Source organism: Saccostrea echinata, unplaced genomic scaffold, assembly GCF_033153115.1.
Source record: "Saccostrea echinata isolate AGI-Se365-2 ecotype Australia unplaced genomic scaffold, CSIRO_AGI_Sech_v1 ptg000054l, whole genome shotgun sequence".
Classification (NCBI taxonomy): domain Eukaryota; kingdom Metazoa; phylum Mollusca; class Bivalvia; order Ostreida; family Ostreidae; genus Saccostrea; species Saccostrea echinata.
The window spans coordinates 51,339,777-51,463,833 of record NW_026889803.1 but is presented as its reverse complement, the minus strand read 5'-3'; the positions used below and the strand labels follow the sequence as shown (position 1 = coordinate 51,463,833).

General features: G+C 33.4%; 7 protein-coding genes across 11 annotated transcripts; 2 read left to right on the top strand and 5 right to left on the bottom strand.

Annotated features, from left to right (window-relative positions):
• Window positions 1-5,735: 5,735 nt before the first annotated feature.
• Window positions 5,736-6,964, bottom strand: LOC133204996 (uncharacterized). The gene has a single exon (XM_061340735.1). It carries the CDS (start codon window positions 6,962-6,964, stop codon window positions 5,798-5,800), a length of 1,167 nt encoding a protein of 388 aa, XP_061196719.1. The 3' UTR covers window positions 5,736-5,797.
• A 12,684-nt stretch (window positions 6,965-19,648) lies between these two features.
• On the bottom strand, window positions 19,649-33,420 carry LOC133206240 (serine/threonine-protein kinase Nek11-like). The gene is made up of 14 exons (XM_061342190.1): window positions 32,833-33,420; window positions 32,236-32,401; window positions 31,920-32,068; window positions 29,705-29,866; window positions 29,259-29,405; window positions 28,343-28,421; window positions 27,734-27,807; window positions 27,494-27,622; window positions 25,455-25,530; window positions 25,094-25,217; window positions 24,203-24,376; window positions 23,261-23,515; window positions 22,171-22,255; window positions 19,649-20,683 (listed from the first exon to the last, which is right to left on the bottom strand). Exons 1-14 carry the CDS (start codon window positions 33,006-33,008, stop codon window positions 20,482-20,484), a joined length of 1,998 nt encoding a protein of 665 aa, XP_061198174.1. The 5' UTR covers window positions 33,009-33,420; the 3' UTR covers window positions 19,649-20,481.
• A 4,010-nt stretch (window positions 33,421-37,430) lies between these two features.
• Window positions 37,431-41,329, bottom strand: LOC133205515 (dual specificity protein phosphatase 3-like). The gene is made up of 4 exons (XM_061341343.1): window positions 41,298-41,329; window positions 39,520-39,696; window positions 39,061-39,284; window positions 37,431-37,835 (listed from the first exon to the last, which is right to left on the bottom strand). Exons 2-4 carry the CDS (start codon window positions 39,693-39,695, stop codon window positions 37,633-37,635), a joined length of 603 nt encoding a protein of 200 aa, XP_061197327.1. The 5' UTR covers window position 39,696; window positions 41,298-41,329; the 3' UTR covers window positions 37,431-37,632.
• Window positions 41,330-41,632: 303 nt separating this feature from the next.
• LOC133206242 (phosphatidylinositol glycan anchor biosynthesis class U protein-like) lies at window positions 41,633-54,424 on the top strand. The gene is made up of 12 exons (XM_061342192.1): window positions 41,633-41,815; window positions 45,655-45,719; window positions 47,105-47,176; window positions 47,516-47,578; window positions 47,934-48,037; window positions 48,567-48,667; window positions 48,835-48,932; window positions 50,672-50,829; window positions 51,338-51,481; window positions 51,944-52,068; window positions 52,227-52,369; window positions 54,291-54,424. The coding sequence occupies exons 1-12, from the start codon at window positions 41,686-41,688 to the stop codon at window positions 54,405-54,407; spliced, it is 1,320 nt and encodes a 439-aa protein (XP_061198176.1). The 5' UTR covers window positions 41,633-41,685; the 3' UTR covers window positions 54,408-54,424.
• Window positions 54,425-54,439: 15 nt separating this feature from the next.
• Window positions 54,440-70,973, bottom strand: LOC133206241 (tRNA-dihydrouridine(20) synthase [NAD(P)+]-like). The gene is made up of 14 exons (XM_061342191.1): window positions 70,884-70,973; window positions 70,598-70,721; window positions 67,817-67,862; window positions 62,237-62,328; window positions 61,986-62,029; window positions 61,681-61,741; window positions 61,327-61,374; window positions 61,029-61,094; window positions 60,308-60,465; window positions 59,914-60,079; window positions 58,670-58,794; window positions 56,208-56,360; window positions 55,823-55,910; window positions 54,440-55,127 (listed from the first exon to the last, which is right to left on the bottom strand). Exons 2-14 carry the CDS (start codon window positions 70,715-70,717, stop codon window positions 54,768-54,770), a joined length of 1,527 nt encoding a protein of 508 aa, XP_061198175.1. The 5' UTR covers window positions 70,718-70,721; window positions 70,884-70,973; the 3' UTR covers window positions 54,440-54,767.
• A 111-nt stretch (window positions 70,974-71,084) lies between these two features.
• On the top strand, window positions 71,085-93,961 carry LOC133206239 (nuclear pore complex protein Nup93-like). The gene is made up of 23 exons (XM_061342189.1): window positions 71,085-71,107; window positions 74,486-74,670; window positions 74,833-74,950; window positions 75,061-75,123; window positions 75,231-75,359; window positions 76,136-76,210; window positions 76,406-76,498; window positions 76,813-76,952; window positions 80,491-80,718; window positions 82,618-82,677; window positions 82,872-82,949; window positions 83,375-83,550; window positions 84,849-85,040; window positions 85,574-85,700; window positions 86,018-86,090; window positions 86,298-86,342; window positions 86,659-86,775; window positions 87,064-87,182; window positions 87,302-87,419; window positions 87,523-87,606; window positions 88,332-88,402; window positions 89,192-89,255; window positions 93,772-93,961. Exons 2-23 carry the CDS (start codon window positions 74,489-74,491, stop codon window positions 93,889-93,891), a joined length of 2,472 nt encoding a protein of 823 aa, XP_061198173.1. The 5' UTR covers window positions 71,085-71,107; window positions 74,486-74,488; the 3' UTR covers window positions 93,892-93,961.
• Window positions 93,962-98,135: 4,174 nt separating this feature from the next.
• Window positions 98,136-117,003, bottom strand: LOC133171782 (ankyrin repeat domain-containing protein 11-like). 5 transcript variants are annotated; one of them, XM_061306584.1, is made up of 13 exons: window positions 116,942-117,003; window positions 111,227-111,392; window positions 108,208-108,487; window positions 106,692-106,883; window positions 104,834-104,976; window positions 104,404-104,614; window positions 102,604-104,145; window positions 101,546-101,763; window positions 100,950-101,078; window positions 100,754-100,852; window positions 100,411-100,554; window positions 99,929-100,021; window positions 98,136-99,803 (listed from the first exon to the last, which is right to left on the bottom strand). In XM_061306584.1, exons 2-13 carry the CDS (start codon window positions 111,293-111,295, stop codon window positions 99,633-99,635), a joined length of 3,291 nt encoding a protein of 1,096 aa, XP_061162568.1. In that variant the 5' UTR covers window positions 111,296-111,392; window positions 116,942-117,003; the 3' UTR covers window positions 98,136-99,632. The 5 variants fall into 5 exon arrangements, with proteins under 5 accessions (XP_061162568.1, XP_061162567.1, XP_061162569.1 ...); XM_061306583.1 differs by lacking the exon at window positions 116,942-117,003 and adding an exon at window positions 116,653-116,759; XM_061306585.1 differs by lacking the exon at window positions 116,942-117,003 and adding an exon at window positions 116,653-116,759 and having other exon boundaries at window positions 108,208-108,484.
• Between the last annotated feature and the right edge of the window lie 7,054 nt (window positions 117,004-124,057).

The following is a 124,057-nucleotide window of genomic DNA, read 5'->3' as shown; positions in this document are numbered from 1 at the left end:
TAGCATTGTTTGAAATAAAAGAGAGGGTTTTTTTTATTGAAAATGTATTTTACTGTGAACGAAAATATTTGTGCATGAAACGTTCAAAATTGCCGTCGTTGTCATGGAAACATAGGATGGTGAGATCGTGGTGGAAAACAGTATTGCAATTATGAAGCTTAGTTTTCATATTTTTTTATTAGAATTAAAAGAAATAATGATATTTGAGCATAAAAGACCTTTCTTTTTTTTAGAAAAAAAATCGGAAATGTCATTTTGCAACAAAATGTATTCATCAACATCGTCAGATAGCCAAGGGTGATATCGTCTTTTACTCATCACCCGTGGGCAAATTCGCTAAAAAAAAAAAATCACTGTAAAATATGCTAATTTGTTGAAATAGACAACCAATCAGAAAGTTGGATCCGAACTCTTCAATTTCGAAAATATTTTATTTGAGTGCGATTTATGCTAAATATCTTGACGCCCGTTTGTTTTAAAACGATTAAGGAAATTAAAAGTCGTACATGTCACTTACATCAAATACCAGTGAGAAATTATTTGGGAGTACCTTTCTCAAACTGCGAAATGCACTAGTGAGTGTATTATTTGCAATCGGTGTGTTAACTACGGAAAAGTTTTTGTAATTGCCGAACATACATAATACGCAACGTAAACTTTGATTCGTTGATTCGACATTACGACTCTGTGCAGCAGCCAATCAAATGACCCGCGCATATTGATTAAAAACGACGATTTTTCGGCGAGTTTGCTTACGGATGATGAGTAAAAAACGAAATCCGACTATGATTCATTTAATCTGTTTAAACCAATGTTTCAAGATTTTCTTTCTTTATGATATTTTTAAATGCTTCAAAAAGCACCAGAACCGACCAAAATGATACTCATTTATCAAAAAAAATATATAATTTAGGGAAGGGGTATTAATTCTGTACCATCCCTTGTACAGCTTTTTCAGAAACCCGGGAACGGACCCGATTACTCCATCAACTGTCATGAATCAATGGGTGGAGTGTGAACTAGTAAAACATATCATGCATATATCAATCTTTAGACTATGTATTGAGATTTTTATTTATTTATTTATTTTTTTATTTTTTTGTTAAATTCTATAACAAGTTTAAAAAAAAAACATTTCAAAGTTTTCATTGCTATATTGTCCGGTGTAAATGCATTCTGCAATCTACAAATACAACCTTTTAAAAATAAGGATTGCTTAAGAGAAACAAATTACATTTTGTAAAGTAGTTAAATGATGTATATTCTTTTTTTTCAAGCGTATCAAAAAAAATTATTCCAGATTACCGAAAACCGACTTAAACGATAAATCGGTATATCTTACACCCCTAAGTTAAAAAAACGCTTAAGGAATTAAATGAAGTGATTGAATAATACTTTTAATTTTGTCATTCTTGAAATTGAAATGCAGAAATATGAAAATATTAATGAATATATAAAATGTACGATAAGGACCAAGGACGTCTGTAACGATTTATAAGAAAAGAAAAAAGTGTCTCAATGCAAACTATGTCTTGTTAAAATAGGTTAAAGCTTTATACATGTATGGGTATCTGAGCTAAAAAATAAAAATAAGAGATTAAGTGTAGATCAACATGATATTTGTTATAAACGTTCAAATTAAAATTTTCACCGATTTTGAACTTGAATATCTCCACGTTTCTATAGTTAAATTGACTTTAAACTGTGTCTGTTATTTAAGGACATACGCAACGTAGTTTGAACTTTATTGTCTTTTTCCCTGGAGTTGAAGAGTTCCAAAACTTAAAGGAAATGTGTGCTACATTTTAATGTCTATATATGCTATTGTACACTTCTTCTAAAAGAAGTTTTAATAAACAAAACATCTAGGATATATGTTAAGTAATTTTTGTATATTTTTCTTTGAATTATACGGAAATTTTCATCAATTGATATCTTTTCAAAACCCCTGGTAATGTCTGCTGATTTTTTGTCTACGAACATCTGATGGCACTATAATCTTAAATTAAGAATATCTTGAAAAATTATCAGTAGGTATGGTACACTGCGTATGTCCTTAAATGCGGAATCTGTAAATAAATCGGTTATTGTTTTAAATCTCTGATATCTATGAAACGCGATTGATTTAAATTGTGTAATTTACAGGAAAGTCCTATCTTTATATAAAGTAATAAAACAAATAGAAAGATCTTTTTGATTTTAGTTAGTCTGAACTTATCAAAAATACGCCATATTGAGAAAATAATAAAATACGAGTTTGAATGGGGATGGCTGAAATTGAATTAGGTATCTTGTGGTAAAATAAATAGGAGTGTCCTGTATACGAAACAAGAGCCTGTGATACTGTCATAAAAATTGTGCATTTATTAATTTTGAAAGTTATTAAGAAACTGATTTATCATATTTAACTATCGTAAACGATAGTTTATTATAGAAAATTATAGTACGCAAAAGTAAATTCGCGTCAAAGTACACAAAGTACTTTGATTTACAATTTAGTGGATAATATGCAACTTTGATTTATTGTAATAAAAACTTTGATTTAATATAGTAAAAACTATACTTTACTAAGGTATGTGAGGTGATGTTCATTCCTGTGTCATTGCATGCTCTTTCCTCAAATTTTCAGTGCAATGCTTATTCGTCTACTATTTGATAGGTACAATGCTAATTGTTCCAATTGGCAATGCAATGCTTATTTTCCCATTCTTTGATTGACAGTATCTTCTTTATTTCTCTCAATGAAAATACAATTACGTTATATTTCCATTAGTGAACTCTTCAAAATTAGAGGCGCATTTGGTCGTCTGACAGGGACAGCATGGCGTTGCGGATAATACAAAACATACCAATCTCAATCCGATTTTTAATGTTAAATGTATTTGTCATTCCAATTAAAGAATGGAAGAACTAAAAGACATATGTAAGAGAGCGAGAACCCTAAATTTATCATCCATTAATAAAAAATACGACTTTTCCGAGGCATGTATATTGTATTTAGATGTAGCATACGATAAATAGATACATACGATCAACAATATAGATATAAATTGATATCGTTGTCATTCCTACTCTTGATGTATATAAAGTCCACAACAATAAAATATTTCATTTGCATTTCCTTAGGATTTGTTCATCGACATTCAACATACTGTTTACATGTTTACGTTACGTTTGTCCCTGAAATCCCGCGAGATTTGTACATTTACCGACTTTTTCACAAAAGAGCTCACTAAGAAGTATAACTCTTCCATAGTGGAAATAGAACGTATTTTATGTGATTGGCTTCGGTCGATTACAATTGATTCCATGTGAGGCATTCGGCTAATGTAACCAGAGGTGACGTGCTGCTTGTTGTCCCCTGCTTTCGCGAAAGCGAGGGGACATTAAATCTCATTCGTCTGTCAGTCTGTCCGTCTGTCAGTCTGTCTGTCACAAAAAACTTTAACCTTGGTCATAACTTTTGAATGAGAAGAGATAGGACTTTCATATTATATTTGTGTATTACCTGTGACAAGACCTATCTAAATACACTATGATTTTTTACCCCGTGACCTTGACCTTGAAGTTTGACCTACTTTTCAAAGACTTTAACCTTGGTCATAACTTTTGAATGAGAAGAGATAGGGCTTTCACATTTCACATGTGTATTACCTGTGACAAGACCTTTCTAAATACACTATGATTTTTGAGCCCTTGACCTTGAACCTTGACGTTTGACCTACTTTTCAAAAATGTTATTTTTTCCTTATAACTTTTGATTGAGAAAAGATAGGGCTTTCATATTTGACATGTGCATTACCTGTGAAAATATATTTCCGAGCATCTATGATTTCTGACCCCTAGACATTGACCTTCATGTTTACCTAATTTTCAAAAAAATCAACGTTGGTGATAACTTTTGAATGACATAATAGGGCGTTCATATTTGATACAATATGCCATAAATAATGACATCTCACCCACAAAGACACCGAAAGCGGGGGACCACAATTCTTTGAATTTGCTTGTTTTACTATGCTGTCAGATTCATGTAAATCTACCATAACGTGTTAAGTATTAAGGAGCTTTTTATTTACTTTGAGATGCAAATACGTATATGGTGCACAAACTAATATTTTCTTTATATGCACGAGAATTTCAAGAATTTCATCAATTTCCAAACCGAAGTACATCCTTTCCCTTAAGAGAAAAGTTTATTCATTCATTGGTGTTTTGAGTAAGTGTAACTCGTACATTAATTTCTTCTTTATTAGGTAATTGACTGTACTGTACATTCTGTGCTATTACTTAGGCACATAGATCTGAATATTACATTCCTCCATCACTTCCTTTAAAATGAATATTTGTGTCATCCGTCATGTTATTCCTTCTTCTGTGCAATGCTCAGTCCTCAAAATTACATACGTAACTGTGCATGCTACACTTTTATATAACTTAGAAGAAATCGTATTGTTCAAATATTTGTTAAAACTTAAAACTCATTTCAATGGTGATTTTTTACTAATTTAAAACATCGAAATAACAAAGAAAGAGAAATACATAAAACAAAAACTACAATAACAACAAAGAACGATTACTAATACGATATATTAATGGACACGTTTTAAATTACTTCAATTCCGAATTAATAAAATTGCATTAAATACATTTGGTCTCCGAAATTCGAAAAAAAAAATGCATTTTCAAGTGATTTAAAAAATATAGGGATATGTCACATGCAACAATTCGATACAAAAGTTTGTTCGTTAAAACAAGACAATATTCATGTTTCTACAAGACATAGTATTAACCTCAATTTTAACGTCGATATTAAAAAGAAAAACAAACAAAATCCAGATTGAACAGTTATTTTAATGAGTGATGAATGTCATTCAAAAAAGTAACAAACCATTCGTTGAATTTCATGATTTTTCCTTATTGTTCTCGTCGCATATAAATTATTTCTAACATTTTATCACGAACATAAAAATTCAATTCGAACCAATTTCGCTACGAGAAACAAGGAGGTCTTCCGTCTGATGAGCAGTGACAACAATCGACTCAAAACCGGAAGTGAATATTTCAATTTTCTGAAAAATAAAATAAATTCATGTCGACACGATTATCCTGTAAATTATCTGTCAATCAGCATTATACTTGTTGAGATTGACTGTCCTTGAGGACAGATGACACAAACTTTTTTTTCTTCAAAAATCATGAAAATAACACCCAAAACCATGTTTATTTAAGTACATAACGAACAAGTTAACCGCATATATTTTTTATTTTTCATTCAAAGTTTCCCAATAATGGCATATAAAGTGATTTTTTAAAAAAAGTGTATAGATTTACATGTATAAGGGTAACGGCAAAAAGGTAGAATACCATTACTAACTAAAAATATTCTCATAACTTATCCTAAATCGTTCTCAAGATTTCCCTTAAAAATCATTTTAAAATCAGAAAATGATCCTTTATATGGATTGGAGGTAAAATTATTTTGATATTCTGCTACCGTCGAAAAATGATTCATATCATGGCACCTTTGTTCCGTACATTTTCTCAAAAAAACGTAATATTCTTCACAAAATAACGCAGAATTTCGATGAAAATGAATAAATAAATTTAAAAAAAAAACGTAAAATCTCTGAAAAGGTTTCCCGAAGACGGAAGGCATTCATGGGATAAAAAGCATACAATCAAAAGTCAACAAATAAATTGATTAGATATATTATGACATATTTTACCACCATACATATGTAAGTATTGCAGATTTTATTTTCATGTAATAAAATCTGTCATCAGAGTTCCATTTTCACTTAAATCCAAATACATTAAACAGTTGGAGAAGTTTGGATCTACTGTCATTTACAGTTACTGTATCATTGCGAGTGTGCACTAGTTTTGATTTCTTTGATCTAGTAGATAATGTACACTTGATGTTTGTCAGAAAAGTTAATATGGGGAACACTTCTTTCATTTTGTTGAGATATTTCACAAGTTCAAACGTATTGTAAGTACATTTTATAGGATTATTTCTTAAATCAATGATGACAGGAACTGGTCCATCGATGTAAGAAGCTATATTTCTAGGTACATCAGCTATTTTGTTATGTTGAAGATTCACGAAAAAGATTTTTCGACGCCCAAATACCTTTGGCTTCTCGAAAGCAAAACTCCGAAGAAGGTTGTTTGACAAGTCGAGAATTTCTAAAGCTGGAAAATGTTTGTGCCATTGCCTAAGATGTTTTGGCAAATGAGTCAAAAGATTTGATGAAAAATTGAAAGTCCTCAGGTTTGGATAATTTGAAATATCTGTCATAACTTCAAAATGAATGGAAGAAATACTGTCACTCTTCGATTCTTCCAGATGGAGTAAGTTGTGATAGTTACAGGCATTTTCACGATTTTTCGATTGTCGACGCATAGCTGAAAACGCTCTGTCTAGAACGTTAAGAGGGGGAGGGGACGAGGTAGGTAGAAAGGAAAACGAAATATTCCTCATCACGTGACTCCTGACCGTCTGCTGTCCACAGTTGTAGGATTTTGATACCCGGGTAAGCAAAGTCCTTTGAATGTTTGAATTAACGTCAGTTTCTATGGTGCAGTCAATCATTGAAATATCAGAAAGGGTATCCGGATATATTGGGTCTTTATTATATTCGGAAAAGTAACCTTTTATGTTACAATTCTTCATATGAAACTTTTTAAGTCCACGAGCTCTCATGGGCCACGGGAGGAAAACGGTGCCGCTCCCAAGGCATTGGAGGTTCAGCTCAACATGCTTTACCGGACTTTTCACGGAATCCAGCCAAGATCTAAAGTACAAAAAGTTCCACTGATCATGTATGGTAAATGAACAAAAAATGTAACCATTTACAGGGCTATAGCAGCTCCGGATTCGTTGCATTGACTTCGCTGTCCGTATCAAACTGGGTAGTGTGAGAATTAACAAAAACACGTTTCTGCAATGTGAAGCCATTGTTGTATTGACTTGGACTGGCTTTAGAACAAATTGTTTGGAATATACATTCCATGTTTTAGAATCATGTTTTTATAAGAGACATATAGGGTGTGTATTACGGACGTTTCCTTGCAGGAGAGCTTGTGGTTAATTTTAGAGTTACCAATCATGACATCTTTAACTCGGTCCTTGTTTATAATTGAGAAGTATGTCATGCACTAAATTGTTCTTATTATTGGAACAAGGATGTCTATTCGTTGGTTTGGGATCGTGAATGCTAATTGAGTAGCAATATTCTGATGTTTGTGGTTTGATAATGGAGCTCAAAATATGCTTTTTGCATAAAATAAAATGATAAAAGTTAGCATTCCAAGAAAAAATACTATCAAAATATTTCTTGCAATTATGAATATTGCTATTCAAAGATTATAATTCCTTCCTTTTCAAAATTTAATAAACTAAAAATAAAATATTTCTCGCATGAATAATTCATTATCACCTTTTATTCTTTCTTTTTTTTTTTTTTTCTTTTTTTTTTTCTTTTTTTACATCATATTTACTTCAGTTTGTGTAATCTGCAATTTATTTGATTATGTAGATTTAAAAAAATAAAATAAAGAAAAATGATTTTGATTGTTTATGAAACACTTGCTAATTGCGATTGATGATTTCCTTTGAAACTCCAAAACTTATCATTCAAACTATTTTTTTTTTCTTCCGACTTGCTGACTAATTAATGCAAATAAAGAAGATATTTCTAAAGTGACACTTGAACGAAAAATCCCTGAGACTGATTAATCGAAACAAATGCAGCAACCCATAATATGTCTTCATGCATTTATAAGGAAAGCGGAAATGCAAAAGAAATTAATTTCATATATATGGATAGCTGAATCATCACGTGATATATAGAATGCATTCTGATTAGTTGTGAATTTTTAAATATTCGATAAAAAGGCCACGTCGAACGTCATAGATCAGGATGAAGTTACAAATCTGATTTCTATTTCTTTCTTTTTTCAACTTGACAGATATTGTAAATGATTTATCATAAAATGACTATCCAATATTTGCAATTTTTCAGAGAGGTTGACCTAGTAAAAATTTAAATACTTGTACATGTAGTTTAATATTTTAGAATCATCAATTGTGTGTTATTTTAATTTCACTAATTTCAGAGAGAATATTCCTTATTTTAATATAAATACATAGTTCAATGTTTGGAAGAAAATTTAATGAATTTTTAATAATTTTACCTTTTTCTTTCTTTTTTAAGATTAAGAAGTTGAGCGTTAAAGTTATGTTATACAAAATATTTGATAAATTCTTTTTTTTTGAAATGTGTTTGTATTTATGTGACCAAATATTCATACAGAATAATTTTTGTATTATCATTTTAAAACCCAGAAAAATGGATTAATTAAGAGTCACTAGATCATTTTTTTAAATTCACAAATTATATGTTGTTATGTTTTTGGTTCCCCGCTTTCGCTGAAAATCGGGGAATATTGATTTAATTAGGCCGTCTTTCTTTCTGTCTGTAACACGTCATTTTCCAGATGAACTTTCTTAAAGCCCTTCAGCTATTGCAATGAAATCTTATACAGTAACTCCCTGTGACGAAAGGATGATTTTGATATCAAAAGATAAAAGGCCAAGGTGTAAAAATTATGTATTACATAAAATGCAGGCACGTAACATCGGGAGGGGGTTGTCCCTTTTTTTGAAACATGAATTTTAACTGTTAATTTACTATATGAAAATGTTCATTGAAAGACGGTTGCCCCCTCCCCCACCCCCACCCCTTTCACTTTTTGTAGTGTAGTGAAATCCGGTTTCGTTGTTTTGTTGTCATTGATAATATCACCAAACAAAATGCATATTGTACATGAGACTTCTTGGTATTGATTTTTTTATGGTTAAATAATAGAAATGAAAGTTATTTCCAGTCTAATAAATACTAGTACATGACTTGATAATCAAATTTGAATCAATATGTTGAAAGGGGGGGGGGGGGGTGAAAACTGTGAATTTAGTCTCTTGTCGGAAATTGAACTTTTGAACACAAAACATTGTAAGTTTACTCCGACAATTGAAATTCATTTTAATTTTAACTTTCAATGCAACGCTTATCAATTAAGCATTACGAAAGTGCTTTTTCGGCAATGACTTTCTACATACAGCATTGAATTGAAAAGTAATTGCGTTATAATTTTTTATCAACCTTTAAGACGTTTTGATTCTGAGATTCAATTAAATGGCATACACCAACCTTGCATTGCAGAAGTTATTAAAGTTTCAATTATGCCCTGAAAAAAAGCAAAAGTGGATTGAAAATTACTTCGAATTAAGACTCAACCCAACCTTTTACGGAGGTCCGAGCTGAATCATATCACCCATTTCACTGTCTGCCGTCAAATGACTAGGTTTCCAATCTTGCTATTTATAAAATGTCCTAAAATCTACATCATCCCTATAACTTAAAGAAAACTCCTATTAATTTTGACGTCAAAGATCATGGTCAGAAATTCATATATATATATATATATATATATATATATATATATATATATATATATATATATATATATATATATATATATATATATATATATATATATAAAGCACTAAAAACCAACAACACTGTATATCCTAAGTGTCGGATCTACTAAGTAGATACAAGGTCACGGATGGAAATTTATACAAAGCACTAAAAATGACCAACGACACGAACAATAATAATTGTCAAATTTTCGGGACAACCTGTCCCTTCCTCAGGACAAAGAAAAAAGTTAAGAAGTCATAAAAACAAAGGAAATAGAGAAGCAAAAACAACTAGCACTACTACTAAACTACCAAACACTAAATATTTACAAGGTTACATGTTTAATTTGGAGTTTATAAACAGTTGTGAACAAAGAAATCCGGAGCGCTAAGAATTGCGTCCGGTCTATCGGGTGTACTCGGTGAAGTGTGATTTACATAATTGAACGAATTAATTATCGCTAATTAATTACGGCCAACAGTAAATCGTACATTGTCTTATTCTCTCAAAATAGCCAAGGTATGCCAGGTCGCCCTATAGTTAGCGCTATTGGACACCCCACGGAGAAAATTTCTGAATACATCGATTTACATATCCGTCCACACGTAGAGAATTTGCCATCCTATCTCAAGGACACCACGGACTACATCAACAAGACGCCCTCTACTGGCCTTCCAGATCATACCCTTCTCGTGACTATGGACGTCACATCTTTGTACACCAATATTCCGCACGATGAGGGTATCGAAGCCTGTAGAGAAGTCTGGGATAGTAGATACAAATTCCTTCTACCGGGTCCCTTGCCAAGCTCCTTGAACATGTTCTCAAGTATAACAACTTCATGTTTAATGGAGAACATTACCTGCAGGTTAATGGCACTGCTATGGGTACGAAAATGGCACCATCTTATGCCAATATTTTCATGGGCAGACTGGAACGCAACTTGCTACTTCAAGCACCATTTAGGCCCCTTAGCTGGTTGCGTTTCATTGACGATATAGAGATGAAGTGGGTGGAATGTCGCGAGAGCCTCGAGGCATTCATTTCGTTCGCCAACACCTTTCATCAGTCTATCAAATTTACAGTAGACGTATCTAATTCGAAAAACATATTCCTAGATACTACATCTACCCTGACTGATGGTGAAATCGAGTTCAGTCTCCACACGAAACCCACAGATTCCCATCTGTATCTTATGCCAACTAGCTGTCATCCCCCGCACACATTTAAGGGTGTGCCTAAGGGTCTAGCCACCAGAATTCGGCGCATCTGTTCATCCCCTGCCTTATATCAAGAACAAAGCGGTCTCCTTAAGTCCCACTTATGCAAGAGAGGCTACAATGCCCGCACCGTACAAACTGCTATTGATGAGATGGCGGGACATGACAGGCAAAACCTATTACGCTACAAGGAAAAAGACAATAGCGGCAGGGTCCCTCTAGTTACTACATACCATCCCGTCCTTAAGAACCTCAGCGGTATCCTTCAAAAGAATCTGCCAATTCTCCACTCAAATAAACGAATTGCAGAGGTCTTTAAGGAGCCCCCATTGGCTGCATACAGGCGCCCGAGGAACCTGAAGGACATGGTAGTAAGAACCAGATTGGACAATCCATTACCTAACGGGGGCTTTAAAACTTGCTCTGACAGAAGATGTCTTCTCTGTAAGTACAGCTCTGACACAGACAGTTTTAACAGCCCCGTTACAGGCCGCAGCTACAAAATACTAGGGAATTTGTCCTGTCAAACAGACAACTGCATTTATCTCATCAGCTGCAAAGTTTGCTCCAAACAGTATGTTGGTGAAACAGGAGATCTCCGCAGGAGAGTCAATAATCACCGTTCTACCATTAGGACCAAAAAACTCAATGAACCCGTTGGGGAACATTTCAACCTTGAAGGTCACAAATGGGAGGACATGACAGTAGTGGTTATTGACCATAATCCAAGATGGACAGACGCGCAGAGAAAAGGCAAGGAAAAGTTCTGGATGCACAGGCTAAAGTCATTCCGCCCTAATGGTATTAACAAACTTAATGACTTCACCAGGATGAACGTGAACTAGACCCAATCCCGAATTGTAACAAACAAGTTCATTCTCTCTATATAGCGTAAACTTTACCGTTAATTCGTATTAATAATCCTGGAACAACCTACCCAAATATTTACAGCTCACATTTTTGTTTATTTCTTTTTTCCGATTTCCAAATTTATAATATATCCAAATTCATATTTCAAAATTGTCCTTCCATATTATCTTTCTTTAATTTCTTTTTATCATGTAGAGTTACGCTATTTTGAGAGAATAAGACAATATGTACGATTTACTGTTGGCCGTAATTAATTAGCGATAATTAATTCGTTCAATTATGTAAATCACACTTCACCGAGTACACCCGATAGACCGGACGCAATTCATAGCGCTCCGGATTTCTTTGTTCACAACTGTTTATAAACTCCAAATTAAACATGTAACCTTGTAAATATTTAGTGTTTGGTAGTTTAGTAGTAGTGCTAGTTGTTTTTGCTTCTCTATTTCCTTTGTTTTTATGACTTCTTAACTTTTTTCTTTGTCCTGAGAAAGGGACAGGTTGTCCCGAAAATTTGACAATTATTATTGTTCGTGTCGTTGGTCATTTTTAGTGCTTTGTATATATATATATATATATATATATATATATATATATATATATATATATATATATATATATATATATACATACATGTATATATATATTGCATAAATGGTCCCCCCCCCCCCAATAATTTTGCTGATATATAGATTACTATAGAAAATATAGCTACTATATGCTTGTGCCCCCTCAATAAAAACGTCTGATAACTTTTTTTTTTTTTTTTGGCTTGTCAAGGAATTTTTGTTAGTTGATAGTGCCCCCTCAACTGAAAATGTATGGCTGTCCCCCCCCCCCCCCCCCAAGCTGAAATTGCTTCCTACGGGCCTGCTTTGTGATCACATTACTTCCTTCTCTTTGAGCTTTTTTGGTGCAGCGATGACTCTCTCTCTCTCTCTCTCTCTCTCTCTCTCTCAAAAGACCCCTGATTCTAAAAAAAATGAAAGATCAAGATCACAAATTTTTACAATAGCTTTCCGATAATATCTCCAAAAGTCTTAGCTTTTACACAGCGCAGTGGTTAGAGTGGCCAGTTCGAATCCCTCTGCGGGATGTTGAGACCAGCCCTTAGGATGAGACCTTATAAATCGAGGTATTTTGTCACAGTAGGTGCGGGCACACAAAAAATATCTCTCACTGCTTAATGACCATAAGTGTCGTGTACAGGTTTAAATTTGCCCTCCACTGGCAGTTGCATGGTGGAATCTCAATATGAGATTCTCAAAGAGAAATAAAGCAAATAAACAACTATTAGATTTTAAAGTGAAGTATTATAAACTCCTGTGGTTTTTTCAAACAATTCAAGGTAAGAAATTCATATATTACATAAAATGGTTTCTAGATGATAGTTTATCTTTGAACTTAAACGTTTTGCAATGAAACTAAAGTTAACCAATCTCTCTAACGCATAGCAAGGTCATGATCAGAAATTCATATATTGAATGGTTTCCAGATTTAATTTAGAACTGCTTATAGATAAAATATGACACAACACGCTGTCGCGCTGTCACACAACTCGCTAACACAACTTTGTGATAGCGCAACGGCGAGTTGTGTGTTAGCGCGACGGCGTGTTGTCCGAACTTGTGTTGTTTAATGATGTGTTAGCGCGATCAGGCGTGTTCTGTGTTAGCGTGACAGCGTGTTGTGTGTTAGCGCGGTGGCGTGTTTTTTCTGAACGCGCTGTTGAGCTTTTGCAAATGGCCCTATCCGGACACCATAGAAAGGTCATGATCAGAATTCATATATGATATTGAATGGTTTCCAGATTTAATTTAGAACTGCTTATAGATAAAATATGACCCCTCTTGATTTTAAAATCAAAAAGTTAAAGTTCAAGGTCACAATCTTTTTTAGGTCTTCCACCTATTTATATTCTGACCTCATCCGAAAGGCACAAATTCCCTGAATAGATAGTTTTCAGTAGGCCCAAATTAGCAAGAGTTATTTCCCGTTGGCTGCCATATTGGAGGTCAACATGCTCATATTCCTTCATTGTTCAACATGTTCAACCAACTTTAACTTTTTATACTGGCCATTGTGAGGTAGGAAGCATTGTTTTTCAGAAAAATATACATATGTTAAAGCCTCCTTAATTTCATAATTTTTATTCTATAAAGATTTTTCCCCAAATTAATATTTCTGCTACACCCTCTAAGATTTGGTAAGACAAAGAGGAAAAATTACCAGGTTGACCACCAAGATGGCGGCCAAGGGAAATAACACGGAGAGAAAATATGTCATATGAAAACTATCTATTAGCTTGTTTTATTTCTTAAATGTATAAAATGCACATATACATATATATGATATCTTCATTGTGAAACCATATCAAAAAAAAAAAGTTATTATCTTCTCTATTAGGGAACAACAAAAATAAACATTAATCTTACAAATATAAATAGTTACATAGTGTTCTAGCAGAATTAGTTTCTGTACAGATTCTTTTTTTTAATACGACCAGTCTAATGCATACATTTTTTTTTTAACGAAGCTTCGAAACACAACTTTGTCTATCGTAGGGACCACCAGAGAATACCTGTGTCTAGTTTTATAAATGGAAATAAAATTTGACATTGTGAACGACAAGCCAAACTGACAATATATAACACCAGTCTCTGACTGAACGTGAGAACAGTTTACAGTGCTGGTTGTCAGAACATTCCAGGTTAATCATATTTACAATGTCTTTCTACTTAATTCAGAAGTATGCGTGTTAAGGTCAGACGATACGTTCCTCAAATATCTGTTTTGCATATCTTCGTATTATGTGGAAAATATTCAAAATTTTCGTTACATTCTGATTTCTAAACTGGTTTCTAATTGTCTTTAAAAAATTGAAACACTAAAAATTGTGTTATTGGCTAATTAAGTTTTTTCCAAAAGGATTTTATAGGAAACAACATCCTCTGGTATCTTGCACAAATGCCTGGTAATGTACCTCAATTTTTTGCGAGTGAACATGTTAAAGTAGCAATACTTCAGTGACAAAATATTAGAAAAAATTATATATTATTGAGGAACGTATCGTCTGTCCTTAATGAACGCCTGTAACGCTGTACACTTGATTGTTTCTGACAATTTATTGTGTTTTTTTTTCCTTTGCACGAGGTATCACTATAATGACAGGTTATTTTGGTCCACCATTTATATAAGCAAACAAGAGGCCTAAGGACCTTAAGGGTCACCTGAGTATAATATACAACTCTGTAGAGGATCCATAGAAGTATAAAACAAAATTAACTGAAATATGAAGCTATGTTGCCCAAGAATTTCAAAAATTGGTAAAAACATCCTTGCACATTGTAACGTGCAAGACCCAAAAAATCTCTTTGGAATCGTACTTGGTTTTCCAAAGTCTTACAGGGATGATAATATGAATGCAAAATATACAAATACATGTACAATTAATGAACACTGGCCTAGTGTGTAAGGTATTCAATATATACAGATGTGCTTTTGTCACTTGCCTGGTGCTACAGATAAGTAAACAAACAGAAATTTACTCGAGGTGATGCCTCTAGGCTACATAAACAACTTAGCTGCTTGCCACTTGGTAATCCGAAATATCTGACGTTTTCCTGGCTTTTTTAACGATTTGATATTTTACGTGCCAGGAAAACGTCAGAACCGGCGCCATTACGAAAACTGGGAATTCGCCGCCTCCAACCGGAGGCGTTATTCTCGGGTTGATTTTTTGATACTTGCGAACCGAATTAAATGTCAAACTCACAGCATATCAACAGTACAGTACTTTAATACTCACCAACATCGTTTTTATGGTTCGTTTATATAGTGTATAATCCGATGAAAACATTTTATCTGACTGTCGAGATTTGTTTTCATTTCGTGCATTTTAAAATCTTGCAAGTCCTGTATCAAATGTGCAGTGATGTTTTCTTTTCATCGATATCGTCGAGTACTAGAAACATTGTGCTATTGATAACGCAGGTAGGTTAAGGCTTCCCGTAGAAAATCACAGTGCACTCTGTGCCTTCACTCCTCTGAACTACCAAAATATGACGTCATAATGGAAAATGACGTCAAGTAAATGCCAACTTGAGGTGTTATGACGTGGAGAGTGTCATGAATTTTACACTTTATTTTAAATTGCATGTAAAATGCTAGATAGCTTTTGCAAAATACAAGGGTCGTTAAAGGTTTTTTAAGTCTTATATGTCTGAATATTTTAAAAATACATCGCTTACGTACCCTTGATTGAAATTCATCATGTTCAAAATGCTTTCGAAAAATTTCCTTTTGAAATGTACCCCGTGGTTTGAGGTAGAATTTATTTTGTGTGTATAAAAGAGTCTGGCGCAGGTGATTAATGAGGATTAATCCGAGATTTTTTGTGAAAATCTGTAAGAAGAGGTTGTTCTCTAACTGAATCTTGCTTGGGAAAAATGTGTGATGGCTTTGTTTTAATACAGATTACGATATTTTGTGGAAAATACCCTCAAATTTGTAGGTAAGTTGAATTCCTCACGAAATATTTTGTACCCAAGTAATACTATGACTTTTCCCAAGCACATTTCGGATACACAAGGAAACGATGAGTTTATTTATATAACAAAATGTTAATAATTATTGTGTTAATCAGTTGCGCCGAAGCGATTTATGTGAAGCACTTCGAAAAATTATAAATGACCGTCACGTGATCAACAAAGTCATGTGATATCATAACAAACATGTTAATATAAAGCCGAGGGAACCCTCTATACAAATTGGACGTACTAAAGTACAAAACTTAGAAATTAAAACCAAAACCGACCTCGCAGTGAAATATTATGTTTTGAGCGCATTTTAAAGCTTCGGGAAGCCTTAACATAGCTGCGAAATTGTGAGTTTGGCATATAATTCGGTTCGCAAGTATCGAAAATCAACTCTGGTTGGACATGTTGGAGATGGCGAAATTTCCAGTTTTCGTAATGGCGCCGGTTGTGACGTTTTCCTGGCACGTAAAATATCAAATCGTTAAAAAAGCTATGAAAACGTCAGATATTTCGGATTATTATACCTCCACTGTAATTACTCTATATAAAATTAATACCATAAAACTGTCTATTTCCACGAGAAGAGACTATTTCCCTCATCTGAGGACTACTCCCTGGAAAATCAGAGCTACTCCCTGGGACTACTCCCTCATGATTTTTTAGTAAATAAATCAATATTTATTAGTAATTTTAACCAATCAAAGTGTTCAGTGGGCGGAGCGTTTAAGAAATCTCGAGTCTGTGACGTCATGTTATTAGCAATGTAACTATGACGTCAAAACATTTCGACATGCGATGTCAAAATCATACTTGGATTCTAGCGAAATGAAGGCAACGATAATTCTTCGAAATGTCAGTGAAAATACTTTTTAAAAATAATTTAATTGTTTTAGGACACGATGCATTCTTACTTATAACAATGTGTTAAACCGCATGTATTTGTGATTTTGCCTCTACATTTTTTTTTTTAAATGTCGGAATGTCTGGTGAAAAATTTAAATCGTCTATGATTGTTTCGGTATAATAAAACAGTTATGGAATGGGAACTCGGGAAATAGCAAATTTATGGTTCCCCTCGGCAGGAAACTATTTCCCTCGGCGGCTTCGACGCCACGGGAAATAGTTTCCTCCCTCGGGGAACCATAAATTTGCTATTTCCCTCGTACCCATTCCATAACTGTATACTAGCCACTTGGTAACAGGTACCAATATTCTTGGATATAACAAAAAGTTGGCAATACTTGTTACCAGCACTCTCCACTTGGTTTAGTATACAACATGGCTATTTGCCACTTGTCAGTAACTACAACATTTACCCTAGTCACCCTGCCTTTCTGTTCATTTTGATACTTTTTGCAGTCTCTTGCCACCTAAACTCTGATCTCCATGAATTTACCTGACAATAAGTCATCAACTGTCAAACAGAACACTACAGTATACACATAATGAGCACAAATGGCCCTTTTGCTACATAAATAATCTTTATATCAATTTTTATACTGCTTTCCAGGCAATAATCTGACTTTGAGCATGCTTTGCTCATTTAAACCAAAAATTCACTTTTATTTTGTATCTATTTATATAGCATTCTTTCTTGTATTTTCATTTCATCAAATAACCTGTTAATTAAATTATATACAAGGATTTCCTGATTTAACACAATTTAGCAAAGGTGAGTAACTCTCATTTGCTTCACTTATTGCAATTTTGTTCTCTGTTTGCTTCCTCGATACCCAGGAACAGAGAAAAGGCACATATGCTTATAATTATATTTATATTATTGCTTTTAGTCTGTTTGCTTAATACCCAGGGGCAGAGGAGGAGATTTTCAAGATATAAATGCATTTTTGCTATATAATCAATAGCGCCCCGTCCAAACACCAGATCCCCTGACCCAGAGGCCATGAAATTCACAATTTTGGAAGAGGCACTTTTGCCCATCATAACTTTGCATTTAGTTTGTTTGCTTAATACCCAGGGGCAGAGGAGAAGATTTTTAAAGCATTAATTCATTTTCAGTATATGATAAATACTACCCCCACCCCCACCCACAGAACCCCTGACCCATGGGGCAACATCTTTCACAATTTTTAAAGAGGCACCCTTCCTCATCATAACTATGTACTTAGTTCATCGGCTTAATACCCAGAAACAGAGGAGAAGATTTTCAAAGAATTGAAGCATTTTCACTATATAATCATTAGAGCCCCACCCTAACCCCTGATCCAGGGACCATGAAATTCACAATGTTCTTGGATTTATAATTAATAAACTTGATAATTTTACAAAACTGAAAAGAAACTTGAATTGGAAAACTTCAGTTTCATACAGCCAGGGAAATGTTTCAGAATGCTAATGGGTATGGGACCTGGAGTAGTGATACATTCTGAATATGTTAAACTGTAATTTGAGACATATTTAATATTATTCATCTTCTGTTTTTATGTTAATTTTATTTTTGAATTTTGTATAATGATTGAATGAATAAAAGAAGTAAAAATCTTTCACTTAATATTTCCCAATATTTCCCAGTTTAGAGAAAATTTGTAGTGTTTCCTGGGACAGGAAATACCGGTTTTTACCACTGGTATTTCCCAGTCAACCCTGACCGACGGACAACTGGTGATCAGAAAAGCTCACTTGAGCTTTCAGCTCAGGTGAGCTAAAAAGGGGGGGGGGGCTGAAAACATAACTCAAGATCACTGGGCCATAACGCTCATCTTGGATCTGCTGTTCTCCAGATCTCTTAAAAATTTTCCTCTCTTTATTCTGATGAGAAATTTTGACCCAATTTTGTGACCCCACCCCACACCAGAGGATGCTGACTTAATTTAAATCCACTGCATCAATATCAGTAAGAGTGGCCTAACTGTTCTGGAGGAAAAAGGTTTTCTCTGTATATAAGCATTTTGTAAAAATTATTGATTAATCATGGCACTTGTTTTTAAGAGGAAAATTTTCAGTCTTCCCCATAACCCCCCCCCCCCCCCTGGAAGATTTTCTACCCATATTGTGACCTGATCTTACACCCTTTTTGTCTGATATGACAAATTCTGGCCTGCTTCTCGAAATTTTTTCCTTTATATTCTGATCCCCTATTGGGACCCCTTCTTAGTCCTGGGGGCCATATAAATTTAAACAATGTAGAATCTATAGTTCTATACTATGTCAGGAAGGGAGCATAGCCCTTCACATACATAATTTTGAATCCCCTTTACTCAAGGATGCATTGTGCCAGTTAGGTTGAAAATGGACCAGTGGTTCTAGAGAAGTTGAAAATATGTCATATAGAAGGAGGGACAGATGCCAGACAATGGTAATCACAAACACTCATATGAGCTTAAAGCATAGGTAAGGCTAAATATTAGACAACTTTGTTTCAGTGCATGGTGTTATGAACAATATTTATTTTGCAGACATTTTTACCATGATGCCAGGCATCCTGGAATATGTCTGCAGCATAATGTGGTTCAAAACACTATGTTCAATGAAAAACAATTACAAGTATTTCTTAAATGAATCCTTCTTCACAAAAAAATATATTGTGCTGGATTCATTCATGTCATGATTTTATTAAATCTTAATCCTGCAACTTTCTGCCTTTTTGTATAATCATACAGCAAAATTTTGATTATATTTCTGATAATAATCATGAGTCTAAAAAAAGAAACATTATTGCATGGTGATATGAATGAACACAAATGTAAACGAGACAGAAATGAGCTTACACTGTAAATATAATAAAAGTATTATACCTTGGCAAAACATATTAACACTGGGAAAATAGGTGTATAAATTAGATAAAAATAGGTAATATTGTTATTTGAATGGAGAATACAGCTGAAAAAAATAAAATGTTTATGGAGGATATTATGATAATCAGTGAATTCACAACCTGCTGTACAACCTGTCACTAAGACACTTAATCTTGTAGGACTCAGAAACCAGCAGCAGTTCGACATTATGCAAGAGAAAAACACACATCAGCAGTGCACACTTTTATACACTCGATCTGTAATACATGTATCATAGATAATACTTGTGGTTTGTTTACAATGGTTTGTCAGTTTGTTTCACACTTCGGAATGTATAGCTTTCTTGTATATGATATCACAGATGAGGGCTGCTAAAACAGTTTTAATACATATAAAACTGAAGCACTTAAAAACAGTAACAAAGTGAGCTGACTGGACATAATTCCAAAAGTCATTCTGGACGGTTATTTTATATTTCTCTCTGTCTGATGAGAAATTCATTTCTCCTGATACCATGCTGGGCACTTTCACAAAAATACACAGTGGACAGTTAAAATGGAATCAGTTAAATCACAAATTAGGGGTGGGAATTTGAGATCCTTGGAATTCAGAATGGGATTTTAGCCTGCTCCTCCAGAAAAAGAAGCTGATCCACCAGGAAGCAGTCACTGGGGTTCTTGACAAATTCTCGGAGACCCTGCATGATGGTTTCCTCCGAGTCCACTGAGGAAGTCTTCAGGTATCGCGCCTGTTTCAGGTAATCATAAGCCTTCTGGAATGCCTCCTCTCCCAAGATCCTCTTACACTCCCTTACAGCAAAAAAAAAATAATGTGTCCAATCAATCATTAACTCTTTTAATGATATATAATTAAAACTTTTTTACCTCCTCTTCAATAGTTCCAATTTATAAATTTTCACATATTTTTGACAAATTTAGGACTTTATAGAAAATTCCCATACAGTAGAATATCCAGTAATACCTATTTAACAACATGAACATGCACAAAACATTTTTTTTAATTGATGTGTCAAAAACAGTTTGATGAATTACCAATTATCTTTTCATGGGAAAACCCTGAAAAATCTCCAGCAAACACTAACAATTTGCTCAACTTGACATAATTCAGTTTATTTTGTTCTTATTTTAATGCCTTGCTTATTTCTTCACATATTTCACAACAAAAAAAAAAATGTAAACAAACAAGTTCAATATGTAATATGTTATTTATCCCTAAATAAGTATTATTTTTTTGTTCATTTTTAATAAATACCAGTAAATGAAATCATTTTCTTTTTTTTTTTTTTTTGGTTAAGACTGCATAAGATGAAATATGTAGATTTTTTTCTGGAAACATTGGTTATCACGTTAGTATATTCATCATCTTTAAAGTTCAAAAGTCAAGGTTATTGAGGATACAGGGCTCTTGATTGTCTATATGTGGGACAGTTGAAAGGCCCCACTTGAAATTCAAAAGAGGCACATTTTGATGAATAAATCTATCATTTTTCTTAATAGTCAGTATCCCCCATAAAATTAAAATCATATATTTGGAGAAACAATAAATAAACTTGCTACTCATGCTTTTGCATATTGCAAAATGGAAATTTAGGTGATCAAACACTAGAACCCCCAAATATGATGAATTTTATTCCGAAAATTCCCATCAAGTTGGTAGTATTGTAACAGCCCTGTGCTCACTACCAAACAGTGGTGTGAGAGACCTGGGATATTACTGTGTTATCTTGAAAAGCATTTTAAGTGTTTTTATTACTACATGTGTTCTTTATTTGTGCAGTCGACAGACTGGTGAATATACATGTATTTTGAATTTACTTTTCTGATTGATTATCAACATCATTATAAATAAAATGTCAGAGCCTACATCTTATCCAGAATAAGTCATTTTGACAACCAACAGAATATTGATCACCTTAAGTGAAAATGATTGTCATTACTTAAATATCACCTGCACCTTCAAGGTGTAACATTTTCATTTTTACAACTACCTTGATATTTCAGCATTGCTATTGGATGCATTTGCACTTTAATGCATAGGATTTGACTGAATTTGAAAATGAACTTTTTTTACAACTACCTTGATATTTCAGCATTGCTATTACATGCATTTGATTTCCTTTAATGCATAGGCTTTTACTGAACTTTAAAACAACTTTGTTGAGGAAAGTTTATATCCAAATACCAAAATCTGCATAAATTGTAAGATCAGTTTTAAAAAGTCTGTATGCCTACTTCACAGAGAACATGAAATAGTAATAGTAAAATAACTTGATTACTTTGTGAGGTTTTTAATTTTTTGTTCCCTAACAACAGGCCCAAATGCACCAGCTTCCTTGTCATCTGCCAGAGACATGGTGGATTCTGGAAATATACAGAAAACATGATTTAATAAACTTGAATTTCCTGAAAAACAGAAAGAGCATGATAATTATTATAAAGACACACAAAAATATAAAAACACTTATTATTATCTGGATCTAATAAGGTGTACAAAGACTAGAATGGGCATTACAGTAAAACTATAATGAACTCACTGGGACCTGTGAAATTACTTCGCTATATCCATCATTTGTTATATACGTACAAGAAATTTGTTAAATTTATATAGCTGGGGATCCAAGAAAAATTTGCTATATCCATGAATTCGCTATATCCGTGTTCGTACTAAACGAGTTTTACTGTATCTTTAAATATCATGAGGCCAAAGGTTGAAGGCTGTACATGAATACACCTGAAGGTAAAACCTCTTAACACCTCCACTTTAACTTAGATAACCAATTTTATTTCCTATATTTTCTCTTATAATTTTCTTCTTATAATAAGTCTCTACTTGATATTTTAAGCAAAACTGCATATCTTGTCCAAGCATAAGATTGATACAAAAACAATTCATGCACTATACATAAGATTGATTTCAACAAAGCCTTAGAAAGACGTCATAGTTAACATTATCAATGAATTTATCCAATGATAAATTATAACTTATGTGGTACTGCAATTTACCATCAGCTTTAATAGTAGCCATTAATCAGAATGTACAATTCTAGCTGAACAGGAAATTAAAAAAAAAAAACACTCTTCCATTTTCTTCCATTATCACAGAATTTCCTTTTAAACAGAGACATAATTGAAGACCAAGAAATTGAATCACCTGACTATAATATAAAGTACATGTACTACGCTGTCTATATTTCTCACAATTTATTTTTACAGTTTGAATTCATGAGTAAGACCACACTTCTGCTAAATTTAAAGGTCAGCTTGGCAAAGTACTGCATGACAGAAGTTAGGAAAAGAAGTTGATATCTTTTCACACATTTGCCATTTATTTGTTTATATAACTGGCAAATAAACTAGTTCTCTGACCTGCATCATCGCCTTTGGCTAACACATCCTGCATAATATTGTATAACTGGTCCTCATCATCAACAAGAGTCCCCAAGTTTGAAGATGCCCTAGATTTTTCAGTACCCTGATATGGGGACGCCTCAGATTTATTAGCTTTTACTGTTCTCTCTATGACGGTTTCTTCAGCTTCATCTGATTCAGAATCATCACCAGAGAAATCATTATCAAACTGTGAGTAGTAAGTGTCCGCTAGTTCTGGGTTCTCAGGTATTCCTAAACAGTAAACAAGGAAACCTGGTTATTTAGTGAAATCTTGCAAAGTATGCTTTATAATAGTATTATGATTCAAACAGTATTGTGAAATTCAATAAACCAGCAGATCCAAGGGTTGAAGTAAGGTGCAATATCTCTTGATCTTCTGAGTATTCAATATACATGTATATGATAAAAAATTATGAACAGTCTGCCACGACAGTGGAAAATAATCTTTCATATGGATATCTACCCTTGGGAAAAAAAATCCTGGATCTGCCTAGGGAATAATTTTACATATATGTAAATTCTGTACATCAACCATTTATACTTAACATAAAATCAATATGAATACAGTATAAATATGTACTCTTTACATTTTTCTTTTAACTGGCAAAATGTATTACAACTTTGATTTACCTAAACCTGTGCAATCGATAAAATTAAAAAGATAAATATTCAAAATAATAAATCATTTCAATGGATTACATTTGTATATGATTTATCAAAACATCTAAAAGAGCATATATTCAAATTTACACATAAACAATAACAAAAAGAAAGAAATTTAATTTGCAAAAGAAGAGATATACTTGTATTTTTCAAAAAAGAGTTTTGTTAGATTGGTGCAAAGAAAAGTGTGAACAATGGGGAGATAATCCTACATAATTATAGAGGATTAAGAGAATGATTCTTGGTAGGGCTTACCATCTTTAAAATCTAGTGAAGAATTTCTGATGTCATAAATCATTTTATCTTTGAGGGGGGTTATAGGTCGTTCATCAGGATTACTAACTGATCGAGGGACTGTCAATGTTTTGGAAAGGGGCATGACTATGTCAGCATCATCATCACTTTCCTCGTCATCTTCATTTATCAAAACTGAAAGAAGACATCATGTGTTCTCTTTACTTTCACTTTTAATCTTTTAAAATAAAACATATGCTTTTTTTCTTGAAAAGGGCAGTGGTTCCAAGTTTAAATTTGAATGTAAAGTTTCAATATATTATTCAAATAATGTTGAATACATTTCAATTTGATTTCAGTTTGATGGCTTAGATACTGTATGGGTATAAATTGGTGCAATTCAGTGTTCATTTTTAGCAATCAATCAGTCAATTCAACACAAAAAAGGACTGCTATTAAAAAACACATCAGAGATATCTAATATCATGTTAGTATTTCTTACTGAACACTTATGATGCTAAAAATGACATCTTAAAACTTTTTTTTTTTACAAAAACAAGTATCATATTAAAAGAGGTTCTGAAATTGCATTCTAGGCAAAATTTCTGAATATAATTTTTAAAAAAAAAAAACACTGTGTTAGGTAAGGTACAATAAACATCACTATTTTTACCAAGTTTCTCTGGTCCAGAAAATCCTTTAAAGAACATTTCATTTCAGTTACACCAAAACTTTAAATTCAATGTTTATATACATCTATATACACTATTAATATACATAAATAAGTTTGAATTCAAGATTTTTATCAATTAGAATATAACATTACTTATTTTGGGTGGGGGTGGGGGGTGAATTCTGCCTGAAATTTTTTTAGAAGGTAATGTGGAAAAGTGCCACACACAAACCACTCACTAGGTGCAGTGCGGGACCCAAACCGACTCTTCTGACCTTCAGCTGCTATAGTAGGGCCTCCCTTCACAGTGAGAGCTGCTTTAAACATCTCCCCCTCCCCTGATCCTCCAGCCCATGCAGGCACCTGTCAAAGAGTAATATTAAAAAATGTTAAGAAAAATGCATAAAATTACTAGAAATTGATCTCATATACTGAATAAAAAGATTTATTATTTCTGCACAAAGAGACATCTTAATATGAAAATATCCATAACATAAAAACTGGATATAAAATACAATGGTATTATTCCAAACATCAGTAGCATTTCAAATGGTATATTGATTCATATTCTAAATCACTATACCATCCTAGTTTACTCACACTGGATTTATGGAGAGTACTCTGAATTCTGGAGTTTCTTTCCTGATTTTCTTTTAATTGCACTTTTGCTACCTCTCTGAAAAAAAAAAAAACAAGAGGCCCATGGGCCACATCGCTCAACTGAGCACATTGGCTAGGAAAAAAAGCAAAAAAAATCAGTTCAGTATTGAAAAGTTTATGGGGGGGGGGGGGGGGTTGGGGGGGGGGTTGAATTTTAAACTACCTAATGATGCGTCATATCAATATAACAAATGGCTTTGCTGTTCTTGAGCAGCAGACTTTTTTCCCATATATTCATTTGTAAAACTTTGATCCCCCATTGTGGCCCCACCCTACCTCCGGGGGCCCTCATTTGAACAAATTTCATTCTACACTCCCAAGGATACCTCCATACTAATTTGACTAATCATAGCTTTTCTGTTCTTGAGAAAAAGATTTTTTCCTATATAATCCTCTGTAAACTTTGACCCCCATTGTGACCCCATCCTATCCTGGGGGGGGGGGGGGGGGGGTCATGATTTGAACAAACTTCAATCTACACTACCTGAGGATGCTTCCATATAAATATGACCAATCATGGCTTTACTGTTCTTAAGAGGAAGATTTTTAAAGATATTTTCCTATATATTTCTATGTAAGACTTTGATCCCCCATTGTGGCCCCACCCTACCCCCGGGGGTCATGATTTGAACAAACTTGAATCTACACTACATGTACATGAGGATGCTTTCACTTCAAACTTCAATCTACACTACCTGAGGATGCTTCCATATAAATATGACCAATCATGGCTTTACTGTTCTTAAGAGGAAGATTTTTAAAGATATTTTCCTATATATTTCTATGTAAGACTTTGATCCCCCATTGTGGCCCCACCCTACCCCCGGGGGTCATGATTTGAACAAACTTGAATCTACACTACATGTACATGAGGATGCTTCCACTTCAAACTTCAATCTACACTACCTGAGGATGCTTCCATATAAATATGACCAATCATGGCTTTACTGTTCTTAAGAGGAAGATTTTTAAAGATATTTTCCTATATATTTCTATGTAAAACTTTGATCCCCCATTGTGGCCCCACCCTACCCCCGGGGGTCATGATTTGAACAAACTTGAATCTACACTACATGAGGATGCTTCCACGTAAGTTTCATCTTTCCTGGCCCAGTGGTTCTTGAGAAGATTTTTAAATGATGCCATTATTTTTTCACTAATTCCTAGTTATCTCCCCTTGAAAGAGGACGTGGCCCTCCATTTGAACAAACATGAATTCCCTTTACCCAAGGATGCTTCATGGCAAGTTTGGTTGAAATTGGCTTAGTGGTTCTGGAGAAGAAGTCTAAAATGTGAAAAGTTTACAGACGGACGGACAGACAGCTAGACAGACGGACAGCTGGACAGACGGACGATGGACAAAGTGTGCTCAGAAAAACTCACTTGAGTTTTCAGCTCAGGTGAGCTAAAAACCCAACATACATTTAAACTAGAATTTCAAAATCATCATAAAAAAGGCAAAGAAAATTAAATCTATAGCAGATACAACATACATGTAGCTATTTCATAAAGACTCTCAGTGAAAGTACCCTCAAAGAAACCTGCTCTCATCTATGTATCAAAGATTTTTGTCAAAGAGCCCCAGCAGAGAAAAAGATGTAATCAAACTGTCATAGTACTCGGAAAAGTGATCTTAATTTTGGATAAAGAGTCCCTTCACAGAATTTTATTTTAAAAAAACCCAATCATTTGTTATGAAATGGATCCCAGTACAGGTCAAAGGACACCATTACTTTAATAATCATTATTATAAAGTTTTCTTTTAATACATTATGCTTTGGAAACATTAAAAAACATTGGTCATTGAGCCTTAAAATACAATTATGGTGATGGGAAGGGGAGTGGCCACACTTTAAGACCTGATGACATTTTGAAAATCCATTGATAGAGATGGACAGGAGGCTAATAAAATAATTAATTATTTTCACTGCATTTTTTTTTTCAAAGTAAATATTCCTTCCATAAGAAAATGAACTAACCTGAGCCTTTTAGCCTCCATATCAGCTTGTTGGAGTTTCCTTAATCTCATTCTTTCCCTTGGGGGTAAGTTTTTCAATTTCACCTCCTCCTCTCTGGACTTCAAGTCACTCAAGTAAGACTTTTCAGTGCTGGCAAAGATGCAAAGAATAAAATTAATATCACTATAATTCCAATATATTTCAATATTTACATAATGCATATTTTATATAATAAATAAATATAAAAGTATATGTCCTTACAGTAACTTAGCAATATCCTCAGCATCTCTGCTACTGTTTTCTTGACTTTTGGCATGAAATTCTTTTGACAGTTTCTGAAAGTAGTGATTTTCTATAAATTCCATGTTGGTAAGATTACCTGATAAGTTTTATTGATATTCTATTCATACAGCATACATGTAACAGGTAACGTGTGCACATTTAAATATCTGCCTTTTGATGTTCAAAAGAGAGCCTTCAAACATTTCACATTCTGAATAATTAGCTTCATAAAATGTAAGGGTTTTGATAATACTTTTTTTCTTTTTATTTCAATAAAAACATAAGTATTCTCTGCATACCAAGCACAACATTGGCATTTAGCCATTTTATATGTCACTGTGATGTAACTCGGTCCTCCATCAAAGATTATTTTGAAAATCTCAGTTCTTTTAATTGAATCCTCCCTTTTTGAAAGGGAACTGTAAAATCATTTATTTTGTGGGATAAAATTTTCTAGGTTTGAAAAAAATATTGGTTTGAGAGAATTTGATTTCTGTTTAAGATGAAATTACAACATTTTGTGGAGGATATGTACTTGCGAGTCTCTTCATCACACAAATTAAAATAAAATACATGTACTATCCTTACTGCGATATGGTTCTTGATCATGGGAACTTTTAACAAGTCTGTTGCTGATGGTCTCTTTTCTGGATCTTTGGACAACATTCTACAAGAATATAACAACAATTTTCGTAAATCATGAATCAAATTTATACCATGAAACCTTTTAAAAACAAACACACATACACACAAAATCTTAAAGCTTCAAGTCTTCTAAAAATAATTTGTGTTTTATCGGCATCAAAACATTCTAAATAAACACTGAAATTAAAGACTCTTTCAGGATAACTGTCATACTGCTACTTTGCAGGGGAAATTTATATATTGATATACCAAGTACTTTGGTGAATATGACATACCGGTAACAGCTATTGCTTTATAAATGCTAGCTAAAGAACTGTAGCCCTCTGAATAAAAATGTTGACAGCCTGGAGAGCTAAAATGTAACCCAAAGGAAAAAACAACCAATATATTTTGTGCACAAAAAGTTGCACTTGGTTCTGCATTGCTTTCTCCAAATTCTTACTTCAACTACACAAAAGCTCGATTTTCAAAAAATTTCTTAGACTTCTTTTAACTACTCTTGTAGTTGATATCTGCACGAAGCATGTTGGGTTGAATTGTCTTGCCACCCAAAATGGCAGTGTAAATAGGTGAAATTTTGGATGGTCTCAATTCAGGTCAAGAAGGGCCATTACCAAAAAAACAAAACTAAAAAAAAAAATAAAGAAATCGAGAAACAGCACACCTTTTTGTGTGCAGTAAATCTACATTTTTTACAGTGGGTGGCACTGTAGCTCTCTGGTTGTCCATCCAAATTTTTTCAGACCAGCGAGCTACAGATCTGGAGCTAAATAAGTGCCATTCAATTAATCTCGCTATACTATATCAATTTCTTCTGCAAAAGACAAGAGTTACTTATCATGAAAAGGTTTATACTTACAGTTTTAAAACATTGTTTAGTTCTGAAAATTTATCTGGTAGTTTTGGGACCTCTCCCTCTACAATCTTATACATCACTGCCATCAGGCTCTTCCCATCAAAGGCATGCTCAAGTGTACACATCTCATATAATATACAACCTATAGACCTGTAAAAACAATCTTATACATCACTGCCATCGGACACTACCCAATAAAGACATACTCCAGGGAACACATCTCATATAATATATTCATATAATGATTGACACTATCAGTTTACTATGACTACATCAGATTAAGATAACTGAATATTTCAACAAAATAAATACAAATTATTTTCATTTTCCATTAAATATTTCAATGTGAAAGATGACATCTAAACAAGTAATTTGAACTTTATCTTGTTTAGTGCATATTATTAAGGACAGATTAGCATAAAAATTGAATGTACATTACTTTTACATACCAAATGTCTGATTTAGAATTATATCCTTCATGCTTTAACACTTCTGGGCTCATATAATAAGGTGTTCCTGTGAAAGTTGATGCTAAATCTGTGGTACCCATCAATATTCGTGAAATTCCAAAATCTCCTATCTTAATCATATTTTGCCGGAGAAAAATATTTCTGAAAAACAAATTTAATTGTCTTATTCAATGTTAAACAAAGAAGTGTATTTATAAGACCATTCTCTCAAACAATACATTTCGGTACACACAGGATCACCCTAACAATGAAGAATTCTTTAAGCTTTATTTTTTAATGTCATCATGAAAAGTTTTTAAGATAAATGTGTACAAATCATTTTTACAAATTATGATATCACATTTTTGGGGGCAAATTTCATTGTCTTCAAGCATATTTTTTTCCTGCTGTACACACGTACAGCACAAACCCCTATGTTACATCAAAATGGTTATCTTTAATGTAATCATCCATTTCTAAATAAAGCCCACTTTCAACACTGCATCATTATTTTGATGTCAGCATGTGATATTATATAAATACTGCATGTAGTTGAGTGTAACATTGAAAATTTTCATCCCAAGAAAACCATTGTCAACCGAGGCTCAGCCGAGGTTGACAATGGTTTTCTTGGGGTGAAAATTTTCAATGTTACACTCAACTACATGCAGTATTTATTATATTATGCTGAATGTTTTATACAAATACATATTACAGTGAACCTTGCGCGCATGAATTCTGCGCAGTCAATATTTTTTGGAATAACACCAGTCGTCAAGCAATGTTAACTGTTGCTACGCTGGTGGGCGTGGCTTCATTATTCAGCGGGTAATAGTGTTTTTTAACAAATGTTTCTTGACGAATCAGATTCAACTAATTTACATGAAAGTATAATATTATATAAATATTGCATGAAGTTGAGTGTAACATTGAAAATTTTCACCCCAAGAAAACCATTGTCAACCGAGGCTCAGCCGAGGTTGACAATGGTTTTTTGCGAGGGGTGAAAATTTTCAATGTTACACTCAACTACATGCAATATTTATCATATTATACTGAATGTTTTAAACAAATACATATAACAGTGAACCTTGCGTGCATAAATTCTAAGTCACTATTTTTTCGGGATTTCACCCGTCGTCAAGCAATGTTGACTGTTGCTACGCTGGAGGGCCTGGCTTAATCATTCAGCGGGTAATAGTGATTTTTAACAAATGTTTCTAGACGAATCAGATTCAACTAATTTACATGAAAGTATAATATTAATGTTTAACATGTAAATAAAAGATCTGAACACAGGGTATTTGAATGTCACTGCTGCTTGTTAGTCCTCAAAAGGTGCGGTATTCTAGCTACCGTATATACTCGCCTATAAGTCGGTTTTTTGGGAGTTAAACTTTGGTCCAAAACTCTATATCCGACTTATACGCGAGTTATAAAAAGACTGGTATTTTAGCAGGTCAATCCCTCTAATTTAAACTTAAGAAATACAACCGACTTATAGGCGGACCGACTTATAGGCGAGTATATACGGTATAAAATCAAAAATGGACAGATAGTGCACATCTTAGAAGTATCCTGTACAATGACTCCTACAAACAAAGTATACCATCAGTGGCTACAATCTTAATTTTCTTTTGTCCTGATAGAATATATTGAATGCACAAAACATTCATATTGACCTCTCCAGAAAATAGATTCTTTACTACCAAAATATAACAAATAAGTTGCAGCACACAGCAGATAGGCATGTGTAATCTGAAAATTGCCATGTATACTGAGCATGTAATTAATAAATTGTGTCAGAATTTTTAGTAAAAGTTTTAATAAAATTAATTCAATAGTTTTGGTGCAAAATGCAGGAGTCTATGACCTCTTATACATTCATTCATTGCAATTTGAAAACATGGAGTGAAAATGGAGTTAAGATACAGCATCTAAGTTTTGCATCAAACGGTGTATCTCTAAAATCTAAATGCAACATATGTACAAGCTGGGTGTATATACTATAAAGCATAAGCTTAAACGAAACTAGATGCTGCCCTTAATCACATTCTTCTAAATATGAATGCGAGTGCAGATAAAGGACTTGAATAAAACATCAGTAGATACACCAAGCATATGTCATAATTTTCTTAGAATCCCACTTAATTAGCTAAAACATAACTAAAATTTTGCGGATGGACAAAAATTATTACACAGGAGATCTTATTACCTGGTTTTTAGATCCCTATGAAGAACACGCCTCTGATGCATGTAATGGACTGCTAACAGTAGTTGAACAAACCAGTCCATTATCAACTTAGAATCCAGCTGCTGTTTATTCTTTACACATTCATTTATCTTACAATCCAAATCACCTCCCTTCAAAAGCAAAGACTTACAGGTGAAATAAATATTGTTATAGTATACAATTAATTTCTTTTTAAAAGTTCACAAAACCAAAGACATTTTATTTTATATAAAGTTGTGACAATATTGGACAATAATATATTACATTTTTCACTTTATATGGAACATTTAAAAGTTACCTCACAATATTCTGTAACAATACAGAATGATTCTCCATCTATGAAACTGTCATGAAACTTAACAATGCTTGGGTGATCAAGTTTGGACAAGACCCTGGCTTCTCTTACTGCATCAACAGTCTCATCTGGTTGAAGGTCTCCAACAGATATCTCCTTAAGTACTTTTCTGATTGTATTGAAAAAAGTATGTTGCTTAAATTTCACATTCTAATGACTATGTTTATAGCAAGCATAGCTAGCTCTTAAAGCATCACCTGGGCAAAGAGAAAATGAATTCGGACTGCAATGCAAATGCATCTCACTGCTAACTATGTTCTCATGGTAACAAGAAAAGTTCAACAAACTGTCCCCAAGTTTTACACTACTGATGAATTAAGCACAAATATAATAGGTATATAAGAAATGTTTTAACCTTCTATCAATACTTTAAGCTCCCAAATAGCCGTTGTATCCCATTACACCTTAAGACATGCTATTTGCAATACAGAAAAGCCATAAAATTGAAAAATATAAGCATAGGATTAAACTTATAATTTCTCGTTAATTTTTTTCTTTCTAAACTGTCAAAACATGAGACATGGCAAGCAATTTACGTACAAATCATATTCCTCTGTGTCTGGGTTTTTTGATCTCAGATCCTTGCATAGATAAGCTGTGCCAAAGTTGCCCTTTCCAAGTTTTTTGACGATTTCATATCGATTGGCTAGCACCCTGGACGTCTTCTTTGATGATTCTTTTTTCCTGTGAGACATCTTTGACAAAGTCTTTGTCATGCAGCCTTGGAATTCTGCCAGCTACCTTCCACAATTAATTATCCGTCTGCTTTTGTCCTTCGACTTGCAACGTTCATAACATCGATATATATATTCAAAAGCAGAAAATTACCTCATAATTATAACACCATGATAATATATAGTCAAACTTTGTAGTTACTCCTTCTTAAAACAGTATCACATGTTTTCGTTGCAGTGTGTCAATCGGCCATGTTTTTAGCGTCGCTCGTTACAGACGACATAGGTACATTGTGCATCGTTTTCTGGCTGTATATATCTTTGTTGCAAATTATCTGTGCTACTAGGGGATCAGTTAAGTAAATATTTATTGATGTACCTCTATGTTTTCCCCCCTACAGGTAATCTACAGGTGCTACTGTTTACGTGCAGGTACCCGTTCTTGCCAAAATGCACCCTGGGATCAATCTGGGTCATCAATATGTTTTATAAAACAAGAACCAGCGCCACTTTAAATTTCCGGAATATTTTAGAACACAGACACTGATGCAAAACTTCATTTATTTTTAAATTATTTATTTCCAAATGCTTATAGTTAAACAAGAAAATAACAACATAATTATCTCTAATTTACACTGTATAAACATCTGTTTGTAAAATCATAGGAGCTCGACTAGAGGCCACAATGCTAACCTGATTCCATTAGAATTCTAAGAAGTCAGTAAATTTTTTAAAAGAAGGGGGCATGATTTGTTCACACTTGTATCTACACTAACTGAAGATGCTTTAATATTTTCTTTGACTAATCATGGCATCTTTTAGATAATTTTTTTTCCTAGGGGACGACCATTTGATTCAGGGGGAGGGGCTGGGGGGGGGGGGAGGCTGGAGATACTGGAGGTAAATAATCTCTCCTCGAAAATGTTGAAAATAATCTGTCCTTGACTGGCAAGAAGAAAATCTGTCCTTGACTGGTGTGTCTATCCCCCCCCCCCCCCCCCACCACCACCACCACCAAATAGAGAGTTCTGGCGTTTATGGGGGGGGGGGGTTGTTTTACAATTTTTTTTAGTGAAGAAAATAAATTATCTATCCTTAATCATCTTTAAAATAAATAATCTGACTTGAAAAATTTTGCCTGCCCCCCCCCCCCCCCATCTAATGGTTGCCCTCCTTTGTGTTTGATCTTCTACTGTGGCCACTCCCTACCCCTGAGGAATACACTACTTGAGGATGCTTCTGAATTAATATGACAAATCATGGATTGTTCTGAATTAATATGACAAATCATAGATTTGCTGTTCTTGGGAAGTTGATTTTTAGATATTTCCTTTATATTCCAATGTAAATTTTTTATCACCCATCGTGGCTTCACCCTATCCCAGGGGGTCATGATTTGAAATCAACACTACCTGAGGCACTCATACAGCCTTCATTTTCACTACCTGTGTCAACTCGTTGCTGTTGGACCCTGACAAATTTCATTTGATATCTTTGGGCTTGCTTCTCTCATTGAGAAGCACCAATCAAATTGAATTAGACAGACAATGTAAACAGAAAGGAATCAGTTGACACCTAAAATTCACGTGTTACGTACTGTTTCTCACCAAAAAGCTTAATGTGATTGGTTGAGAGACACAAAAAAACAATCAAGATTTGTAATTTTCCTGAAAGATGTTGCTGCAGTCAGCCCACATTTTAGATATCGAAATTTGTCAGGGGTCCAGCAACGAGTTGACACAGGACCCCTAATGTTGTGAGGATGTACCTGAGGATGCTTCCACATAAATATAACTATAATCATGGCTTTGCTGTTCTTGAGAGGATGATTTTTCTTATAAATTCATATGTAAAAATTTTACTGCCCATTATTGCCCCTCCCTAAACCCAGAGGTCATGATTTGAACAAACTAGAATCTACAATATGTTAAAAAGTTTTTGTACAAGTTCTATCTTTTCTGGAACAGTGGTTCTTAAGAGGAAGATTTTTAATTGACCCCACACAATTTTCAGTATTTCTTAATTATCTCCCCTTGGAAGAGAGTGTAGCCCTTCATTTGAGCGAACTTGAATCCTCTGTACCCAAGGATACTTTGTGCCAAGTTTAGCTGAAATTGGCCCAGTGGTTCTGGAGAAGAAAATAAAAATGTGAAAAGTACAACAACGATAACAACAACGGCAGACATCAGAAAAGCTCACTTGAGCCTTCGGCTCAGGTGAGCTAAAACTGATTCTTCTTACATTTGCTCTATCTACAACAGACAAACTTCAATCAGATAAACTCAAGCCTTTAGTTCAGTGCAGGTAATAATATAGTCTTGTGTTTTTCTATACTGTAATTGATTTAAAACATTTTAATAATACATGTATGTCCTAAAATGATTAAAATATAGCTATCACAATTCATATAATATATATCATATAATACTATATATTATAGATATGAAACAATAACATAAAAGATCTCAATGATTGTGTTTCTTATCAAAATGGTATATTCATGTATAATTATATAAACATATCACAGATTTTTTCCATTAAAGCAAATATTTGGATTTCAAAAAAAATGTTTTAATGGACAATAAAACTACAGACAAGGAACTTTTAAAAATTGTTCCTAGAACACCGAAAAGGTCACTTTTTTAAGTTCTGTATCTAACTGTGATTATAATGTTCTAATGCACATGAACACAAAATAACAAATGTATGCATAATACTTTGTTTGAAATATCAAGCCACTCACATTATCTATCAGTATAGCAAGGCTAAAAAAAAAAGAAAGAAAAAATAAAGTCGTATTGAATGCATTGCCAGTATTCTTATAGTCAGTAGCAGAATACAGGAACCTGAGAAAGTATACATCATAGTTATAAATAAGCATCTACTGATACATGTACATGTATTATATTGTTTCAACCAATATGGCACAACAAAATAATCACTGATGATATATGAGTAAATATTATGTACAGCAATTCATCTCTATAGATGTTGATTTTTTTCCCTGAAAACATTGTAAACAGTCTTTCAATTATAAACCTTGTCATGATATGCTATTGATATCTCTGTAACTTGGCCATTTCTTTCATAATATCATAAGCTGCATAAAGTTATCATGCTTGCTAAATATATCCCACAATCCTCATGTTTATTATGATGACTTTGGGGCTCTTTCACTCAAAATTTAAAAATGTGCCAATTAATTGCTTGCAATTTCATTGTGAGGCCATTCCAAGTTTTTTCTCTGTTTAGCGTCCACCCATCTTTCAAAAATCTACCTACCTATTCGCAAAAAACACACAAACCAAAAAAAATAAAACAAGGACTTTAAAGTCGTAAAAATTAAGTCATTCAAAAGATTTGATTTGATAAATCTATTTTCTTCGTTGAAAGATCTATTCTTCAGCAAAATCGAGGTATTTAATGCTTAAAATATTCCTAATATGGCATATTGTAGACAAATATTTATAGAAATTGACAGAATTAAAAGATTTTGACCAGAATAACCGATTTCAGGACTCCTAATGCTGTTTGTTTTTTCTGATATTGGGTGTCAAAAACCAAGGCGCACAGGGACGCTAAACATAGAAAAAACTTGGAATGGCCTGAATTGGTATCTTATGAAGGAGATATAATTTAAAATGTAAGTGATTCTAGTTAAGTTCAGAATTGAGATAAATAAAAGAAAGAATTAAAAAAGATATAATGAAATTTTACCTCAAGAAAATAATGGGTAATTAAACTAAATACATTGCAAAGGTTGTATATCCCAGTTGCATAATAATTCAATTTTTTTAAAAGATCAAATGTATTAATTTAACACAAATGTTTTCCTTTCTCTAATAGCAATATAAAAAGTATGCATTTGATGTGCCCCTACTACATCATCAGCAGCCATGATAAAGTTTACCCCATGTTTCACCAATTTAGTATTGATATAAAATTTAATTTTGTTATCAGCAGTACTTTCATTAGATGCTGCTTTTCTTTATATATGAGGTTTTATATACACCCTTTACCCAAGGCACTCTGTGCTTGAAGTTTGAGCCAGATTGGACCAAGAGAAGAAAAAATATGCTTCAGACAAGGATTTTACATACCGGTAGGCATCTGTTCTGATCTTTACCTAAAAACTTAAAAATTTAAGCCACTTGTCACCCTTCTGCAAAAAGCACTCTGTAAATGAAGTATAAGATAGGAGCAAGGGGAGAGAAAATATACTTCAGATAACTAATATAGGATAGACAGATTGATAGACAGATTAATGGATAGTCACTAAAGGGCACCAATGAGCTTATGGCCATAATATCATAACTTTCATTCTTATCGTTTTTTACATGCTATTATGAAAAAATATTTGAGAATAAATGTCTACCATCTTTGTTACTTAAGTAAACAAATATGAAGAATGACGATTAAAAAAAAAAAGAAGATAGGTTGTGCATATGGCACAACACACTTGGCACAAAAAAATTGTCACAAAACATTACAATAAAATATATACAATAATATTTCAACTACAGACTAAAAAATTAATGTGTACAAAGTACTTGTATGTATAAAAGATAGTGTGTGACTGGTTATAAAAATCTTCATGACAAAATTATTGTATAAAATTCTCAAATATTAAAACTATGAAAAAAAAATTCAAACATAAATGGAGGATCTAATACGCATTGTGAGCTTCATACAGTGTATAATTAAGTATGGCTAACTGTTTCAGGAATCCATCATTTGGCAGGACTTCTCTTTTAGACCGCACAGTTCTAACTGCTGTCATAAAATTCATCCCTCGCTTTATCATTAGAAAGGCCAAGACAATCGAGGCAGACCGACTTATACCTTTATTACAGTGCACAAACACTTTGCCTGCAAAGATATGTATTTTTTCTTAAAACATTATAGTATCAATGAACGTGGATTCTAATTTTTTATACTTGCTACATGTCATTCTTTAACCAGTAGATTTCTTCTTTAAGTAACCTGAGTCATCCAAGTGATCTTAATGCATTTGTTCTCAGATGTCTTCATGTTTGTAAACTTTTGAACATTTTTAATTCCGTGACATGACTAAATAAATAGGTGAAAAAAACAGTCAGTGATCAATCTCAAAAAACCTACAAACGGTACAAATCTGTGAACAGGGCATAAAACACGGACCCCTGGAAATTCCAGAGGTGGAATCAGGTGCCTAGGAGGAGTCAGCCACCCCCTGTCGACCGGTTACACCAGCTGTGAGCCCTGTGTAATGATCAGGTACACGGAATAATCGGTAGTCAAACTTCATATAAAAACAGCTTAGTGCCAAATGAGATGAGTGCTCTGGACTAACATGACACGAGTTTTACAACTTGGTAAGGACTCCTCTGTATTTTCATTCACTCTAGATGCTAATTAGTTATTAGCTGCAATAATGTAGCCCTCTCCAATTTTTTTTAATCTGATATTTTCAGGAGAGGTAGCCCTCTCCCCCCCCCCCCCCCCAAAAAAAAAATCGGAGAGGGCTACATTATTACAGCTAATTAGTTATAAGAAGACTTTACAGACACTGTGTATTTGATCATCTAGGTCCCTCACTGGGTTCTGAGCCCAGAGGATACAATTTGGGAAAGGTCATATACATAAAATAGCAACATGCATTTTGTTTACTAAATATACAAGAATAAATTAGATTTCCAAATAATTTATAATGATTTTCAATATTATAGTCAACTTATCCCTATCCTGGATCCTGAACACAGGGGGCATGAATTTCATAATTTTGGTAAAGGGCTAAGTACACATTAGCATTATGAAAATAGTTTGCCTGTGTGTTTTGAAGATTGCATCGCATGAATATTGATGGTTTTGGTACCACCCCTTTAGCCCCTATAGGGACTGGGACCATGTCAATGCAATTTGAAATTTTTGTCCTGCACTATCCACTGATGCTATATGTCAAAACTGGTTTTAAACCATATTAAACCATTTCTGGAAAAAGCTGATTGTCCAAAAATTATAACAAATGTGACTGAAATGTTGTATCTTCCTCATGTTCTAATGAAAATATTTAAAAATTTTAGTACTGCACATACATAAAATACAATCTTCTTACCTCCTTTGGCTAGTGCCTCATCTATGAAATTAGCAGCTTTCTCAAAATGTTTGGACATATCAAATGTGATAACATCATTAGCCTGTATTCCAAGAAACCGTATGCCAGCATCTTTGAAGTAAGAAGGACTTGTGTCAAACTGGCCATACTTTAAACCTTTGGCACAATTTACGACATGCGTTATTCCAATTCTTTTGAGTTCTTCTTTATTTCTAGCATAGTCTCTAAAAGATCATGGAATTTAATTCAAGTGGTGTAAGAAATCATTTCTTTCTCATAAAAGGTTTATATGTAGAATTATATAAGAACATTATTAACAAATTTTTCAAAAAAAAAAAAAAAAAATTGAGCAAAATTACCAGGTATGCAATATTAATTTTTAAAAATTTGAAAATTAGGATGATCCACTCAGTTTTGTATGCCAGTGTACTGGTTTAAGAATCCCCAATGATGACCTACCCATTGGCTATGATAATTCCAGGGTACACTTCATTGTAGGAATCTTTGGGAGTAATGGGAACAGTGAAGAATCGAGAGTAACCCTCTGGTAAATCATCATTTCTGTCCAATGCTTGAATGTCTGCATTCTTCAAGTAGTGTCTAACTCTGTTTAGAGTATGGTCATTATATTCCATCCTAAAATACACAGCAAGTGATCAATTCACAGTTCAATATATTAAGAGAAAGAATGTCAGAGGAATTTTGAAAACTTACACAGATTGGATCAACAGTGATTTCCCTTTATTTCAAAGTGGAGGGTTATATATCAGTTGTAACAAGCTAGGGGTGAGGTTTATGAAAAAAATCCTTGAAGACATTATAGCAATTATTTTTAAAATGTTTGATTTCTAAGCGGCATTTTAATATCACATGGGCAAAGAGAAAATTTGGAGTTTGCACATTGATACAAATGAATTTTTTCTGCAGTTTATTTTTTCTTTGTAGACTGCATCTTACCACAAACTATGTTCTCACAGTAACAACAAAAATTCAACAATAAACACACCTTGATATAAGGGATGTTGCAGATAAATAGTAGATTGAACGTTCTTTATTAAACAGATCCGGCACAATCTCTTGATTAAGCTATATAGCTTGATTTAGCTATATAGCTTTATTAAGCTATTCAGATTAGCTTGATTTAGCTACTTTATCACACTTTTTTCTCAAATGTTTTATTTTCCAAGTATACACAAAAAGTCGCACCTTGGTGCAGTAATAATATTCAACCTTGAACTCCTATGAAAATAATGCATGTAAAAATCACTCATCAAATTTCGTCTCCTTAAGAGACTTTGTACTCAAAGTTCTAAAAGTTTTGGGGCTATATAAAGCAATTGATACAGTTACTTCTTCAATGAAATTATAAAGGAGGCCAATTATGGTCAACAAGATAATTGATTGGTAATAATTCAGTACAATGAGAAGCAATCATACTTATCCATGCCTCAGCGCACACAAGGTAGTGTACAGTTACCCAAACAATGGAAATTCATCTTTTGCTTAAAAGTATTCAAATGCTGCAATGTTAGAACTATCTTTGATTTGGGTTGTTGATTTGATAACCCATATTACATATATGAATAGTGAAATACTTGCGACTTTTTGCCTATTTGGTACAAATAACATTTTTGTGAAAACCTGCATATAAATAGCTTTATCAAGCTATTTTGAATAGCTTAATTAAGCTATATAGCTATTTCAAGCTATATAGCTTAATCAAGAGATTGTGCTGGACCTGTTAAATTTTGCACTGTGCAAACTTCGTTTTAGTGATGCAAAGTACATATATGACGTCATGTAACGTCAGAGTCTAGACGTACCAATGTCTTGTGCGGTTTGGACAGACGGATTTAAATTAAAAGTGAATAGGTATCTGCACTCGCCCTAATGGTCGCACCACCAACATATTAAATGATGTATGGACTAGGGTGCAACATTAAAACTATCTTCTCATCGGTTCCAACATGGGTCTTGCTTGGAATGAATAAAATATAGGACTATATATATATTGCTCTATATTAAAGTGTGACATTAACCACTGACACCTGAATTTTTACACATGAGTGGTATGATTTTTCAATCTGGGCTTTACTCATTGTTATTTGCAACTCTTATGTCTGTTACTGATAAAAATTCAGGGCCTGTGCATTGTCCACCAAAAACACTTTTGATTGTCACATTCTGTTGTTTAGTTTAAGTTTGTATTCAATGTGTAAAAATACTGTTTACAATACCTTTTCTGGCCATAAAATTTATTTTTAGCAGTTATCAAAACAATCAAGGTAGAAAAAGTGCTTTAAAAAATTGTTGAATAAATAATTTAAGCAAAGATATTTCGTTCTGTTGTATTTTTTAATCATCAAATAATCTTTCATATATTATTATTTACGAATATTGATCTGTGATATTTGATCTGATAATAACTTTTAAAATGATAAAATAAATGATAATAATTGCAGGACCAAGAAATATTCTTTGTATGAGCTACTAAATAAAATGCAAGAATCAAAGTCAGGCATATGTTTGATCATGTGGTTTTAAGTGTTTTGAACTTAAAGTTAAGTATGACATGGAAGGAAAAAAGTTTTATTGAAAACTCATAAAAGCAAACACTGGAACAGGATGGTTCTTCCAACAGTCATTTCTTTTGTTTCTGGGGTGATATTAAGACTAGCATTGTTTAGAACTTCACTACCCGAATGGCTTGCCACGAAAACAGAAGTTGTTACTCCGCTTACATCATGGGGACGTGGTATGTGTTTAATTTCTGTCTTAATCTCAGCGAGATCCGTAGAGACTAAAAATTCTGGTCTGGTATCTCTACGTAGAGATACCAGACCAGAATTTTTAGTCTCTACGATCTCGCTGAGATTATTTCTGTCTCAGCCGCTGAAACTTGTAATAGTCAGATTCACAAAACACATGGTACTCGACCGGCACTTTAACTTAAAAATTGGGGAAGTTTCTAGTATGCCGGTCCCCAGAATCACGCGATTGCGCATGAGCAGTTATTTCCCTTGCCGTTGCTATGCAGAATGTAAACAAACCGCCATTTTCCCCTTGCTTCAACAAAACGCATTCGATCGAGTGATTAGGGTTAGGGTATTTTGTCTTAAGATTGGAACTGTTTTATAAATCCACTCTTAAATCTTCCTGACTCAGGGCTAATTCATGTAATTTTTGCTTACAAAAGGCACTGCCAAGTGCCTTTTGTGACCAAAAACTTGCATGAATCAGCCTTATGTCGAACTGCACTGTGCCGATATACCATCTTATAGGAGTAAAACATGAAACATGCAAAACTTAAACAAACTGTTAATTAAATATGGCATTGTATGCGATCTACAGATTAGGGTTAGAGTATATATAGCTAGGATATTGTAATTGTTTTATATTCACCCATGTTCGCATCTTATATCCGACTTTGGGCTTATTCATGCAATTTTTGCTTACAAAGAACCGAAAGAACAGGAAAGTTTTGCGAAACTTGGATGAATTAGCCTTGGTCTAATGTTGAAACATACGCGATATTGTGCGCTAAGTTTTGGCAAGTAATTGGTAAAAGCGACTTACCGTTTACTTAAGCTCGATATCCTAACCTCCTAATGTCCATATTCAGAATATTTTTTCTTTCAAATCAATGGTGATGCACAATTCAATCAACTAATTACTAGTAATTAGTTATCACTTGTTAAATCCCTGCATTTCTCACAAAAATCTCGCAATTTTAGTAGCATTTCACTTTGAGTCTTCATAAGTCTTCATTACGTCAAAACACAAGTGATGCACGTCATGAATATTTATGAGATTACATCAAAAACTGATCATGTGACTACATTCCTAAACAACGCAAAATGGAGTTTTATCTACTAAACAAGTACGTTATTTTACGAGACCTTTTAATTCTCATTTAAAAAACTGTGTTTAAAAACCAGTTTTTTAAACCATATTTTTCACAAGGAACACGATTTTTGGCTCAATTTTGCGATTTGTGGCCTTTTTTATCGATTTTGTCGATCGCTCACGCGATCGTATTATATTGTACACCGCCTTCGGCGGCACCTATTTTAGCGCCATATTTATAGGGACCGGTATACTAGAAGTGTTCCAAAAATTGTATATCTGCATAAATATACGTCGACCATGTACATTGTATTCAATAACTTTTAGCAAGCAAGGTTTTTCTATAACCCTACAGTTCAGGTCTGGTACAATCACTAGGTTTAGCTACGTAGGTAGAATTACCTACCGTAGCTTTATTTACCTACCACAGTTAGCTTTATTTAGCTATTTCAATCCAATTTTTCACAGTTTTGCTTTTTATTTAATAAAGACAAAAAGTTGCAAGCATATGACTATTAATATTTATACTAGGGATGTTTAAAAAGCAATCTAAAGCAGAGATAGTTTATACATTACTGCGTTTGAACACTTTTAAGCAAAATATGTATTTCTTTTGTTTGAGTAACTGTCTACCACCTTGTGTGTGGTGAGGCGTGGATAAGTATGATTACTTCACATTGTGTTGAATAATTACCAATCCATAATCATGTTAACCAGAACTGGTCTTCTTTGTTATATCATTCAAGAAGTAACTGTCAGGTCACAAATTAACTGTTGTATATAGCCCTAAAGCTTTCAGAACTTTGATTGCAATTGCACAGAAAAAGACACATTTTCAAGAGTGTTTTTTTCATGAATTGTTTTCAGATGAGTTTAAAGTTGAAAATTATCACTGCATCAAATTGTGATTTTCTGTACATCCTGAGAAAAATGATAATTCAAGAAAAAAGTTTGAATTGGTAGTTAAATAAAGCTACTTCAGGTAGGTAAATAAAGCTATGTAGGTAATTTAAGCTACGTAGCTAAACCTAGTGATTGTACCAGACCTGCAGTTGGTGAGATTGATCCCCAAGAAGCTTAAGATCAGTAAGTTAAGTATCGAGAGATCAATCTCCTAAATGGTAGGGATACAGAAAAAAGTTAACCTTTTCAGAGATATTGCAAACAAGGTCATGTCTACAAGACTGACTTAAAATGCTTTACACTTTTGTCTAAGCTGTCAGGGGAATAGTTAGAATAATCTTAACTGTGTCTCGGGACAAGTCCTCAATACACTTAGAATATGTCCCATACAGTTGCAATGTAGAAAATTGGAGCGGATCCATTCCAAAATGATTTTGAAGAATACAAAAGAAGTTGTACTGAAAATAACTACCAATTAAAACCTTTTTGAGCTTGTATATATGCTTTTTTACCCTAAAAAATAATCCATATAAAGATGAAAATTTAGCTTATTTTCTCAACATTTTTTTCTCGCTTCAAATTTACACGCCATGTTGACATTTCAATCTCTGGATTATTTGTAGAAAATGTGTAGATAAGAGTTGTCTGCCCCTGTTTATTTTGCTACATTGTCAACACTTGGAAAATTCTATCATTAAAATGGGTACGTAGGACAAGATCATTTTAACAATAGAATGTTCTAAGGAATAGAGATGCTCCAACCCATAAAAACGCCTAATCTGAATGTCTGAAAAACAGTGTTATTAAACCCTAAATTAAAGAGATTTTATTTAATATTTAAGATGCATCTTAAAGTACAGTTATTTTAAACCATTCTTTTGTCAATTGTGAGGCATTTGTGAATTTCTCATAGGAGAAATATGTTTTTGATATGAATCAATATTATTTTATAAAAAAAAAACTACAGGGATGAAAAGTCCCTTCAAAGCTGGGCCATGGGCATATTAGGTTAACAAAGGGCTTATCTCAGAGAAAATTGATATTGAAGGATTTCATTTTATTTAAATGATTCTCTAGCTGCAGAACTGTAGCGTTATGTTTGCAAAAACAGAAAATGGTTATCTTTCATTATTGTGACCAATAAAAATGTAAAATGATTGGCAATTTATATAAAATAAAATAAAAATGTGATTACATAGCACATATATACCAGATTGAAGCTCAGTGAAAACTACCATGGCTGACAAGTGACCTGTCAAATTTATATAAACAGCAGGTACCTAATTAGGTAATACATGGTATTTCTCCCACATATGTCAAAATCATTGATCTGCTGAGCAGCTCCTTTGAAAAGAAAAATTAATCAAAAAATTCAGAGAAATGTAAGGTATTTGATTTGGTATTGTTTAATTTTTTAGATATGTTACTTTAAGCATGTCACTTGTGGATTCTATATCCCAAAGGATTCTTAGGCACATTAAACAATATTTGGGAATAAAAAGAACACAAATGCAGTTCTTCAATAATATTCATGTACACATTTACATTACAGAGATTTTAAGTGTTTGATTTGCCTGTTGCTTCATTTAAATTAAGTCAGTCAAAAATGCATTATGCTGTAATGTTACAATACAGTTAATTTTTTTTTTAAGATTATTCATCATGTTGCTTTGCTTTCACAAAGGGATGCAAGTTTTGGTACTATTGCATATGGACTCAAAATAAAAACTTGCTGCATTACAGACTCAATGATTTCTATTTCATTAATGCTAGACAAAGACTTACTAGTATCTCACTTCTCCATTACAAGTCAGACTAATTATTTTTTGTTTTTCTTAACTTCAGCAATGGAAGGACTAGCACTTCACAAAGAGGGTATTTCCCCATACTCTGGTGATGTTTTTCATGAGGTAATTGCCTGGTATCACCAATAAATCTGATCATTATTCACTTTGTAATAAATTAATTTTTGTTTAGCATCATATATGTACATGCATGAACTGGTTTTTAAAAAATATGTGTCCACTGAGCTGAATCTTTCCTATTAAAATCATTTTTGGATTTTTTAATATTGTTTAATGAAATTGTATCTTTAGTGACATAGGGTAAAGAATATGCCAAAAGAAATTTTCTGAGTGTAGGTAAATTATTAGTCCATTCTTTAATTTCTCTATTCTTTGCCAAGTCTAACTTAGATTTAACTCATTCATGTCCTTAACTCATCAGAGTGACCATCTTATATGGTCAATAATATACAATCATGACATGTTGTGTTTCTTTGACACGACACAATCTAGGCTTCTCAATAGTAGACCTATAACTTAAACACTCTGACAACAATTATTAGTGATACTGAAACTCTGTCTCTCATAGATTCTATTACAATTTCTTAAGGTTATGATAATGTAGAATCTACAATTTTGACTTTTTGAACACATATATTTTTGAAAAGTTCAAGACAATAATTGGTGGGACACACACTTGTTAGCTCACCTGAGCTGAAAGCTCAAGTGAGCCTTTGTCCATCTATCTATCTGTCTAGCTGTCCACCCTTCTGTAAATTTTCACATTTTCAACTTCTTCTCAAGAAACATTGGGCCAATTTTAAGTAAGGTTAATACAATGTACAAAGCATTCCTGGGTGAAGGGGATTCTAAATTCTTAAAAAGGATGTTGAAGGGCCAGGCCCCCTTCCAAGAGGAGATAATCAAGAAAAGGTAAAAATAGGGTGGGGTCATTAAAAATTCCTCTCCTCAAGAACCGCTGGACCAGAAAAGCTGAAACTTATTTGGAAGCTTCCTTAGGTAGCGTAAATTCTAAATTGTGCAAATCATGGCCCCTGGAGGTAGGGTGGAGCCATAATAGGGAATCAAAATTTACATGGAAGTATATAGGAAAAACTTTTAAAAATTTTCTTCTCAAGAACCACTGGGCCAGAAAAGCTGAAATTTATGTGTAAGCTTCCTGAGGTAGTGTAGATTCTAAATTGTTCAAATCATGGGGTAGGGTTGGTCCACAATAGGGATTCTATAGGGAAAATCTTTTAAATCTCAAGAGCAAATCCATGATGAATCATATTAATGTGGAAGCATCCTTTGGTAGTGTAGATCCATTTATTCACAGCCCCTGCATAAAGGGTGAGACCACAGAAGGCAATCAAGAACACAGAGGAATACATGTATTTTTGGGGGGAAATCTGATGAAGAACAGCAGGGCCAAATTGAGCATTTTGGTCCATGGGCCTCTTGTCTCAATTTTTATTTGATATAGCTTGGATGTAATTTGTTATTTTCAGAGTCCTTTGATGTTGAAAGTTCTTGGATTCATTAGCAGATTTTCACCAAATACCATCAATCTTATATTTGTGGTAAGGTCCTATAAATGATGCTTATGTCTTTAAAATGCGCTCTCAAATAATACATTCTCTTAAAAAATGACTACTAATACTGTACTAAATATATGCGAGGAATTAATTATTGCGTAATTACGCGAGAAGCACTACTTGCAAAATAAAATTACTCACTTTTATTTTTTTGGTGCTTTAATGTATGTAAAACCTGTAGATAAATCACCCATTCACGAATTATTGTTCTCGCAATTTGACGCCCTTGGGCCATTTCGCAATATTAAGTACTCGCGTAAAATAAGGAATCTACAGTATTCTCTGTGGGGATAAATTGTTGACAAACTGTTTTGTTCTTTTTAGCTACTGGATATTATCCAAGGAATGATTCTGCTCCGGATATCTAATCAGTTTGGAAGATACGTGGTAAATACATGTAATGTACTATATATGTGTAGAATTTCCTGCTTCCTTTTCTGAACATCATTGTTGGACTTAGAATATGAATGAAACAGTCAGTGAAAGTTTTGTAATAGAATACTTATAGCTGGTAATGCAGGAACAATTCTTTTGAATGAATTTGTCATGGTAACACTAGGAGTATATCACTCATATAAATCTTAAAGCAAGATCATAGAAATTATATAAAATATAAGGGAGTTAAGTTTATAAACAGACACCACAAAACAGTATCTATGTTTTTATTTTGTTTGATGATAGTCCAAAATAAGATATACACATAAATATTAAGTAAATATTTTCTGGTTTTGAACATTTTAAGCTCCAGAGACAGGCATCAAGAGTTAAAGATTTCCACCCAGATGCTAAGAAGTTTTTACTCCGAAGGGAAGATGTGTGGGATCTTCAGTTTTACGTAACAGTGGCGTATGTTTTTAAAATCTGATTTTTTTGGAGCATGGTTAGAAAGCCATGAATGACATTAATATTAATCAAAGGGAGGCAATTCCATCTGTTTCCTGGAAGTAATATATTTGTATATATATAATAATTATGTATTACCATTGCATAATGATAAGTGAATCTAAATGATATGACAAGGTCATATGTTATACACCATATTTAGTAAAAACACAAAACAACAAAATATATGTTAGCCACTCATCTACCAAAACAACAATATGAATGAAAGCATAATGACTAATAGCCATCCTAACATTATAACAGTACATGTATCTGCAACATATAACAAAGGTAGAATGACAATATGTAATAACAGTTTATATATACAAGCTTATGTGTCACTGTTGTTGATGTTACTTACGTTTACAAACAAGAAGACATTTCAGTTTTGTCCTGTATACATTGAATGAATATCATTGCTGCAGACTATTGAAAATTGATGTGTATAAAGATGTGATTTCTCTTGGTATAACTTGCTGTAGTTATATTGCAGATTTTCCTTCAATCCGTACAGTGTAGCTACATGCCTGGCAAAGTCCACAGCTGTGTTCAACAACATTGTTATCCTTCTTGCTCTGTATTATATGTTAAAAGGTCAGTTACAGGTATTAATTAATATTCAGGCCCCATTTGCAGTCAAATGTATAGATAAGATCATCCAGTAGTAGTGTATTTTTGCTTTATTCAAAATGAATTTGACAATTGTCATTGGTAAATTTATGTCAGTAATCTTCAAACACATGTACATGTATTTGTTGCAGGTAATCCAATAATATCTGCAGTTTTTGTAGCCTTGGCTGCATACATCTCCATGTATCCCATTATTCTTTGTGTGCCTGTTGCAGTATATTCAATATTGGTTGGTACTTAAACTGTTCACTATATATGCTCAAAGTTTGTTAGGCCATCATTAAAAATATCTTTGTTTCCCCTAACCCGACCCCAAAATCTCAAGTTGGGTCGGTAGGTAGGTAAATTATTTTTTTTCTGACAGCAGTTTTGGAAATACATTCTGAAAAATTGAATAATATCTTTATAAATAAGAAAGAACAAAGGAAACCGATTTTTAAACCGAATATCATACAAATGAAGCAACATGTATGGTAAATTAATTCACAAATATTATTCATTTGAACTTGTGAAATATCTCAGATCAGCATAAATTTATTGAAATCGAATATTTACAAAAACACAAGATTCACAAATACAGAACCATCGGACATTCGAGTACATTTTTCAAACCTACTATGATTTTCGAGTACTGACACAGACAAAATGTCAAGGGCCTTGCGTGGCGCAGTAATTCTAGTGTTTCGTTTTGGAGTCACGATGTAATTCAGGAGCTTATTCTAAGTCACAGGTCCCGACTGGGACGTGGGGACCGGTCAGTTGAATAAGACCGTAAAAAATGTAGGTCCAGTGTCGGAGTATACATGTAGATGGCACGTAAAAGATCCCTTACTGATGCTTAATGATCAATGGCCATAAGTGCCGAGTAAAAGTCTAAATTAGGAGCCATCCACCGGCTCAACAATTTCTAAAAGTATTTTAAAGCAAAGAAACAACCTGTTTTCAAGGGCCTAACTAAAGAAAAATAAACTGGACGACTCAGGAAGCCGTACCATAAGCAAATTTTAAAGATTTCAACACTATTTAGAAATAGTGTACATGTATAAACAATGTATAATTCAACCAAACCATATCTAAAATGATTAAAGTTTCATATATCTAATTTTATAGTCACGGAGTTAATACCCCATAGATGAAAGGAATAAAGAAACAACATCTGAATTTTATTTATCAAGATGAAATAATCATACAAAGACATATTTACAACTCCTATGGTCCTATATAGTAAAAATGGGATCATACATGAACTGTTTATTAGATCGAAACGAATCAAATGCAGTGAAATTTTTTATATGTATTCACAAGGAGCGCCCCTCAACTGCTCATGAGGCATGCTTTGCTATGCATACTACGTACGTTAATTTTAGAAGACACATTTGTAAATACCATCTTAACACTCCTTAGTCATGGTACTTTTAATTCACGAGATGTCTCAAGAGGGTAGGATTCTAATAAGTTAAAGATGTATAATAAGATTAATACGTCACCATTGTTTTATAACACGAACTAACCCTCTGTGGCCACATGTTGTGGGCACCAAACAAAAGCCGCCGTTCTGATAAAAAATGGATTTTGATGAAATTGTATTTTATAAAGTTGATTAACAATAAAAAAGAATATATTAATAATCTGATTTAAAAAAAACTGTTCAGTCGGCACGATTTAAGTTGGTCGGTCGTGTTGGGGAAACAAAGGTAATTTTGGCCTCACAAGCTAACAGTTTTAATCCACCCCAAATCCAGTTTTTAGGATTTGGTGTGGATTAAAACTCAGGGCATGCAACAATGTATCCATAAAAGCAAGAAAAAAAATTGGCATAGAAATATTTCAGTAAACTTAGGTTTCAGCTTATTATATACAGTGTGTTATAACATTGTAGATCAATTTTGTTCCTAGAAAAAGGTATTTAAAATGTATCAAGCATCTTTAATGGTCATATGGGTTAGCTTTAAGTGTCTTTTTTTTCAGATGTCAAGAAAGGGGAAGGTGAGCTTCACAGACTCGGCAGCTTCTATGGGATATCTCCAGATAGTGTGTATCACATTTATAGCATTGGCTGTAATGTTACTCTTCTCCATGTTGTTTGTGGGATCATGGGAATTTATACCATCCACTTACGGTTTCATGTAAGCAGCATTCACAGAATAAAACATAATATACAAGAAATTTATTTTTATAATCAATGGAACTTAGCAGCAACTTATAGATAATAGAGCAATGGACGAATTCAAACATCAATAAAATTAACATTTTTGATAAATGTTTATATTTTGACATACATGTACACCCTTTTAGAACAAATATACATGTACATACAGTAAAAGTGGTTATTTTCTTGTGAGGGAAATTAACACTAGTTATATGGTAAGCTTAAAGCCTTTTAAAATTCCCCATAAGTGGTTGAAAAATATGAAAGCTTCAGAGACGTCATTAGCATAAAATTCATGAGCATTTATTTTACATCGTTGCTTAATGTTTGAATATTCAAAATGCTTAAGAAAAACACACACTCACCCATAAATAATACTTTTACTTGGTACATTAAATGAGATGAAAATAAAACACTTCAATTTCTGACCAGCCATTGTTTACAATTACATGTATATGAAGTGATTGTTCAAACATGACTTTCAGACTAAGCGTTCCTGATCTGACCCCAAACCTGGGACTTTTCTGGTACTTCTTCACCGAGATGTTTGAGCATTTTAGAACATTCTTCATCTGCGTTTTTCAAATAAATGCTGTGATATACACCATTCCACTTGCAATAAGACTAAGGTAAAAAGGATAAGGGTAAACAAGATTTTTTAACAATGTATCATTTTGTTCAATCATTTAAAAAGGATGTGAAGTTGATATATATGCATACCCTGTTCATAGAGGTATACAGCAATTTGAGAACAAAAGTCAAAGAATAGAAGAGAAAACAATAATGAGATGCTCTTTATCCTTAAAACACCTGAGCATTATAGTTCTTGTATTGCTCTTTATCCTTAAAACACCTGAGCATTATAGTTCTTGTATTGCTCTTTATCCTTAAAACACCTGAGCATTATAGTTCTTGTATTGCTCTTTATCCTTAAAACACCTGAGCATTATAGTTCTTGTATTGCTCTTTATCCTTAAAACACCTGAGCATTATAGTTCTTGTATGCATATAGAATAATCACAATAAATTCATTAAGAAATTCATTTTCCATTATGTACTTCAGTCAAGACTTTGCAGTGTAATTATTTTAGAGAACACCCCACCTTTCTGTTCTACATGCTGCTGTACACTATCGGAATCTTTAAGTCCTACCCAGGCTATGGAGATGTGGGTCTTGTACTTGCCTTACTGCCTTTATGGAAGCATGTTTTCAAATGTATGTCACCTTTTAAGTTACATGTATTTATATTTTGCTCAGATAAAAATTTTATAAATGAAATTTGCAAAATTATTAAAATTGCAACATTCTTTTTGAAGTGAAACACAGAAAGTTTGTATCTACTCAGCATATCCTGGTGTTCATTGTTTTTACAGATATGAGGAATACTTTTGTGACCGTCTGTATGTTCCTAGTCACCACTGTGTTTGCACCTATACAGTATTACCTTTGGATCTATGCTGGAAGTGCTAATGCAAACTTTTACTTTGCCATATCCCTTGCATTTTCTACAGCACAGGTAAAATGGTTGCTTCACAAAAGCTTTGCAGGCATCATTTTTCATATGTCCATTCCTTTGGCAAACAATATTCATTGAAACATGCATATTTGATTATTTTGATTTTCTAATCATCCCATATAAAGATGGAGGTATTTTCAGCGAGTTCACAAAATAATGCTCTTGCTGCAATCTTGTTCAGGCCATAAAAAAATTAATTAATAGTTTCTCAGGCCAAAAAATTCAAAATTTAATGTGACAGGCATTTTTTTTTTCTTTTTTTTAGCAGGTGTTATACCTTTTTTTTCATATCAGTCCTTCAACAAAATTATGATTTCAACTGATTCTTACTTTTTTGTTCTCTCATTTATTATAATATGCATTCAACTTTAAATAATGTTATGCCAACAAAGTAAATTAATAAAATACAGAATTAACAAGAAATGTATTGTTTATCTAATAAAAACGTCTATCTATTAGCATTCATGAAAAGGGGAATAACTCAATTTTCTTTTTCAACTTGGAAAAATAGAAAATTGAGTTGTTTCCCTTTTCAATATGTCAAAAAAATTGATCAATGCGGCAGTGTTTGACGTGATGCGGCGATGCCTGAGAAATTTTTTTTGGCCTTAAATGCACCATTTTTAGCTCAATTGGAGTAGTCAAAGATCAGAAAAATTTGTGCATTAGTAAGGTGTCCGTCATCCGTCCATCTGTCTGTTTCTCTGTAACAATTTTTCAAAATGCTTCTCTTCCTATAGTTTGGTCCAGTTTCACATAACTTGGTAATAAGCAGAATACACTAAGATTTAAAATTCTTTATATCAGTTTTTGATTTCGATGAACAATGTTGCCATGGTAACTAAAAATAGAAAGATATATCGCACACTTAGTATACCAAATGGCCTACAATATACAGTGTAGTGCATTTACAAACATCCAAAATATTCCATTATTGATATTAAGTAAATCTAGCTATAAACAAATACAAATTATACCAGTACCTGGCAAAAATAGTCATTATTATCTTGAACAAAATCAATGACATTTACAGAATTGCATGGGATATATGGAGAACTATTGAGTGAGCGTCAAAAACTTAAGATTTGTGGATTTGAACCAACTTAAACCAGAGACATCTTGAAGGGGTTGTGTTATTTTTGATATCGTAGCATTCCGTTATATTAAAATCTTTTTTGGTTTAACTTGGTCTTCATATTAAAAATTGATTATATACCTCCTATTTTCCTAAAGACTCTTGGGACAAGGTCATGGCAAATCCTCATTTCATTAATATATGTAATCTTTGTGTGAAGTATGAAATGTTAATGTCTCTTCATTACCAAGTTATGGAACAATAACACTTGCACAGACAGACCAACAGACAAAAAAGATGACTCATATGTCCTGAAACTTAGTTTACATGAGGTATAATGATCAAGAATGGGTTTTAATCAAATTCAATAATACATGTTGTATGCCTCTGCCAAGTATGAAATGCAAGACCTTTGTCACAATGATCTACTGCACAATTGAATGTGTAAAGGATCAACCCAATGACCAGAGGTGAATATGCCATATATCCATCACATCACATCTACAATGTATATGTCCTCCTCAGAAAGAGAGACAGAGAGAGCTTGGGGATGGGGAGGGAGCATTACTAAACCTGGAGTCTTGTGAAAATAAGAATCTCTAACGTTCATGTATGTACATGTACTGTACATCATAGCTCTACCTGTCAGGATAAAATATTACTCCACTAAAGATAATAGGAATGGCATACCCTCATAACTCAATGACAGTGTTACTATGTACACATACATGTACACAAACATGCACATTTATCCCTTCAGAGGTGAAGGAAAATGAAATTATTGTAGTTTGGATAATTTTAACACTGAATAATGAATATCAAATTTTTGCTGTGTTCTTTTGACAGATTCTGATGGCTACTGATCTGCTGTTTGCATATCTGAAGAGGGAATTTTACCTCCTCAATGGAGACAAGCACAAGCTTCCTGATGGAACAGATGCTCAGATCATCTTAGACTCATGAACAATGGACTCAAATAATGGAGCAGAATAGTGCAATTCCATTCTGTTGTGTTTATATTTGTTTTTGAAACTATTTCTCTTTTTTTTTTTTTTTTTTTTTTGGAAGCTTGTACACAATAGAAACATTTTTTGTTCAACATATTTTTATACATATATTAGTTATGTTGTTAAAACATCGACATTTCTGTGAATCTGAGTGATTACAAATAAAGATCTATTAATGAGCAAGTGTTATGTCTGTCACAATATTTCTCTTATAAATAATATTACCCTCCAGAAAATGTATAACACACAAAACAAAAATGAAAAACAGTAAAACGTCAAAGTAACTAAATAGAAATATGGTTGTTCTAGTTTATTATCAGCCAGCATCTTCATCAGGACACATTTTCTTGTTTTTGTCATCTGCATCAGTGTCACATTTTCTTTTTACAGTCTGAGAAATATCAGAGTTCTTCCCCTTTTCACAGTTTTTCTGATTTCCATTGTCAATGTTGATTAAGTTTTTATCAATTTTAAGCCCCAGCCACTGAACTCTACATTTTTCTAACTGTTCTGAGGGCTCTTCTATGCGGCCATCTACAATATCCAGCACTGTGGTTGCCACGGCAGCAGAGGCCTGCTCAGCCAGCTGTTTGGACTTCTCCCAGTATGGGGTGGTGAATTCATTGTTGTTAAGCTGTAGTACACAGTTAAAATTCCTGTCCTCAGTTCTCTCAGTCTGAAAAAAAATTGATTAGAAACACATGAAAATATTTAAGCAATGAATTCTAATTTTTGGATGTCGTCAGGATGTATAACAGCACTTGGCCATGCCTACAAATTGAATGCCCTATGTTTATAGCACATTATGATAATTTGTTGGCATGGACAGGTGCTTTTATACAACTGACGACATGCAAAAACAAGAAATAATTCTTCTCTTCATAAATTTAAATTTCATTCATCTTTAATATAAATTTAGAACTTTCAGAACTGGTGTGATTAATAGACGTGGAAAGTTATGACATGGAAAGTTAGATAACACAAATTGATATTGAGAGGGGAAAAATGACAAATTAATTTTTAAACGTACAATTGTTATATTTTTACAACAATATAATAGAGTAATTGTTATAAATTAAATTGAGCCAAAACAATATACATTTTGGTGCTTCTAGTGTATTGAAAGTGTATGTACCTGTAGTTCCTATTATGTATTCTACCGCACCGTGACAAGCTTACGTTTATGTTATAGGGGGCTGAATGTTGTATATTTCCAATGGATTTTATAAAGAAAATTACACTGAATGTAAATGTTCATTTATGAATATATATATTCCAAGTAAATCTGACATCACATTTATGTGGGGTTCAAACACATGTACTTTATATCTGCACGTTTGTACTAGACATTCACTAGAATAGAATACTTACTGTAATGTAGACTGGCTTACTGATATTTTTGGTTTTGGTCCACTCAAACAGTTTTAGTTTGGGGCTTATTTTTATGGAGAAGTCTTTCCTAAAGAAAATAATGAAAATCTAAGAATGAAGAACATATGAAGTTACATGTACCTATGCTTTTGTGAGTAGTCTGTAAAATGCACTAGTTTAGTCTTGTAAATTATCAGTCATTTGTCACTGATTAATTTCTTGGTCTAGCTGTCATTTACCAAAGAAAGGTGCCAACATTATTTTTAACCAAATTGTATGCAAAACTTTTAGCATATACACCAGTGATTCGAGTACAAAAGTACTAATTCAATGTTTAAATGAAAAATATGAGACAAAGCAAAATATTCATAATTATTAATTATACTTTTCAAACCGGAGTGGCATACATATCCTGTATCCACCATCATCTTTTGTCACTACAGAAATCCTCTCCCCTTCTGACTCTTTTTCATCAGCTTGTTTTCTGGCCAGATTATTTCTGACCCTTAAGTAATATTCCTTCAATCCCCAGATCTCACTGAAAGTAAAAACTCGAAAGGTTACTCTCATGTCAAATTTACATGTACTGCCTTGACTAGTAAAAAAAAATAAAACTAATAAATTGTTTGTTTGTTTGTTTATTGTTTAACGTCCCTCTCAAGAATTTTTCACTCATATGGAGACGCCACCACTTGCCAGTGGAGAGCTGCAAATTTTGTCCTATATTTGGCACTCAGGGCCATTGAGCAGTAAGGGATCTTTTTCGTGCCAGCACCTACTGCTACATGGGACCTTCGTTTATACTGTCTCATCCAAAGGACCGGTCTAAATGAAAATATCTTGTTCATGTTTTTTTAAAAGATTAAAACCATTTTTAAATAAATAAATGTAAAATAAAAAGTAATAAGCATTATTAAATTATGGTCTTAGTCGTAAATTCTTTTGTAAAACGGGACCCAGGAAAAGAATTTAAATTTTTCCCTAAACACATATACTCTGTACATGTACATGAGTGTTATGTAAAAGTTATCTTTGATTTTAGCCCCAAATTTAACCAAATACTTACAATTTGAAAAAAAAACTTTAATCCACATGACATGGGAAAGTTTCAATATCAAGATAATTAGTGTGGTTCTGTTAAGTACTTTTGAAATACGAGGGTTGTCCCAAAAAAGACATAGACAATGTTTTTAACTTTGTAAATATTCAACCAATACTAAGCAAATTTTGCATGATCATCATTTTTTAAATGATCCTAAAAAAATTGAATTTTTAAATGAAAATCTTTCATAGTTATGACAATTTTTAAGAAGGCCAAAATGGTCTGTCAGCATAAGCTCAAAATCCGGAATAATCTACGTGTTACTATTGCAATTAGATATGTTTTTCTAATATGTACAGTAAATCATCATATCCCAATTATATGAATTAAATCACAAAAAAAACCTGCTTAATACATGTACATGTATATCAAATTTTCACATAAATGGCATTGGAGATGGAGGATTGGTGACACAATTTTCAAAGCGTACTTGAGTTTGCTGCATGTCAACAAATGTGTTCCCTGTGCACATGTTTATTGTATAAGATATGTTTTGATTGTGGTATCCCCATCAAAGACAAAAAAGAGAGACAGAAGTGACATAGCACACTAGAATATTAGTAGATAAGTTGTTTATAATGGCATAAGCGTAAGTGTAATGACTTTTAAATTCAGATGGTGAGAAATGTTATGGATAATGATTGATGTCAAACTCTGTGTACATGTATTCTTTGTTTCTTTAGGTAACCTTGCGAGGACTCAACTTTGAATTTGACCATGAATTAGAAAGACAGTAGTGAATTTTATTGCAGTGTATTATAGTGTGTTGTCAGTGTATTTGAAAAATCAGTTAGATGCCACAAGATGAGTGTTGTGCACAGCAGTCACTATTTTGAAAGAGAATGATCATGATGTTATAAGAGACAAATTATGTTTGCTTTCTTGCACCAACATACGAGTACACTTCCATATGCTTTCTTTATTTTTATATTATTTTTTTTATTAAATGTGCTATTCTTATGAAAATTGAAATTCATGATCATTATTAAAATGTCCCATTTTACTAGAAAAGAAATTTATTTAAGCAAAGAGAAACTAAATTGGTTACCCTGTCTATGACTTTCTTGGAAAACCCTCATACATTGTATATTTTTTTTATAATAAATTCCTATCTAAAAATTTGTTTGCCTGTTTTAGCCTCACCTTAGCTACAGAGGCCATGACTACAACAAATATGAATCTGTGCTATATTGGGGTGCTTGCATATCAATGCGAGTAATTGTTGCATTGCTGTTTTTGAGAAGTGGACTTTTTCTTCCATATACTCAATGTAAATATTTGATCTATTGTGGCCCCAACAAATCTTCGGGACCATATTTTGAATAAATTTGAATCTGGGGGTATCTAGGGATGCTTGCATAATAACACCTGCATATGAATAATATTGTGGCCCTGCTATTCTTGAACATTTTTAAGATATTTTCTTATATACATATTCCCACGCAAAACCTTACTTTTCACCAAATGTTAATAAGTGCCAAGTTTGGTTGATATTGGCCAAGTGGTTGTGGAGAGGAAGATGAGAATGTGACCAATTTACAATGAATGTAAGCTACAAAAACTGGAAACTGAATTTTGACCTCAAATTATTTCAAAATTTTATCCTTTTCAATAAGCATGTAGTGTGTCCACAGATGTAAAGACAAACAAATTTTATCAGAGATACCTGAAAGTTTGGTTATAAAAAGTTAAAACTGAATGCATATAAATGATATTCATAAGTCCAACATTCAAATTTATCTCACCTTATATCCTCCATGCTCATTGCAGCCTGAGTTAGGTCCCCTTCTAGGTAGTCGAGCATGTTGTCATGCATCATCTGTAGAACACAGTACTTGGTGTTCACCCAGTTATTGTCCCAGTCAATAGCCTACAGTTAAATCATAAACAATTATTGTCCCAGTCAATAGCCTACAAGTAAATCATAAACAGTTATTGTCCCAGTCAATAGCCTACAGTTAAATCATAAACAGTTATTGTCCCAGTCAATAGCCTACAGTTAAATCATAAACAATTATTGTCCCAGTCTATAGCCTACAAGTAAATCATAAACAGTTATTGTCCCAATCATAAACAGTTATTGTCCCAGTCAATAGCCTACAGTTAAATCATAAACAATTATTGTCCCAGTCTATAGCCTACAAGTAAATCATAAACAGTTATTGTCCCAGTCAATAGCCTACAAGTAAATCATAAACAGTTATTGTCCCAGTCAATAGCCTACAGTTAAATCATAAACAGTCAATAGCCTACAGTTAAATCATAAACAGTCAATAGCCTACAGTTAAATCATAAACAGTTATTGTCCCAGTCAATAGCCTACAAGTAAATCATAAACAGTTATTGTCCCAGTCAATAGCCTACAGTTAAATCATAAACAGTCAATAGCCTACAGTTAAATCATAAACAGTCAATAGCCTACAGTTAAATCATAAACAGTTATTGTCCCAGTCAATAGCCTACAGTTAAATCATAAACAGTTATTGTCCCAGTCAACAGCCTACAGTTAAATCATAAACAGTTATTGTCCCAGTCAATAGCCTACAGTTAAATCATAAACAGTCAATAGCCTACAGTTCAATCATAAACAGTGGTCCCTCATCAATCTGTACTACACAATACAGATAAAACTATGGTCCTTTTATACCTTGTACATTTGTCTGACATTTGAGCTAAACAACCTGTCTCTACTTTGAATACATACTGTAAGAGTGTTAACAAAGCTCTAGATTTCAGCAGTATGGCTGTTTTTTTCATCTTGATGACTAGATCCAGCACAATGGAATTCAAATACCGGTAAACAAAGTGTTTAAGCTAACAAATCTTAGAAATTTTTTCAGCACAAGATGTACTGGATCATCATCAAATTATCAGAATGGATTTTGATTCAGTTAAGCCTTGTTTGGTTCAACAGTGCATCTGTACTATTGTATTGTAAGATCTACCATATCCAGCAGACAGAGATTTATGAATTGACAAGCCTCCTCACCACTTTGACGTATTCTTTGACAATGTCTAGAAGTGGAAGTTTTCCCTCTGCCCGGAATATTGTGGGATTCCACTCGGCAGCCCGAGCTATCATAACAGAGGAACATCCACTAGCCTGCTTAAACACTGCAATGTCCTCATACACCTTTATCTCCTTAGATCCGCCACTAGAAAATTAAATATCAGTGCTGTATTGTAGGGTATTTTTATGGATTCAAATTTTTCCCTTTTCTCAATTTCACTTCAAATTATATGCACATTGTAATTTTGACCCCATGTTGATGTCTTGCATCAAAATTACTCCCCTAATGTTAATTACAAGTAGTTTCAATTATCAGATGACATTTGCCACATTTTTTGTATTATGTTAACTATGCAACTGCTGCATTACTTACTTGGCAATGACTGGTATAGATAGTGTCTCGGCAATAGCCTTGATGACATCATTACGATTAGCATGTCTTGGTCTTTCCTCTTTTGTACGACCATGGACACCTATTGCAGACACACCTGTACTCTCTATTAGTTTGGCTAACTTGAGTGTATCCTCCAACTGAAATTTATTTTACTTTTACGTAAACGAAGTACATGTAAATTTGATTGGTCAAGAGATGTTTGAAAAAACATAATTACCCTCTGAGAACAGAAAACACACAATTTTTTTAAGATGTCATTCCAGTTCTTAAAAAACCCAAACTGCATTGATGTATGGTATTTGTGTTAAATATTCAGTATATTAACACAAATGTTGTAGCAGCATATAGTTGAGTGTAACATTGAAATTTTTCATCCCAAGAAAACAAGTGCCAATGAGGAACAGCCAAGGTAGACAGATGAAGTACAAAATACTGTCTACAGGGTTATTTTAGCCCCATGTTATTTTCACCCTTTCACACTTCCAAACAATTTTGCCCCGATTTAAATCCGCCCAATCACAATTTTGTTTAAGAAAATATACTGTGTTCTTAAAATTCGTCCTGTTTTAAATTCGCCCACCCGAGAGTTGGGTGAAAGGGGCAAAAATAAAATGGGGGCAAAATTTTCCCTGTATACTGTAGTTTTCTACTTAATCTTAATTTGTTGTGTTAATTAGGTATATTGGATTACTATACATACATTTTGAAAGACTCGGATCTTGCATGTCACAGGAACTGAGAGTCCATTAACTAGGGTGGTCAGAATCTGAACCAAAAAAAATCAAATCAGACATGTATTTGCTTTAATATACATGTGCCAGTATATCCCTCAGAAATACATGTCATGGAATTTTAGAGCTCATATTTGAAAACAGCTAATCTAAGTAATCAACTAAGTCAGAAACTCAAAAGGTATTGATACTCTATATCTATTTTATGTATTGGATGGAAATTATGAAATAAATATGTGCATCTTTTCAGAGTACCGGTAAACTGACCTCTTTGACTTTTTCTGGTTGTGTAAGTAAAGCAGCTCCCATTCCTCCCTGTAAGTAACAGCAAAATGTGTTATGAGGGTAATTGATAAAGAGAGGCCCATGGGAAACAATGCTAACATGAGTCACCTTACAGATGGCCAAATAAGAAAGTAGATGTATTAAAAAGAAACCCCAACAATTACTCTGATGTGAGGTTTTTCCATAAAACTGTAAATCACATTTTATTCAAAGGAACTTTAATTATATGTAGTAACAACTTCAGCACAGGTGAGCTGAAATAAAGATTAAATTATTTTTAGACTGCCTATAATAAGAAAAGGCAAGTCTTGCAGTAGGAAAACAGCTACTACTCACTTTAATTGAAAATTCTTTTGGACAACCCATATTAACATCAACACCAGCAACAAGGTCTTGTCTGTCAAAAGGCATGGACAAGAGTAAATAAAAATATACATTTATCTCCTTGAAAATTGCATTTGTTCACAAAAAGATTTACAAATATATATTTTTTTTCTCGTGTGCTCTTTGGAATAAAGTTCTTGTACTCTGAAACCATAATTCAAATAAATATTCTCAAAATCTCTATTAATACTAATAACCCTTTTATTCTTGGTAAAATTTTTCTTTAATGATACCACCAAAACATAGAATAAACTTACATTCTCTGGGCAGCTTTCAATGCTCTTTTGGCATCTGCAGTACCCTAAAAATAAACGCTTTAGTATTATACATCTTACATCTTTTTCATATGCTTTGAGAAATAGAATTAACTGTAAACCAAATATCCTTACTCATAGAATTCAGAGTAAACCAAATATCTTTACTCATGGGAAGAAAAATACAAAGAACTAGGGAAACACATGTAATATATACAATATGAATTAAAATGACTCTCCTTGCAAAAACTTACTATTTGAAAGATAAGTTTGTTTTTTTCCTCAGGAAATGTCCTAAAAATGATGGTTCCATCACTCAAAACAAAGTCCACTGTTCCAAGTGCAGCTATACCCCAAAATAATTGAACAGGATGGATAATTACATTTTAAAAGAGGAAAATGGATTACATTGAACAAACACTTTTTTTGGCCAGATTGCAAACAAATTCCAGTCTTTTGATTGATGTCCACTCTTGTTGAGAATACACAGAATGACCTTTCCATAGCATCAACTTCAAAATTAAGACATGTAAATTGGGATAAACAGTTTTGGATGCTGCCATTGAAATTAACCTAATATGATTCTCATCAAATTCAAAACATAAGAAAAACAGCTTGGATAAGACTTAAATTCAAAATTACATTTCAATCCCTATTAATATACATGATGTAAATTATAATTTCAAGGGAAAGCTTTCCTTTTTTTAATGAATGACTATCCTTATTCTGTTAACAAGTACCACTATCTGATTTTACCTCTACCTTGTCATTTAACCTAATTATTGATTAAATAACACATCTATTTCTGTTGTAAATGACTTTTCTCATTCTGAAATTTTACTGATAATTCAAATTTAACTGAATTATAAAAGATTTTCTCTAAAACATTGTGAGAGTTGATATACACCTTGACATTTCTCCATGAAATTGGAAAATGATACACAGGCACTTGTTTCTGTAATAAATTTTTACCTCTGCTATTGGTACCATTTGATCATTTATATCATCTTCAAATTTCATTTACAGACATTTCTAAAACTAAGTGATCTAGAGACTTTGACCTTAACCCATGTTAACCTTTGGGAAAAAAAATGATTCCCATCTGCATTTATACTTATTTATTTAAGATTGATTACAACAATTAAAATAGCCATCTAATCATTAGAAATTTCTTATTTTCTACAAGAGACCCAAAGGCCTGAACGGTCACCTGAGTATAATACAACCCTGTAAAGTATTCATAGCATGGTAAATAATAATAAAACCAGAGAAAAGGGATGATCAAGGATCAACAAAATAGTTAAAGTGGTAATCAGCAACAATCAGAAACTTGCCTGTATTTGCCAGTGCTATCTACACTCTATCACTATTACCAAAACAATAAGCATAAAAAACAATATTCACAAACTACACCCAGAACAATCCCCATACCAAATTGTCCTCTCTTGATCTTTGAATAATATTTTATGCATATATAAGGTATTTTTGTCTCATTTTCATCCATCTATTATTTACAAGTCTACCTGACTATTAAACACTGTTAAAAACTACAACTTTTTTTACATTGATGAATTATTATGAATAACAAAAGGGAATAACTTCTCTTAAAGCAAAGTAAATATTTCCATACATGATCATAATAGGGCCCCACCTTAACTCCAGAACCCCTGTCTCCAGAGCCATGAATTTCACACTTTTGAAAGAAGCACCCTTGCTTATTATAACCACACACTTAGTTTTTCTGATTATCGCAAATCTCACTTAAAAGTTTACATTTTGTCTGATATAGCGATGCATTCAGTCAAAATACAGTTGGATTTCATAATTGAACAATTTGAATCATGGGGTTACATTCTATAAAACATGCATTTTAATTGGCCCGTCCACTCTTGTATGATGAGTAATTATGCCTACAATGGAGCCTCGTTAATCCAGGCACTTCTGTTCCTGAAAAAATTGTCTGGATTAATTAAGCCTCTGTATTACTGAAACATACTTAGTATATATAAATATAAAATTTTGCCCACAAAGAAGAAGGTACAGTTTTAGCTTTATTGTGCCCTAAAAATTTTTTGTTTTCAAAAAAGTTTTAAAACTGGCTCAAATATTAGTTGAGTATATGACTGTGATAAATCAGGAAAGAATATGGCATTGAGGAGTACCATTCTGGAAATATGACATCATTAAATTAATGCATTTCTCTATTTTAAACAGAAAAAGCCTCAAAATGACCCATTTGAAGGCTTATTTTCCTTAAGAAAATAGTGTCCACAGCCGTCACCCACTTTTATTTTCAGATATGTTGTGTAAAATTCTATGAAAAATCACATATCTCAAAATCTTTGTGGGCGATGCCTGTGGACAATATTATCTGAAAGAAAATTCCATTGAAAATTGGTGTCTTCTGCAACTTTTTAAGAAATTACGGGAAAATGCACAAGTTTATGACGTCACAATTAGCATTTAGAAGGTCATGTGAGAAAAATGATTTGTATGATCTTTCTACATGGAATTTCAATGATTCAGAAAGCACGAGTTTTAATTTTTTACATCACTTTCATTTTTAAGCAAAACAGCGGGCAAGATTTGTATTGAAACCATACCTTGTTCTTTCACCCAGTAGGTGAAGCACTCGAATTATTGGCAAACGAATGATAAAGACTCCACTGTATAAATTGGAAAGTATCACCTAAAAAAGCATCTACCTTATCTAGAGACCTAGCCATGTTAGAAGGTTGTTAACTAAATGCTACACATTCTTCATGCAACACACTATATTTCTACAGAATTTCTCTGCAATAAATTAACAGCATTAAGGAAGCGATTGCAAGGGTCCGTGAAAAAAATCCGCCCAATGAATGTTTCTCATTTTTACATATAATTTTCCTTACGTTAATGGTATCATAATATGAAATTTTCAACCATGGTCATCAGGGTTATAAGGATGATATGGTTGCCATGGTAACTGCAGTTTTTCAATATTTTGATATTTATGAGGTGAAATTTTATATATCCTATACAGGTATCAACATTGAAACAAAATAAAAAAAATTCCACTAGATATTAAATAATATGCTTTATATTCAATGAAAATAAAAATTGTATTGGAAACTATTGATAGATGTAGTAATGCCACCGCTGCATTGGGGAGTATTCATTGTAAATTTGCAGTAATATTTTCACCTCAAGAGGAGTTCTCAACGTCTTGACAAAAAATTACCCAATGAATTTTCCAAAAACTAATGTATTTTGTACAAATTATTATATGTGACTTATGGTTAAAATATGAAGTAAGGTCATCACATTCATTTTGAAGCTACATGCATTTCAATACCCCCCCCCCCCCCCTTCCTAAAATATAAGATTTCGTAAATTTTTGTATGATGTTTGCTGCTGAACCTTAAATATGTATAGTCTGTAAAAAAAACTAAGAGAAAACAATATATATAGATTAATAAATACTTTTTTCTGAAAATCTTGCATTTGTTGCTCATTTTACATGTAAATCAGAATAACAAAAGGAAAAAAAATCATGTAGATCTACTCAAAAAAATAACAACATGCACATTTGTTTTTTGTTGTCTTTTTTCTCATCTCCAAAACATTCATTCCGTTATTATATAAATATATATATTCTAAACCAGTACACAGTGGTCCAAGGGGCAAATTGTTCATGCGCTGAACAAACATCGAGGTCTCTGCACTGTGACATGGAATTGGAGGGGGGGGGGGGGGGGGGGGGGGGTTAGACACCTGTCTGAACATATTGAATGAATAGGGGTTATTTCATAGAACTTGTATCTGCAATAAATATATAAAAAATCCTAATATCTTATTTGGCAAAAAATAGTTTGCTATTTAATATTTATATTTGCAAATATTTTTCCTTCATATTCTTCGCATCATTTTCTCATGAACTAGGTACATGAGTACATGAGTACAAGAATATCTCCATTGTGACGTCATAATTCCACACTTGACATCAAAACTAGAAACTTTAGTTTAAAAAATGACATAAATTTGTGTCACTTCGTGCTTATGCGCTTCATAAAATATGCCGGCGTGAAGCGTCTTTGTTCATGTCCTCGTGAATTTTCAAAAATTATTATTTTAAAAATTATTTTTTGCTAGATTTGTGAAAAATTGCAAAAAGAAACTTTTTCTTTTCTGTCATCAGAAGTGTGTTCAGTTTCAATTTTTGACAAAATACAACGCATAAAATATTATACAACAAAATGTTTACACAATATACATGTATGCACCGATGATTCAATGTTTACATGGCCGATGTAAGAGTTGAAAATGCTGGAGAAGATCTTATAGAGGAAAACAAATTTCCTCTGCAATATTTAAAAAAAAAAAAGATGTTTATGTCCAGCATGCAACCTCAAACTAGTATATAACGTATATATCAGAATTGTATTCGTTCATTTGTTCATCCATATTCATTAATCACTGAGAAAATCAGGCCATCTGAAGCTTCTAGGAAATGAATATATACGTTGATGTAGATCCAATAGTAAATTCTAATATTTTAATTAATCAAAAAAGAGGACATAAAGATCCAGATATTAACAATAAATTACAATAAATTCAATTTATTGAATGAAATAGATTTCAATGTTCAGAACTATATACACAAAAGCTAGATGTGTCAAAACAAAACATGTAGATGAAAAAATCTGCGTCGACGCTCCCCGACACTCTGCAGCGTCACGTCCTATTCTTTCTCTGTTCTTGAAATATTGCCATGAGGACTTTTTGTCATTGGCGCAATCATATCACGCCCCTTATTCCGGAAATGGTTACCGTTAACTTTCTCTTTTTAAACATCACATGAGTCGATCACGTGACGCCTTGCAATCGCTTCCTTAAATTTTTCATTTTGGGTGTTGACTTTTCAGTAAATTTGAGAATAGTCTCACTGTCTGTGTGACTTTTCAGTGCACAAAAAAACTTTTTTCTGTATGTTTTAGTCCAGAGTGTATTTATTAAAAAGTTAAGTTATAGGTATTTGTAACTATAGTTATTTAAGTTATCAAAATAAGAGGAACCACTACCTAAGATATGTTATAATCATGGACTGAATACATTGTTGAATAAACAAGAGGCCCATGGGCCACAACACTCACCTGAGTTACTTTGGTCCTGCTTTTCTTCACCAACCCCCCCTTGTAATACTTATTGTGGCCCCGCCCTACCCCCAGGACAATGATCTGAACAATTTAGAATCTACACTCAAACACTACCCAAGGATGCTTCCACGTAAGTTTCAGTTTTTCTGGCCCAGTGGTTCTTGAGAAGAAGATTTTCCAAGATTTTGCCTATATATTTCAATGTAAAACTTTGATTCCCTATTGTGGCCCCGCCCTACAACCGAGGGCCATGATTTGAACAATTTAGAACCTACACTACCCAAGGATGCTTCCACATAAGTTTCAGCTTTCCTGGCCTTGTGGTTCTTGAGAAGAAGATTTTTTAATGACCCCACCCAATTTTTGTCTTTTCTTGATTATCTCCCCTTGTAAGGGGGGTTGGCCCTTCAATTTAACAACTTAAACTCCCGTTCACCCAAGGATGCTGTGTACCAACTTTGGTTATAATTGGCTCCATGGTTCTTGGGAAAAAGTTGAAAATGTGAAAAGTTTACAGATGGACGGACAGCTAGACAGATAGACATATAGACAGACGACAGACAACAGGTGATCAGAAAACCTCACTTGAGCTTTCAGCTCAGGTGAGCTAAAAAGAGAAAAAATTATTCTTAGATATTGATAAAATCTGTTTTGAAATTTATTATCCATAGTCTTGACATTCCAAATAAAACTACTTACCATTCTCAATTCTCTTTGACTTGAGAATTTTGAAGTCAATAATTTCCTACAAAAATATATATTATATTACAAGTACAAGTTTTTTAAAAAAAAAAAAAAATACTATTATTATCATTAACTGCTTTTTCGCTGGTTTGGAGAAATTTAGTTTGTGGTTTAAGGTAAAAAACATGGTTTTTATTAAGCCCCCCCCCTCCTCCCTTCTTCTGAAATCTTCTGAAATGTTACTGGTGATTTATGTAAGAAAGTTTTCAAGTACATGAATGAGTTGATACACCTGTACACAAGTAGATTTTCCAGACAATGCAGTGTTACAACACGAAATGTAATAAATCGATATGTAATAAACCAGGATTATTGCATTTTGATATCAATGCAGAATGTAATAAAGCAGAATGTAAAAACAGACTTTTTAGGATTATTACATTTTGCGTTATTACATTTTGCGTCATAATCAATGCAAAATGTATTAACACGATCTTAGTATTACATTTTCCACTGTTACATTTTGCATCGAGATTAAGCAAAATCAACAACGCAAAATGTAATAACACGCTTTTTGGTCAGTCAGGTTGTCATGAGAATAATTTTCAACTGAGTATTGGATGAAGAAAATTAATGGAAAGATTGATTGATCATATGTTGTTTTATGTCCGGTTCGAGAATTTTTACTCATATAGAGACGTCACCAAATACCGGTGAAGGACTTCATATACAGACCTTTACTCGGCACTCAGGGCCATTGAGCAGTGAGGGTTCTTTATTGTGCCAATGCCTACCATGACACAATGCCTCGGTTTTTAAGGTCTCATCCGAATGACCCACAACTTTCACTTCAAAGTCCCAAGCGCTTGGTGAAGGAACAGTTCTACCTATTTTTTATTGACTTAGGTCAGTCGCGGCCGTGATTCGAACACACGACCTTCCGATCACTGAGTGAGCACTCTACCATCTAAGCTACCGTGACGGTTTAAACGGAAAGAAAATAATACAAAATGATAAATAAACATATGCTTATTATTACATTAGATCTGATTTCATCATATTGATTTCATTAGCCATTTAAAATCAGTTGATATTCAAATCATATGTGTTGCAAATTAGAAACATGCATGCACACATGTGTGTGTGGGGGGGGGGGGGGGGGGGGGGAGTGTATTTCATTGATCAGTGTATCAGTTTGCTTTTGCTTTTTGATAGGCACACGCATGAAATTTAGGAAAGAGATCTATTTATTTTTACTGGCAGGTGTAAATATAGCGGGAAGGGTTTCTTGACAATTAAGATTTCATACTGTTTTACAAATCATGTGCATTGCAGATCAGCAAAAATAAAAAACTCTCTCTCTCTCTTTTCAATAATAAAATGGATAGTTTCTTCATGTGCATAAAAATGCAATGATCAACATACAAAGTAACCCCTACCCCTTGCTTCTCCTGGCCAGACACACACTCATGCACTTCCAATACGTTTGATTTCCATTAGTGAACTCTTCAAAATTAGAGGAGCGTTTGGTCGTCTGACTGGGACGGCATGGCATTGCGGATAACACAAAACATGCCAATCTCAATCCAATTTTAAATGTTAAATGTATTTGTCATTCCAATTAAAGAATAGAAGAACTATGAGACATATATGTAAGAGAGCGAGAACCCTAAATTTATCATCCATTAATAAACAAGACGACATTTCCGAGGCATATGTATTGTATTAGATATACCATACGATAAATAGATACATACGATCAACAATAGATATAAATTGATATCATTGTCATTCCTACTCTTGATGTATATCAAGTCCACAACAATAAAATATTTCATTTGCATTTTGTTAGGATTTGTTCATTGACATTCAACATATTGTTTACATGTTTATGTTACGTTTGTCCCAGAAATCCCGCGAGATTTGTACATTTTCCGACTTTTTCACAAAAGAGTGCACTGAGAAGTATAACTCTTCCATAGTGGAAATAGAAAATATTTGCTAACCAATGCACACATGCAGGTCGTACTACATGCATTTCAAGAGCTTTTAATGGACCCATGGTCAATTTTGGGTAATTAAGAATGTCTGTGATGGATATATAATACAAATTGATTTATAAATAGACATGTCAGTCAAAGTTAAGTTAAAGTTTAATAAGTATTCAATAAAAAATGTTAGAAACAGAGTTTAAAAAAATATACAATTTATAGACTGAATGTCTGTAAAAGCCGTAAAGTTTGTCTCAAAGTCATAGGTCTGTCTGTAAAATTTTGTAAAGCGAGTTTCCTCATTGTTATATGTTTGAATCAATTTTATGATGTTTCGTGTTGAACACAATACAAAAAAAAATAATAATTATATTTTGTTTTATTACATTTTGCATTTCCTCAATGCAAAAATTCAGTAACACAAAATGTAACAACCCAAAAATGCATTATTACATTTTGCATTAATCCCAACGCGAAGTGTAATAATGCAAAATGTAATAATCCAAAAATAGTTTTATTACATTTTGCCTTATTACTTTCTGTGTTGATTTTGAAGCAAAATGTAATAATGTAAAATGTAATAATCCCAGTTTATTACATTTTGCATTGTTATTACATTTCGCATTGTAACAATGCAGTATCTAAACCTAATTAAATTATTTTAAAAATTGAAGAAATTTTGATCAAATCCTTTTATTTGAAAAGTTGTCCTTTTGTGGAAAGGCCCCCATTATTTCTTAATTAAGACATCCTACAAAATGTAGATATTGACCAAAAATATTTGACAACATGAAAAAAATTTTACCTCACAGTATACCAAGTCTGCCCCATACTTCACTGCAAGTAGCCTCATTGGCAAAGTTCCAACCCTGACCATTGGGGCAAGCATGGTTTTATTCTTGTACAAGTCAGAATTTTTTACCATGTTTCTGTTAAGATATGTGCAAATCTTTAAGTACAGTATTTTAAACTTTCTGTTGTCCATCTTTTATATTGCATAAAATCTTTTCGTTAATGAGCACAGAACAAGATTTTTTTAAAAATCAAAATCCTACATAGCTTACATGTCATCAACTTTTCTTTTATTTTACCTGAAATTTGTAGAAAACGGGTTTTATCAGTGAAATTTTCTTTGACAACTCTCATTCCATGGGCGCAGACATCTTGGTCTGCGTTTCTTACGCACTGTTGAATTCATTTAAAAAACATATTGCATTCAAACATTTAAGAGACGTCATTGCTTGTGCGCATGCGTTGAAGGATTTTTCTTATGGCGGCTTATTTACACATGTGAAAGTAAAAGAAAAAGTAGAAGGTAAATTATGGTGTTAATTTATCAATCCAATCTTTTTAAACTCTCTTTGAGATGATGTGTCGACAGTTCTTCATTTTGTGTTTATTTTGATGTAATTTACAATTATTGGTACTGTGGTAAATTTGTCAAATGATTCACATTAACAGATATATATTACTCAGTTACTGGTCAGAGAGTTGTTCTTTCACAAAACATGTCATTGCACCTTACATTGACAGATTTTACCAGAATACTTAAATTTTCTCTCTATGCACCACGTACTGATTGTTTTACTGATTGTTTTACTGATAAATAGCAATCAAGCAGCTGTCTAGCTAACTAATTAGTTTAAAGTTAATCTAGTCTCAGGCATAATGTCTTTGGATGCTAATATGTTGACGGTGTGACATTTTGGGCGAACGCAGATACCTGTTCAGTTTTAATTTAGATCCGTATCTTCTATCAGCACGTGACATTTGGTACGTCTAGACTCTGACGTCACATGACGTCGTATGTAAGTTGCATTACCAAACTAAAGCCTGACATACCTGTCAACTCTCCCGAATTTTTTGGGAGTCTACCGATTTTTAACCATCCCTACCGATAATCTACCGAATTTTTTTTTAACTGCCTTTTCTACCGATTTTGAAAAAATCCGGATTTTTTACCTACTTAGGTTCGTAAAATACCGACATGTCAACACAAAAATGGAGGTCATGCAGTGTTTATCAGTAGATAATCTGTTTATTGCCACTGATAACAGGTAATCAACAAGGTGTCAACTGTGCTACCAGATGTAATTGCAGTTGCAATTGCTCCTTATTCTCATTAAAAGTGTATATTATCAAAGACAGATATGCCAGATGTAAAAATTATGCAAAAAATGATGGTAAATAACGATATGGATGTACTTGATACTTTGCTGCAAATAAGTTTACAAGTACCCAAGACAAAACAATTCCTCCATAAACAATACAGTGATCAGGAAAGATATAACTACAGTACTCTATTATTAATTTAACGAGGAGAGGGGAACAATTTCATGGAAGCTAATAATGAAGAGTCTGAAGAGTTCCCCACAGAGATTCAATGTCTTAGTAAACCCTGCATCAACATCAGCATATAAAAGCCTCTGAAACTACAGAGCAGCATGACAGTGCCTTTAGAAGACTTCTTTGAATTTACATAGCTAAACAGGGTAATGAATTTCTAAATTAAAATATAGAATTAGCATAGTAGAACATTACTACAATAAAGCATTAAGATTTAAAAATTCGGATATATGTTATGAGATTAAAAGAAAAAACACAGGGTCTGAGAATCCATGTATTTCATTCATACTAGATTACACATTATTTTAAAGAATATAAGCATTAAGTTTTGACAATTATTTCAATTTCAGATCAGTCTTTAAATCCAGGACACAACTCTTGCTCCTTAGACTTAGTGAGAAAAATCCATTCATCCATCTATTAAAAGCTGGAAACTCAGACTGTCTGCAGAACCTTATTAATTTTTCTACTTGCCAAGTTAAACTTTGACATTTGCCATGAATATTATTCAAATGACACTCTTATGGACAGGCAGAATATACATTGAAGAACATGTATTTTTATAATTTCAAAAATCACATTGTACAAGTTTCTAAACAATTTATGAATAAAAAGTAAATTTTATGAATAAATGATAATAATATTAATAAAAAAGTTTTATCTTGTAAGTTGTTTATTTTTGTTTTATAATACAGTGAAATGCGTGAATTTTTGTGTTTGGAAAGGTCGTCACGCGTTTTCTCCCCCAAAAAGTTTTGGCCATGTTGACAGGTATGGCCTGAGCAATGCTAATTTTAAATAAAGAACGTTTAATCTGCTATGTATCTGCAATATTCTTTAAATCAATGTGAGTTTATTTCTTGTTGAACTTTTGTTGTTACCGCGAAAATGTAGTTTGCAGTGAGATGCAATAACCTTTGCATTGTGGGTCCAGAGGTTACTGCAGAAAAAATTCATTTGGATGAATGTGCACAGTCCGAATTTTCTTTTTGCCCTTTTTGTGTTGTTGTTAGAGCTCGCAGTGCGATATATATTGAACTGATCAGAACAGGACAGAACACTGTCACAGGCCTGTTGAACATCAGAAGTATTGAATGTAAAAGGTGAAGATAAAGAACTGTGATCAATCTCTGTAAATCCTGTAAACAATTTGAAACATGAATGGGGAAAACATGGACCTCTTGAAACACCATGGGCAGGATGCCTAGGGAGAGTTAGTGTCCCATGTCAACAGTTCAAACTGGCTGTGAGACCTCTGTACTAGTCTGGTAATCTGTAATTGAAAGAACTACGCACGCTAACTTTCGATTCCCGCCTACATTTTACACCCATTTAATTCAATACTTATGACAATTTGACCGTAAAATCTTTGTTGAATGCAAATAACAGTTCAATGGTAATTGACTGATAATTTTAATGCCAGTGTTAAATAGTTAATTATTCCTAATTCTAGCTCTTAAAATAAGGGGGGTAGACGATATTTTCCATTGAAATCGGGCTTTAAAGCATCAACACATTTTAAAATATTCTTGGATATGAATAAATGTTCCTAAAATCTTTTCTTATGTTGTACGCATATAAAATTAAACATATGTTATTTAAAAAATACAATATTTCAGTTGTAAAACCCTTTGAAATAGGTGAAAAAATAAGCATTTTTGTAGTTTTTTGTCTGTAAACATACGTTCCCCCCTCTGAAACACAAAAAGCTTTGGTATGAATTTGTAAAATGACAGTCCATATTACATGTAAAAAGGAATTTTTGTTTCACGGGGGAGGGAAAGATGTTTTAAAAATATTTTCTGTTTTCCGTTGATTTCTATTGTGAAAAGCACAAGTTTTAGTTAAATTATAGAGTTACTTCTCTTTGTTTTCCCAAAGAAGTAATGTTTTATGAAAATTCATATAAATATTTATATAAATATGAAAAATCATCAAAATATGTTAACTTTTGAAAATCAACTTGGAGGTAGGCGGGAGAACAATGCTATCGTTCGCAGTTCTTATTATAAAAACAAAGACCTAACAATTTTTATGAAACAAGTTTAATAGTTAAAATACGACCCAAAGATAGGTTGCAATAGGGTTGTTATAGTGACCATAGAATTTGTTGACTGTATTGTTTTGTTTTTTAATGATTTGTCTTACAGACCAGGTTTAACAACTGTGCAGTCCCAAGGTATGTAATATTATGAAAACTAGTCTGTTGAATTCTCACTTATCCTGTTGCAGAGACATTATGATTGCTATAAAGTGATTAACAAGACTAATACAGTATATGGATAATAGAGGGCATGTTTATATGTACATATGATGAAAGAGTGTAAATTTTTGAATATTTTTTTAGAGCATGGAAACAGATATAGCTGACTTCTCTGACCTTCAGCAACAAGCTGAGCACCTGACAGCTGAATTTGACAGTGCGTCTGACCTGCCACGAGTGAACAGAAACATCGCTCAGATTCTAGAGGCAGGGTCAAGGCTTCTGTCAAAAGTTGCTCCAATTAGTCAGGATTCCACAGATGTCAGAGCGTATGTACTTTTTTGTTTAAATAGAGTGATTAATTAAATGAATTTACATTTATCATGTTTCTGAATTGCTAAATGCTTCATTTCCAGCATGGGTTCTTTATTGCCACAAAAGTCTAGTTCATATTTTTCAGATCCATAATTTGTTTTACTTTATTCTTGAAGGTCAATATTACTAGGCACTAAAGGATATGACGTACCCAAAATATCTCAGAAACTGGAGGGACTAAGTGCCGCCAAAACATTCGAACCTCTTGAACCTGTAAAAGACACAGACATTCAAGTAATAAGTTTTATCATTTTTTTTCTTAATTTATAATGATGTATCCAGATCTTTTTTCTGATTTAATGTTATTTACACAAATAATGTAATATTTGTTCATGTATTTTTAGAGTTTTCTCAAGAATGAAAGAGAGAACGCTTTATTGGCAGTCATAGAGCAAACTAGGAAACATGTAAGAAATCTTGAAGTGAACACTGAATCTGTATTCCAATTCCTATTTATTTATTTTCTTTTTTTTTGACTTTTCATTCTTTTTTTCCTACCTTTCAATAATTGAAGACTTTTGAGGAATCTGAAAGGAGACACTGGGAATGTATGGAGAATGAGTGGGAAAGAGAAAAACAGAAAATCCTGAATACTCTACGAGGCTTAAATCAGGACACAACAGATTTACAACCTGAGGCAGAGGTAAGAGAAGGGCTTCTTTATACAACCTGAGGCAGAGGTAAGAGAAGGGCTTTTTTATACAACCTGAGGCAGAGGTAAGAGAAGGGCTTCTTTATACAACCTGAAGCAGAGGTAAGAGAAGGGCTTTTTTATACAACCTGAGGCAGAGGTAAGAGAAGGGCTTTTTTATACAACCTGAGGCAGAGGTAAGAGAAGGGCCTCTTTTATACAACCTGAGGCAGAGGTAAGAGAAGGGCCTCTTTTATACAACCTGAGGCAGAGGTAAGAGAAGGGCCTCTTTTATACAACCTGAGGCAGAGGTAAGAGAAGGGCCTCTTTTATACAACCTGAGGCAGAGGTAAGAGAAGGGCTTCTTTATGCAACCTGAGGCAGAGGTAAGAGAAGGGCTTCTTTTATACAACCTGAGGCAGAGGTAAGAGAAGGGCTTCTTTATTCAACCTGAGGCAGAGGTAAGAGAAGGGCTTCTTTATACAACCTGAGGCAGAGGTAAGAGAAGGGCTTCTTTTATACAACCTGAGGCAGAGGTAAGAGAAGGGCCTCTTTTATACAACCTGAAGCAGAGGTAAGAGAAGGGCTTCTTTTATACAACCTGAGGCAGAGGTAAGAGAAGGGCTTCTTTTATACAACCTGAGGCAGAGGTAAGAGGAGGGCTTTTTTTATACAAACTGCAGGTAGTCGTGATAATGGTAAAATTTGCACATGAATCAGATGCACAAAACTTAAATATGGTATATGATTTTACAAGACTTACCACTGAATGTCCTCTTCATTTTCAGAGTTTTGCAGTAGATCCTGTTAGTATGCATGGCAGAAGCAATTTAAATAATATAGAGATGGCATATGCTAGACAGGTTTGTAGGGAAACTCAAGTAGATAAAGTTCAGTTGCATGTACAATTGGCTTTAAATAACACAAAAAATATTTTTGAACTACTACAATGTATTATAAAATAGATGAAGAAAGAGTTTAGCTTGATTTCTTGAATAACTTTGCATACTTTATTCCTACATTATGAATAATTTTAATTTTCATTTGTTGATTGATAGGTGTATATGTACAATGAACAAGTTTTACAAGGCAGTATCCGACCGAACCTGGTGGAGGCTTTCTCAGAGGTCGCTGTCAGTCTGGATGATAAGGTATTACTGTAGAGATAAACTGACAAATATCTGTGTCTTTTTTAACACATGCAGTAATTAGCTCATCTCAACAAAGTTGGGGGGAGCTTATGTAATACCGTCATCGTCCCAGGTTAAAGTTTTTGGAGCAGATATTCTTTTCAAGTACTTCTATGCTCTATATTAATCAGAGAAGCATGAAGGATGCTTCTAGTGTGTTTCATTATACCAGTCAAGGTTTCAGATGGTTCAATTTCAGCTCAAGTAGATATAATGTTACAATTTATGATAAAAATAGTAAATTAACAGTTAATAAACATGTTTGTTATTGACAGCCTGTAATGGACCTGTGGGAGCAGATTAAATTCATGGTAGACATTCCCCTCATCTCCTCCAACAGTGTCAAAGAAACCCGTACAGATTACCGCACACAGGCAGCATTTGTAGAGAAGGGGAAGGAGTACCTTGAACAGATGTAAATAATCTCATTTCTAACTGAAGTTCTAAATTCACTAGTTAAACAAACATTAACTATTTATAAAATAAAAACTCAAATACTTTTATATGGGATAAGCTGACATGCACATGTGAAACAGCTTTATAGATAACAATCATACATAATCTTCATAATCTTCATAAGGATATTATTAGTCCCATTCTTTGAAAAGAATCAATATTTTAATAGGGTATGTATATGAAAGAAGCCATAACTATATACAAGTTTACTTAGAGGGTGTATTGCACTGAAGGTAGCGAAACTTTGAATAACTTAAAACCCGCAGTAAGACCCAATACAGACAAAAGGGCATGATTTTCACATATATAACCACAAAAATTGCAACCAGTCAATCTTAGAGATACTGTCATGCCCCTAAATCCTTTTAATAAAATAACTGTGAGCTCACTAACAGTATCTCTAGTTTGTACAGAAATGTATATAATTTATGTACAGTTCATAATACCGTAATTTTTGGACTATACTTCGATGGGGTATATAGGTCGAAAGGCTCATTTTTAGCAATAATTTCTTTAAAAAAAAAAATCCATAGACAGGGCAACTTTGGAACATAGGACGAGGCATTGTTCATGAATTTTCTAGAAATCCCTACGTATCAGAACATGTAAACTTCTTGGTTTACCCCGTGATATTATCGTATTGAGATTTTAAAGTGATATTTAATTTTTGTGTAAATTTAATTGTGTTTTATATATACAGACGGGTTTTTTTTAGTTGAAACTTCCTTGAATTGTGCTACAACATATTTTTCTCCAACAAGCCTGTTTAATGCCATTGTAGTTTTAGGCTCTCATTAAACAATATCCATAAATACAGTAGTATACAATAGCTATTAATTAGGGAAACACTCCAAACCAAACTATAGTTATTTCCATTTTAGAACATCGTGGACACATTCTTAATATATATCATTTAGACATTATTTAAAATATTCACGGATTCACCAACTTTGATGACCGCCATTTTTGTATTTTCTTGTCTAGGGACTTGCTAAAGCATGCAAATGACTATTACATGTACTAGTAAGTGAAATTAATCATATTTTCATGCATATAATTTTGCATGATTGTGATATTGTTGTAAAAATAAATTAAATTGAGAGTACTTTGATTCACAATTTAACAGTCATCATGAATTTCACAGCTTTAGTGGTATGTTCAGTGATGTGTAACTCCATTAGGGCACATGGATCTGTTAATCATACCCCGCAGGTGGTTGAACCAACACAGGTGTTAACACTTTTTTGTACAGTGTATATACCTTTATCAGTCAGACAATTAAAATTCCTACAGAAGCCAAGGTTGAATATTTCAGTGGGCCCTTGGATACGAGGAAGTTTCACTTCTATCATTTCAAAAAAAAATATTATTATTTTGTAATGGTTTCTAAGTCAACCTTTTTTTGATTAGCGATAAATGAATTTATAACTTCCACAAAACATATGCATGTAATAGTAAATTCAAGATAAGTGTGTTTAATTAGTTATTTATCTAAAAAATATTTATGACTAGCGGTATATTTGGTAAATAAATTTAGAATATTACTGGCAATAATTTACCGGTATTTTGTGAATGCATTTTACATTTTAAAAAAAATCACAAGACAATGAAAAAGAATATTTAGGTAGACTATTTCAATTAATTGTTGCACATAAATCATAAAAAAAAGATGACACTTTTTTTCCCAATTGCGATTGTGAAAACTATTTGTATTTTAAATGTCAATACGGTTGCAATTTTATTTTTAATGAACGTTTGCGACTTCCAACCTCACAAGATGGACGCAGAAAGCATGTTGTTAAATAAACTTTGAAGTTTCATGAAACATATTTACGAGGTGATTAAATAAGTTTTGTTTTGAACATCAACGGATATTTAATGGAAGTTAATTAGTAAGACATCATTGAAATATATCTTTGATTCTTAATTGTTTATTATTTTTTCTCTGTAAAATAATCAAAAAAGTTACGAAGATGACACAGACTTGCTTTAAAATTGACATAAAGGATGACTGCACTTAACGCCTGTTTTTGGGTCTTTTTCGGTTACTTCTCTTGCTTTTATATCTAAACCTTATCTCACTTTTGTGTGTTTATGAAAGAATACTGTCAATTTGGAACCACATTTAAATCTTAAAATGATTTTAGACTGTGATACAATAAAATAATTCAATGTTTTTTGTCCTTACTGCTTTCCAAATATAGTGAGTTTACACTTACCTGCCCTTGATTGAACATTAGATATGCATGAGAGGTGGAGCTAACATTGTAAGAATGGGTCTAAAATTAGACTTGATAAATAACAATGACATGTTTGAAAAAAAAGAACGTGATCACTCTTTCCAGTCTCCCTCTCCATTCTGTATGGCACAGATACACTTCTGACAAAGGTTTCAAAACGAAATTAACAATATGAGCACTTCAATGTAATTAAAGCAGATTTTATATCAATGCCAGATGACTTAACGTGTTCGAACACAGTGTCCTAGTTAACACAAAACATGCTACCTTTACAAGTCACGTGACGGAATTTAGTATTCACAAAGTTACCTGAAGTAAGAAATCACGTGGTGAATTATAATATTCAACATGTCACAATCCTTGGTTACAACACAGAGAGCGAATGTAAGAAGAAGCAGTTTTTTCTCTTTTTAATCATGAGCGCATGTTTGTCTATTAATCTCCTTTTAACACATTATTATTTATGCAAATATACAACTACTGTTAAACGTAGAGCAATAGACAAACATGCGCTGACTATGTATAAAGTCAGTAAAAAAGTGGGCGTCCTCATTATCAAACGGAGATTCAAGAAATTGTGATGACCCCTGCCTTTGAAAACAGATTTGAACTTCGTAAATACACACTTTTATTAAACGTAATTACATAAAGTTGTAGATTGGATGTTGACCATTCTTGCAATGAAAAGAAAAATGCTTGTTTTGAAAGTTTACTTTGTCGCAAATTCCGCATGTCCTTAAGTGCAGTCATCCTTTATGATTTGGGGGATTTTTCATAAACTTGAGCCTTACAAAGGTCGATTCGTTTAACAAGGTGACCCCAACAGTTCTGAGAAAAAAGTATCAACCTATCGTCCAAAAATTACAGTATGTGTCCAAAAATATAATATGACCTCTTCAGTGCACTTTTCATCCTATTTTAGTTACTCTTCACCTAATCCAGTTTTTCCTAACAGAGACACTACATGTATGCCATGTAATTAATAGTCTGAGATTAATAGTCTGAGATGCAGCATGTAGTGAAATGATCTGGCCCCGGGATCATGAAACATCTTAAGCTTAAGTCAAAATCTTTATGTGATTTATGTCCAAGGTCAAATCCAAAGCATTAGCTTCTTGAAAAGTATATAGATTTAAAACATGTTTTAATAACAAAGTGTTTGTGTTTCTTTGTTATATTCTAAAGTTGTGTCAAAGAAATACGATGTACTGGTACAAATTTACTCAGTGATACAATATAAAGCATAAATGCTTGCAGGTACTCCAAGCACATACAAAGCACAATTTACAGTAACCTACAGCAAGCTCAGCTTGGAGGGATACCCTCCACCTATAACCAGGTCAAAAGTTACCTCAATGTCCGCCCCCCTCACATCAAGGGCTTGGAGGATGGAACTGTGGATGGACATCCAGTCTGGGCAATGATCTACTACTGTCTTAGGTGTGGAGACCTACAAGCAGCTTTACAAGTCACAGACAAAGCATCGTAAGTATCAGCTGTGTCACAGACAAAGCATTGTAAATATCAGCTGTGTCACAGACAAACCATTGTAAGTATCGGCTGTGTCACAGACAAACCATCGTAAGTATTAGCTGTGTCACAAAGCATTGTAAGTATCAGCTGTGTCACAGACAAAGCATTGTAAGTATCAGCTGTGTCACAGACAAAGCACTGTAAGTATCAGCTGTGTCACAGACAAACCATCGTAAGTATCGGCTGTGTCACAGACAAACCATTGTAAGTATCAGCTGTGTCACAGACAAAGCATCGTAAGTATCGGCTGTGTCACAGACAAACCATTGTAAGTATCGGCTGTGTCACAGACAAAGCATCGTAAGTATCGGCTGTGTCACAGACAAAGCATCATAAGTATCAGCTGTGTCACAAAGCATTGTAAGTATCAGCTGTGTCACAGACAAAGCACTGTAAGTATCAGCTGTGTCACAGACAAACCATCGTAAGTATCGGCTGTGTCACAGACAAAGCATCGTAAGTATCGGCTGTGTCACAGACAAACCATTGTAAGTATCGGCTGTGTCACAGACAAAGCATCGTAAGTATCGGCTGTGTCACAGACAAAGCATCATAAGTATCAGCTGTGTCACAAAGCATTGTAAGTATCAGCTGTGTCACAGACAAAGCATCATAAGTACATGCATTAGCTGTGCATTGTAAATATCAACTCTACAAATCACAGACTAAGCATTGTAAGTATCAACTGTGTCACAGAGAGAACATTGTAAGTATCAGCTACACAAGTCACAAAGCACTGTAAGGATCAGCTGTGTCACAGACAAAGCATTGCAAGTATCAGCTCTAAAAGTCACAAAGCATTATAAATATCAGCTCTAAAAGTCACAGACAAAGCATCGTAAATATCAGCTGTGTCACAGACAAAGCATTGTAAATATCAGCTCTAAAAGTCACAAAGCATTGTAAATATCAGCTGTGTCACAGACAAAGCATCGTTAAGTTTCAGCTCTAAAAGTCACAGACAAAGCATTGTAAATATCAGCTGTGTCACAGACAATGCATCGTTAAGTATCAGCTCTAAAAGTCACAGACAATGCATCGTTAAGTATCAGCTCTAAAAGTCACAGACAAAGTATCATAAGTATCAGCTGTGTCACAGACAAAGCATTGTAAGTACTTGTACATGTATCAGTTTTGTAAGTCACAGAAAGAGCATTGTAAGTACTGTATACAGGGTTATTTTCACTCTGTGTTATTTTTGCCCTGTCACACTTGCAAACAATTTTGCCTGGTTTTAAATTTGCCCAGTCACAGTTCTGTTTAAGAAATTATACTGTGTTCTTTGAGTTCGCCCTGTTTTAAATTTGCCCACTTGTGCTTAGGGCGGAAGATGGGAAAATAAAACGGGCGAAAATTTCCCTGTTTACAGTATCAGCTGCACAAGTGACAGACAAAGCATCACAAGTCACAGACAAAGCTTTGTAAGTTTCAACTGTGCAAGTCTTTGACTTAGCAGTGTCAATATCAGCTGTACAAGTCACAAACAAAGCATTGTAAGTACCAGCTCTGAAAGTCACAGACAGTGCAGTATGAATATAGCTTTTGAAGTTACAAAAAAAAAAAACGTTTTGTAAGTGTCATCTGCAAATGCCACAGTCAAAGAAGTTAAATATAAAATGCAAAAGTAACAAACAGAGCAGTGTAAATATCAGCTGTGCAAGTTACAGAAAAAGTATTGTGTATATGTACATGTATATTCATGTAAATCTAGCCCTATAAAGCACAGACAAAGCAGTGAACAGTTACTAAATACATATGCTGTACAAGTCACAGACAGTATCTCTGGTAGGAGATAAGTACCACCCTGCTATTAAATGTTATTCAAACATTCCTTTTTGTTATACATTTCAGACACAATCTTGGAGATTTCCCTGCTTATCTGAGAGAATATGTTGCAGATGAAGATCACAGGTTAGGAAAAAAAAATATTTTGAACATTCTGAAAAAAATGAACCTTGATCAACTCATACACAAATTCCTTGGTGGCACAATGAAAATGTGTAAATGTATATGTTTAGTATGTTTGGACTTCGAGGTATGTCGAGTTACCTGTATGTGTCTTTTTTTCTAAATGTATACATGTATGATGTTTATTTTTTTTCCAGGTTGTCTGCTGCAAGTGAAACTAAAATCAATCTGCATTATAGGAGAATCATCAAGAATGGGAATGACCCATTTAAAAGGTGATCAGGGAGTTTTCTCCTTCATTTCAAATTGATAGAATTATCAATGACATGATTGAGAAGTGCTTTTTTCCATCCTACAATCACTCCAAGTTCTGCAGCATTTCTGACCAAGTAAACATGAACATTACATAACAGTTCTTTTGCAATTGTGTATGTATACATACATATGCATTTACAAAAGAAATGGTATTTAATTTTAAGAGTTATTTGAAATACACTTCTACCTGGAATGAGAACAAATTCATTCAGTTGAACACAGATTACATCCTTGACTATGTCTTTAGCCTTTTAGTGCCCTTGTGAATGGCTTAGCATCCCATAATACAATTCCTTGTTTTGGTTGGGCTCTGTTTGTATTATTTAGGTATTGTTACAGTGTATAATGTGTTTATTTAAGGACTATATCTTGACTTTCTCCGCAGGGCTGTATTTTGTGTAGTTGGTAGATGTGATCCCACAGAGGACCACTCAGAGGTAGCAGATAAGATTGATGACTACTTGTGGATTAAATTATCTCAGATCCAGGTGGATCCAGACCCCTCCAGACAGGATAGTTTTACCCTACAGAGATTACAGAGTCTGCTTTATGAAGATTTTGGTTTGTCTGATTGTAGCATTCATTAACTTTGTCTCCTGCTTTGAAATTGTCAAGGCATTAAGTTTTGCTTGACTGTCCATCAGCTTTTGATTACAATAATTTTAGATCACGTTTTAGGCACTATTTCATAAAAATTTGTTAAGATGTAAATTTAAAAGTTTAAAGCTACATTTTTATGCCCCCGTAATAGATGATTCAGTGGCATATAAGTTTTTTCTGCCCATCTGTCTGTTTGCCTGCAGAAACTTTAACCTTGACCATAACTTTTGAATGGTTAGTGCTAGGGCTTTCATATTTCATATGTGTATCCCTTGTGACAAGACCTTTCTTTTGGGTACCATTATTTCTCATCTCATGACCTTGTCCTTGGAATTTTATCCACTTTCATAAAACTTTTTAACTTTGCGATAACTTTTGAATGGTTGCTGCTTGAGTATTCATACATGTATTTCACTTCTATATTCTTTGAAAAAAAAAACTATTCTTATAGTACTATCATTTCTGACCTTGACCTTGGAGTTTGGCATACTTTTGTAAAAATCTAATCTTGGCATAACTTTTGAATGTTTTCATACAGCACTTGTGTATTCCTTGTAACAAGACCTTTGGTTACCAACATTTTTATGCCCAACTGTGAATATTCTTCTGTCCTTCCATCTTTCTGTCGTTCTATCTGTCCATCTGTCACTCTTGCATTTAGCCCAGTTTCAAAGAAACTATTACAGATATTTTTTGTCAAACTTTATATGCTGATACTCATTGGTGAGAGCTATTCAACTGCATCTAAAATCTTTGCCCTTGACTTTTATTTTGACCTTGACATTACTTTTCTTAAATTTGTTAAATTTGCTCAGTTTAAAAGAGACTATTTAAAATATCTTTAATTAAACTCATATGCTGATACAAGTAGGTGCATCAACTGCATCAATTTTTTTTTACCTCTTAATTTTCTGACCTTAACCTTCCCTGTGACCTTGACCTCACTATTCTTCATTTACCCTAGCCTTGAACAAAGAAGCAAGGTACATTTCTTTTCATGTTGTATTACTAATGATACCTGGGTGAGACATTCATGTCATATAGAAATGTTTCTAGTTTACCCCATGACCTTGACCTTGGCATTTGATCTACTTTTGAAAAAGCTGCCAAACATGGACATCAGTGTTTCACACACACATCTTGTTTTATGACAATTTTCCTTCAGTTTTAGAAGGAGGCTTGTGACATGACATTTGTTATAAAAATCAAACATTTAGACAGATGTTTTTGGGAAATGATTGATATCCATTTTGTTGTAGGTGAGAGCCACTTTGGTGGATACCAGAACCCTTTCCTGTATTTCCAAGTCCTCATTCTCACTGCTCAGTTCGAGGCAGCCATTGAATTCATGTCCAGAATTGACCGACTCTTATGTCACGCTGTCCATGTCGCTCTGGTTTTGTATGAACTCAAAATGTTACTTCTGCCTCAGTCAACTCAGGCACAGCTATGTAAGCATTCTGAATGTACAGCAACATATTCTTACAGGTGTTACTTTTCATAAATCATGTATTTAGAACTTACATGGAGGGATTAAGCAAGGGCATATTTACTACTTTTCCCCAGAGAAAATTTCCCCTGAATAACACCATTTTCCCCTTTTGATGAGTGAAAAATTCCCCTTACAATAATAAAAAGCTTAAATGTTTTGTTTTGTTTTTTTCTCCATAAAAACGAAGCTTAAGTAAAAATTTTCAGAAGAAGTAAAATATGGTTTTACTTTGCTATTTTATGTACTCTAAATGGTCATTAAAATGCTGAAATTCAGCCCCCCCCCCCGCAGGGCTTGCCCTGCACCCCTTGGGTTCTGGAGTGACCCCCGGCTGATTTTCCCAATTTCTCCAGAAAGGGTAGTTTCCCCCAAAACCTAGATTATTCCCTGACATGTGTAGTTATGCACTTGAAGTAATTGTATACAAATTCTCTATTCCTTGATTATGTTGGTACAAAAATAATGGCATGGTAATCTTTATATAATGTTCAGTGACCAAAGACCCGTCTGACGAGGGGCCACTAAGGAGACTGAATTTTTTCCGACTCATCACTATGTACACTCGCAAGTTTGAAGCCACAGATCCCAGAGAAGCACTGCAATACTTTTACTTCCTGAAGTGAGTGTTACCATGGAATCATTGTAAATCATCTGGAGTGTCCAAAATATATCTGTTTTTGTTGACGTAATTAAGTGTATAAATATCTCTTTATGAAAGATAAAGGCTATCTGTCAATATTTGTAGAGGTAAGTTCATGGGTGAGGATAACCCATAAAGTTCATGAAAATTAACACACGGATCCCAAAATATTGTGATTAAACAGTAAATTAGAAAAAATAAATTATTTATTATCTATGACAATCTACTGTATTTGCATTCTATTGTAAAATCCTTTAATTTTATTGAATTTTTTAATCTGGATTTTGATTTTGCAGTGATTTGAGAACATCACAAGGGGAAAATCTCTTTATGTCATGTGTTAGTGAACTTGTACTGGAGACAAGAGAGGTGAATAATTAAAAATTGTTCTGTAAATTTTACTGAAATAAAACTCTCTGAAAAGAGTTCATTGTCTCAGAAACCAAAATTTATTGATAGTTGATTTTTAACCACAGTATTTATGACTGATTTCTATCAGTGTTTTTTATGTTTGATTTGTATCATTATATATGATGTGTCTAACATGGGATTGTAACATTCTTTTTCTTCCTTTAGTTTGAGATGCTGTTAGGGAAGATTGAACCAGATGGAACAAGGAGGGTAAGCTTTATAGTGATGTCTAATCACTTTTGTTCCTGATACAAATTGCAGTCAGTTTTCCCTCTGGAAAATATACATATTACAACACCTATTATCAAAAAAAATCAAAACATGGTGGTATTATCATGTAGAAGTCAGGGTTGATAACATGTCATCAGAGTTTATTTGTTACACTACATGTTTTATCCAAATGATTAATTTATGACAACCGTTACACTCAAGTTCCAAGCATATATTTCAAGCAGGATTCTTAAATTTGTCATGAGGATGTAATCATATGTTTGAGTGATATTGTAAATGCCTTTTTCATCTGCAGTTGGGTGCAATAGACAAATTTCAACATGACACTCAGCGAATCATAGAGTTGGTTGCCAGGGATACAGAAAATAAAGGAATGTTTGAGGAGGCTGTTATGTTATATGACCTTGGGGGTGTAAGTAAAGATCTGATCTGGATTTAATTGACACAAGACTGTTCTTATTAGCCAAGAACAAGGCATTCAAATTACTTACTGAATAACTAGTAGACTTTTTTAAAATTCCAAGGTGTTTAGATAAGAAAACAAGAATTCTTTTACAAGAGACAGAAAATAATACACTGTATTGTTTAATACAAGTGTCATTATGCAAACTTTTTCTTAGTTCAGTGAAAATTTATGAAAAAGAGGAATGTTTCAATCTGTAGTATTGACATTATATGAATTTATTATATTTTCCAACAGAAGCATGATAAAGTGTTAGAGTTATTAAACAGACTGATTAGTCAAGTGGTATCGCAGCCTAACACCCCCCAGTCTGCGAGGGACCGACTCCGAAGCATAGCAGTCAGTATAGCCAAAAGGTAACATTAGGATAATGAGAGAGCCTATCAGATACCAGGTGATTTGGGTCATTATTTTTGTTTTGTTTGCTTTGAAATAATAAAAAATAAATACAGCCTGATTTGTCCTCTGTTTACAGATACCGAGAAGGAAATAGTGAAGGGTCAAGGTCAAATACCAGCACATTTTATCTGTTACTTGACCTTCTGACATTTTTTGATTACTTTCATGAAGGCAATGTAGATGAAGCTTTTGAGGTATGAGAACGCATCGGATTACCAGGACAGTTTATGAATTCCTTTCTTAAATGTACAATATAGATTGTGTTTTTCTAATTTTGTTGATACCTTTTGTGAGCAGGTGATGAAACAGCTGAAGTTACTTCCCTTGACAGCGGATGCTGTGGAACACAAAGTGAATGCTTTCAGACATTACACAGATGAGGTTATATAAAGTTTTTCCTTTGTTTCTCTTAGTATAAAGATGGTTTTCAAAGTCTTTATTCTCTCACTAGATTTCATAAAATGAGTTTCATGGTATCTGTTACATATTTATGTACGAACTTTACGAAGAATTTGCAAAGATACACAGATTATTGTTGAAAATGATATGAAAGGAGGCCAAGATGATTCTTCTTTCCTATGAGGAAGGATGTTTATAATGAATTCACGCTTAGAACAAAGTGATTTTCTTTCTGCTTACTTGTAGTTATGAAACCTATTATGAACTTATCGAATGTAAAGAATTACTTTTATAAGGAATCAAATTTGTCCCTGACACTTTGCTATGAACATGTTTTACTGTATTACTATATAAACAGTGGTTAAATGTAGAAAGTTTTTGAAAAAAGAAAAGAACAGAAAAAAGAGAGAGTTGTTTTATTCATTTATGCTTTTGTTTTCTGATTTTGTTTTGTTTGTTTGGGTTGATTTTGGGGAGGGGCTGGTTAGTGAGGACTTTAATGTACCCTAGAGGAACAATTGAATTTCAAATGCCAGGAAAAAATTTTGTAATATTGAACAAAATTCAAACATTTGTAAAAGAGTGAGAATGAAATGGTTATAATGTAGATGTAATACAGTTTACATGTACCTTGTAATATCTTTATGTATAAAGTATAAATTGATCATATATTCTCACTGAATATCTAAGTGTGATTATTTATTCAGGTCAGAAGATGTTTACCAGACATTTTGATTGCAACAATGAATATTTTACATAATCAATACAAAAATGCCAAGTAAGTGAATTGTTAATATTATAACTGCTAAAAGTTGAGCATTGTGATGTTAATCTTTTATTGTGTAATCCCTACACACTTGACACACTGTGACACAGGAGCCATTATAACAGGTGCTTGAGTACAGGTTCATCTTCAGTACAACCATTGTAGATAATTTATTTCATATAAAAGCAACCAGAGCAATACGTGAAGGTGTCTTACTCATGGCTGTGAATTTCTTTGTTTAAATTTTTTAATAGGACTTTTTATTTTTCTTTTTTCCTAAATAAAGCTTTAAGAGACTCTCACAAGTTATTGCCTCTCTTTCATTCTCTCCCTCATTATAATATTTCAAATGTCCTGTTATAACTGCTTTTATTTTTTTTAAAGTTAAGAGTGTTCCCTGGGATTTATCATTAAGAAAATCGTTGTCATAACTGTAAATTTTTGGTATCAATTTCCTGTAATAATGTATCAATTTACTGTAAATTATTTATTATCAATGTTTCTGCTGTAATCTATATATGAGTGTATCTTTTGGATTATTTTTGGTATAAGGTATATAAATCTTCCTTGATTCTTATGGACACTTACTCTTGGGCAAGTAACCGTGTTAAAAGTATTTTTGAAAAAAATTAAATGTTTTTAAGAAAAAAGATCTGCCCTGAACACCTGACTGACATGTAATTTTCAGACTTTTTCAGCTTTGTTACTGATATAAGTGATTATGTTTTTGATAAAGATAGGTTGTACTTTTATGATAAAATAGAAAATATAATAAATTGTTTAAATGTCTGAATTTTTTAGGAACTCTGCCCCGAGGGGAGGCTACTCTGGACAAGGGAAGTCAGAAGATGGGGGGAAAGAAACTGTAAGTACCCACACTCTCTGTTCTTATAGAGTTGGAGAGAATTTTTATCTAGTTTGTTTCCCATGTTTTACACAGTATAATGTATTTAATGGATATTTGTACAAAAATATTATGTAAAGCAGAATATTGTACTGTAAGCAAAGCTTTGTAGATCACCTGAGTCACTCTTGTGAGGCTAAGGTGGTCATATAGTGAAAATACAATTTTGGAAATCTTATTCTTAAGGAGGGATTCTTGTCTGGTTTCTGACTAGATGAAATATTCAAAGTATATTTGCTTATATGTATTATATATTTAGATGTAAGAGATTTAAAAGATAATATTTTTCTTTCCTCATCATAATTGTACAACTTTAAATAGAAATGGTAAACTGAGTTTAAAATCTAGCAGGGACTATATTTTTGGTGGAACGGCAGCGTATGAAAATATCTCCTTTTCTGCTTCTCAAAATTACTATAGAACAATGAATTTAGTTAAAAAATTTTAACAGTCAAAGACTAAAAGAAAATTTCAAATGTAAGTAAAATTAATAATAATTGATTGATGTTTTAAAATATATCAAATAAATATGATTTTCCAAGCAAACTACAATTATGTTAAAATTAAAAGCTTCCGATCTAAGTACAGATTTGAGCCAAAAATCTGTAAAAAGTGTTTTTTTCTCTCTTAATAAACGGTCAAACCTTTTTGTTTTTTGTACCAATTTTTCTTTATACGACTACTTTACCATATGTGAAAATAAGAAAAATTCAAATATACGAAGCATATAAAAATAACTAATATATTCTAAAAAATTTAAGAAAAATAGAGGAAATTCGGATTAGCCAATATCTATTTTTAGCGAAATTATCTATGTCAATTTGGTAGTATCATTTGATAGACCCTATATGGTAATATCTTTTTATGCAAAAAGATAAAGATTCAATCTTTTGAAATAAAAGTAGGCATCCCATGATTGGCAACGGTATTATTTTGTTCTTAAGGTCAAGGAAAAAAATAATGACCTTGACCTGACCTTGCTTTTAAAATAAAACAGTGAAATTTAATCTAATTGATACCATCACTTAATAATAATGTCTTCTTGAATCTATGAAAATTCCATTAATTTTTAAATACAACAAATATGAGAAGAATCCCTCCTTAAGTTATAGACCTGTATGCATGCTTAAATTGAGTACTTACAATGTCACCATTTTTAAGGATGTCAATTTTTCTGTACATAAATCCATTCACTATAATGGCTTTGTCAGTGTGTATGTAAGGCAAGGATTACCTGTATACCTTAAGCAGTATCTCAATTTAAGTTTTTGGTAATGAAATTTGTTGATTTTTTCCAAAATTTTTGGTAATGCAATGCAGCTGTCATTTTTAGCTCACCTCAACGATGTTGGGGGAGCTTATGTAATACCCTTGGCGTCGGCGTCCCAGGTTAAGGTTTTTGGAGCAGTTTTCTTTTCCAAGTACTTCTATGGCCTATATTAGTCAGAGATGCATGGAGGATGCTTCTAGTGTGTTTCATTGTACCAGTCAAGGTTTCAGATGCTGCAATTTCAGCTAAAGAATGACCAGGTTAATGTTTTTGGAGCAGGTTAAAGTTTTTGGAGCAGGTTTAAGTTTTCGGAGCAGGTCTCATTTCCAAGTAACTGTAAGCCCTATATTGACCAAACTTGCATGGATGATACATCTAAGGATGCACACTACTGAACTTGCTTCGGATGCTGGATCTGACCTACATTTTCCGGATGAGTGACTAGGTTAAGGTTTTTGGAGTAGATCTCATTTCCAAGTAACTATAAGCCCTATATTGACCAAACTTGCATGGATGATACATCTAAGGATGCACACTACTGGACTTGCTTCGGATGCTGGATCTGACCTATATTTTCTGGATGAGTGACCAGGTTAAGGTTTTTGGAGCAGATGTCATTTCCAAGTAACTATAAGCCCTATATTGACTAAACTTGCATGGATGATACATCTAAGGATTCACACTACTGGACTTGCTTCGGATGCTGGATCTGACCTACATTTTCCGGATGAGTAACCAGTTTTTGAGTTTTTGGAGCAGATCTCATTTCCAAGTAACTATAAGGCCTATCTGAACCAAACTTGCATGGATGATGCATCAAGGGATGAACAATCTCAAAACTTGCTTCGGATGCTGGATTTGACTTACATTTTCTGAATGAGTGACTAGTTTTAAGTTTTCAGATAAGTCTATTCCCAAGTAACTGCAAGCCCTATCAGACCAAAATTGCATAAATGTTGCATCTAGGGATGCACACTCCTAGATTATTAGTTTAGTGTGGGACTTTGCCTTACTTAAAGACAACATTCGTTGAGGTGAGCTCTGTAATCTCTGATTACCTATGTTTAATGACAAATATTAATGAAGGAAACCATTCATAAAGATGGGAGTTTTTTTTCCTTATCAGACAAATGAAATGTTTTCATATTGCCTACAGTCTCTCAGAAAACTGTAATTTACATGTATGTGTTCTTGACCTCTTTAAAATAATTTAAAGGTGCTTGGACACAGATTTGAAGTTAATATTTTCTCAAATTTTTGGTATAATATCATGACTTATATGGTTTTATAGCATTTCACATGGAAATAAAATAAAAAAACTTATTTTATCTGGAAATTATTGAAACTACAAATACCGGGACGCGTTTGATTGACACATCTATACACTTTCACGAAGTGAACTTTATCCTTAATACTTAAGAAAAGTAGAAATTTTGTTGTGCATTAATGAAAAATATTAAACTATAATCCAGAAAATAAAGAGTAGAAATATGTCAAAGCAGAACCAACTCACCAGTATTGTCAGTCTGTGCTCAGTGATGTGTGCAGAGTTTAACAAACTGAACACACCCATGAAACGTAAATTGTTTTTGTAAATAGGACATGAGCTCTGTTATTGTTAATATTTACATTTCACCGGGTGTATTTAATTTGTTAAACTCTGCACACATCACTGAGCACGGACTGACAATACTGGTGAGTTGGTTTTGCTTTCTTACATTTCTATTCTGAATTTTCTGGATTATAGTTTGAATATATTTCATTAATACACAACAAAAATTTCACTTTTCTTAAGTATTAAGGATAAAGTTTGCTTTATGAAAGTGCTAGGATGTATCAATCAAACACGTCCCGAAATTTGTAGTTTCAATAATTTTCAGATTAAATAGGTTTTTTATTTTATTTCCATTTGAAATGCTATAGGAACATATAAGTGGTGATATTATACCGAAAACTTAAGAAAATATTAACTTCAAATCTGTGTCCAAGCACCTTTAACAATAAAATGCTTTCATTGGTTTTTATTATGGGATTTAATGTTGCAGCTGTTGCAGGAAAATACATAACTCACTGGGATATGTAATTTTTTTCTGCAATAGCTGCAACGTTAATTCCCCCACTAACAAAGAAAGAAAGACATCTTATTGTTTATATTCATGTCTATATAAATAGGTTTGTATGTTAAATATTGTATTATTGATATGTACGTCATTGTATGTCTCATTGATGGAAGAGCCACTGCTCAAGAAATCTTTACAGTTGGCTTGTTTATAGCAGCATTTAAATTAAATTAAATATTGGTATCCAGGTTTCTTCTCATATGATTTCAAATGTGAATGCTATGAAAATGCTTATCATCTACATTATCAACTATTTATTTACTTAGCCCATTTTCTAAGTGTCAAAATCCTGTAATATTGTATGCATACTGTTTATGTGCCTGTGCACCTAAGAACTTGATACAACTATGATTAAATTTTTCAATATGATCCTACATGCAAGGGAAACTTTGTTAATGTTATCATAAATTAATAAAATGCTGTGGTCTGATCTCTGCTCTGTTGCGAGTGAATGTACAATTAACAGCTACAGTGTCTGGCAGGTAGAGGTGATAGCTCTTTTACTCAGGTGTTAATTTAATTATCAGGCACACCTTAAAGTAGCATTAACTGAATTTTACAAAATCTTTATTGCTCTTAAAAAACAAGACTTCAGTTAAATGTTTTAAGTTGATAAAAAAAAAACCCAGATATCTCCAGCTTTCCCTTAACCATGAACACAATGAATCAAATTAATATACAAAACACATCCCTAGAAGTAGATTCAAATCTGTTCAAATCATATCCCCATTGGCTAAGATGTGTCACAATAAGAGTCAAAGTTTTATGTAATATGTGTACTGAAATAGCATTTAAAAATCATTTTCTCAAGAATATGACAATAAGTCAATATGAAAACATTCCCATGCATTGTACATTGAAGCTTGTCCAAATTGAAGCCCCCCATCCCCTCCCAAGCTAGATAAAGCCATAAAAGGAGGGAGTGTAGGAGTACGTATAGGGATAAATTCAAAAAAGGAATCGCAGGGCGACATTTAGTCAACCTAAAATTTTAAATTTTCATTCAAGTTTGTTCAAATCACAGCACTTTCAAGCATTGAAAATCTGACATTCATAGAAGTAATAAGATACTTTTTTTGTGTTTCAGTACCTGAATTATCTTCGAAGTGAGGCGAGGGCTTTGATCATGTTTGCAGGAATGCTGCCTTACAGACTTCCAGGGGACACTAATGCACGCCTGGTCCAGATTGAAGTGTTAATGAACTAATCACAGATAATGAATTAATAGGTGCTAAATGTTGTGTTGAAAGACATTAAAAACATACATGGAATTTGAATTTTTTTCTTCTTATTCATGAATAAGAAAGCAAATTTTCTCATAATATCAAAACAAATTTGTATTGAAATGTAAACTCATGTATGGATAGTTTTTATTTGAATTTTGTAAACATATCTTTTTGTCTGGTGATGCATGAATTTCCATGAATTGCTGGATGACCTTATGTTTGTGGGCTGTCCCTATACATTTCATGTGGATTGTCCGAGGTAATATTCCCCCACACGCAAATCTCCATGTTTGGTCTTAATCAGATTCGTCAAATCACTTTGATATATAAAAAGTATTGGAATAAACAGTGAAAATTTCACTTGATGAATTCAGTAGAATATTGATGAAGTTTTTTTTTCAGTTAGTGAAAAGCTGCAAAAAAAGTAAATATTAAAATAAAATTTTGAACAGTTCTTTTTTTTCAATGGGTAAAGGGAAAAACTCGCATTTCTTTTGGAATTATTAAACAAAAAAAGCTGATTTAAAATCTGAGGTAAAAAGATGTGTTTTTAAGTTGAATGTGACATTGTAGACTAAAGGCATTATTTGAAGATTATTTGACAATGGTCATCTTTTCAAAATATTACTTCTAGACACATTTTTAGGTCACCTGAGTAACTCAGGCAAAGGGATACCAAAAATTTGAAGTTGTGAACTTCATGGTCCCTGTCCCTCAAGTCTGAGGAGTGGGGCCAAAACGATCAAAATCGATGCAATTTTCAAAAGTCTTCTTTATTTCTGAACATCGAGGAGTCAAGCTTTTGGCATGATTATAACAAGCAACGAGTCCTTAACCAAAGTTATGGATTTAATGGCCCCAGGGTAAGGGGTTCTGGAGTTAAGATTGGACTCTAGTGATCATACAGTGAAAATGCATAAATTCTTTGACAAACTCTCACCCTGTGTGTATAGCAGACAAACTACGTGCATGGTTATGATGAACAAGGGTGTCTCTTCCAAAATTATGAAATTCACAGTCCCTGGGTCAGGGGTTTTGGTGTAGGGTGGGGCTCTATTGATTTTATTGTGAAAATGCATTAATTCTTTAAAAATCTCTGTCACAGGATATTAGTAGACAAACTAAATGCATGGTTATGGTGAACAAGAGTGCTTTAATAAAATCTACCAAAATTCTGAAATTCATGGTCCATGTGTCAAGGGCTGTGGTGTTATGTTGGATCTGGCCTACATTTTCTGGATCAGTGAACAGGTTAAAGATTTTGGAGCAGGTTCATTCCAATGTAACTATATGACTTACCCGGACCATACTTGCATGGATGATGCATCTATGAATCCACACTACCAGATTTGTTTTGGGATGCTGGATCTAACCTACATTTTTTAAATGAATGGCCAGATTAAAGCTTTTGGAGCAGGTCTGTTGTAACCAAACTTGCATGGATGATGCATCTAATGATGCACATATCCAGATATGGTTCAGATGCTGAATCTTACTTACTTTTTCCAGATGATTGAACAGAAAAGTCCCACTGGAGTGCTTAAAGATTTTACAACCCAAAAGTATTATGTTGTAGATGAGACAGTATAGAATGTATATGACATGTAAAATGTGTACTGGTAGTTCACCAAGAAGATGGTACCAATTCTCAAGTGGCCTTCATTTTAGTCCCAAACAAGTGGAAAGCTGTCAATGTGACAACAGACTGGGTTTTCTTTGTATGAATGGAACTTGTATTATTCTAGAAAATTATAAACTTGTAAATTTTACACTTTTTATACCAATGACCTTGACTTTGCTGAACAGATGTGGTCAAAGCCATGAGACACCCTAATGCCATTAACAATCTCTGTACCAAACTTGTATAAATGTTGCATCAAGGGATGCTTACTTCATGTACTAGAATATTTGTTTAGTGTGAGGCTTTGCCTTACTTAAAGATCTATAACATTTGCTGAGGTGAACTATGTTATCTTTGATTACCTATGTTTTGACCTGACCGTTTACATTAACAGGATTAAGTGAGGACAAAATTTCAGCATTGTATGTTAATTAAGTGAACAGTACTGGAGTTCATCACTCCATATTTTTCACTTCCAACATATTCCTGATATTTAGCATGTCATGGTAAGCATTTAGATACTGGCAATAAAGAGTAAAGTTGTAAACTGTACGTTTGGCAATTCAGAATAAAATATGTCAGGGATCACATAGTTGCTACAATGTACTGGTAAACCTGATAATTAACATGTCACTGACTAAGGTACTAGGAACAAAACAAATACATTACAAAAGTAGTATATCGTAGATGAGACAGTATAGAATGTGTATGACATGTAGTTCACCAAGAAGATGGTACCAATTCTCAAATGGCCTTCATTATAGTCCCAAACAAGTGGAAAGCTGTCAATGTGACAGCAAACTGGGTTTTCTTTGTGTGAATGGAACTGGTATTATTCTAGAAAATTATAAACTTGTTATGAGTTTTACACTTTTTATACCAATGACCTTGAACTTGCTGAAATGATAATTATGGTCAAAGTCTTGAGACACAGTAATGTCATTAACAATCTCTGTACCAAGTGTGAGCTTCCAATGATTCTCCACTACAAAGTTCCAGCCAGGAAAAGAATGTTATACTTTTCTGCCAGTGACTTTGAAGTTGCTGGAATGACCTTGGGTCAAGGTCATGACAAATCCAAAAGACATTAACAATCTTTGTATCAAGTATGAGCTTCCAATGAGATCTGCTCCAAAAACTTTAACCTGGTCATTCATCTGGAAAATGTAGGTCATTACATGGTTCTCCATTACAAAATTATAGCCCAGACGAGAGTTTTATACTTTTTGACTTTGAACTTGCTTGTATGACCTTGGGTTAAGGTCATGACTTGCCCTTGTGTCAAAAGTAATCTTTGTACCAAGTATGAGCTTCCAATGATTCTCCATTATAAAGTTATAGCCTGGATAGGAATTTTATACTTTCTGAAAGTGACCTTGAACTTGCCAGAAGACCTTGGGTCAAGGTCAGGACACACCCTTGAATCATAAGCAGTCTTTGTACTTAGTATGTTCTAATGATTCTCCATAGCAAAGTCAAAGTTTTAGCATGGAGAAGAATTTTATACTTTTTCAGCCAGTGACCTTGAACTTGCTGGAATGACTTTGGGTCAAGGTCAAGACTCATTGCCAGGTGATGAGCAATCTCTGTATCAAGTATGAACTTTCAATGTTTCTCCATACAGCCCAGAGAAATTTGCAAGGACAGATGGATAGGCAGACAAGGTGATTCCTATATACCCCCCCCCCCCCACCTAAACTTCATAAGTTATAAAACGTTCCTAACTTGAAAACTGAGATATCTAGACAAATGTGGTATCATACATGCAATATATTTTGTTAAAAAATGACTAAGTTCAAAAGTTGGTATTTTTGTAATTAATCAGCAAAATTAAAATCCAAGTAATATGCACATCTCTGATATATGTAGTAATGATCTGCAAAATTCCTATCTTGAAAACTGTAGGAGTTATCCGGACAAATGGGGTACCCTATATGCAATATTTTGACAAAAAATTATTAAGTTCAAAAGCTGGTATTTTTCTCAAAAATTAAAATCCAAGTAATATGCACATCTTTAATATATGTACCGGTATAATTGATCTGCAAAACAAAAAAGTTCCTAACTTGAAAAATGTAAGAGTTATCCAGACAAAAAGGGTTCCCTTTTGGCAACCGCCCACCCACCTGACATTTTCACCATTGAATAACCGGATTTTTCCTTCAGAAAACCCGATTAAAAATGCAGATAAATCTACTCGTACACAGAATGGAAATTGGTATGGAAAAGAGAAGTTAATATTTCCTTTAAAAAGTGTACACTAGAATCTGTTTTAACCTTCGGCTTGATTTTATCACTACACACCCTATTCTCACAACTTCAGGGATCCTATTGACTCATTGCCATGGGAACACCAGTGGACACAGGATCCCTAAAATGAGGATGTGCACCCTTTATCCAGACTCTGCAATGGAAGTGTAAGCCAACTGGTCCATTCGCATGAAACTGAGGTTTTACACAAAGATCTGCTTCTACCTTGACCTTTAACCCAGAATGTTTCAAGATCACTGCACACCCAAGGGCATGCTATAGGCTTCACCTTCATTAAATAGGGCCAAAGGTTCATCACTTGATTCCTTATTGGGAAAATGAAGAAAACATGAACAAGTTTCTGTACAGTTTATTTTAAATGCATGGAAAAAGAATTCTTCCACGACATTTTCCACGTGACAAAAATAATTTGAAACATTAAATATTTCAATGTTTAAAAAAATTAGTAATTTGTTTTTATCCTGATACATTGCTGTACAACACTAAATACCAATGAACAGGGGTGCTGGGAAACTCCAGTTTTAAAATATGAAGAGGAGGCACATGCCTTCACACTAGTAACATAACATGAGAACATTTAACAGTTGCTTAATAGATAAAAGAAATATGCAGCACTATTAAAACAATATTGCCTTTGTATTTGGATTTAAGACTAGGGAACAAATATCAAGACAATAGTTTAACCAAGTTAATAAGACAATAGTTTAACCAAGTTAATAAACATTAGCAATGAGATTCAGAAACTCATTCCTTCAAATAATGTTCCTTTTCACTAGATTAATAAAAGTTTGATAAAAAAATATTTTTTCTAGTTCTTTCACTAATGTTAAAAATCGTGACACAAATATTTTCTTACTTTGTTCAAGAATAACTAAACATAAATTACTACTTTATTATGTGAATTAAAACATGATTTCAGTTTAACCCATTTCTATACTGAAATAAAGCTATCTAGTGCAATACTTTATCTAATAAGTAGTCAAAACCTGAAAGACTGCCCCTTATTCAACAGTTCAGCATACTTTCAAAGTAAAATTATGCATATAATTCAAAAGACTGATGCTTAACTTCAGGAAGAGGTATAGTACTAGTATTTTGAAATAAAATATTATCCCTAATGTTTAGAAAATTAAGAATAACATTATAATTGAAAAACAAACTTTCATTTGGAATGGGGACATATTTTTTTTCAAGTTGATACAGTCTGAGAATATGTTCTTGAAACATTGCAATCAACTATAAGAAAGCACTTTAGTGTAAAAGTGAAAATACGTGTGGCTTCAAATAATTTCCAAATTTCAATTTTTGACTTAAAACCAATCACCTAGCATAATTCCGAAATGCAGGTAATAAGAAGCTTTAAGAGTTAAACTATTTTTAAGAATTATTTTATAATAATTGTTGATTGGATGACAGTTTGGCTGTTAAGCAGGCTGTTTCTTTTCATGTGTATGAAGACTCCACATGCATCACAACATTCATAGAGGGCTGATGTACTGGCATTGATGATCTCTATCTACACAAAGGTATCTCTTCTTGTGACTTAACAACTCTCTATCCACTGGCATAAACCCATTATCTGGTTCTGCACAGTGTGAGATATAACACATCTTTCATTCTTGCAATCTTTTGACCACAAATAAGCACTATGTTAATATTGCAATCCACACTTTTTTCATCGTACAACACACCACACCACAAATCCCTTTCATTTCCATCTGTTTCTTTCAGGATCTCAACATGACAGCAACATTAAAGTGATGCTCTCTCTTTATCCAGTGCCTTCACTTTGTAACTCTGTGATTATGTCCAACTATTAAGCAAGCTCTGTTACGTTAGATCAAATTCGTGGACTTGTACCAAGGGAACGTTCACTTCGTCCACCTCTGGGTTAGCGTTATAGTCACATAAACCTAACTCCTTCATCTTCCATTCCCAGTCTAGCTTCTGGATAGCATAAAGTGAATCTGCCTCCATGTGATGTCTACACAACAGGTCCTCCTGAAATTAAATATTAAATCTATGCATTTAATACTTTTTTTCAATTAAAAATTAATTTTTCTCATCATCATTGTTATTGCGTATATGTAATGGATATGTTACCAAAATCAGTTTCACACTTTTACCTTGAGTTTTTCAAACTTGTCATCTAAATCTTTTAACCAGGACAAAAACTGTCGTCCATTGTATCTGGCTCTCCCACCTTTCTCCTTTTCTTCCTACAAAAGATTAAAACATATTTTCACTAATAACATGCTGTGAATTTCTAAATATAAATGAAGAATTTATAATCAAGTAATTTTGCTGTACTCGCAACATAAAATTAATCGCTATTTTTCATATTGCCGAAATACATGTGAAAAGCGCTGATTAACAGTCAACTTGAGATTTCCTGCTCTTGCATTTTGACGTGTATGAGTCATTTCATAATAGTAAGTACTTGTGTAAAATAAGGAATCTACTAGCAGTGTACAGAAGAACATATACTTCAACATGTATCAGGATGCAAAATCTCACAAATGCAAAGACTATTTAAATCTAGCACCAGAAAATAACTGCAGAAAATATAAAACTTTTTGAGGGTTTCTATTTACATGTTTCTATTTACCTGCTCTGGTTCCATAGCATGATAGATTTCCTCGTTCCTCAATATTGTACAGACGCTGAGAGGCAGACTCTGATTAGCCATTGCCCGTGCTGCTCTCCCATGTTCACGGATTCTCTCTTGTTCCAATGATAAGATCAATTTCTCCTACAATAAAATTTCAGTAAATGTACATGTATATTCCCTCTTTGAAAATTTATAAACATTAACATAAACAATTCAAATCTAATTTGCAAGGATTACACATGATGAGGGCTCATATGTCTCTTCATTAAATAATTTATCACTATGCAACAAAATTTCAACTGTAAATAAACTTTAATAACAACATTTGTTTATGTTTTACCCTTTCTGTTAAATGTTGCAGCCTTAGCTTGTATCTGACTTTTTCCTGATTTATAAATAATTCTTTCATTTCCCCTTGCACTGCATTAGGAGGTGACAACTGCAAAAACAAAATACTTATATTTGTATTCTCATGATCAAAGCTAATAATGAATACTTAATCACTAAACTAATGGGAAATGAAGTATTCCACTCACCATTGGTACAGAGAGGGTACTGGCCTTCTTTCCTTCCAACACATAGCCACAGCTGACCATTAAGTAGTCTTTGAAGCCTTGAGGAGCTTTAGGATAAACAACTGCCAGACTGTTCTGCTGCTGAAGCACCTGGTAAGGGAATGTATAAACTTAAAATCAACAGTATTGATTTAATCCTTCTAGCATTGTATGTATTCTTTACAAAAAAAAAAAGACAAAAAACCCTTGTTATTTTAAAAATCTCACTTCCTCTGTATTTTTAAAAGAACCAGCCAAGCTTATACAGCTAATGTTTATTTACAAGGTAAAATTGTTTAGAAGCATATTACTGTGGAATCATTTTTAATTCATTGGGGTCAATCTTTCAACATCTGATGACAATCAAAATTTTACTAATTCAGCTTAAAAGTTCATTTCTGATGTTTATCAGACACAGGCTATAATTTGCCCCATGACTTACTCCTTATCACCTTGTAAGAAACCATCCCCTATTTACACTTTATCACCTTGTTACAAGCCAAACAAAAAAGTAATCAATAAATATGATTTCAGAGTTCTCTATGCACTTTAAGATGTCTTTCTCAGTAAAAACTGACCTGTTTTCTGATTGATAAATACAGTTCAAATGGATTAGGTGGCTTCTCATAGGACACTGTCGGCAGTGTGATTGTTGGTTCAGTGGGAGGCTGGGGAGCAGTGTCAGACTTTGGGCGTAAACCCTTTCGTTTCCGTGGCAACGTGTGGACATCCTCATCCTCCGCTTTACTTTTAGTGGTACTTCCTGTCTCATCTTTGTCAGAGGATTCTTTACTTCCTATATAATCAAATTTCATAAGACAACTTTTAGTGCTTTTTTTCAAATTTAGAAAACAATGCTGTGAAAAAAATCTTAGTACTTGCTAATGTCAATCCTGCACCTCCTTAACACACTCTAATGGTTTTCACCTTCAAATACAACATAATATCGTACAATTTCTGCATCAAATTATAAATGATTTAAGAGATTAATTACTGGTCAATTTTCAATATCTATCAGTAAATTTAAAAATCTATAACCAAATGGTCCAATCCACACTTTTAAAAAGTTGTTTTCCTTCATGAGGTCAATAAGGAAAAAAGCAATTTTTCTCAGCTAAACACTACCAAACATTTGGCATGCAGCAATAAATTCACTACATTACAATTTTTTTTCTTTCAATATATGGGTAGCCCCATCCTGGGGCAATCAAAATACAAGATCCAACAATTATTTCTTAATACATGTAACGACAAAATTATGAACCTGAAAGTTTAATACAAGACCAGTGTGAGAATCTATGGTGTTTTTCCCAATGATGGTGGCCAAGGGACATACTTTACGTGTACATAAATTGGCATATTCAAAATTTAGCATAATCACTGGATATGGAGTTGTAAGCAAAATCATGAATTAGCGCTATACATGTCCTTGCCGAATGTTGTATTTATAAATTATTTCTTAGCGGTATTCATGAATTAGCACATCATTGTCTGCGCAAAAGCCGCTAAAATATAAAGCCCGCTTTTTAAAGTACACAAAAAGTAACTTTTGAAAAGCGTAGATTCAACTTTACAAACCAGATACGATTAAATACATTAAACACAACCAGCTTTCATTAACAAGTTTAGAGATTACCTGAATCCTTCTCTTTGTCTTTGGGAGGTGGTCTGCCCTGTTTCTGTTTCTCCTGCTGCAGTGCCTGTGTATGTGATCGTAACGTCCGCCTTGTTTGCTGCGTCTCCTTTTCCTTCTCGTCATCCTGTCCCTTTTCCTTTCCCTCCTTTTCTCTGTCCTTGACCTTTGAACTGTTGTCTCTTTCCTTACTTTCTTTTGACGAAGAAATCTCCTCTGACTTTTGATCACTTTCTACATTAACTTGAGAATCAGAAGAAGACTCCTTTGAGTCCTTTTCTTTTGAGTCTTTAACAGAATACTTTTCACCATCCTTGAACACTGCAGCACTTCCGCTCGATGAGGACCGCGAAGAGGCAGGGCTTGCTACCGGCTGGGATTCCTGTGGAATGGCCAGGCTGGTCATGTTGTTCTGAGGTAGCACTCCCCCTGCCTGCTGTTCCTGAGTGGGATTTAACACATAAGGGAGAGATTTCTTGGAGGTGTGAATTTTTGCTGACTCTGGGTCCTGATTTATTGCTGTTGATGTTTTTGGAGGGATGATGATTTTCAATGGGGGCACCTTGGGTGAACAGGGCTTACTGTCTCTTGGTGAGGACTTGAAGTCTCTGCCCTCCAATCGTACAGGAGAGCTATTCCGATTAGAGTCAGACCTTCCAGAATGATTGCTGCCTTCCTCACTTTTGGGTGAAGCTGTAGATCGAAGGTCCCACTTGAGTCCACTTGAACTAACACTAGAATTTGGCAGGTCATTTGAATTCCCATTGTTGGCACTGTTTGTCACAAAATTGTTTGAACTACTAATACTATTTCTTCGAGGAATATTTGAGCTATTTTGCAGAAAGCTTTGTTCATTGTTAGAACTACTTGATACACTGTTATTTTCCCCACTACTCCCGGACTTCCCAGTTGTAGTGGAGGTACATGAATTTAGTACTGAACTGACAACACTGTTACGCTGAACGTCTGAAGACGCTGATTCTTTTAATCGAGAAAGACTGGAGTCTACGGAGGGAATGCGAGTCCTATCACTATCACCATACATTTTAAAAGAATCTCTTGATTCACTATCACTAAAACTTTCACTATGTGGGAAAAATGGCTGTGTTTCTGAAACTTTTAACTTGTACTTTTGTGATGTGTTTTCCACACTCTGACTGTCAGGTTCCAGATTATTTAATCTGTTAAATCCTCCCATATCAAATCCACTGACATCTGATGATGATGAGAATGGTAGTTTAACTTTTGATGCTGGAGATTCTGTACTGGAGGCACCTGTTTCCTCGGTATTTCCTGTCTTGGATTTGAACCTTTCACTCTGTAACTGGGGGTCGTAAAGGTCACTCCCACTGGAGGCGGGGCTATCACACGCAAATAGAGTGTCCTTGTTCTCACTAGTCTCCACATGACAACTATAAAAGTCTGGAGATTTATCACTCTGTTCATCTATTTGTTCTCTCTGGAACTTGATGAAGATGCTTTTGCGGCTACTTGGTCCCAAAGTTGCATTGTTAGAGTCTGATTTAGGATTTCTGGGTGCAAAGACTAAAATCAAAAGAATAATAGAACAGATAGTTAGAAACATTGCCTTGGGAAAATCATAAATACAAAGTAATTCCAAAAATTTCTCATAGAAGCATAAATACAATTTTACAAGGGTGAAAGATTAATAGGAACAGCAAAAAAAATAACTTATCTTTATGTATTTAATTATTACATGGTCCTGAATTTACAGAGTGAATATATCACTCCTCCCAGATAAACATAAATAAGTACTTCAAATTCAAATAAGTAAACACTGACTATCCATATCATCATCCTTGCAGGAGGAGTTGCTTTCCGGTGAGGTGGGAGAGCGTGCGTCGTCCAGACTAGAACTATCACTACTAGAGGCTATGATCTCTTTCCTCAGCAGTTTGACCATGTCCTGAGAGGCGGCCACATCCACCGGGGTTTTCCCTTTACTGTTGGGCTGTAGAGGGTTGGCACCATGCTTCAACAGAAGCTCCACCAACTGTCAAATAAAAGTTAAATGGTTATATCCAGTGATATAAAAGATATAGATAGATTTTTCCTAATTACAGTTTATATACTATGTGACACTTCTTGAAATAATTTTAAGTGTTTAACTGCAAATTATTTATATTTCCATTTCAATGAAAAGTCCAGCCTCAATCTTAAGACCTAAATGCTATGTAGTTAGAATCCATATTTTTAAATCTCTTTTACTAACCTCAGTGTGGCCATTTCCTGAAGCATCATGAAGGGGTGTGTCATTCTCCAGTCCTTGGACATTCACATTGGCCCCAGCCTTTAGAAGTTGCTTAGTAACAGAAACCCAACCTTTGTTTGAAGCTTCATGAAGTGGTGTCCAACCTATTACACACAAAAATATATTCATTTTTTAATTGTGCAGTGCTGTTTGAAGTGAGGAGTAAGTAATACTGTATAACGGGCAATTTTATCGACAGGCAACTTAGTGAGAAAGCATATTTTAGCGTTTATAAATTCCAACAATCTTAAGGATTACTCTATAAATTTTTTTCAGACATGTGACTAAATTATTAGTGACCTTTATCAGGGCTCTAAAAAAGATTTGATACAGGTGGTACTTTTAACAAAAATAGAAGGTACGTAGTGGAAGAGATGTTAATTAAAAATGTTATGGAATCTATCTCCATCAAACAACCATGATCTCAGCTGGGTATTAAAAGTACAGGGCACCAGCATATTTTAAAAGGCCTGCTTTATATTTAGCATTGTCAAGACTATAATAATGCCAAATCAAACATTTTGTAAAAAATTCTATTGTATGGTTAATTTTTGTTTTCTTTCTGCAAATGGTGTTATGTAGTTCAATGTTTTTCACAGTACTGTCTTTAGAAATATTATATTTATGAATTTAAAGTTTATTGCATTTTAAATCTCCATATACCGGTATATATATACCAGTTTTATCACATATTTGTCAGAGATACAAGAGCTTTAATACATATATCAACAACCATTGCCAAACTATAGATTAAACAAAATCTCATTTTCACAAAATGACACATCTGATCATTATTTTAAATTCTATGTAATCTGTGTCATTTCCTGTCTCTTTTTGTCCATGTTTTCATTTTTATTTCTTTGTGTACATAGACACACACATATACAAAGAATTCTATTCCAGACAACTTGTTGGAGCTTTTGTGATTCACAATGACGTAAGAGATCATAAAACAAGGTTAACACCTGATTATCAAATGGGTAGGGAGTGTCATAAAAAGAAAATCAATACACAGTCACGTTTATGTTGTGACTCCACAGTATATTATGACTTCACAGAAAACATTAAAATTGGACAGATTTTTTTTTTGCTTTATTATCCTTTTTTTTTTTTTTTACTGAGAATCAGCCAGATAAATCCTAATTTGATGTTCTGAGAAACCCTAGTTCATGACAGGTTGGCAGATCAATGAAATTTTGTGAGAAATCTGCTTCCAGACAAGGGGCCCTACTGATAAGAATACAGGCTTCCACTGTCTCTCGACCTCTAGCCAGGGTGAATCACAAATCAATACCCTACCAATCAGACTGTATAGTGACAAGGTCAAATCTGTCTCCTACAATCCAGCCAAACACAATACCACTGCATTCAAAATCAGCCTGCCTTATAACAAGCCAGAATCAATGCAGAAATCTTATTCCCTGGTCATTCAAATGATATTAGAGAACATGCCCTAATCAGCTATAAGTTATTTAGTCCTGGGTGCAATTTGTTGATAACGTAGCTTTTTGCATTGAGCATGTGCAGTTAATTTCATCAAAAATACCAAAAATTCTCTCTTTTTTTCATGAACAACATTTACTTTCAATCTACATTTCCTGTTACACTAGAACATCTATAATTACTGCTTTAACATACCCAGCAAATCCAATAAAACATTTACCAACAAAGTCACTATTTTTTTGAAAGGCAGACATGTTTTTTGCAGGAAACAGTGACAAAAGGTGCATATACTGAAAACAACAATTCATAAAAATCTATATTTGGCATAAAACATCCAGATCATGACTGTACTAGTCGCCTGTTTCATGACTTTTACCTGCAAAATCTGCCACATTGACATCAGCCCCAGCCTTGATCAACTTCTTTGTTTGTTTTACATCGCCTTTGATGGCTGCTAAGTGGAGGGGTGTTTCCCCTCGCTCATTTCTCTTGTGGACCTTCTTGTCCCCAGGGGTTTTCTTTACAGGGGGAGCGGAAGGTTGTGGAGAAGTAGGCTTAGACGATGAGTCTACAACACAAATTATAAAATACAGGAAATATACCACTTACAGTCAAAATACTTCACAATCTACATTCAACAGAGTAAATTAAACATAAATCTTTCTGACATATGTTTATTTAACAGTTGTTTAATACGGACCAGGAGACATTGAGGATATGGAAATGTACTAATCACCCTACAGTGTAAGTCAGGTCAGGTCAGTGCAGTCACATGCAGATAACATTGAATCAGATCAAGGCCAAATGTAATATGTCCACCATTATCATCGGTACTTGAAATATTTATTACATCATTCATAAAATGACAATTCATTGCTTACTTTAAACAGTAAAGTCAAATGTTAAAAGAATGTTTTACACAAGGAAATTTAAAAAAATTATATCAGAAAGAAACATCTGCCTCCACAAATCTGTGTCAAAGCTAAATGTTCACTGTCTAATTAAGTCTGGTCCATCTTGTATATATGAGTAATGAATAGGTAATGCATTTACTAATGTCAAGCTTCCTATTAGATCCATAAATACCCAGGAAATCTATAGAGAGACCAGTATAGCTAGATCAGTGCTTTGTCAGGCAATATTATCCTCTGATACACAGTATGTAAACTCTACTATTGATCCAACTCCTACATATCTAAACCCATAGCCATTTCTAATTAACAAATACGGCCAACAGTCAAATCACTACAATGACATGGCATTTCATACATGCTGAACAAGCCATGCCTGTCATGCTTTTCTGCTTCAGTTGAGAAAACTATGAAGGTTCACAAAGTTTTGTGATAAATACTTTGACTTTTCATTTTGTGACAACTCGAAGATAATGGCTTGCTTGACAAACATTGAATGAGTGGCTACTTCCTGATATACATTTTTGAGGTTATTTTTATACTTCTTTGAATAACAGGTACCCATATCCTGTATGTACATAAATTGTAATCAGATGCTCATGGTAATTGAAATGGCTGTTTACTTATTTCCTCTCTGTAATCCAATTATATTTCCCAGGTCTACTATTCTTGCAACAGATGGTGAAAATTAAACACATTTTTTATCTTCACATGAGATTTTTTTTCTATCTACTTCAAAACTTAACTCTTTAACATGTTTACCTAGTCATATCAAGTGTTTTCATTGTAGGAACTTAACAGTGACAAGCTGGTGGTAACAATTCATGTGTAAATTTACATAATCCACATCTCTGACAATAAACCTTTAATCATACAAAATAAGTACTGCTTACTTATGAATTTCTCCCAGAACTTCCATATGCCAAAAAGAAATTTTCTTGTTTACACACTATGTACACATAAAAAAATCAGAATATGTACCTTGAGAGTCATCAGTCATCTTCATAAGAAATAGCATCTGTTGTCTCTCAGACAGGGGCCCCGTTCGAGGGGATGTAATTCCACTACTGGGGGCCTTAGAAACAGGGGTGGATCCATGATGGGTGGGGGACATCTCAGAATTTAAAAGGGTTTTCTTCCGTTTAGGTGTGGTCTTGCGGTCGTCTTCATCAAGTTGTGGTGGAGAATCAGATACAAGAAATTTACGTTTCAATGGCTTGCTTTCTGATTGCGGTGTTCTTATGAGTAATGGCTTCTCCTGCTATAAAATGAAGAAAAATATACAGTATATATGGATTAAAAACTAAATGTATGAAGCATCCATCCCTTTTTACGTTTGTTTTTAATTATATACCCTGCCTATTAAACATACTATGAACACATTATGACAGGTTTCGTCTCGGTTAAACATGTTAATGAAGTGAACTTAGTGCTTCATTTACAGGATTAAGTCATTTTATTTCAGATGATTCAAGAACATTCATCCTGTTTCTATTTTCAGCGTGTGCCCCTATTTTCACATGGCCTTTATTCTAATGTCATTTTCTGTTCTATTTGATTTTTCCTATTTATTCTATCAAACTGGATCAATGAAGTATTGTGTTAATGCACCTCATATTACAACATTATATGGAGAATCTTTTCAGCTGAAACCTGCTTTCACTTTTTGTGAAAACTGCTTGTATTAAAAAAAAAACAGCTGTTCAAGAAAAATATGCACACAGAGCCTGGGTATTATCGTTTTACAGTCAGCACTTGCTGACATCCTTCATATTTCCGCTGCGTTACCAAGGGAGACATTGCCTCAGATTAACCCTTGGACAAAAGTGCAAAAGAAGCCTTTCCCTGGATTTATTAAACAAAGAAATCATCTTAATGTCAACAACACACCTGCTACTAGATAATGAAGTCTGTCTGAAACAGACATTTGTGCTTAAAGGAAAGTTACACAATCACTAACAGGAACATATCAACTTTCTCCCAAAGAATTGAAATTTTATCATTAAACTCATATTGCCTGAAGTTTATCTTATAACTTTGTAGTGTAACAGTATATCTTAACTACACTGAAATGTATATATACTCTCTGCCTCTACAATCATCTGGGGTATTTAATGGTGCACATTTTTCTTTGTTTCATCACATACCATGGCAGTATTTCTGGCCTCTCTCCGGCTGTCCTGTGGCTTTACATGGTGGTACATTCTAGGTTTATCATGGCTAATATCCAGGGGGTAATGAGAGGGACTCTGCAGTAAAGCCTGCATGATTGTCAACTACACAAAATGTCCATTCTACAGGCAAACACACAGAATGGAAAACTATCTTCTTAAGCCAAAACCCTCTAGGCTCTTCTTTGTTCAAGGTTGGAGAGTCAGTGGTACTTTCACATGCATTGATGAAAATACAAATTTCTGAAAATTTATACTTTCATAATTCACATGTTCTGAATTAATGAAGTCACAATAGCCAAACAGAGGAATATTTCCAAGAATTGGACATCACAGAGTTACCAGTTACAATATTTTTGCCTTTGTTGGTATGAATCTGATGAGACCAGCTAATTGTTGTTTGTAATGACATAAACACATGTACACACAAAATCACACAATTTCAATGGGTGTAGAACTGTCACAATAAAGCACAGCCATTTATCATAAATCCAGAGATATTTGTCAAGCGTTTGCTGTCACAAACACACACCTTTTTTCCACACAGGTAACCACGTGAACTTAGGAACTACATGGAATTCCCACAACAGCTCTAGTGCAAACCAATAAGTCAGTATTAAATGTCACCCATCATCAAAGATTCCTGGTCTTCAATAATGACTCACTTCTTCAACAGCACACAGAGCTACTACACTACATCTGCCTACCAGCAACTGGAAGGGCTATCTGATACAAGGGAATCTGGTGGCAACATTTGCTGGAAATACTGTTAGATCTACTGCATAAGAATCAATCCAGTATTACTGCCCAGACTTTCTTTCTTTTCTTTTTTTTTTTTTTGTTTGATTCCCACAGACAATCCTATAACACTGCCAGTATTTAATGGCTTCCTGGAACTTAAAGGGTCAAGTCATCTGTGACAAAATTGGTTTATTTGACACAGGTTTACATCTCAATGATTCCCTATGTCTTAATGGTCCCTTATTCATGCTATTTACTTAAAAAAAATTCACTCTATCAACCTCCTAAACACAGCAGAACTTATGTCTGTGTAATAACATTCATGAATTTAGATTTTAAAACATAAATATATAACAATCATGAATCAACATGAATGTATTGAAAAGATTTCATCCTGCCCTGGTGTTCAACTTCTTACAAACACAATGCCTGTTTGTGTGATGAATTCTCAGTTAACATATAAACACGCACAGTTTATTCTGTTATATTTCTGTCTATAACACAAAGAATGCGCTTGCAGGCATTACTGCACATGACAGTATAACCTTGGAAAACCCCAGAATATGGCAGACTTGGGTAATAAACACTTGAAAAGGCATATAATTTTACATATAGGCTTATACAAAAGCGTACACATATGTAAGAAAGTTCTCACTAATGACCTCTGAAAATCCCTTCTTTGAAGGTAACTTGACCTCTTTGTACAGGAGTGTAGACTTTGTAAAATATCAAACTCTCTAGGCTAATCTCTATATTACTGTGTAACAAAGCCAGCAATTACCACAGTAGTTTAAACATCTTCTTAATATGTATACTCAAGTCTTGGCCTATATACTTCCCTCAGGCATGCCTAGGGACTTCACTAACATCACAATTTTTACTTGATTGATTTACTTGCAAACTTTAAATACTCATCTTTTCTGCTGTTCCAAATTTTATATTAAATGTGCATTCTCATAATTCACATGACCCTGAAAACCTAGCTGTATTGTTGCTAGAAGGGATCTTTCATTGTTTGTATGCTAATTTACAATAGGCACTATTCTCTACCAGATTTTGTTTGTGAGAAGAAGCATCCATGTTGTTACCTTTTGAGGAGGCGATTTCTTTTCAGACATGTCCGATGATGACGACACAATGGGTTGTAATGAAGGCATGCAGGCATCACATCTGTGAGGTATGTCATGTGACTAAACCAATAAAATCTTCAGTGTTTGTCCAAAAGTTCAAGATCTTTTCCAGCACACTTGTCATCTTAAAAAAAAATAAATAAATAAATAAATACTCAGGATAGTCAGTGTTAGATAAAAAAAAAAAAAAATCATGCATTCCAGACAATTGTAGAATCAGCATGCCCTAATGGACAAATGGTCATGATGTTGTCCCTTCCAATAGTGAATTCCATTATATATACATTTCACTGTAAAGACAATGCACCAAGTTCTCCTTACTTTGTAAATGGTAAGTAAAAAAGCTAACATCATGTCAAGCTTCTTTATAATAGTCAGTATTTGTACATAAGCAACATGTACAATTTAATAAGAGATAATTTATTCAGAAATAGGGACTTTTTTAATGCACATTCTGATTTTTCCAGACTTGAATTCTTATAAATATCTTCATTAAATGGCTGAATACTCTTACATAAATCTATATAACATATAGTTAAATGCGCAGATAATACATGACCTGAAATGCAAAATGTCCTACTTAACCTGTCAGAGGGGAATTTAAATTGGAAATGATGAGACATGTTGTACAACATAAAGCTAAAACATGCCAACCCAGTAAAAATTATTCATTCATACACGAAAACACGCTACACATTCAGTACAAAGGATGCACGCAAGCTTAACATTATTGAGAGATATTTTCATCTGGAGATATATCCTACACATGCCAGAATATTCTATACAGGCAGATATTGAGGTTAGCCTGTTTATACTTCATTGAAACATCTGTTTATATATCAGACACTATATGCCCAGTCAAAGCAGTTGTATATGTGTATATAGGTCAAATCGTCCATCAAATGAAGGCCCAACAATACTGACATGCCTAATGGATGGAGTGTGGGACAACATAAAATCAATATTAATTATTCACAAAACTCAGTCTCTATGCTAAATATATACAAAATGGTGGATACTATTTGTAGGCCTGCATGGAAAACAAAAACAGCTAAAACAATAAAAATCACAGGGACATGATCCTGTCTGTGAATTTATGTACATATGTAATGGTAATCATTTAGCTATATAGCAACAAAAAAAATCCCCTAAAACTAAGCTATATACTAAATATAGATTTTCGTTTATGTTTTAACATTTGAATTCAGTATTGATTTCTTAAAATATCTGACAAGGCTTTCCACAGAGTTTACAAATGGTGTTTTCTATTTTTGCAGTGTTAAATGTAAACAAGATTGTCAGAGTGCATTTCAACATTCTTTAAATGTTCACCACACAGTGCTGTTTTCCGTACAACATTTCTAGAAAACTCTATCTACTTCAATGTCAAATGTGATTTCTTCACCAATTTTCTAACAACAAAAAAAAAAAAACATTCTCAAAGACTTTGACTAGCAATTAGCTCAGAACAAAGAATTCATTGTCATGTTACAAGACACACAAATTGTTGTTTCACGATTGAGAACATAATTAATATCAGAGCAATGTTCCGCTGTATTACGCCATATTTAGTTCTCGTTATCGTCTAGTGACAAAGAGTGGATGTTATTGACTGTTAATGGCACCACACCTTTAATTGCATTCAAACACCACTCTACTGAGGCCTCATTAACTAGATGGCATGTACAACTGTATCAATATTCAATACATTTCATCTGAAATGATGATGCAAGGTTCAAATAGGACAATCACTCCATACATAGGTTACTCCTGTTTTAGGGTTCATTTTAAAATCAACATTTTCAAATACAAATATTTTTCAGGTACATAAACACATAAATGTATGTATATTGAAAGGAAGACATTAATAATTCATGCAAGGTCACACTAATGTATTCTGAAAAACATGTCATTAATTCTACAATACATCAAAAACCCATGACATCTCAAAAATTGCTGTAAGGCAGGCTTAAGACAGCTGTATACAATGGAGCTTTATCCACTCTGCTCATAATATTAACAACATTGATAGATTTTAATCAAATGGAGCCAGTAGGAGTATGAATTTTATAGTCTCAAACAACTTAACAAAAAAGTCACAATACTCAGACATAATTTATAGACCATACAATTACAGATATTCTTGATGTATGAGGGATGTCATGATGGTATACATAATTTTGTATATAAACCTGTGTGAAACTTGCAAGAAAGCCCTGTATACAATGCCTATGATAAGAATATACCTCTGAGAAAATAACAAGACAGATACTTCATTTGTATTCATAGCCACCAGAAAATTCTTTAACCATGGGAGGCATGTAACTCTGTAATAAATGCATGTCATTTAAAGAAAGCCATTTGCACATTGTCTATAGATCTTTCTTTTGTGTAGAAAATAAAAAAAAAATGTCAACTTGTGAATGTAAAAATTGAAGGAAGTAAAGTTATTTTAATGCTGATGGTAAATCAATTTCTGTCAAAATATACCAGAAATATATAGTTTAATCAAGAGTGAAGACTAGGAAATTTATATCACCTCACATTGACGGTATCAAAAAACTAATTACGGGTATCATGAGTATATATATATATATAGGCTGTTTATAATGTTTCATGGAAACAGATGTACGTTTTGTATTGCATGAATCAATCTGCATAAAAAAAGCACACATGGTAGTACAATAAAAGTCCAAAGGCATTATTTAATCAAAACAAAACCTGGGAGCATGTAATTTAATGTTTTATAAATGATACAAAACATAACTCTGCCAATTTTCATTTTATGTCCAATGAAAAGAACTGGATGTATGTTAAATGTGTTAGAAAATACATCAACTGAAACATGAGAATTGCAGGTTCATTACCATATATGTAAGATGCCAAGTCTTGGTTTACTGTTCCAGGTGATGCAAAATAAACTTTAGAGAAATACTAGCTGCATTCAGGGCTCTTGATTAGCTTATAATTTGGGCTGCTGTATGGCCTCGTTCCCAATGCAAAATAGGTACCTTTTTTTTCTCAACTGAATGGAGTTCTTTTCCCAATTATTATTTCTAATGACAAAGAACACATTCAACACAAGGAAACCAAAATGAAATTTAAAAAAAAAAAACTTTTTCAATATGTTGATTTTCTCAATTTTCCCAAAAACTTCCATAATTTTCCCAATTTTAACAATCCTTCCCCATATACCAAAAACTGAGAGAGCATTCATTTCATTAGGTGGTATAAAGGGTGACCTATATCCCACAATCCTTCAGTAACATATAAGAGCAGTACATCTTTACATTACCATGGGAAACTTGCTATCATAGGACGTGACTTTGTTTGTATAAGTGACTATCAACAGTACTTTGTACACAATCTTCCAAAACAAAGTAAATAAACATGCACTATATCTCATTATATATGTCCATGTATTATTGTCTTGTCATTCTATATGATTATCAAAATGAGATTAAAACAATACAGTAACACGTATAAGGTGTCAAGTAACAGACACTGAGAGTATATGTGATATTGCAAATAACAAAGATGATTCAGCAGAAATCTTATATCCTTTTCTGAAAAAAATATCTGACTCATGATCAAGATGTTAATCATATTGGACTATCTTCGATTTTAAAAAATGATTATTCTGGAATCAAACTTTTTATCATGTTTATTGTGTTTTTTTGTTTTTTAATTTTTTATTGTGTGTTATAATCATTTAAACATCTTAATTTGCAAAAGCTGAAACCACATGCATACATGTATAATTCAAATACATGTACCATTAAATCCTGATTTAATTAAACAGCTGAAATAAAGGAAAAGAAGGAGTACTGATGCAATATGAGACCTGTTAGGGGTTCAAATCTAGACCTGTTTATAATTTAATCTGAGATTAATATCCCTACAGCAGCTTCTGTAACTAATCAATGATGGTTCATATACTTAAGGTACACTTAGAGTAGCAACAAGTCATCATGTCACCAAAACTCTATAGACACCAAGTTTAACGAAACACTAGTGAATGATGAACAATTGTATCTCTCTCATTAATTAGTAAAAATATGTATACACTGAGTAACTAGTTTACTATGTGAATTATTTTCAACATGAACCCAAGTTTGTATCAAGGCAATGTGGCTATAAAAACAAAATATGTCTGTTGACATAAGTATTCCCTAGCATAAAACCTAGCATAGACTTCAATTCTAGAACATTCTGACCGAAACATATAAATAAGTACATTTATAAATATAGTACCACACTATCCATTGTACATATAAACATTCAACTATTCAATTGTTACCTTGGTAAACCAAAAACAGTACACTTCACATATATATTACATATTTTTTTCTGAAGCTAAATAAACTAACACAAATGCAGACACTAGCACTGAAAGATTAGGGAAATTGCACTGCTTCACAACATTAGAGCTGCCAACATCATAAAATGAAAAATCATAATGAGGAGATCCAGAGGCCGCTTACACCGGCGGCCATTAGATGTTTTCATTTTGATTACTTTGAAATGATTTAGATCTCAAGTTAACATAGAAACGGACAATAACAATACAAGCCAGCACTGTAAGGACTATGACTTTCGTATTATACTGGTGAAAACTGAAGGTAGAATGCTATGAAAATACCAGTATTTCAAGCTTTTGATGGAGAGAAATGGAGATCATAAGGATAAATAGAATAAATCGCAAGGTGTATTTTAGACACTCAAACCGTAAGCCTTATGCTAAAATCGCAAGGGTTGGCAGCTCTGCAACACCACTTAAACCTTCTTCCATTACTAGGTAATAATCTGTGCTTTCAATCAAAGAACAGATTCAATAAGGCTTACATACAAACAAGTTTAGAAAAAACGTCAAGTCCAGTCCCTATTCATTGACTGAGGTCATTTCAATGTCTCCTTCTTTATATATTATAAACACTGAATCATATGGTATCTATAGTCTCATTATTGGCATTAATTCACTATTGATTACAAACATTCTGTTATTGTAGGAATAAAAAGCATTATTTTTATGTAATTTCATCTCACAACATCACATTACATAATTATGTTTCAAATCAATTCTTTTTCATTACTTCTGCAAGGATTATGACACAAGACCAAATCAGTAAGAATTTTGCACATTTATAACGGTTTAATAATATTTATCATTATTGGTTTTCCTATAGCCTTATAATCAGTATTATCATCATAAACTCAGTTGTATGTAGCTTAAAAAGTGGTTTGACTGTTTCATAATGTAGTATATATGTTTGGAAATACTAGTACTGAAAGTGAATGCAAACAAGTACATGTATCTTTGCATACACAGTAACACAATGTAGCACATAAATCAATATAAAACAATTGAGGATTAATAAACGCACTTATACTACCCTATATAAAATTGTGGAACAGCTAGTTGAAAGGCATAAGCATTATTATGCTGTACTTCAACAACAAAGGCTAATCCAAGCCTGGAATCTCTGAAGAAGCGTGGTGAAAACCCACAGTATGGCCAACTTTCATGAAACAATTTGGCACTTAAATTCAAGCTGATATACTTTTTCTTTGTGGCCCCTTTTAGTTTTTTCCTTCTTTTTTCAGAATAGCATATTTGTTTAACTATGGCACCGATACTTTAAGGGATATAAGGGATCTTTTAAGGGTACTCACCTTTGGAGGTCGCAAGGCTTTGATTCTACGCGGGTAAAAAAGCCTTCCTGTGATTGGTTAATATTATTATTCCTCCGACCGAAATTTGTAACAGCCATTTTCATTCGCTCAATCAGAAATTCTCGCTCCTGCGAGAAAATGTGTAAACTCTTACGAAGTATTTTTATGATGTAAAATATGCCATTTCTGATTAATGCTTTCCTTTAAGCATTCTTGTTTTATTATTGTTATAAGGAACGAAACGACATTTTAAGTTTCAACCAACCATAACAAACGATTTGCAATATGGCGCTTGCACTTTGGTGACACGAAAAACATTGTGGAATGTCTTGGATCATGTGTCTTACTTGTATTCGTTGACTGGGTGGAAAAATTGTTCTTTTTATTTTTGAGCTATTCTGTATTATCTTTGCATATTTTATACATTGTATTCACAGAGTGTTATAGAATTTTCTTTCATTTCGTCATTTTCTCAATATGGAAGACTGAGTTATGCAAATATGGCGGACAAAAATGGCCTTCACCTTGCTTTTATTTTTAAATGACCTAAAAAAATAACATGGATCAGAGTACCGAAAGTATTGCATGTAATCATTGATACTTTGGAATTCGAGGGTAGAAGAATACACTATGGACCTATATCCACTAAAAATTAATTAGGCCTAGGTTGAAAAGTATGTAATCTTAGGGGTTTAATTGCAGTATAGTTAAGGTGCAAAGTAGAAAGATTGGAAATTTTTAGTGATGAAAATACATTTTTGATCAGGAGAATGGGCAATTCTTTTTAGTTCTTTACTATCAGACAAATGTAATTTGATTAAAAACCATGCATCGACTATAATTGAGAACGATTAGATTTTCGGTGTAGACTTGTGATGTGGCAGTTGCATGGTTTTAGCAAACATGCAACAGGCACTTGTTTCAGAAAAAAATTTTAACCAATAATATGTTGACTGTGTGACCGATAGGGTGAGCGCAGATACTGAAAAGATACCTTTTCAGTTTCGATTTAGAGCAGGCTCTTCAAACCGCACAAGACATTTGGCATGTCTAGACTCTTGACGTCACATGACATGGTATGTAAGATGTATTAACAACACAATTAAGTCTGAACAGTGCTAATTTTAATAAAGGACATTTAATTTATTATTTATCTGCTATTAATATATCCATTAAATCAAGATGAGTTTATGTTTTTTTCTTTTTGGAACTTCTTGGAACTGCGAGAACATAGTTTGTGGCGAGATGCAATTCACAAAGCATTATGGGACCACAGGTTACAGTGGGAAAAAAATTCATTTGGATCAATGTGCAAAGTTCAAATTTTCTCTTCAGCCAGGCATTGCTTTAAGAGCTCACAGTGATGAGCGGCACTTAGCGCTGCTCGCTGCACTCTCTATTACAATAAAAACACCAGAAGTCTCTGATGAGACTGTAGCTCTACTGGTTGTACTTATAAAGGAAGATAAAAGTAGCACTTGGACTTGAAACTTTGCAACAGCAATAAATAGAATAATGATCCTTGGTTTAGTCTGTTTTTGTGGCAAGATTTATTGCAAGGAGAATAAAACTGTAGGAGGAGTAGCATTTCAAAATAATTTTACAGAAATTTCGATTTAAGTAACCATAGCAACACCATTCAACAAAATCAGAAAGCAATAATGACAGTGATGTATCTCAGTGTAGTCTACTTGTATGCCAAGTTGTACTGAAATCAGACAAAACATGTAGGAGGAGTAGCGTTTTGAAAGTATTTTTGAAAATTTCTATTTTTAGTAACCATGGCAACACCGTTCATCAAAATCCAAAACTGGTAAAGAGAATTTAGTATCTTAGTGTAGTCCACTTGTGTGTCAAGTTATACTTAAATCAGACCAAAACTGTAGGAGGAGTAGCATTTTTGAAAGTATTTCAAGGAAATTTCTATTTTTAGTACCCATGGCAACACTGTTCATCGAAATCAAAAACAGATACACAGAATTATGTATCTTAGTATAGTCTACTTGTGTGCCAAGTTATACTGATATCAGACCAAAACCGTAGGAGGAGTAGCATTTTGAATATATTTCACAGAAATTTCTATTTTTAGTAACCATGGCAACACCGTTCATTGAAATCAAAAACTGATACTAGTGATGGGAATCGGTAAGAATTTTATAATCGATGATTGGGTTACTCTATCTAACTAATTATTGATTATAATCGGACATTTACAAAGTCTATCAATTTAGTTCATTAAATGGTAAGAATGGGTAAATGACTACTTTCTGCTTATGTATTTGTTCTTTATTTTGCTGAATTAGAATGAATGGATATCATCTGAGTGTTTTATTGAGTGCGTATCAGTTTTTCTTTAAATTTTCTTCTTACATTGTACAGATATAAAACTTGCGTCTATATCCAGGAACGTGCTTTGTTATCCAGGTATGGATACAATTCTGTTTGTCTGGCCATTACGATACCCAAATAAGTTAATAGATAAGTTGCAGCTGGAATATTTGGCTTCAAAACTATTACGCTTGTTAAAACCGATTAATCAGAATAAAAATTTCGTAATCGAGCGCTTGAATTATGCCAGCAATCGACTGATTTTCGATTATAATCGATGATTGGAACACCACTAACCGATACACAGAATTATGTATCTTAGTATAGTCTACTTGTGTGCCAAGTTATACTGATATCAGACCAAAACCAGAGGAGGAGTAACATTTTGAATATATTTCACAGAAAATTCTATTTTTAGTAACCATGGCAACACCGTTCATTGAAATCAAAACCGATGCACAGAATTATGTATCTTAGTGTAGACTACTTGTGTGCCAAGTTATATTGAAATCAGACCAAAACTGTAAGAGGAGTAGCGTTTTGAAAAATTGTTTACAGACGGACGGACAGCTAGACAGACAGATGGACGGACGACGGACACCTTACTATCGCATAAGCTCTTCTGGTCTCTGACCAGTAGAGCTAACAATGTACTAGCTCCAAATATATACATGGAGTACCCCTTCCCAGAATTATGCTTTCAGAGAAAATGCACTGGCAAACTATTACCATTGTTTTGTATGATAATTTATCTACACAACCATGCTTGTCTTTATTTTCTTTTAATCTCTGTAAACAGCTTACAGCATCAAAACTCTGCTCATCAATGGAAGATGTGACTCATGTACACCATAAATTAGTGCTAATCTTGGACAGAGAGCAAATTAAAAATGAGTGGATTTAAAAATTCAATATAAATATTGCAGTAAATAAATAAAATTTGTTTACATTTTGTTTTCCATAAAAACATTAAGATATATTTCCGATGTAATTTTGGAAACAGATTTTTAGCCAATAAAAATCCAAGTACACATTTCGCCAGAATATTAGTGATTAGTACATACCACTAAAGGCCTTCTATTACCCTCCAGTGCATTTTGCATATATATGGCAGTACCATTTCTGTAAGGAATGTGCAGAAAGTATATGTGTAAAATCATAAAAAAAGCATTGCATTCAATAAATGGCCTTTTAAATGTCTGAAAATAACATTTTAAGTTATAAAATACATTTTTTTATTGTGAAAATATATCTTGTTCTGTCTCTCACTGCATACAAACTGAACAGAATCAAATATTATGACATCACACTGATAAGTGCATCAATGCTTTGCTGTGTTAGATATAGGTAACGAGAATTGATGGTAAGTTTTGATGTACATGTAGTTTAGTGCTCTACTACAATTTTAAATTTGCAAATAATTTAATTTGATGGTATTTTAAAGAATTTTTTTTCTTGCCTCCTTTCCATAGCCTTAACTGTGCTGTGATCTTGTTTGTATTGGCAGGATGATATTGTTGCATAATTGATTAATTGCATAACCTCAGATTTGAGATTATAGTAAAACATGATCATAGCATTAAGTCAGAATGGATGCTGACATAATACTGCTGTATTGAGGGATGCAGATCAATGCATCTTTATATGTTTGATGATGCAACCATTGGTGTTAGCACTGTTGTTTATTACTGAGTACCATTTAAATCTTTATTTAGCTTCTTTTCAAAACACATTCAGACTTTGACATCACATGCTAAGTCTTGGTCACCTATATGTTTTGTCCACTATCCCTTGGAACTGTGGTAGCAAAGGGATTCTGGGAAGTTGCACACTTAAATATAAATTTACTGGACCAATTTGCAGAGTTCAGTGTGAATTTCCTCTGTTATTAATAGAAATCCCTTAATACTACTTGATGAACTCACTTTAAATTATTTTATAGAATACGTTATTAATCACTGTTAATAGATTGTATGTTGCTGTGTTGCTACTAAGGGGGCATTGATTGATTATAATATACAGTTTATTATGATGCCATGTATCACAGGTGCTTGTATATACACGCAGACTTTCATTACATGCTAACGGATAATTACCACATATGTGGGGAATGGTTAGAGAGAAATAATTATTTTGGAACCACTTGTCAAATTCAACGTTAAATTGATTTTGATAACTATAACCAGTATTTATTATCTAGCCAATTTTAGACCTTATATGAACTGTCTATATCATATAGAGAGAGAGACATTTGAGAGAGAAGATTTGGGGGGTCAATTGGTCAAATATCAAGACTATCGAAATGTTTAGTTTGATGCAATAAGTTGGACTTTTTTCTTTAGCATGTAGTGTTTTTTATATACTAGATTGGTGTTGAATGATTAGAAGAATGCACCCAATTAATGTATTTTTATACATGTACTTCCCATTACTTTTGCTATTTGAGACAGTTCTATATGTTCTGATGTCAGGGACAAAAAGCAAGTTCTTTTTCCTGCCTCTACCAAAATATTTAGCAGTATCTAAGTGCAGCATGGTTTTCACTCAAGACCAAAAGGGCTTGAATGTCAAAAAGATCGATATGGTGATTTTCTAGACGCTTTCTGTTTTTTTGGTATGTGAATCTATGTTGATAAGATGCAAAGTTTTTAATGAATTTTGAGTTAATTTAGAGCCCCTAATAGTCGAGGACTCGGTATTACTGTATCTGTCATATGCAATGAGTGACTTTTTATTTAAAGGGGGGGGGGGGTGTTTAACTATTAAATAAAACAATATTTAAGCTTTTTAGAGTTGTCTTTCCTTTGGCCTTTCTAATACTCTCACTATCCGTCCGAACTCACGACTGATCACGTAACGATACACGATTCATGAAAAAGTTACAAAACATTAAACATCCTTTAGGCGGTTATGCGTAAAACATATATAATTTGCATTTATAAGATTCTGATGTTTGAAACTACTGCTCAGAAAAAAAGACTCCAAACTTTTCTTCAGACTAGATTAATAGAAGATATAAATTTAAGTTGAAGCTGGAAGAACAAGTGGAAGGCTGTCAGTGTGTGTGACAGCAAACCGCGTTTTCATTTGAATGAATTATACTAATATTTCTCACATAAATTATAACACTTTTTATTCTGGAAAATAGGAGATGACATTCCAATAATATCAATTTCCCCAACGAAGTATGAATATGTTTTGCATAAAAAGTTCAACAGTTATAGTATATTCCCCATGAATGAGCAAAAAATCAAGTATACCATGCACATGATATATCAACAGTGTGTATTATTGTTCTGCAAAATTATAGAAAACTGAAGAAGTTATCCAGACAAATGGTGTACCCTAGCTATATGCAATATTTTGCAGAAAAGTAAGTTCAATATATAGCTTGTATTTTTCTCATGAATTATAAAAGAAATCACAGTACTATGCACATCTCTGGTATATGTTCAATTGATCTGCAAAGCATAAAAAAGTTGCAATCTTGTGAGATCTGTAGGAGGAGTTAACTAGACAATTGATATACCCATTGTCCGCCGACCGTCATTTTCACCATTCCAGTAACGGACTTTTCTTACAAAACCCGGTTAAAAATCACAGGCACTAGTACACAGAGCACCCCTTCCTTTCTCTTTCCAGCTATTAAGTATACAGAGCACCTCCTTTCTATTTGGAACCACAAGGTACCTAACTCGATTTTATAGACACATTCAATTCAAACTCTTTTTCACATGTACTTACTTAATCTTGCTAACAGTTCGCTTTGATTGAATTTTCTCTTGTCATACAAATCATTCTGACGTCCTCCGTCAAACTTCTTTATTTTGAACCACTCATTCATTAATTCCTCGAAAATTACCTCGACAAAATTTCAGACACACAAAATTTTACCAAAATCAATAACATCAAAACGTAACGACTTTTCAACACTAAACAACCATTCCACAAGTATAAAATCCAGGCTTTTTGACCTCATAGCTGCTTTTTCAATAAAAATGGAATTGTACCTTTTCATCGACCATTTGCAAAATTATTTTGTTAAAAAAACAGTCTGATTGTACACAAAAGTATCTAGAAGTTGATATTAAAAAGATGCTTGAGTTTCTGATTGACAATATTTATATATCAGACTACGTAACCTTTAGATATCAAATCTTCCAACAATCGATGGAATTCCCATCAAAAACTTGTACATGAAAAGAAAAGGTTTCTTAATTGCTGTGACATTCAGTTGGAATTTAGGTATATAGACGACATTTTATCAATTTAAAAATTCTAATTTCTAATAATTTCCCCTTAACGAAGTTGGGTCCTGATATTTAAAGTCTTGAACTTTTTTGTCAAGTATATTTTTAGTTTCTATACATATAGCTTAATTAAAAATCAAAACAAAAAATAAGGATCAGTATGCTTCTTTTGGCGCTACAGTACATTTAATATGACCTTTTTGCACTGAAATTTGTGTCTTAATCAAAAATCACATCCTCGACGTTTTCCCTCCAATGTTTTTATCCAAATAGATCATGGGACAAAATAAACTATTAGTATATTTAAAAAAGACACATTAAAATTGTGACTAAGAAAAAATTTCAAATTGCTTTGCATAATCAATTATTTGACCTTTCTGCACTCACAAAATGTGATTTTTCTGGCATTAAAAATTTAACAAGCAAGAAAATTATTTTAAAGTCTTAAACTTTTGCTGAATTTAAGCAGATTGATCAAAGTTATCTTATATATTCAGAAAAGAAAAACAAAAGTGGGGGTCTATGATGTAAATTTTTA

What these genes read in the sequence shown, in the direction of transcription:
- LOC133204996 (XM_061340735.1), bottom strand. Translation starts at nt 6,964, where the DNA reads ATGGCTTCACATTGCAGAAACGTGTTTTTGTTAATTCTCACACTACCC.
- LOC133206242 (XM_061342192.1), top strand. Translation starts at nt 41,686, where the DNA reads ATGGTTCTTCCAACAGTCATTTCTTTTGTTTCTGGGGTGATATTAAGA. An exon ending in CTGGTGATGTTTTTCATGAG is followed by an intron (nt 45,720 to 47,104) that starts GTAATTGCCTGG and finishes TGTTATTTTCAG; the next exon opens with AGTCCTTTGATGTTGAAAGT. An exon ending in TTGCAGTATATTCAATATTG is followed by an intron (nt 48,933 to 50,671) that starts GTTGGTACTTAA and finishes CTTTTTTTTCAG; the next exon opens with ATGTCAAGAAAGGGGAAGGT.
- LOC133206240 (XM_061342190.1), bottom strand. Translation starts at nt 33,008, where the DNA reads ATGACAAAGACTTTGTCAAAGATGTCTCACAGGAAAAAAGAATCATCA. An exon ending in CATAGGGATCTAAAAACCAG is followed by an intron (nt 29,867 to 31,919) that starts GTAATAAGATCT and finishes TTTGTTTTTCAG; the next exon opens with AAATATTTTTCTCCGGCAAA. An exon ending in AATTCTAAATCAGACATTTG is followed by an intron (nt 29,406 to 29,704) that starts GTATGTAAAAGT and finishes TTGTTTTTACAG; the next exon opens with GTCTATAGGTTGTATATTAT.
- LOC133206241 (XM_061342191.1), bottom strand. Translation starts at nt 70,717, where the DNA reads ATGGTAAAAAATTCTGACTTGTACAAGAATAAAACCATGCTTGCCCCA. An exon ending in CAAAAGAATTTTCAATTAAA is followed by an intron (nt 61,375 to 61,680) that starts GTGAGTAGTAGC and finishes TGTTACTTACAG; the next exon opens with GGAGGAATGGGAGCTGCTTT. An exon ending in ATGCCACTCCGGTTTGAAAA is followed by an intron (nt 55,911 to 56,207) that starts GTATAATTAATA and finishes TATTTTCTTTAG; the next exon opens with GAAAGACTTCTCCATAAAAA.
- LOC133205515 (XM_061341343.1), bottom strand. Translation starts at nt 39,695, where the DNA reads ATGGAATATAATGACCATACTCTAAACAGAGTTAGACACTACTTGAAG. An exon ending in GGAATTATCATAGCCAATGG is followed by an intron (nt 39,285 to 39,519) that starts GTAGGTCATCAT and finishes ATGATCTTTTAG; the next exon opens with AGACTATGCTAGAAATAAAG. An exon ending in TGAGGCACTAGCCAAAGGAG is followed by an intron (nt 37,836 to 39,060) that starts GTAAGAAGATTG and finishes ATATCTTTGCAG; the next exon opens with GCAAAGTGTTTGTGCACTGT.
- LOC133171782 (XM_061306581.1), bottom strand. Translation starts at nt 109,493, where the DNA reads ATGCAGGCTTTACTGCAGAGTCCCTCTCATTACCCCCTGGATATTAGC. An exon ending in GTACCCTCTCTGTACCAATG is followed by an intron (nt 100,853 to 100,949) that starts GTGAGTGGAATA and finishes TTGTTTTTGCAG; the next exon opens with TTGTCACCTCCTAATGCAGT. An exon ending in TGCAACATTTAACAGAAAGG is followed by an intron (nt 100,555 to 100,753) that starts GTAAAACATAAA and finishes ATTTTATTGTAG; the next exon opens with GAGAAATTGATCTTATCATT.
- LOC133206239 (XM_061342189.1), top strand. Translation starts at nt 74,489, where the DNA reads ATGGAAACAGATATAGCTGACTTCTCTGACCTTCAGCAACAAGCTGAG. An exon ending in TAGAGCAAACTAGGAAACAT is followed by an intron (nt 75,124 to 75,230) that starts GTAAGAAATCTT and finishes CAATAATTGAAG; the next exon opens with ACTTTTGAGGAATCTGAAAG. An exon ending in ATTTACAACCTGAGGCAGAG is followed by an intron (nt 75,360 to 76,135) that starts GTAAGAGAAGGG and finishes CTTCATTTTCAG; the next exon opens with AGTTTTGCAGTAGATCCTGT.